Here is a 121,896-nt window from a genome sequence, read left to right as displayed (position 1 = left end):
AAAAGTGGTTCCTTGAGAAGACCAATAAAATTAATAAATCTCTAATGAGTAAAACTAAAGGAGAAGTCAAAAATTACAAGTAGGTTGAAACAGAGCAGGACCCTGTGGGGCCCCAGTACAAACCCTTTCTGTGTCCCCTGTTTCTTGTTTATGCTTAGTCGCTCATTTGTGTCTTGACTCTTTGCAACCCCGTGGACTGTAGCCTGCCAGGCTCTTCTGTCATGGGATTTTCCAGGCAAGAATACTGGAGTGGGTTGCCATTTCCTTCTCCAGGGGATCTTCCCAACACAGGGATCAAACCTGGGTCTCCTGCATTGCAGACAGACTCTTTACCCTCTGAGCCACCAGCAAAGGTTGAGTTCCAAAGGGCAGGTTCAAACAGTTGCTAATCAAGGAAGGGAGAGGAAGATGAGACAAGGGAGGAGCAGCCAAGAAACAACAGTGCAGCCTTGAGGGGCAGGGTCCTGGTTCCTTGTCAAGGGATACATGTAACAATATACCTCTGAGTTCTGTAAGAGTGAAGGCCCCCACCCATGTAAAGGGTGGAATGATGATGATGATGCTCCTGATTTAAATCTAGTGAAGCTTGCTATCTTGGTCCCAATTCTATGCTGAATTTTCTGCTCAGTCCCCCTCATGAATATGCCTGGACCCTTAGCTTACAACTTCCCAGTTTTGCTATTTGGGGAGACACTCCTTTGGGAAAGATCCCTGGTGGTCTTACTTGCTGCAAGTAATAAACCTTATCTTCTGAGCTTTGGTTTGGTCGAGTCTATTGGCTTGACACCTACCAAGAGGCCAACCCAGTTGCTGGGTAATAAGATGACATCTCAAACAGAATCAGTAGACCCTATAGGATGATAAGGGGATTATATGAAATCGTATGTATGAAATTTTTAAAACTGTAAAGAATTACAGAATTTTAAAAGAATCTTTCATTCAATAGAAAAGACTATAAAAAATTTTAAATAATAAGATAATGTTATGAGCAACTTTATGCCAATAAAGTTGACAATTTAGAAGAAATGGACAGTTTCTCTCAAATACACAAACTACCAAAGTCATTCAAGGCGTGGATAACCTGAGTAGTCATACAGTTAGAAATTTCAGGGGGAAAAAGCCTGAGAAAATAAGGATCTACAGTGATATACGGTAATAGTCTTAGGCTTGCGGTGAAATAAGCCTTATAGAAGCTGATTGTTGGTGTTTCTAATTTACAGATGAGAAAACGAAGACCATTAGTGCTGTGTCACGTTCTCGGAGATTTCAGTCAGTGAGGAAAATAGCTAAAAGTCACATGTCGCTTCGTCAGTCAGCTCTTAAGCTCAGGCTTCACTGTCTTAAGCACAGGAATCAGCAGACTTTTTCTGAAAAGAGCCAGATATATATATTTTAAGCTTTGCACCCATATTGCCTCTTGCAACTACTGTCAGTATAGAACAAAAGAGCTGTTCAGTCCAGTTCAGTCGCTCAGTCGTGTCCAACTCTCTGCGACCCCGTGAATCACAGCATGCCAGGCCTCCCTGTCCATCACCAACTCCCGGAGTTCACCCAAACTCATGTCCACAGAGTCGGTGATGCCATCCAGCCATCTCATTCTCTGTCGTCCCCTTCTCCTCCCGTCCTCAACCTTTCCCAGCATCAGAGTCTTTTCCAGTGAGTCAACTCATCGCATGAGGTGGCCAAAGTGTTGGAGTTTCAGCTTTAGCATCAGTCCTTCCAGTGAACACCCAGGATCGATCTCCCTTAGAATGGACTGGTTGGATCTCCTTGCAGTCCAAGGGACTCTCAAGAGTCTACTCTAGCACCACAGTTCAAAAGCATCAATTCTTCGGCGATCAGCTTTCTTCACAGTCCAACTCTCACATCCATACATGACCACGGGAAAAACCATAGCCTTGACTAGACGGACCTTGGTTGGCAGAGTAATGTCTCTGCTTTTTAATATACTATCAAGGTTGGTCATAACTTTCCTTCCAAGGAGTAAGCGCCTTTTAATTTCATGGCTGCAATCAGCATCTGCAGTGATTTTGGAGCCCAAAAAAATAAAGTCTGACACTGTTTCCACTGTTTTTCCATCTATTTCCCATGAAGTGATGGGACCAGATGCCATGATCTTTGTTTTCTGAATGTTGAGCTTCAAGCCAACCTTTTCACTCTCCTCTTTCACTTTCATCAAGAGGCTTTTGAGTTCCTCTTCACTTTCTGCCATAAGGGTAGTGTCATCTGCCTATCTGAGGTTATTGATTTCTCCCGGCAATCTTGATTCCAGCTTGTGCTTCTTCCAGCCCAGCATTCCTCATGATGTATTCTGCATATAAGTTAAATAAGCAAGGTGACAATATACAGCCTTGACGTACTCCTTTTCCTATTGGAACCAGTCTGTTGTTCCATGTACAGTTCTGACTGTTGCTTCCTGACAACATGTAAATGAACAGACAAGAGAAACTGCACTTGTAGTTAAATACCTTCCCACAAAGAAAATCAGGCCCAGATGGTCTCACTGGAGAATGTTAACTAACATTTAAGGAAGATGTAACAGTCATTCTATACAGCTTTGCAACAAACAGGAAAGGGAACACCCCCAAATCATTCTTTAAGACCACCATTTCCCTGTTATTAAAACTAGACAAAGACTTAACAAAAAGGAAACTACAAATCAACATCTTTTACAAGCATCGGTACAAAAATTCCTCACAAAACTTGGGCAAATTGAATCCAATAATACATTTAAAAGGATATAACATAATGACTAAGTAGGATTTATCCAGGAATGAAAATTCATCAGTGTAGTTCACCATTCACCCAGTTCAGGCCAGTGAGATGGGCGAAGTCTGCTGGAGGGCTCCTCAGAAGGGTTCCCTTGCTCCCAGCTGAGAGCTGGCAAGGAGATACTGTTTCTCTGACCCAGTGTCTGAAACAGCGGCGGCCTCTGGGGATGAGGCTGAGGATGAAGCTACCACAGAGGCAGCAGCAGACAGAGCCTTAATGAAGTCATCAAGCTACTGCATCAATGGGCTGAGAAGTCAGTCCTGCCCCAGGACTTAGTCACTTTAGATAAGACACTTCGTATTGTTCTTGTTGAAGGCAACACAAACGCTGGAGACGCATAACAAAAAGCTTGAAAATCCCAACCTTTTCTCCAGAAGACCTGAAAGATGAGAGATCTATGTATTCAGATAAGGGCTGAGGCTCGCCAGAAAGACTGAGAATGGACCGAATCACATCCTATTTCAAGTAACTGTGACCAAAGCATCCTTCAGAAATCCATCAAAGAAAGAACAGTTGTAGACAACACTGGAAGATGCTTTGAAGGACAGTCCCATCTTGAGGGAAGAACGGAGAGGAGGGGGCAGCTTGGGGTGGGATGTTAGGACAGAGACCTCCTAGAAGAGGAGCCCTTGTTCAAGTTCAACCTTTATTTGAAAACCATTGTGAAAAAGAAACAGGAAGACTTCCCTGGTGGTCCACTGGTAAAGAATCCCATGCGCCACAACTAGAGAGTAGCCCCCACTCGCCACAACTAGAGAAAGCCCACGCACAGTGATAAAGACCCAGTGTAGCCAAAAATAATTAAAAAAAACAACCCGAATAACTCATTTTTAAAAAATGAGAAAAGAAACAGGAAATGGAAGGCACACTAAATTACCTGAAAAAGATATAATAACGGATCACATCAGGATCATAGTAAAAATATCCAAACTGAGAAACCCCTGCTGCAGTCAGAAAAGTCACAGTTAGAGGAGGCAGAAACCACGCCAGCAGAAACTTCGAGTCCTTCCTAAAAGAGAGGAATTTTCATCAAGCAGCCAATCTTTCCAAAAGCAGCTCTGTTTCTGCCCTCCCAGGGCACCTTCAGGGGAGCCAGGAATTGCATAAGTCATGATGGTAAATGTGGGGAGTCTTTCAGAAGGGGACTGTCCCAGGGAGGCTGGGGGGGCCCTGCAGGCTCAGAACTGAGGGGTGAGACGGGACTTCGTGCCATCTTGCACTTCCAGCCAGCTCATCAGTTCATTACGGAGATCCAGACACAGTTCGAGAGGCCCTGTGGATGGTCTTGTTTCTCAGGTCTGTAGGAAAACCTCCCAGGAGGGGCTCACCTGCTCCCCAGCTGGAGAGGAGGGCAGGGCAGCCGGTTCCTGAGTGACGGGAGACCCATCCAGCCCCGAGTCCCAGCAGCAGCCAGAGCGGCTCACTGCTTCTGCAGGACTTCCCTGGGCTTGTCTGCCTGGTGGTGCGGCCTCTTCATCCCCCTTGAGGTCCCCAACTTTCCCACACTGTGTGGGCCTTTGACTTAAGCCTGTCTGGCACATCAAAACAGCAGGATGGTGCCTGAGCCAGAGAGGTGCAGTGGGTCCCCATGAGGGTCGGGACGACGCCGGGGCTGGTCTGGACCCATGCAGCACCCCTGCACTGAGGCTCTGTGGTCCTGGCCTTGCTGCTGGTGCTCTGTGAACCTGTGAGAGTGCCACTGGGGCTGCTCTAGGGGGTGGGGAGCAACAGGGCTCGGCCATGGCCAACAAGTGAATGGGCCCCCTGGGGGAGTGGCTGCTGTGTCTGGTCCAGCTCACTGGCCTCCTGCAGGCTGACACTGCAGTCAGACCACAGCCCCCCCCCCACTCCCCCCACCCTGCCCCTCCAACACCTCCCTTTGGCTGAGAGGCCCTGTGTCCCTCCAGCAGAGGCTGCTCTGTCCAGGGAGATGGAAGGTCCAGGTCATGCCAAGAGGGCTTAGCTCCACCGCTGAAGCCTCGAAAAGACTTTCAGACTCTGATTGGTCTCTTGGGAGTTGAGATGATGAGGCCCGAAGATCTGGAAGCATGTCTGCATGAGGTCAGTGCTGCCCTGTGACCATGGTTAAACACAAGGTAAGGCTCCTGGGCTGTGCCTCGCATGGATGTGTCATGGCTCCAGCCGGCCTTGATCCATCTCTTCCTGAGGTCTTAGGACCTTTGCTTTGCCCACTGCAGCTGCCAAGCAACTTCTCTGCAAGGGGTGCTGGGTGCTTCTCACTACCCTTGATCACCCCCTTCCCACCTCTCTTATCTGATTCTGCTTCTCACTTATCCCCTCTGGACAGTCCAGGAGGTGATGGCTCAGGAGCTGGCGCCAGGGCCCTGATTCACTCATCCACTTATCCTTCAACTGGCAGTGAGTGTGCCAGGCCCATCAGCAATCTGGGACAACTGGCCAGCCCTCAAGAAGGCCCAACCCCCACCCTTGAAGGGATCAGGTGTAGAAACAGATCCTGTTAATACAGCAAGAGGAGCGCTTTGAAACGGGGAAGCCAGAGATATTCATCCATCCCAAGTGGGCAGGGGGAATCAAGGAGAGCTTCCTGGAGGAGGAGGTGCTGACTGGTGCTGACTTTTACCATTAGCTGCAGACCAGTTTGTTGTTCAGTTGCTAAGTTGTGTCTGACTCTTTGCGACCCTGTGGACTGTGGCACACCAGGCTCCTCTGTCCTCCACTATCTCCCGGAGTTTGCTCAAATTCAAGTCCATTGAGTCAGTGATGTCCAGTTCAGTTCAGTTCAGTCGCTCAGTCGTGTCCTTATCTAACCATAATATCCTCTGCTGCCCCCTTCTCCTTTTGCCCTCAATCTTTCCCAGCATCAGGATCTTCCAAGCAAGTGTACTAGAATAGGCTGCCACTTCTCTAGGGGATCTTACCACCCCAGGGATCGAACCTGTGTCTCCTGCTTGGCAGGCAGATTCTTTCCCAGGGAAATTCTTATGGACCAACAACAAGACCCAAAACAGAGTGTCCTGCTGAGGCCTCTAGGTTTCAGGGCCTCAAGGGCATGGCCAGATTCTAGAAGCTGCCAGCTTTAGCAAAGGATGAGGTGCTTTGGTCTACCCTTCGGGCCCTCTGAGAGGAGCAGTGGTGTGGGGGCTGCACTGCTCCCTCTGGGACCTCCCCGAGCTTCTGCAGACAAGCCAACATGTCACCTGCCCACCTTCCCTGGTCCCACTGTGAGCCCTGCCTTTCCACGGCTCCAGCCTGGTAACCAGGCTGAACTTACCTGGGTGGGATTTGAAGCAGGATCTGCTGACCCAAAATAGATCCTCTGGAGGGCAACCCTGGGGTCTGAAATTCCCGTCATAGCCATGTTTCTCAAGTCTCACCTGCAGGGCCCTCAGGTCACGGCCTCTCTGTGAAGGGGACCCTTGTTGTTTGGAGCTGCCTGGGAATTCCTCCCCCTCCTCCGGGGCTGTGAGCCGATACTGCTTGGATTTACAGGGAGGGCAGGGCCCTGTCACTGTGGGGTGAGCAGAGCAGTTCTGCCCCTTACCTGGCTCCCACCCCCAGACCAGAGAGAGAGGGAGGCTCCCCGACAGGTGAGGGAGAAGGTGGATCTTGTAGTTGAGAAAATCTCCCCAAACTGACAGAGATCTTGCGTCTTACAGCTTAGACTCATGGGTTCCTGGAGGTGGGACTGCTCACTGTGACCTTCCTGTTGGAATCATGCCCTCTTGAAAGATCTGGTCAAGTCCTAACCCCTGGTACCTGCAATTGTGACCTTACTTGGGAGCAAGGTCCAGGTCTGTGTGGGTCCCTGGTGAAGGCACTTCTGTTCCTGAGGAATTTGGGAGCATCACCCACCTGGTTCCTCTACCTGGGAACTCTCCAGCTGCATACCAGTGGAGTTTGTTGGAGGCTCCCTCATATAGGTATGATCCTCACTGACTCCATACCCAGCTCCCCGCCTCTCTCTAGTGGACGGGGGTGGGCCTGAAAATTCCAAGCATGTAATTGTTTTGTCTTTCTGGTGACTAGCTCCACCCAGGAGCTAACCAGAGTAGCAAAAGATGCTCCAGCAAACAACGATGCTCTTAGTACTGCTTTACTTAGTAATACTCTTTACTGCTTAGGAATTTACAAGAGTCAGGAGCCCTGTATCAGGGACTGGGGACAGAGACCAGAGTGATATGATGATCTCATATCACTGCACTTTGTACACAGAAGGTACTCAGTAAGGTGCTCAGACCACCTGCCTTTGGGCCTGTTGTATTTAGTGGGTGCCTGGGACTGAACTGTGACTCCCAGCCTCACCCCGCACCGACCCAAATTCATAAGTTGAAGCCCTACCTCCCAGTGTGATTACATTCAGAAATGGGGCCTTTGGGAGAGGGTTCAGTTTAGATGAAGTCATGAGGGTGGGGCCACATGATGGTATTAGTGCCCTTGTAAGAAGAAACACCAGAGATCTTGTTTCCTCTGTCGTGTCCACATGAGGTCACTGTGGGAAGGGGGCCATCTGCCAGCCAGGAGAAGCCCTCACCAGAATCTGACAGAGCAGGACCTGATCTCAGATGTCCAGCCTCCAGAATTGTGAGAAATTAGTGTTGTGTACGTCACCCAGTTTATAGTCTTCTTTCATGGTAGCCTGAGCTTAGACTGTATATTGGGCACATGGCTGTTGCTTGACCTTGTGTGCAGGGGCCGCTGTCCTCATGATGGAGGGGCCTGTGCCTTCTTCTTTTCTGGGTCTTCCCCTCCCACAGACCCCCAGGGCTGGTCCAGGTACTAGTGGAGTGCTGGGAGGCCTGCTGGGCCTGTTCTCATCTGCCAGGGGTCCTCAAGCAGGTCTATGGGTGGCAGGGTCCTGGGGACATCCCAGGTAGGGCCCCACCCCCCCAACCTGTGACTTCCACCCAAAGCCTCTGGGAAGGAAGGTGGCCATTCAGAGACTGCCCTGCCTGGGTGTTCTGGCTCCGTTAACCTCCCTTGGCTAGGACTTGGGTCTAGGTGCTGTGGCCCTGGTCTCCCAGCTCTTAGGGGTGTGTTTGATGCTTCACAGTCCTGTGGTTACAGTATGCACCCCTGGCCCAGGGCTGAGACTGGCTTGGTCCTCAGGGTCAGCAGGAAGCCCAGGCCCAGGTGTCCTGTCCAAGGGAACAAGAGCCAGGCAGGGACCAAGGAGAAGGGCAAGTCAGGCCCTAAGTAGACAAGGGGCCATAAGTAATGCTCAGAATATTTAATCACCAGGACAGCAGCCCCCCACTCCCCAACACACACCCAGACAGAGTCCTGTCATTAAACAAGCTGGGTAGTGGGAAGTGGGGTGGGTGGGCCGCAAGGGCTGGGGCTTCAGCCACATCTGACTGGTCGTATTTCCACTCCAGAGAGTTGCTCAGGTCAAGAAGCTGTGAGAGGGCTGTGCTGTGGAGCAGAGGATGGAGGGCAGGAGGCACTGTGGGGGTGCGAGGCCCCTGCCCAGGAGGGATGGCCCCTGTGGCCAGGCTACTGGGAGCAGCAGGGGTTGGCAGGGGACACAGATGGGATGGACCAAGCGGACCACACTCTGCATACAGGGTGGTGGCAGGTGACACACACAGGGGAAGGGCATCAGTGTGGGGAGTACGGGACCTGGGGAGCCCACAGACTCCGTGGTAGAGGGAGGTGTTGAAACCCACTTCCCCTCTCAGGCCCTTCAGTGAACGACTTAGCCAACAGGACATCCTGAGAACAGAGGTGGCCCATGAGCTCCAGGGGGGATGACTGTCCATCACTGCTTCCTCCTGGTGGTCAGGGTCACCCTTCTCCAGACAACACAGCCACCCTTGCAGTGTAGAGGGCGGGGGGACTCTGGGGATAAGTGTGGCTGCCACAAAAAGGGAAGAGGATTATGGCCAGTTTCCAGGCATTCCCTCAGGATCCTTGTAGTTTTAGGTGAAATTATTAATAAATGAAAACCCAACAAGACCAGCAAAGGGCTCAGGCCTCCCAGAACGAAGATATGTTATCCCACTGGGTTACATAACCCAGCCACCTGAGGTGCTGGCGGAGGCCAATGGGGCTGTGCAGGGTAGCAGAGGAGGAGCATCCTGTAAGTAGTGGGGCAGACCAGTGTCTTTTACTGTCCCTTCCCCGCCATGAACATGGATTTCAATGTGTCTCACCCAGTTTTCATTTTCCTTCCTCTCTTCTGCCCTCAGGAATACGGGGCAGCAGTTCTCAAAAGTTTTTGGTCATGGGACCCCTTTAATACTTTTACACATTGTTGAGGACCCAAGGTGCTTTTATGTGAGTAGTAGTAACATTTACCAGATACACAGGAAAAAGGATGACTTTAAAAAATACTATTTTTTAAAAAGAAAAAATCTGTTAACATGTTAACTTTTTTTTAAATGAAAAATAACAAGAAATATGGTGAGTGGAGGAGCGGCATTGTTTTGCATTTTTGCAAACCTTTACATCTGGCTTAGCAGAAGGCGCTGCGTCTCAGGTCCGTGTCTGCATCTCACCTGCTGTGCTATGTCATCTCGGCTGAAGGATGAAGAGAATCTGCAGCCCCCAGAGGTGTTGTGGGGAGGAGAGATGCTTGCAGGCCCCTGGGATCCTCGGACTGCATTTGGAGGCCTGCTCTGGTAGTCACTTTAACCCACACATTCTAGAATATACAGAAAACATGACAGGAAAGGAAAAGACATCTCTAAACGCCATGGATTAAGAGATGGATGAAGGAATCAACGCAGCAGCTCTGTGACGTCTCCCTTCTCCCTAGGGGAGGGTTGATCCCTGCTTGGTCTCGAGGCCACTTGTGTCCTGCCAGACAGGAGCCATGATTTTGAAGCATAAGCTCATAAGAAGGACACATGACTGATCTGGTCATTAGCTTTGGTCACCCAGTATCTGAACACCCTTCTCTTCTGGGCAGATCCTCTACTGCGCATGTTTGGGCTGAGCCCAGCCAGCCTCCTCCTCCCAGCTCCACAGGAACCAGGTCCCTTCCCCTCTCAGTTCTAGAGTCTGAAGGGCAAATGCACACCTGAGGATTGCCCATCACACCCGCCCTCCGGTACTTGAGTCTTGAGCTTTTGGCAGCTGGTTGAGGTACTCATAGCAGCAGAGGCCACACTGGTGGCATTTGTCATTCTGGTGGCAGCACCTTGTGACAGATGGTGGGGTCACCAGCTGCAGCATCCTCACCAGATGGTTCCTGAGGTACAAACTTGCTGGGGTTTCTGGCAGCACAACTTCCCTTGATCTGCACATGCCTGCTGAGTTTGGTCCATCTTCCTGCCAGTGTGTGAGCTTCCTGGATACTCCTGATGGCTTCCTCCACCAGTCAAGAGGCCTGGACAGGAGGGTCCACTCTGACCCTCACCTGCTGCCGAAGCCCATCTAAACTCCACTTCTTGTTTCCCAGCACCTCCTACCTGGCTGGTCCCCCTGTGCTCAGGCTGGACCTTTCTAGAACTCCCTGCAGGGTCCCCAGGGAAACCCTCTTGAGTCTAGCACTGTTATAAACCCCTTGTGTGTGGAGCCCCTAGAACCCTCCACACTAGAGGAGTCTTAATGCAGGGTCTTTCTCATCTCACCTCAAATCCCCTCCTCCCTCCCAAGATGCCCTTCTATTATTACAACAGTAAACAGTGAACTTTAAAACATGACAGAATGTTTGTAAAACATTAGGGGGGAAATAACTCTGCCACAAATTTTGTGATTCCAGCCTTCAAAACTATCTCACAACAGTGGTGCAGACTGTATCACTGTTCCTCTGGCTTGAACTGGCCACCCTGAGGTTGGGCTTTGGCCTTATGCTTGGACCCACGGAACAGTATGTCATACACCATGTATGAATAGGGATTACGGGTCTGCTTGTGGGATTGGCTTGGCCTCTTGCGCTTCTGCCATGAGAAAGGACATCTCCCAGGGACTGCTAATCCTGCTGCGGGACCTGGAATAGAATCAGGGATGCGGGATGCTTCGTGGGAGACCTGGACCATACTCGCAGCCTGGAGTGTAAGTGCCACAGGTCCCAGGTTGAAAATTTGCAATTGGTAGGGTGCTAAATTTTTGAGGATGTTTCACAGTAGAAACTGACCAAGCATCTTACAGAACAAACTAGTTACAGAATTTAACGCATGCCACATACTGTGGGTAGTCAGAGTCGTATTGGCAATTAGGTAAATCCCCAGGCAGAGCTGAGACTGTATTAAATTTTACAGCTGAAACAACTTTTCTACAACTGTCATTACCACTATTTTCACTTAATATGGTCTTGAGGCAGGAAAGTGGCTTGACAGGGGAAGACCCACTGGGTGAGCAAGCATGTCATCACATCTAGGCACTGGCTTTCCAACTCCAGGCCACCCTGGGATAGTGAGGAGATGGGTGGGGTGAGTGTGGGGGGTGAACCCCCCCCCCCAGGCTAGAAGGGATTGTTTCAGGTGTCAAGTCCCTGGCCTCAAACTGTAACCAGGAAGGACGGGTTATCCCAATGCTGCCCTTGAACCTGCCCTTTGATTCCTCAGGTAACCTTCTCCTTTCCTCCCAGGTCTTCCCAAAGTGTAAGCTAAGCTGTTTGAGGTATTATTTGGGAGTGGAAGGGCCTTCAGGGCAGGGCTCCAGAAAGAAATATGGGTCTGAGGTTCCAAGTGAAGTTCACCCTGAGCCAGTGGCATCCTCCTATGGCCTAGCTTTTCCCACAGGCAGGCTGCTGTGATTAGTAGGCTGGAGGCACCTTTGAACTGCTCTCCAATGGATCTGTGCATACATGTCTGGCTCAGAGTAGGTCCTCAATACATATTTGTTGAGAAAGCAAATGAATGAATCCTTGCTTAGGAAACACTACACCCACTGCTGCTCAGGCCACCTCCTACATCCTGATAGCTGACAGGAGCCAACTGTACGTGGCTCTGACCTCAGTTCACCTCTAGGTGACTAAACTGAGCTACGGCACCCTTAGGCTACCAGGGACCCAGGTTCCAAAGGGCTGGCTTTTGCTGCAAGCTTGTCCTCTCACCAGGTAGACTGTTTACTTAAGTTCATATGGAGCCCGGTAATAATATTGATACTCCTTTTACTTTTAACCTCTTTTATTTTTTTAAAGGGTAACCTCCTTTTGAAAGTATTTATTTGTTCTTAGTCAGAAGAACATTACTCTCCTGGGATATGCTTTTTGCCCTTCTGATTCCCTGGTACCGCCAGTACCTAGAAAAACTACTTATTTTAAAAATAACCTGAGCTATTATTTCCCTGTCACTGCCCAAGCAAGAAGGTTGGGCCTTAAAATAATACTTGAATCTGTTGGCCATTTCAGGTTAAGGTCAATTTCTCTGGCTTTCCAATGACAAGTACAAACACCACTGTATCATGGCCAACTAAGATTCTAAGATTCTTAGAAATAGACAAACCATCTGTTTCTTTTGATTGTTCCTGAAGAGATGTTCTTGCCTGTGTGGAAGAATTCAAGATGCTAAATAACGGTGTCACTTTAGGGTCTGATACCACACTGGGGCATGTCACCTGTTCCCAAAGGACAGTGGTTCCTTCCAAGAGAGACCTTCCAACTGTTAGAATCATCTAACACCTAACTAGTAAGATCCTCGGGATCTTCAATCCCTGTATTCATGCCTAGAACTGATAAGACCCCACACCAGGTACATATTCATGTTTTAAGCAATTTTTAACATCTGCAGTAGACATATATATCTTCACAAACTTAAAAAAAAATACTTTAACATAATACACTGAACAGAACTAGAATTCAACATAATATATATTACATTGCTAAAATAGTCATATAAATATGGGTGGACTCACTGCATTAGAAAAATTCACCTATTAGGCTATTAAAGACCAGTATCAGTAAAGCTGAAAGAAAAACCATTTTAACAGCAGAAACACTGAAAACAACAACTATGAGGTTTATATGCAAGTGGTGGGAAAGAGAATTCTTTACATTTGCTATTATGTCACAGCGGGCACAATCTGAAATACAATTTTACGTTAGCAGTGTATAAAAATACTTTTCTAAATACTTTCGATAGGTATAGTACCACTTTAAAAAAACCCAGGTAGTTATTCCATTTGAGGACCTACCAGAACAACTCAATTTACTGCTCTCAGCTAGCTCTGCAAGCATGAGCCTAGAAAACAAGTTCCTCACACATGGAGGCACACTGCACGTGTGCACCCACACACCTACACAGTAAAAGAACCTCCTGCATCTCTGGTGAATACTGATGAGTCACTGATAGGCAGCAATTTCAAAGCAAGAAATGATGTTTTGAAGCCTGTTTTCAGTTCCAGATTTGGCATGGATGGGCAGAGAGGCCAAAGTAAGGTGGATTTTGTGTTTGTATGACTTCTCTTCCACTTGTGGGCACTCCCCAGAAGAGAGGTTTAATCAGGCATGTCAATATTTAACTTGGGGGGTGGGGGGACATATTTCCCAGGGCTCTGTGTTATCACCACTCTGGCCTTCTTTCCAAACATTGGAGCGATTTTAGGAGCTTCTGGAGCCGATGTTTCTTCAGCATCTTCACTATCTTCATGATGTAGATCATATGAAATGTTCCCATATTCTCTTAAAAATGGGAAAATTTCAAGCAGAAACTGACAGAAATCTCTGCGAATACCAAACCACCAATGGTTACCCCCTTTTCGCCTAAACGTTGTGGCCATTAATGTGATTAATGAGAGCCAAAGGGGGACGAATATGGAGATGTAGGAGAACACGTTGTGCCCATCCAGCCTGTGCACCAGCAGAACCTCGAAGATGAGCAGGGGCACCACGATCGTTATCCAGCAGATGGCCATGGTCACGTGGGTTCGTCGCTGCTCAGCAACCACATCCAGGGAGCGCAGGAACAGGAGGGACCAGACGATGTAATAGAGGACCACCAGGCAAAGGAACGACATGAGGATCCACAGTGGCACAAACACCACCAGCCACGGCCAGTGGATGATCCGGTCCAGCCTCAGGGCGATGAAGATGAACTGCAGGATGTTGACGGAGCACAGGATCTCCAGCTCCAGGGACCGGTCGTGTCGGAAGCCCCAAACGCAGGCGGCCACGGACACGGGGGACACAAAGAAGAGCGGCATGAAGACCAGCAGCCAGAAGTGGGTCCCCCGCTCCACCCGATCGCAGACCAGGACCTCGAACATGAGCAGCAGCAGGTGGATGCCCACGGCGATCAGCATGGCCTTGAACTCCACACAGGCCTCTCCCTCGGTGCGGTAGCGCGGGTTTCGCGCCCAAACGCCCGCGCCGACAGAGGCGCCCGCGAGGACCAGAAGCTTCCACAACCAGATGGGGGCGAACACGGCCCAGTAGCTCCACTGGATGACGCCGTCCAGGCGGAGGGGCAGCAGCACGGAGAAGAGCAGCAGGCAAGCGTAGATGAGGAACTTGCTAGGGTTGAAGTCCTGGAACAGGCCCCTGGGGTTCATGGCCAGGCCCCTGCCTGCCTTCCGGCGGGCGCCGCCTCTGCGCCGTTCCCGGACCCGCCGCCTCGCCGGCTAGCCCGGGCCCGCTCCTGGTGGACAGCGGCCGGGGGCCGGCCGGGACCGGCTTCCGGCCCGCGGCACCAAGAGGCCGAAACACGTGCGCGCGCGGTCACGTGGCCTGGCCGGAAGTGCGGTGGGCGGGGCGTCCGCGCCGGCGCTCTCCCCGCGACCCGAGAGGCCGGGCGGCGCGAGGCGTCTGCGAGCGGGAGCCGCGCCAGCCCTGCCGCCCGCCTTCACTCTGTACCCATTTGGAAAGCGGCTACTGCGTGTGGCGCGGGAAGGGTAGGGGCAGAGGATTCTGGCCGGGTTCCTGGCGCGCTGGTGGCTCCCTGGCCGGTCCGTTGCTGGCGAGCGGGCGGCGATCTCAAGCGGCAGCTTCCTGGCGGCGTCGGGAGTGAGCTCACATCCTCCGGCCGGGCCAGGGGCGGGGCCGGGGAGGGGTAGGGGGCGGGGCCCAGCCCAGGGGGCGGGACCGAAGGGCGGTAGGCGCGGCCTGCCGCGGTGCCCCACCTTCGCCCGCGACCGATCAGGGGGCCCAGGCGCCGGCGGTGAGGCTTGGGCGTCCGCCGCGGGGATGGCCGGCGGCGTGGGGGCGAGCTGGGCGGGGGCCGGGGGAGTGTGGGAGTTTGTGAGCGAGGGCGTGGGTGCTGCTGACTGAATGCACGGGGCGGGTGTGTGCGCGCGCGGGAGGCGGCTGGCTTGTGCCTGTGCGGAGAGGCTCTCGTGTGTGCGGTCAGCGCCCGGGTTGTGCCTGGAACGGGCGGCTTCCGGGGCTGGACCCCACCGAGCGGGCCGCCGGCCGTTCTCCTGCCGTCTGTGAAGTGGCCGAGGCAGAGTGCCGGGGTGTCTCAACTCCGAGGTGGAGGGTGGGCGCTAGAATGGCATTAGACCCTTCAGGGTCCGTTGGCAAAGTTGCGACAAGCAGGTGCTTCCTGCCGCTGGTCATCCGGCAACTTAGAGCAGAATGGAGATTCCGATTTAGTCCCTCGTCCTCGTTTGACTTGTCTGGTCCTGCCTTAGTCTGATTCTCACAGATACTGTTGGGACCAGGAGCTGGAGCCAGAGGTCAAGAAATCTGGTTTCCAGTTCAAGTCCTGCCACTCAACTGCTGAGAAACCTGGGCAGGATGTGTGCTCTCTTGGCCTCAGGGATCCTGGGCTGTAAGTTGGGGGTCGGCCGTGGTGGTATCCAGTAGCCCCTCTTGCCAGCTGTGCAGACGCTGGAGGCCCCTCCCTGCCTTCTCCAGGCTTTCTCTTCAGAGCCCTGGCTGCTCGCCCTTCCTGCCCTCCAGCTCCCATAGAATCTGCCACACTTAAGTGCTGGGCTCTGAGCCCGTCAACGGGGCTCGGCTGGTGTGGGGTCTCCCAGGGAAGGGGTTCTGGAAAGAAAAGTGGGGGCCATGGTCCAGACTCAGAAGCCAGCCTTCCCCAGTCCACCTCTAAGTTGGTGAAGCCTGGTGAAGGGTGGACAGTCCCATTTCTCAAAGCTCTCCCACAGCTTCACCGCCCTCCCCTCAGCCAGGCCAGTTGGGTGGTCCTCAGGAAAGGGACTCCAGCTGAGTGAACCTTTATCTCAGACTCCAGTCTTCAGGGCCCCTTGTTTGTTAGGACCCCTTGGGAGTCACTGTGGGGAGACTGTTGACTATATGGGACACCAGGTTCACCCTCCACCCCTTCCTCCCAGGCTCCAGCCCATCTGTTTTGCATCCTGGTTTTTCTTTTACTGTTTCCTTTCAAGGAGGGATTTGTCAGCTAAAACAAAATTTAAAATTCAAAATCCCTCTGCCAGTCCAACTACAAAATGGGCTAGTAATAGCACTTAGGACCATTTTGAGGTTGAGATGAATCCATACATGGAAAACACTTTGCATTTAGAGAAATGTGAGCCACTAATATTTACCACACTGGGGCAAGTAAATCCTTTAGGGGTGGGACTGACTGGCAGCCCCCCAGGGAGGCGGTGGCCAGGCCAGGTCTTCTGGGCCCTGTTGGAATGGGCAGAAATCCTGTAGCTAGATGACCTCAGGGTCATCTGTCTTTACTATCTTTGTGGCAGAGGTTGGAGTTTGGAGTATGTTGTCCCATACTTTACTGTCTTTGTGGCAGAGGTTGAAGTTTTTAGTGTGTTGTCCCATCTCTGCAGCTCCTCAGGACAGGGACCTGGTTCTCTCCCTCCAGGAAGGGGGATCATACGATGGCTGGTCACCATCCAGTGAGTCCTTGCTTCATCCTCCTGAGGGAGACAGAGCTGCTTATGGGTTTGAGGTGGAGCCACAGGGAGGCTACTGTCTGCTGCCCCCGCAGCTGGCTTTCCTGTGCCCCTAGGCCTGGATCCTCAGTTCTGTACAAGACTCCTCTCCTTTGCTACTTTCCCTGATGTGGTTAGGGTCTCAAGGACCTACCCCTGTCTTTACATTGACCTTTCAAGCTAACAAAGGTTGTTTGTTCTGTGCCTGGTACTGACCACCCAGCCACCTTGATGCTGGCATACACTCCAGAGCATAAGTGCCCTGGTCCTCCAGTGCAGGCCTGTCATGCTGATTTCTGGGCAGCAGCCTGCAATGTGTCTATGTCGCATGATCTCACCCCTGCTCAGCATCCTCAAATGGCCTGGGAGGCCCCCCGAGCTTGCCCTGGCCCACTTGTGGTCCACAGCCAGTCTGCCGCCCTCCCTCAGAACTTGCCGTGCTGATCTCTGCATTTTCTGTTCAGGGCCGGCCCAACATCCCAGCCTCCCTCCCTCCTAACTACTAAGACTCAAGACAAGGCTTCAGTCCCAGGAAAACATTCTCGACTCCTGGTAGATTGATGTCCCTTCTCTGACCCCCCTTCACTTCAGGGGCTTTGTTCCTGGGGGACTTCTTTCCCTGGGTTGAGTCTGTTTGGCCATCTTTTTCTCCATGAGATTGGAGGTTGGACCCCCCGGGCAGCGCTTATGTTGCAGCTCGTGCTTGAGGGAAGTCGGTTGAGTGGATTAGTCCAGAGTCGGACACGACTGAAGTGACTTAGCAGCAGCACACCTGCTCAGGATGGTGCTTCCCTGCCCCTTCTCTCTGAGCGTTTGGGGTTTGCAGCCAGGCGCAGTCCCCAGGCCAGCATCATGGGCCCTGTACTGTCCCTTACCCCTCCCCCATCCCTTCTTTCCAACTTGGCATAACCATAGCAGCTCACAACAGTGGTCAGGAGCCTGGGCACGGGGTGCTCAGCGGGTTTTCTGTTCAAGTCTCACAGGCCAGAATCGAGGGCCTCGTTCCCTTCTGAAAGGCCCTGATGAGAATCAACTTCTGGGTTTGTTTAGCTTCTCTTCATTCAGTTCCCTGGAGCTGTGGGCTGAGGCTCCCCTTTCCTTGCCAGCTGTCAGCCAGGGATGGCTCTTGGCCACCCATTCCTGGTCAGTGGCCCCCTTCACGGCCACCAGCATTGGGTTGAGTCATTCTTCCTCTTTGAATTGCTGTGGCTCATTCTCCTGCTGCATCTCTGCTGCCTTTTCTGTTTTTAAGGACTCGTGATCTTATTGGGCCCTGCTGGACAGTCAGTTCCCCTGAGCAGCTGGGCCCAGGGCAGGAGTCTGGCCCCAGGAGACAGGGTGCCCCTCTGAATGTTCTCCTAGTAGTGACTTGGGCCAGAGAATGATCTGTACAGAAGGCCCAGGGACATTTTCCCTTTCAGAGCCTATTGGGTTTGCTCACCTCAGCTTCTTCACGAGGAAGCCGCAGCCCACATGGCCCTTTGTGTCACCCTTGGCGCCCCGGTGCTCTGTGGTCCCCTCCATCTCCCAGGCCAACTTGTGAACCCTGGCACTGTTGTCCCCAGGCTCTGTGACCTTGGCAAGTATTCCCACCTCCAGTCCCATCAGTGAGATGCATATGAACTCATAGAATTGTAAGTGTAAAATGAAACAATGTATAAAAACTCAGTACACACTCACTTATTCTGTCCCGTTGGTGGCCTTGGTCTCTGTTTTGGCCATTAGAGGAGGCGTCCCTCCTTCGAGAAGCCTGTCCTCCCTGCCGTGCAGTCAGTCCTGGGGCTCACACCACCAGGCACTGGGGCCCTATCCTTGCTTGCCTGGCTGTTCCTGGCTCCCCGAGGGCAGGGCCCCTCTTTCATCTCTGTGTCCGTAGTTGCTAGCTCAGGCCTGTATGCAGTAGACGTGTCCAGGAAAGCACAGGCAGGCAAGAAGGATGCAGCTGATGTGGCAGCTTTCCCACGTGCTGAGCAACAGAGCAGAGCAGCTTGTCTAAAGCTCAGAGATGCTGCATTTACAGGGAGGAGTCTGGGCTCCCAGGAGTATACCCTGGAGCACCCCCGCACTTCAGGTGCGCTGGACTCAGTATTTCAAAGCTCTGTATCATCTGCAGTTCGTGCGGTGGCAGAGGCATGACCCTCATTTCACAGTTGGGGAAACTAGGCACAGCTATAGTTTTCTGCCGAACTTTCAGCTGCAGACTTTTTCCTGAGTCCTGCTGTTGGCCCACCTGGTAGCCTGGCCTTGTGCAGCAGTTCAGTCTAGTGAGAATGGGCCCACTGAAGAGCCAGACTGTGATTGAGTCCCCTGGAGACTTAGGCTCATGTTTTAGCAGATTTTCCTCAACTTGTGTATTCATTTAACAAATACGTATGCAGCATCTGCCCCATAACCTGGGCCCCATCCTGATGTGGGATGCAGCTGTGCACAGCTCTGACTACTCCCTTGCTGCCCCCCTTCCCTGTTCAGCAATCACCTCCAAGAAGCCCTCCCTGATCACTCCCTCCCTGTGTACATCACCCTGTTCTATTTCTCTCGTTTCCTCTGTGGTCACTAAATACATGCTTGCTTTAGGAAAATCTGGAAAATGAGTTGTTGTTTAGAGAGAGGGGGAGAAAGCTCTCATCTTATTACCTACACAAAATCACTATTAACATTTTACTGTAGTTCGTTCTACATGGTCGCCTCTGCAAAAGACATGTCATTATCCGTGTACCATTTTAGTCTGCTTTGTTGCTTAACATTAATCCTGCAACTCACTTTATTTTCACATCTCTGAGTCATGAATTGACTGCCCAATTGACAGTGTCTTACAAGCACTGTCAGCCTGTTTTGAAATCCAGCTCTTCCAAAGGGGGTTCTGTTGGCTTCTGAAGTCGCCTGGGGAGCACTGTCAACTTGAGAGCATTTTGCAATAAATTTTATGTACGTTCAGTTGCAACTCGTGGTGTTTTTAGGCCGTGGTGTTAGTGCAAACTCAGACTCCAGCCTGCCTGAGTCCTGGCTTGTTCAGGTTCTCAGGGCTAATTTTGTTCCCTCCCTACATCTGGGGTCAAAGTCGAATGCCATTTCTCTCTGAGGGGGCTGTTTATCATTCCCCTTCCATGCAGGGAATATCCCTTAGTTGGGGGTGGGGATCCCAGTTTTACTTCGATGCCTCTTACTAGCTGCCCCAGCCTGAGATTCTTTTTCTTTCGTGACACATGAAACAGTGGCGTGTCTTATAATCAGTGGTGTCTCCAAGGTAATGAAATAGCATGAAGAGAGCCATCTCGGGTCCACGTCCGTTCATCGTGAGCGTCTTTTCAGTGGCCCCACAGGGTTGTCCCTAGCTTTCCTCGCCTGTTCCCTTGTTGCATCCTGGGGTTCTTCCTGTTCTTTTCTAAGATCAGAGGCACTGGTGTCTTTCTCACTCCACGTAGCTGCTTCTGCACTCAGTTTCTTACGGGTAATTCCCTAAAATCGAATTGCTGGATTGAAGGAATGACTGTTCCTCAGGCTCTTGACATAGAAAGTCCAGTGTTTTTAGAGCTTGAGTCTTTCTTTCTTCCGGTTGTCTTTGCAGAAACAGAATCAATACGAATCTGCCACTTCTGAGAGCAGCTGGTCGAGCGCTTTCCGTCTCTGAAACTCCACAAAGGCGACAGATAGCGTTAACAGGGTAAAAAGGCCCCGGTCAAATGGAGACTCAGGTGTCGGGCTGCATAAAATTGAAAATCAACTAAAAACCAGGATGGTTTTGACGTGTGTGTGGGGTCAGTGGTTTATTTGGGGTCAATCACAGTAACCTCCAAATATTCAGTTCAGTTCAGTCCCTTGGATTATCTAATTTTATGTTGTTATTGTTTAGCTGCTAAGTCATGTCTGACTCTTTGCAACCCCATGGACTGTAGCACGCCGGGCTTCCCTGTCCATCACCGTCTCCCAGAGTTTGCTCAAACTCATGTCCATTGAGTTGGTGATGCCATCCAACCATTTCCTTCTCTGTCACTGCCTTCTCCTCCTGCCCTAAATCTTTCCAGCATCAGGGTCTTTTCCAAATTCTAATTTATTTTGAGGCATCCAAATATAGTTAAACTTCATTAATTCAAACCTTTTTTTGTAGTTGTGGGCAAGAAGCTTCCTGAACGATGGGATATTGTTCAAAAAAATGGTAGGCCACTCAAAAACCATTGTTTGTACTTAAATCGGCACTACCAGGATATTTTCAACAGTTCCCGTGTGAAATCTCAGTCTTCTTCTCCCAGTCTCATGCACACTGTTAATTTACTCCCCCAAAGCCTTCTATGGCATAGAGTTAATCCTCACTCTTCTCACCTGGCTTTGTCATAAATTGAGGGAGTATGCGTTGTGGATGATGTGTTTACTGGGGCAGAAGCAAGACATTTGTCAGCTTTAAATCACGATTTCACTCTGGAGTACCTCTCATTCTTCTACTAACTGGTGCAAAGTAGCAAATGATAATAAGCAAACCAACAAGTACAAGAAATGCCTCTGCCTATCACTCAGTGACCCCAGGAACTGTATGAGGTTCTTGCCTTTAGGGGACCATCTGACCTGCCCAGTACATGGAGACAGTGGGTCACAGGGTGGAGTCTCCCTGCCACAGAGCTTTGGCAGCTTCTCATTTCTCAGGACTGAAGCCAAGTGCCTTCCTATGCCCTTTGAGGCCTGGTTGACCAGCCTCCCTCCTCCCATCTCTCTGGCCTCATTTGACTGCCTGCCCCATGGCTGCCTCAGGGACATCATGGGTTTGTGTGTCTGCGCATACCCCTCCGGGGGCAGCTGGGACACTGCCTGACTCCGCACTCGGGCTTCAGGCCATCCACCATCACTGCCGTGGGCACTCCCAGGACGGTTGTGTGCTGGGCCCTGTGGCCTTGACCCCAAGGACTGCTTGCTCAGCCATAGAGTCACACAGCACAGACATGACACACGGAGCAACCCTGGAAGAGCCAGAGTGGACCAGAGGACCCTGGGCTGAAGCTAATTAAACATCAGCTGAAAATGAGAGAAAGAGAAGCGTTGGGAATAAGCTGTCAGGTGAAGATTGGGCTGGCTGGGTGATGGGGGAGGAGGCTGGAACAGAACCCTAAACTAGAAGGATGCCGGAGGCCCCCAGTGGATTTAAGCATGAACCACAGAAGGGACCACCTGGATTCAAAGCTCAGCTCTGTCATTTATGCAGATATGTGTCCTTGACCAGACGACCCAGCGTCTGTGAAATGGGGATGATGACTTTGCCCCTCATAGGATAAATGCGGGCTGATAGAGATGCAGGGCTGGCACATTTGGGCAACAACTACCATGTGTGCGTACCTGCTGCTCGCCCTCTCTCACCTGTGCTGAGGCTCAGAGAAGGGTGTCTTCACAGGAAGTGAAGACAGAGTCACACTTGGGGAGGGGTCACGCTTGGGAGGCACAGGTAACAACTAAAGGGGAACTTCGGTTCTGTAGCATAAATAAGCCCAGGTGACTACCTAATTCATTTTTCCACCTGGACCCAGGTCTGTTTTATCATTAAAGGGACCAGGACAGGGCGGGGGTCTCCCAATGCAGTGCTGCTGGCTAAACAGGCAGATCCCTCAACTCAACCCCAGCACCCCGAATCAGAGTCCTTGCAGGTTGGGTTCAGAATCCAAAGTTTTTTAAAGCTCCCTGGATGATTCCAGTGTGCGGCAAGCCATCAGAACCCCCAGCCAGCTGACCTCTGACAGGTTATCTTAGTCCTTGGTGGTAGGTTTAGTGCTAAGTTGTGTCCGACTCTTTGTGACCCTGTGGGCTGTAGCCCACCAGGCTCCTCTGTCCATGGAATTCTCCAGGCAAGAATACTGGAGTGGGTTGCTATTTCCTTCTCCAGGGGATCTTCCCCTCCTAGGGGTTGAACCTGGGTCTCCTGCATTGCAGGCAGATTCTTTACCAACTGAGCCACCAGGGGTTGCTCCTTAGAGTCTGTGTTTCTGTCCCCATCAAATGCCCTGTGCTGCCATGGGAGCACCTGGTCCAGAACTCACCTGCTGTCATCAGAGATGGGGCGGGTCCCCTGGTCTGACCCAGGTGATGAAACAACAAGGCGGGGGGACTAAGTCTAGAACTAAGTCTCTAGCCGCCGCCCAGTGCCCTGCCCTGGCAGTCGTCTTTGAGGAGAGGAAAACAGCAAACTTCAGACCTGGGCTGCTTTCTCACCATGAATCAGCTGAATGTAAATGGAAAATGTGTTTTTGAGTCTGGAGATACTTTACAGTAGCAGTACCCCAAACTTTTTGGCGCAAGGGACTGGTTTCGCGGAATACAGTTTTTCCATGGATGGCTAGCGGGTAGGGCAAGATGGTTGCAGGATAATTCTCACACAGCCGTGGGGAGTGGCTGTAAATACAGAGGAAGCTTGATTCGCTCAACCACCATTCACCTGCTGTGAGGCTCAGGTCCTAACAGGCCATGGACTGGTACTGGGGTTGGGGATCCCTGCATTATAGGATGAAAACCAAGACCAAGCAATCCCTCCTTTTATAGCAAAGAAGATGAAATTCTGCAGAGTTCCTGTTGGTTTTGGCTTTTTGTCTTTAAGAACATATAAATTATTTACCATCATTGAGGTTCTTTCTGAATTGCCGGAAACAGCTATAAACTTTCCAGTGTTATCCAGGGAGCCCTCAGGGCGGTGAGTTACTGCTCACATGATGAATTCCTATTGCAGATCAGCACTTGCAGATTTCTCCCATGAAGATAGATAATTTCTTGAACCCCAAGTGCTTTTACAGAGCAGAGGTTGGAGAAAAGAGGTTTTACTTTACAGTTTCTAAGTGGGTGATTTTTAAAACTCAGTGAAATGGTTTAACTGGCTATCAGGCCCATCACAACAGATGTATCAGCGAAAGGGAACATCGTCAAGTATATGGTTGGGAGCTGCCATCATCAAGTACATGGGGGTGTGCGGGACAGAGGTATGAAGAAGACCTAGGATTTTTTTTTAATGAGAAAACAGATACACATTTAGAAGTAAATAGCAAACGTTTCGGAGAAGGCAATGGCAAGCCACTCCAGTACTATTGCCTAGAAAATCCCATGGATGGAGGAGCCTGGTAGGCTGCAGTCCGTGGGGTCGCTAAGGGTCGGACACGACTGAGCGACTTCACTTTCACTTTTCACTTTCACACATTGGAGAAGGAAATGGCAGTCCACTCCAGTGTTCTTGCCTGGAGAATCCCAGGGACGGGGGAGCCTGGTGGGCTTCCGTCTGTGGGGTCACACAGAGTCAGACATGACTGAAGTGACTTAGCAGCAGCAGCAGCAAACGTTTGGGGCTGAGAGGGTCTCTGGAAGCAAGAGGCCAGAAAACAGTTTTCACTGTCACATACAATGACGGTGACCATGGCAGTGATAACAGAAGAACTTGCTTTATTTGCATGGGAGAGGGGGAGGTTTGACCGCATTCCAAGGAGACACGGATGCTCAGAGAGACCAAGTGCCTGACCAAGGCCACAGCCGGCTTATGCACCCTGGGGTCACTGCACAGTTCTGCCTTATCTGCACAAAGTGCAGGGAGGAGATAGAACATCATTCTGGCTTGTGCTAAGTCGATGTACTCCTAGGAAAAGTCCTGGAGGGATTCTGCCAAACAGCTGGTGAGAAGTTGTTTTTAAAGAATCATTTCCTGAATGACCATGTCTCAGCATGAAGAAAAAAAAGTGTGTATTGACCTTGGGTGAACAGAGAAGAGTGGATAAGGACCCCTTTTCTGACATAATAACACAGGCGATGCTCTGGGTGGGATTTTGAGAAGATGCTGGGAAGGGTCTTTGTCCCTCCTGCAAGGTCCAAGTTGCTGGGAGTCCTGCTCACCCATCTTGGGCACAGCCGCCAGGGAGGGGGGAGGGTGACACTCCTGACGAGCTGGTTTTTCTCCTTTTCTTGTGAGTTGACATTCCTGTTTCTATCCCAGGGAGCGCAGGTCCAACCGTCAGACTGCCTGCTTCCCGTGAGTGAGGCTCTGACCTCGGGGTTGTCCTCACCTTTCAGTGGAGAGGATCACTTTCATGGATCACTCCTGCATTTCCACCTGAACACAGGGACCAGGGGAGATGTGGGTGGGGGAGCAGGGCTCAGACCCAGGCTGGGTTTGGCTTCTCAGCACACACAGCAGGCATTGACATCAGGCTGTTCAGCAGAGCCGGTGAGGGGCATGGTCTGGGGCCCTGCTTCTTCCAGCTGCTTGGTCCACTGTCTTGTGGCCCATCGACTTATCCTCCCCTGTCTCCTAACCAAGCTGCTTCCTGGCCCTGTGCCCCTGGGCAGCTTCTCTCTCCGGTTGGTGGTAGCGCTGTGGGCTCAAGGCTGAGTTTCCTCTGGGGCAGCCCTGGTCCGATCCCACCGTGGCTGCTTGCTGGACACGCAGCTCAGTCATGCTGCCTCTGTTTACTGTAAGACGAGGTGATTCAGGCACCGTGGGAGTGGCTGAAGGCAGGCTTGGGGAGCCCCGGACCAGTCCTGACGTGTGGGGAAGCCATCCGGGGCTGTTAGCCACCCTCCTGTGTAGAAAGCAGTCTTGCTTCCTTTTATCTTCACGCAGTGAGTCCCTTCAACAGAGCCTGGGCAGGCCGGCTGCCGGCTGCAGTGTTTCCTCACCAGCCTGGCCTCTTCTCTCCTGTTTGCAGCTTTGGAGAAGGGAGGAGGATTTTATTGCTGCTTTGGTGGGACAATTACTATTTGTGTGTGTGTACTCAGTTGTGTTCAACTCATTGCTGCCCCAAGGGCTGTAGCCCGCCAGGCTTCTCTGTCCATGGAATTTTCCAGGCAGGAATACTGGAGTGGGTTGCCATTTCCTCCTCCAGGGAATTTTATTTTTTGGATCTGTGATAAGAACCTGATGACCACGTATGACGGGGGGGCTTGCTGTAGCAGTCAGTCCATGAGGGAGGTGGCAGGGCTCACACAGAAAATTGTCTGCTGCTCCTCAGAGCCAGGGCCTGTCTGTAGGTGGCAAAGGAGAGGGTGGAGACCCATGGTACGAATGTCCCCACACCTTGGGCTGGATTCAGTCTTTTTTTTTTTTTTTAATTATTTTATTGAAGTATAGTTGATTTACAATGTCATGTTAATTTCTACTGTATGGCAAAGTGACTCAGTTATACATGTATATACCTTCTTTTTCATATTCTTTTCCAGTATGGTTTATCACAGGATATTGAATATAGTTCCCTGTAGGAGCTATACAGTATACAACTATATGGTCAGACCTTGTTGTTTGTCCATTCTGTATATAATAGTTTGCATCTGCTCACCCGAAAGTCCCAGTCCATCCCTCCCCACCCCCCTCTCCCTGGGCAGCCAGAAGTCTGTTCTCTATCTCTGTGATTCTGTGTATGTCTTATAGATAAGTTCATTTGTGTTATACTTTACATTTCACATACGAGCGATATCATATGATACCTGTCTTTCTCTGACTCACTTTACTCGATAGGACAGTCTCTGTGTCCATCCATTCTGCTGCAAGTGGCATTATTTTATCCTTTTCTATGGCTGAGTAGGATTCTCAAGCTTTTAGTTTGCACTAATCGATGGCTGGATGGCATCACCGACTTGATGGACATGAGTTTGAGTGAACTCCGGGAGTTGGTGATGGACAGGGAGGCCTGGCGTGCTGTGATTCATGGGGTCGCAAAGAGTCGGACATGACTGAGCAACTGAACTGAACTGAACTGAACTGAATCCCTCATTTGGACACTTACATGGCCTGTGCCAGCCCAGGTGCATCGCACAGGTGGGCACAGGTGTCTGACAGTTTCAGCCCCGGGGTCACGGCCTCCCCATCTAAGCCCTCATAGGACACCCAGGAGTGCTGACTCAGCAGCTGGGTTGTGGAATCCAAAGCCCAATTGATGTGGGGCTCGAGGGGAAGTTGTCTTCCAGCAGTATGGCCAGACTTTCGCACTCTTGTGAGATGGAAGGGGCAGGGTGTATGCTGTGGCTATTGTTTGGGATCGGCTGCTGCCAAGTGGGCCGGGCCCCCCACCCCTGAGATGCCTTCCCCCCCGTCAGCCATGCCCTCCCCTCACCCAGAGCAGCAGGGCTGAATCCGGGTGAGGAGCTCTCCAGGCAGCTGTGCCTTCTCTGTACGTTCCCTCAGGCCCACATTTCTTGTGTCCCAAGCAACAGGGGCGTCAGCCCAGGCAGTTCAGGGCTGCTGTATCGTGTGGTCAAGGTGAGGGCTGAGGTATCAGCTAAGGTTAGAGCCAGGTGCCCCAGGGAGCCTTGCGGGCAGAGGCAGTGGTGTGCTGGTTGCCTGGCCTCCGTGCAGACTCAGTGTCTGGGGCTACCCTCTGATGGCTCTGGGACAAATGCAGGGAGCATGACTTGGGATGCCCCCCAAATTGTAACAGGCCTCCTCTGTCTATGATCATTTCCTTTGGGTGGGTTTGGCAACCATTTCAAGACAGATGTCCTTCCTTGGTCCCTGGTCTGATGGTCACTGTCCACATGCAGTGGGGGCATCTACTCCCTGGCAGAGAGGTGGGGATGCAGGGGCCTCTGCTGCAACCAGTCAGGGGGCTGAGCTTGTTGAAGCTGGAGCTGGGTACAGATGGTGGGTGGGCCTCAGAGAAAGAGTCCACCAGGCCCACCCTGGCTCATGCCTGTGTACAGATAGGTCCACCCCCCCGCCCCCACATACACCCCTCGTAGGAGCTCTGACCGCAGTCACAGAGACCAGAGCTGAAGATGAGAGGCTGAGTCAGAGGTTACTGAGCGTGGGAGGACTCCTGGGGGAGGCAGAGATGGGCTGTGGAAGGGTGGTGGTAGTGGCTTTGCCTTCCAGAGCCATCTCTGGAGGCTGGGATGTTCAGGTTCCCCCTGCTGGCCCCGCAGCCCCCTGGGCAGGGCTTTCCATGCGGGGTTGTCAGCAGGGGCTCCCCACTCTGAAACACCACCTCCCACTGCCCTGAGATTGCCCCGTGTCCGCAGCACGCCGTCCTTGCCCTGCTGGACTTGCTGAAGCCACTCTAGTTCCTCTGAGACAGCCCTGTTCAGCCTTGCCCACCCCTTCCTGGGCTTCCCCACCTCCAGCCTTTGTTGCTCTCAGCACGCCAGCCTCCAGTGCCCTCCTCCTACTCTCTCACCCTTGTGTTTGGCAGGATCCTCTTTGCTTTTTCTAGCCTGGTTCCGCAAAGCTCCACCTGTCATGGGACACACCTGGCCACCTGCTTCATTCTGCTGCGCTTCCACTTTGCCCTGAAGTTCTCTGAAACCCTCTCCTCATTCAAGGCCTTGGTTTCCTGCTCTGTAAGATGGGACAGTATCATGTCGGGGATCAAGTATGAAGATTGTTTGTCATGACCTTCATGGAAGCGCCAGCACACAAAAGGTGCTAAATAAAGCCATCAGTCTTTTCCTGCTCTACACCAGGTGTGAGGCCACTCAGGTGGAAGACACTGGAGGAGGGGACTGAGGGGTAGACAGTGGGGAGCTCCAGGGGAGGGAGGGGAGGCGGAGGGAGTGAATGACAGGGGTGCCCCTGCGGGTGCTGGGTGCTATCAGGGAGCGGCAGGAGGAGGCTGGGAGCTGGGACTTTCCTGGGAGACAAGGATGCCATGGAAGTTGTTGCGGGGGCAAGGCCAGGCCGTGATTGTGGAGAGGCGGGAGGGAGTGGAAGGAGGGGAAAGGGGAAGAGACGGGGGAGGCTTTGGGAGAGACTCTGGTCCACTCCTCCCTGTCCCCGTCACCCATCCTGGGATGAAAAGGGGAGCATTTGGAGTCCTCTCCAGAGATGTGTTGCACTCGGACTGGGGAAGGAAGATGGAAGGTCTTTCCTCAGGACCCCAGCTTCCTTTCCCCTGTGCCCGCCCACTTCCTTGGGTTGAACTCCAGTCCTCCTCCAGCACCCTGTCTCTCTGTCTACTGGGCGCTGGCTGCTTTCTGGACTTCGCTTTTCTGCCTGCTTTCCCTCTGGTTTCCCTGCTCTCTCAGCTTCGAGTGGGCAGAGCTTTGAGCATCAGTCACGTGGGGAACGGGGAGGGGGCAAAGCAGGCAGCGCCTTCCCTGGGTCCCTGTCCCTGGGCTCCCCCTGCCCCAGGGGCCTGAATTCCCAGCACAGTGCCCAGCCACTGGCATGTGGTCGGCATAGCATCATGAAATGACTGCTTATTGGATGCTGGAATCTCCGGGTGTTCAGTGAGTGCCCGATCATGTCTCTCTACCCCTGCCCCTCATATGTTTGGGGTCCAGGATTTGGTGGGGGCAGGAGTGACCAGCCTGGAGGAGGTGACTGTCTCCACTCCCATCAGGTTATCTTTGGGCATCTCAGCACATTCCAGGAGGCCACGTGCTAATGGGTGTGTGGCCCAGGTGACATGTGTCTAAAGGTGGAGGGGGTGAGGGGGTGACCACAGGAGCAGCCATGTCTCTGTTCCATGTTTGAAATGTGCTGGCCTCTTCCAGGAAATGGTCACTTTTCTTCTCACTGAATTTGGCAGCCTTTGGGGAATTTTGGGAGGGAGGAGGGACCCTGGAAGGAAACCACCGTGGGACCCTTTGTTTCCTTAGAAGCCCTAACACAAAGAAAGGATGAAGTGGAGGTGGGGCTGCAGAGGGCTTGTTTTTTCCCTTCAGAACCGGCCAGCCCGAGTCAGAAGGAGGGTGTTATCCTTTTCATCTAGCGCTTTGTTCCTTCTGATGGTCTGAATGTGGAGGGGGATTTCGGCAGCTAGGGATCAGAGTGAGCAGAGGGCAGTTTCTGTGTGAAACAGAGGCAGGCGGGTGGGTCCAGCGAGTGCCAGGCTGCATGGTGCCCCTGGGGTTTAGGTGTTGGCCTTCTCCCAGGGAGAAGCCCAGAGAGATGAAGGGACTTGTGTGTTGTCACACAGCAGGTATTGATAGGGCTGGGATTTGAACCCAGGTCTCCGTGGTGCCAAAGTCCTGCTGAAGCATCCCCCTTAATGTAGAGAGCAGCAGGATACACACAGGCCCCCTTTCCAGTCTTGTTCTGGATCATTCCAGGCCTTCCCTCCATTAGTGTTTACCTTGACCACATGCCAGCCATGGTCGTGCCTTCTGCCCTGTGTGCTGCTGGGTTAGTGAGGGGTTGGCCCCCAGGCATTGAGTGTGAGTGCTGGAGACTTGGGGAAATGGTGTCCTTGTGGTAGGACTTCCAGCTGCTACTCCGACTGCTTTTGAGTGGGACAGTGAGGGCTTAGCTCCAGCGGGAGTGAGAAGACCCCTCTGAGGAACTAGGAGCAAAGTCAGTGGTCCTCCCAGGGAGAGAAAAAGCCTGTTTGCCTCCCAGGGACCCAGAGGACCAGGGGAGGAAGCTCAGGACAGATGCACAGGACTAACAGCCACAACTTCCTGCTGGGAGCAGGTCCAGAAATAGGGGGACTGGCTCCCCTCAAGCCCCTAGGCCAACTGCTCTGAAAAAGCAGAAAGTAAGTATGGGCGAGGCTGTGGAGAGAGTGGAACCCTCCCACACTGTTTGCGGGAATGTGAAATGGTGCAGCCACTGTGGAAAAGAGCATGGGGTCCCTCAAGAAGTTAAAAAGTACTGTGTGATTGCAATTCCACTTCTGGGTATGAAACCTAAAGATTTCAAAGCAGGGTCTCAAAGAGATATTTGAACACTGTGTCCACAGCAGCAGCATCCATAATAACCAAAAGGCAGAAGCACCCCCAAGTCCACTGTTGAATGAATGAAATAACTGTATACATATATATGTATATGTTTATTATATGTATGTAATAGAATACTAAATCTTAGGAAATTCTGACGCATGGATCAACCTTGAGGATGTTAAGGGAAGTGAAACAAGCCAGTTACAAAAGACTGACACTGTATGATTCCATTTACACAAGACCCCTTATAGGAGTCAGATCCATAGAAGCATAGCTCGCCCCGGAGCTAAGCCCTTAGAGGGGTGGGAGCCAGAGGCTGGTGGGGAGGAGGGTCCTGGGAGTTACTGTTTAACGGGAAGAGTTTGGGTCATGCAGGATGGAAAGAGTTCTGGAGATGGATGGTGGTGATGGCTGTACAAGAATGTAAATGTGCTTAGTGCCACTGAACTGTGTACTTAAAAACGGTTGAGATGGTGAATTTTATAGTGTGTATTTTGTTTTTTTATGTTTTGTCTTTTTTTGGTATGTTTTGTCTTTTTTTTTGGCTGTGTGGCATGTGAGATCTTAGTTCCCCAACCAGAGATCAAACCCGTACCCGCTGCATTGGAAGGCGGAGACTTAACCACTGGACCACTAGGGAAGTCCCCAATAATGTGTATTTTACCACAGTTTAAAAATAATAAATTAATTCAAAACGAAATGTAGGAAACGGATGTGAACCAAGGTCTCCTACAGGCCAGATTGGCAGCTTGCTCTCTGCACTGTGTTATTTAACTCTCCCCTCCACCCCATATCTTGTGTTACTTGTGTTAGCTGACTCTCCTGCAGACAGGAAAACAGACTCAGAGCTGACACATCTTGCTTGAGGTCCCTCGGCTAGGCTGCAGCAGGCCAGGATTTAAGTCAGCCTTACCTTCTGACTGAGGGCTTCCCTGGTGGCTCAGAGGTTAAAGCGTCTGCCTGGAAAGCGGGAGACCTGGGTTCAATCCCTGGGTCAGGAAGATCCCCTGGAGAAGGAAGTGGCAACCCACTCCAGTACTCTTGCCTGGAGAATCCCATGGAGGGAGGAGCCTGGTGGGCTGCAGTCCATGGAGTCGCAAAGAGTCGGACACAACTGAGTGACTTCATTTTCACTTTCCCTATGTTTCTGCTGAGAGCTGGCTCAAGCACATCACACTGGGCTGTAGCATCAGGCACTCAATCTGCTGGGGTCTAATGATTTCACCTGGGGCTTCTCCAACCCACAGGACAGCAGAAGAGTACAAGGAGCCATGCAATTGGTGGTGAAAATGTGTGCACAGATCAGAGAGACCTGAATCTGGGAGAGTTAGTCTTAGAGGAGGGGCTGGAATTGGATAAGACCTGGAGGGTGCCTCCCTGCACCCACCTTCCCGAGGGGTAGGGCTGCCACACACCATCTCACTGAGCCCTGCTGTCCTTGCTGGGGGGGATTCTTGCATGCCCTGGGGGGAGTCACTCTGTCCAGTCCTGCCACTCTAGCATCCCTTCTCAGCAAACCATGCAGCCAGGGCTTTGACAACATTGGTGTATGTGGACCATTGAGATTTGCCCACCCAGAGACCCCTGGGCTTGGGTAGCGTTGTCACATTTTGCAAGTAAAAATACAAGATGCCTAGCTGATTTTGAATTTCTCCAATGAATAATTTGTTGTATAGATATGCCCCCAATGTTGCATCTCTAGTTGATATGGCAGCCTTAGTCGTCTTGGGACTTGGTCCACTGAGGGAAGGGCAAGTGAACGGATGCTCTAGGTGTTCCAGATCAGGGGCCTGCTGGCGTTGGTCATCAAAGCCTGGGCCCAGCCTGTCACAGCTCTGCTGAGACATAAGTGGTGGCCTTGGGTCAAGCCACCACCCCATGTGAGTTGACAAGGCTGAGAGCAGGGGCCCTAATCACTCGGTATGAGTAAGATGGGCCATAGGCCATGCTGCTCCATGTGCTACGCAGGGCCTGCAGTGGAAGACTGGCACTGTTGACACGGGGGTCTGTGTTCCCGATCTGGCACGCTGGTCGCTGCATGTGCCTTCTCTGTCATGTGTCTTCTCTGTCTCCTGCCTGTATTCTCAACACCTCCAGACAACCCTCTGGCTGCCCTTCTCTTGTGTCCACCACCTCACACCTATCTCTTCAGGAATGGCACTCTCTCATCGTGGAGCCTCCTAATCGTATTCCTCCAATTCCTCCATTCCCTCATCCACACACCCAGCCGTCTGCTCACCTGTCCATCCACCCAATCAATTATCTGTTCATCCATCCATCTACCCATCCATCCACTCATCCATCCATCCTTCCACCCACCTACCCACCTATCCAACCACCCAGCCACCCTTTCATCCATCCATCCTCCCATCCGTCCACTCACCCATCCATCTGCCCACCCACTTATCTACCCAACCCTCCATCCTCCCGTCCATCCATCTACTCATCTACCCGCCCATTTATCCATCTACCCATCCACCTGTTCATCCACCCATCCTCCCATCCATCCACACACCCAGCCATCTGCCCACCTGTCCATCCACTCAATCAACTGTCTGTTCATCCATCCATCTACCCATCCACCCATTCATCCACTCATCCATCCATCTACTTATCCACTCATCTACCCATCCCTCCATCCACCCACCCATCCTCCCATCCATCCACCCACCCACACATCCATCCATCTGCCTATCCATCCATCCATTAGTTAATGAGCATTTCATTGTAGCAGGAACTTTGATGTTTAACATCTCAGCTGTAGGAGGGACTAAAGGAATTAATATTTAAATGTGAGTGGCTGACAACAGCCATCAGACCTCCAGTGAATCAAAGGACCTGATCTCCCACGTTTCAGCACCAGGTCATCTGGGGAGAGATTCTGTAGCCTTGCATTTAGATGACAGTCACTCCTCCAACAAAGCTCCTAGAGAAGACTTCAGGCTGTGATGAGGTGGGAGCAGAACACTGTGGGGCCAGGAGTCTTGGGAGGCCTCAGCAGCAGGGAGCCAAGCTGGCTCTGCCAAAGGTGTGGTGTCCACCTTGTCTGGACACCCCCAGGAGGGGTGAGCGCATGGGATGTGAGAGACCCTGTTCCCTGACGGCTGGTGTCTGGCAGAGCTCTGGCCCATAGCAGATGCTCAGCAGACTTGAGACTGTCACCAGACAAAGGAAACCGAGATCCAGAGAGGGGAGGTGACTTGTCCAAGGTCACACAGCCTTGCTGCCATGGGACTGGGATAAAGAGTGTGTGGACTTGTCAGGCACAGCTGGTTTGAACTCTCAACCTCACTGGCCTACCTGTGAATAGGAAATCTCACCTCCCTCTTGGAGTGTGCTGTATGAAAGATGCCAAAGGGTGTTGTGAACCGCTCAGCCCAGGACCTGGTGATGTGCTCGCCTGAAGGGCTGAAGGGCAGGGCAGGCCCCAATCTCAGTTGAGAGGCTCCCCATGGCCTCAAACCCACCCCTGTGGCTTCCTGAGCTCTGGGCCTCATCTCCTGCCTGTCTGAGGTGAGGGCAGCGGCCAAAGGGGCAGAGGGCAGGAATCTGGTCTAGGGCCGCTTGGCCTTTCCTGTGTGCAGGGGGTCTGCACAGCCCCCTAGGTTTCTTCCTGCGGATTCCAGCCTGAGTGTCACCCATTGTGGCTGGATTTGCCTCCTGCGTGGGTTTTGGAAGGAGGTCCTGGGAGTGTGACTCTTGCCACTCCTTCTCTAGCCATCCCAGTGGGGGCCCAGCCTCCCTGGGAGCCTGCATCTTTACAGCCCTGGGGCCATACTCACCTCATTGCCGCTTTCATTTTGTTCCTATCTACCCAGTTTCTTCTTGGCCATTGTAAAGAATTAAAACTCCCCAGAAAAATGGATGCTAGAAAAGGGACTTGTTCCCCAAGCCCCAGCCCAGAGATGTTCTTTTTTTTGGCCATGCTGAGACCAGGGCTCGAACCCAGGTTCCCTGCAGCAGACACTGTAATATTTTGATGGTCTTGCTTCTGGAGGAGAGACTTGGGGCTGGGGGTGAATCTGCTGATGATAGTTTGCTTTCTTTCGAAAGCAAGGGTCTCCCGGCTCAGGGGTCCCTTATCCCCTGCCAGTCACCCCACATCCCTCAGACCTCTGACCTGGTAGCCTTGTCCTGCTTTCTGGAGCAGCTTCAGGGAAGAGATGGGGCTATCCAAAAAAAAGAAAAGCACATTTAAAAAGTCTTGTTCCATGAAAAAGTCATGGCGGGGGGGAGGGGTGGGGGATTGGCATTTTTAGGTGGGAGGGGCAGAGTGACAGGGGCTGCGAGAGCAGGTTGACTGTGGGGCCCCTCCCCAGCTGCTGGGGCAGGGGCTGAAATGCAGTTCCGCCCCTCTCCCAGGAGCAGGCAGACGGTGAAGAAAAGGCCTGGGGTTCCCCGGACCTCACTGGGGCAGCGGTTGAGGGGTGGGGTAGGGAGGAGGGGGGCCACTCGCCAGGATTGCTGTGATTGCACTTCCCCTTGGTCCTGTGGGCCCCTGAGGCCCAAGGTCCTCATCTATAGAGTGAGGAATAGCAGCCCCATAGGCCATGGCAAAGGGCATGAGAGAGCAACAGACAGGCTCTGCAGCGCAGGCCCCTGGAAGGCATTGAGCTGCTGGGGAGGAAGGACTTTCCTTGGCCCTTCCAGGTTCTGGTTGCTCTAAGAGTTAACTAGACATGGGAGAGATTAGCAAGAGAAATGAAATTTAATTACGTACATACAGGGCCTCTCGAAGCATGTGGAGCCTCAGAACAAGTTAGGTAGTTGAGGGTTAGCCGTCCTAGAGGAGGAGGGGTAGGGTGGGGACTTCAGAGAGGAGGAAGGTAGTTTGTAGGAAGATGAAATGAGCAGATGTTTGGTAAACAATGTCTGCTGGGCTGTGCAGTGACATAGAGCTGCAGAGGTCCTCTGTTCTGTTGTGCTTTTCTATAGCGATGGGTCACCCTGCAACAGGTCCTCCCTCTGAGTTCTTTTTGTTTTTAATTTCTTTCTCTTTGGCCGAGCTGAGTCTTCATTGCTGCGGGTGGGCTTGCTTTAGTTGTGGAGCCTGGAGGCTGTTCTCTAGTCGCCGTGCACGGGCGTCTCGCTCTGGTGGCTTCTGTTGTTGCACGGGCTCCAGGGCACGTGGGCTTCAGTAGTTGCAGTGCATGGGCTCCGTAGTTGCGGTTCACGGGCTCCAGAGCGCAGGCTTGGTAATTGTGGTGCACGGGCTTAGTTGCCCAGCAGCATGTGGGATCTTCCTGGACCAGGGATTGAACCACTGTCCCCTGAATTGCAAGGCAGATTCTTAACCACTGAACCACCAGGGAAGCCCTATCTTAAGTTCTTTTAAGCAGTTAGGGGGAGGGTCAGAGTCTTTGGGGCCTTTTTAGCTCAAAATAATCTTCAAGCCAAAGAGAAACATTTTGGGTTAGCAAAAGTTTGCTCCCCTACACAGCTGACATCACTTATTTCCTCATCCCTCTTCTTAACTCAGGTTTTGGTGTTCTCGTGTCCTTCTTGTCTGCCTGCCTAGCTGCCCAGAGCTGGCTAGCTGCACGGGGCTCATGCAGATCAGGAGAATGTCTGGGCTGGGAGAGAGGCAGGGCATGGTTCATCCTGTGAGAGGGGGCTGGCTTCCTGGGAGACTGGCGGATCGAGCTCAGCACAGGATGCAGGCACTTGGATCTCATTTTCTTTCACCCTTGTGGGCCTTAGCAGCACTCGCTCTCCAGGGGTTTTTCTCTGGTTACCTGGAGGTCAGTACTGGATCTTAGCAGTGGTTTTCTGTTCAGAGTTTCAGAAGCACAGAGCATGTGTCCACAAAGTTGGAAGCGGAGAGCATGAGCTGGCATGTGGTGGGGTTTAGCCATAATGATGAAGACATTACTTAATGACAAGACAAACTTGTCCTCATTTCTAGGGAGCTAGCTCATGGTAAGCTGTGATGGCAGAAAGAAAAGTGCAACTGATTCAACTTTTCAAAATAGTAAGGAATCAGTTTTTTCTAACGTGTTTCCCATGTGGATTAATTTCTCTTGGAAGAGGAAAATATCTCCCCTAGCTAATTCCCTGCAGAGCAATTCCTGGGACACTTGGTTAGTTCCTGAAACTGGGCTGGAACTGTAGAGACCACATAGGAAAGTGGTAATGGGGAAAGAGAAGTTCTAGATAAAATACTTGGCAAAAGTGCTCGAGATCACACCTGGGAAGTCTTTTTCAATGACAGGAACTAAATTGTACACCAAAGATTTTGAATACATTTGGGAACAAGCAAGCACCAGGGACTTTTGTTGGTAGCTGCCAGCAGAAGGCAACAAGGGCAAGAAGGCTTGGGACTACTCCCCAGGCTTTGGAAAAGGATCCCAAGAATGCATTACTGGCACCTTGAATGAGATCCCAGGAGCTTAAATCTTTTCCCAGGGAGGGATAAGTCACTCCATCCTAGTTGTGTAAACTAAAGATCTCTGGTCCTCCCCTAAAAACTTCCTCTCGGGAGGTGGGAGGGGGGTTCAGGAGGGGGAACTTATGTAAACCCGGGGCGAATTCATTTCAATGTATGGCAAAACCAACCAATATAATATTGTAAAATAATTTGCCTCCAATAAAAAATAAATTAATTACCAAAAAAAAAAAAAAAAACAACTTCCCCTGGCCTAAGACTTCAGCTTTTGGTTTTAGATGAAAGTCTAAACCCCCAGGAAGCAGTGGGTACCCACGGAGCTGTCTTTTGTCATTTATTCCTGCATGCAAATGAGCCTGTGAGACCTGTTCCTGAGAAGAGGATAAGGTAGCAGGAAGCGCAGGGCATTGAGAGCTGAGGAAACAGAGGAAAGATGATCAAATGCTGGAGATGAACCCCTGGTTTTTTTGCTTTTACAGTAGATTCTTCCCGTAACCTTCAATAGGTGAGAATGGCTCATTACCTTCTACAGATCAGCGGTTCCCCTCTTTTTTCTAGTGGAAGTGGTCACCAAGTATCAAGGGCCCACCGGGATGCTGTCAGACTCTTTCTAATAATTCCATCTATTTATGTAATACAGCAGCTCATGGGAGTAAGTCTCTTTCACTGGCTGATGTTCTAGGAAGTCGGCCAGCTGCTCGATCCACAGCCTCCCTCCTGCCTGGCTTTTGAGCACCCGTCTCCCTGGGGTCAAGACATCTCTGGGGGTCCCAACTTCCAGCCTTGCCTCTGCTTTTTCTGGGAGTTGGCAGGAGGATCTTCTTTTTAGTCTTCAGTGCTTTTGCTCCCCTCCTCCTTCAGTCTCCCCAAATCTCCTGAGGGCAGATTTCTCTTCCCATCTCTGGCCCTGTGGACCTCACTTTGTTTGGACCCCTGGAACAGCCTTCTGACCCCCATGCCCACATCCGCTCCTTATAGCCCATCCTCTACACTGTAGTGAGAGTGGTCTTTCCAAAATCTAAATCAAAGCACGTCACCCTCTGGGCTTGAAACTCCTCAGTGGCTTCATGTCACAGTTGGAATAAATTCAGTCTCTGTGTAAGCTAGACACCCCTGCCTCCCTCTGCCCTCTCATGCGGTCTCACTTCCCTCCTGGCCCATGGCTTTCTCTCCCCACTCCCCCCCACCGTCTGTTGTCAAAAGGACCACACTTTTTTCTGCCTTAGGAGTTTGTGTAGCTTATTATTCCTCTCAAAACAGTTTCTCCTTCCCCTCACTCCCAACGTTTCCTGGGACTGATTCCTTTGCATCCTTCAGGTCCTAGCTAAAATGTCACCTCCTGAGAGGAACTTTTCTTGATCACTCACTCTAAATTAGAGTTATTTAATTATATAGTTTATTATTTAGTTAATAATTTAATTATTTAGTTATCTAATTTAAATTAGAATTATCTGGAATTCTCCAGTCACTTGTCTGTTTACTGGTTCTCTCATCTGAGTCGTTCACCAGTACACCCCCAGCTTGGTACACATCAAGGCCTGGCATCAGTCAGAGGAGGCTAAGCTTTGCAGCCAGAACAAACAACCACCAACTCTCAGCACCTTCAAACCACAAAGGTTTATTTCTCAGCCACGCTAAATGTTCATCGCAGGTTGGGGTGGGGGGGTCAGGGGGTGGGGCAGGGGCTGCTCTCATTGCTGGGGCCTGGGCTGAAGGAGCAGCCACACTCCCAGATATTCCCAATGGTCATAGAGATGGGTCTCTCACTGAGAAATTCTCCAACCCAAAATGATCTGTGTGTCACTTCCACTTCCAAATCACTGCGGAGAACTTGGTATGTACTGTCACTTCCACTTCCAAATCACTGGGGAGAACTTGGAACGTAGCCTCACTCAAGCACAGGGAGTTAGAAGGTCAAGCCTTCCCTGCACCCAGGAAGGAGAAGTGGAAATATACATCAGATGGTGCTCAAGACACACAACACTCAACTGATGCTTTTGGGTGGGGGAGGTGCGGGGGATGGGAGAGCATCTAGAATATCCTTTCTGCAGCTGAGAGTGACCTTTAGGGTCCTGCTGGGGATCTTGTATCTCTGCTGTTCAGGCCCCTGGCGTGTGGGGTGTCAGTTCCCTCAGGAGAAGCTCAGCAGACAAGGGAATCCCCTGATACCCGGCAGGAGCGGTCTCAGAGCTTCCAAGGCAGGTTACCTCCCAGAGCTCATCCCCGGTGGGATGTGTTCCCCGGCTATGTCCTCTGTGAGACAGCTCTTCCTAAAGGCTCCTGTAATAGCCTTGAGTGTACATCTCGGCCTCTGGTGGCCATCATGATTGAAGCTAATGTTTGTTAAGCACTCATCAAGTTCCTGGCACTGTACTGAGAGCTATACAAGTAATCCTTCACATCTGCAGGGTGCAGGTGCTGCTCCTAGGAGGGTAGCAGAGGCTAACTGCACCCCACTCCAGTACTCTTGCCTGGAAAATCCCATGGACAGAGGAGTCTGGTGGGCTGCAGTCCATGGGGTCGCTAAGAGGCAGACACGACTGAGTGACTTCTCTTTCACTTTTCCTTTCATGCATTGGAGAAGGAAATGGCAACCCACTCCAGCATTCTTGCCTGGAGAATCCCAGGGACAGGGAGCCTTATGGGCTGCCGTCTATGGGGTCGCACAGAGTCGGACATGACTGAAGCAACTTAGCAGCAGCAGCAGCAGCAGTTCTGTGATAGAGCTTTTCTCTGCATCTATGCTTCCTGATTCTAAACTTATGCACTTAGTCTTTACGTCATAGGAAAAAGTTTGCATCTGATTCCCCTTCTAGGTTATAAATACTAGACAGCTTCTGTTCATTTAAAAAAATTTATTTTAAAATGTATTGAAGGATAGTTGATTTACAATGTTGTTTTAATTTCTACTGTACAGCAAACTGACTCAGTTATGCAGGTATATACATTTTTTTTGTATTCTTTTCCATTATGGTTTATCTCATGATATTGACTATAGTTCCCTGTGCTATACAGCAGGACCTATGCTGTTTATCCATTCTGTATATAATTCTTTGCATCTGCTAACCCCAAACTCCCACTCCATCCCCTTGGCAACCACAAGTCTGTTCTCTATGTCTGAGTCTGTTTCTGTTTAGTAGATTAGTTCAATTGTGTCACAAATTTAGATTCCACATATATAAGTGATATCATAGGGCATTTGTCTTTGACTTACTTCACTTAGTATTACCATCTTTATCCTTTTTGAGAAGTCTTCTACCTTATCCCTCATAGCATCCACCAGAATTTCTGTCAAATAATGAGCAGGCAATATAAGACGTTATGGAGAAGGAAATGGCAACCCACTTCAGTATTCTTGCCTGGAGAATTCCATGGACAGAGGAGCCTGGTGGGCTACAGTCCCTGGGGGTCACAAAGAGTCGGACACGACTGAGCACCTAACACACACACGCACGCAAACATATAAGACTAATGTGTATCAGAAGGACAAAACAGACTGCTGAAGACAGTAGGGTAACACTAGGATATTCTGGTGACATTTTGTTGTGGTTAAGCCCATTACTTAAAGACTAAGTAAAAGCTTCTGTGCTTTTTGCTTCAGCTCTTGGTAGAGTGCCTGAATGTGTTTGTTGCTTATATATAGCAATTTAATCACAGCACAAAGCCTCTCATAATACCCACATCACCCTGATGTATAATTATCAGCAAGGAAAGAATTAATTATACCGATGCTAGCTACTGTGGATATCAAATTGAACAAGAGATAGTTTCCATCCCTAGAGATTATGGAGGCGGTCATTTAAACAATTAATTGCCATAGGGTGTATGATGAACATGCCGTGAGGTTTGTGTGGGATCAGTGGGGCCATAAATCCTACGGAGGCAAGTGGAGTGAGGGTAGGACTCAGCCCTAGGAACGGGTGGTTAGGAAAATCAACCCAAACCCTATTTGGATCGAAAGAACAAGTTCCCCGGCTTTGGAGGACCGACATACTGGGGGTGGAAAACCTGTCGGCCCACTGAACTTGCTGCATCAAGGCTACAGCTGGGGTGAGGATTCCAGCCTCTGTACGTGACCTGGACCAAGTTATTGCTGGCATCGACAGCCGCATTACTGCTAATGGGGTGTTATCAGCCTGGCGAGTCCCGGCGGCAGGCGGAGGTCCCGTCTCGGGAGGCCCCGGTCCCGCGCCACCGCATCGTGGTTTACTTTGGTTTCTCTATATCAGGCCTGACCTTCCCTTTTGCTTTCCAGGGCTCTGGCCTCGCCCTGACCTAAACCCACGGCGGGAACACCCTGGCCACCACACCCAGCGTCCCCAGGCCGGCTGGGATTCCTTCACTGCAGCAGCGGTCACGTGCAGCGCGTCCGCCGCGGACAGGCAGAAGCGGAGGTGGGCGGGGCCAGGTTGCCGAGCCCGCCGTCCCCGCCCTAGGCTTGGAAGTCCCGCTTCAGATTGGCTACTACGCTCCCGGTGGGCGCGGCCTCCGGGGGGGCGGGCAGGAGCGGAAGGCAGGGCGCGCTCTGGAGGGGCGGGGTTGCCTAGGCGACGCCGGGCGCGCGCTCAGGGGTGGGGAAGCCGGCAGGCTGCTCAATGACAAATCGGCGGGGCGCGGCTGGGGTCCGGCCCCCGGAGTAGGCGAAGAAGTGGGCGGAGTCGGTTTAAGGACAGGGGCGGGTGCGGACGGCCAGGCGGCGCGGGACGGGTCCCAGGTAAGGGTGTCCGCGCTCCAGGGGGCCCCCCCTCAGGCGAAGTGGGGCGCGCGCGGGGAGCGGGTGCGCGTCCCGGGCCAGTGGCCTCTATCCCCAGTTCCGCACAGGTCTGTGACCGAAGGGCGACCTGGCGGCGGCGGCCCCACTCTGGCGGGAATTGGGGTGGGTGTCCTCCCAGACCCCCTTGGGGCCGAGGAAAAAGGGGCTGCGCCCCGCCTTTCCGCCCTCCCCCCCACTCCGAGTCTGCCACTTCTTCCCTTTTCCCGTAAGTGGCCTCTGCTTCCACTTCCTGCCCTTCGGGCCTTCTGCTTAGGATGGTCCACTTCCTCAGGCCCTTAGTCGCCTCTGTGGTCTGGGCGAGTCTGAATGTTGCAAAAACTTGTTAGTGCCTTAGGAACTTAGCTGTGGACCGACCCGGGGCGGCTCTTCGGAAGTCGTGTGGTCTCTTTGCGGACTTAGTTTGGTCCTGTGTTGGAGACGAGCTTGAGTTTGCCCCCTACCCCTGGCTCCTTCCCAAGAGGGGCCGGCGTTGGGCGGCTTCTCCTCGGGCGCACCTGAATCTGCCCGGGCTTCTCTTCTCGCTCCCGGTAGGTCTAGGAGGTCATCCGTGGTGGATTCAGACGGCTAGTGGCAGCAACAGCTGCGCCCAGGCGCGTATCCGTGTTCGTTTTCAGGTGAATCTGGAAACGATGAACTTCATTGCTTTCAGGTGATTCTTGTGGAGAGACGCTCTCCTGTTCGGCGGACTCATTTAGAATTGCCGGTGAGGGAGACTTGGCTGATTGCTCTCATTGGAGTTATCTGTGACTTGGTTTCAACCCTCCTAGTCTCCTAACCTCATTTGAGGGTGGTGGGGGAGGATTAGGTTTTGAGGATGAATAGTGGGTACTAATGATCGGAGGGGAAAGGATATCTTTTCAGAAGGTGAATGACCCATGTTATAAGCACGGCAGTAAGATTCTCGGATGTAAGAATTCAAACAATTTAAGGCAATGGTCCTTCAACCTGGAGCAGTATCATTGGAATATCAGATATGGGGTGAGCATGAAAGGTAGCATTGAATATTGGGAAGAACAGGAGGGTCCAGATTCTGAAACTTGATTCACTGTGTGATCTTGAACAGGGCTTTGCCCCTCTCTGTGCTGCAGAGCCCACAGCTGTGAAAAGGTGATAATAGCTGACCTACTTGTTAGTATTGAACAAAGTTAAGAATGTTTGAGGTGCTGTTTGTGGTAGTGGGGGTAGATGGTTGCTGGGGTGGGAAAAAGGCCAAGGACACATCTCTTTTCTGTGTGGTTTCAGTTGAGACAGCTAAGTCTGTCTTCTGATCTCATCTGGGTCTTTCCTTCCTTTCTATTCATGTTATTTTCCCCTGGAAACAGTGGGTATTCTGATCTGAGATATTAGCAAGATTTCCCAACTATGCCAAAGGAATAGAACCTTTCCCAAGATTTCCTGTGAAAAAAAGTGGAGGGATAAGTTAATTAGATACTTAGTGTGGGGGGTGGGGAATATAGGACTGGACATCTAAAGATAGGAAAAGAGAATTAGAGCTGTAAATGGGGTTTCAGTGAGTCTTGGTAGAAGGTGGAAGAAGCGTAAAAGTTCTGATTTCTTGCCTTAATTCTTCAAGGTTCTTGCCTTGGCCCAAGACTGGCTTAAGATGCTGGAAACTTTTAAATCACCCAGTTGAGATAATTCTTTGTGCTACATCACCCCATCACACAATACTTCTTTGCACTCAGTTACTAAATTCTTACCCCTTAGTGGATTTGTGCATGTTAGAAACATAATTGGAGCTCTTTTCTGAAAGCTCAATGTAGAGACAGTGTAACGACCTAGAAGGACAGTACTGAGAGTCCCGGGAGCTGAAACTTGTCTCAGGGTGATAGCAAGAGGCCCACTTTGCACTGGCTCCAATTACAGATCTTCCTTGACTTAGGGTGAGGTATGTCCCAGTAAACGCATCAGAGGTTACAGATATCATAAGTCAAAGATACATTTAATACACTTCTGAACCTTATCATTTATTCTGGTCCACCTGAGACCTGCTCAGAGCACTCCTCAGCCTCCATTTGGAAAAGAATAACCTAACCCTAACCCTGTCTTGTAGTGTTGAATATCTCGTGTAACCTGTTGAATTCTGTATTCAGAGTGGAAGGCAGACTGGCTCTGTGGGTTTGGAGGGTGTGGACTGTTCCTTTGTCAGTTGTTGGCCCTCATGGTCCCATGTTGAATGGGGCTGTGGCCCATCATCACAGGAGAGGGTCTTTTTTTTTAATTGCAGTATAGTTGGTTTACAATGTTGTGTTGGTTTCAGGTGTACAGCACAGTGATACATACATATATATACACACACACATAAAAATATATACACATATATACATGCATATATGGAGAAGGGAATGGCTACCCACTCTAGTATTCTTGCCTAAGAATTCTGCGGACAGAGGAGCCTGGTAGGCTACAGTCTGTGGGGTTGCAAGAGTTGGACACAACTGAGCGACTAACACACACATATACATACATATATATATATACATCTTCAGATTTTTTCCATTAAAAGTTATTGCAAGATATTGGATATGTAAGTACCCTGTGCTATACAGTAGGACCTTGTTTATCTGCTTTATATATGGTCGTGTATATATGTTAGTCCAACCTCCTAATTTGTCTCCCCTTCCCCCTCTCTCCCCCACCTCACCCTCCCTTTTGTTAACCATAAGCTTGTTTTCTATGTCTGTGAGTCTATTTCTGTTTTGTATATAAGTTCATTTGTATTGTTCTTTAAGATCCCACCTATAACTGATATCATGTGGTATTTGTCTTTTTCTGTCTGACTTCACTTAGTATGATAATCTCTAGGTTCATCCATGTTGCTGTAAATGACGTTCTTTCATTCTTTTTATGGCAGAGTAGTCGTCCCCTGTATATATGTAACACATCTGCTTTATCCATTCATTTTCCCATGGACATTTAGGTTGTTTCCGTGTCTTGGCTATTGTTAATAGCGCTGCTGTGAACATAGGGGTGTCTGTATCTTTTTGAATTAGTTTTCTCTGGATATATGCCCAGGAGTGGGATTGCTGGATCATATGGTAGTTCTATTTTTAGTTTCTTAAGGAACCTCCATACTGTTTTCCATAGTGACTGCACCAATGTATGTATATTCCCACCAACAGTGTAAGAGGGTTCCCTTTTCTCCACACCCTCTCCGTCATTTTATTATCTGTAGACTTTTAAATGATGGCCATTCTGACTGGTGTGAGATGATTGTAGCTTTGTTTGCATTTCTCTAATTAGCAATGTTGAGCATCTTTTCATGTGCTGGTTGGCCATCTGTATATCTTTTGGGGAGATATGTCTATATAGGTTGTCTGCACACAAGAGAGTATCTTACTGTATATTGCTAGCCCAGAAAAAGATCAAAATTCAAAATTTGAAGTATGGTTTCTATTGAACATGTATTGCTTTTATACTATCATAAATTTGAGAAATCATAGGTTACCTCCTAAGTTGGGGGCTGCCTATACCTCTCAACAAACAGCCCCTTGGATGTTTTTCTAAAGTGAATGCAAGTTGCTGAGGAGTCCAAATGAAGGAGAACTGAGCAAGTACCGGAGAAAATGAAGCTGTTCTCACCATACTGGGGAGGCTGGAGGGAGGTGAAGAGGAGGAAGGAAACTGGTATTCATTGAGCATTAGATGTCTGCTCACACAGACCCCTTGATTTGACTAACAGCAGCTGAGTATCTGGTCTTGGACACTTGACCCTGAGCTGTCTCCTTTTGCTCCTCATTTTTTGGTTCCTGTGAATATGGCAGCCCACTCCAGTACTCTTGCCTGGAAAATCCCATGGATGGAGGGGCCTGGTAGGCTACAGTGCCTGGGGTCGCTAGGAGTTGGACATGACTGAGCGACTTCACTTTCACTTTCATGCATTGGAGAAGGAAACGGCAACCCACTCCGGTGTTCTTGCCTGGAGAATCCCAGGGACGGGGGAGCCTGGTGGGCTGCCGTCTATGGGGTCTCACAGAGTCGGGACACGACTGAAGTGACTTAGCAGCAGCAGCAGCATGAATGCAAATAAGGGTGTGTATGTACGTATTCTTGGATATTCCAAATTAGAGGGGCAAAGAAGGCAAGAGGACGTGGGAGCTTTTTGGTGGGTGAGAGTAGGAAGAAAGTGGAAGAGCATGTGAATGCTGCTTGTCAAAGAGGGCAGGTGCTTGTGGTTACCATAGCAACTACAGAATGCAAGCCGGGTCTCAATTTCATGTTTCAGTTCAGTCGCTCAGTCGTGTCGGACTTTCCGCGACCCCATGAATCACAGCACGCCAGGCCTCCCTGTCTATCACCAACTCCCGAAGTTCACTCAAACTCATGTCCACAGAGTCGGTGATGCCATCCAGCCATCTCATTCTCTGTTGTCCCCTTCTCCTCCCGCCCCCAACCTTTCCCAACATCAGAGTCTTTTTCATGTTTACGTTACCCTTAAAAAAAAAAAAAAAAGCAAGTGCTTGTCAATTTCCTGGGTGTTCTCTGTTACTGCTATAGACAAATCTTGGAGGAGTTTTTGCCATTAGAAAAATTGAAACCTAAATGCAGAAGCAGGTGCTATTAATTGATCATTGCTAGGGACTTCCTTGGTGGTCCAGTGGTTAAGACTTATACTTCCAATGCCGCTCCCCTGGTTGGGGAGCTAAGATCTCACATGCTGCGTGGTCAAAAAGCCAAAACATAAAGTAGAAGCAATATTGTGATAAATTCAATAAAGACTTTAAAATGGTCCACATTAAAAAAAAAACTTAAAAAATAGGTAATTGCTAGTACGTTGTTGTTCTTTGTTGCTTTTGTCAGTGTCTTGTGAGCAATTTTTATATAGTATGTTTTAGGCCCACTGATTGGGAATTGACATACAGAATATTAAATTTGATCTGATCCAAATTAAAATATTGATACTCCAAGCTTGTAATTTTGCTTGGTATATGAGTTGAAGGAAATAGAGTAGTTTGGCCCTGTGTGACTGCCTACCTCTAAAGTTTATCTTTTAAATGAATTTTCTACTGCTGTCTAATAAATTGCCCCAAACTTAGCAACTTGAAACAACAGACATTCATAATTATACAGTTTCTGAAATCTGGGAACAGCCTGGCTGGGTGCTTTTGTTCAGAGTCTCTGCCGAGGTTGTGGTCACTGCCCCAGGGTGGGGCACTCACATGGCTGTTGGGTGGAGGCCTCAGTCCTTACCACGTGGCCACCCCACAGGACTCTTCACAACATGGGAGCTCACTTTCTCCTGAGAGCAGGTGATCTGAGAGGGAAAGGGAGGATGATCAGACTGGAAAGTGTGGTATCCTGGTACCTAATCTGGAGGTATACCATTGCTTCTGCCAGCACATGGACTAGCCTGGTGCATTGTGGGAGTGGACTGCCCAGGGGAAGCTTAAGGACCATTAGCATTCTTGGACACTAGCTGCAACAGTTTCTTTTTCAAGGTTTTGTTTCATGTGCTTCCTGAAGTCTGTACCGCAGGAGATTAAAATGCAGCTGGATTACTATTCTAGAACTTTTAATGTTATACTTGAAACCTTATGTTCTTTCTTCTGGTCCTTCATTGTCGGACTCTCGGATTAATTAGCCAAATATTCAGTAGCTTTGGAAATTAGAAATTAAAATCTTGCTAGTTCCTAAACCAAATGGAACAGCTGAGGTTTTTTTTTAAACCCTAAAACAAATTGGTTAAAAATTATTGCCAAAATGATCTCCTTGATGAACAGCATAAAATTAGTCATTAATCATCTGTGTATTTTTTAAGCATGAAATTCACTGGCAAAATAGCTGAAAAAGTCTCAGAGAACCTAGGTGATGGGTACAAGGCTGTTTATTAAACACTTCTTCCTACCCCTACGTATGTGTGAAACTTTCCACAATAAAAAGTTTTTTTAAAGGGGGAGGGAAGAGGCATAATCACAAGAAAAAGTGCTTATAGAGCCCTGACACTAAGACCAATAAATAAACTATGGCATTCCAGGGGGAAAAAAAAAGCCACTCTTCCAATTACCTTAAATCTTTGGACAATATTTGCCTAGCAATTCTTCATTTCTCTTTGAAACCCTGTGGTTGCTCTGCTCAATCATGTTCAGCTCTTTGTGACCCCAGGGACTGTGTAGCCAGCTAGGTTCTTCTGCTCATGGAATTTTCCAGGCAAGAATACTGGAGCGGGTTGCCATTTCCTCCTCTAGGGAATTTTTCCCGACCCAGGGATTGAACTCGTGTCTCCTTTGATTCCTGCATTCACAGGCGGATTCTTTACCTACTGAGCCATTTGGGAAGCCTAACACATTTTAATTATCCACCTGGAGAGAAGGGCCTCATTCTTTCAGTTTCTCAGTGAAATCTTTCTGGAGTGTCTGTATGTGGAGACAAGGATTTAGGGACCCTGAGCCAGAAGCCTGAGTCAATGATCAGCAGATTTTTCCTGTCTCTAAAAATTCTATGATTCTAATACTTTCATGTGACAAATATCCTTTGACTTAAGCATATTTATAACAAGAAGCTTCATAAATCATGTTAAATTGTAATTTCAGAAAATGAAGTCCTCTGAGGGTTGCTTTTGTTCATTCCAGCCCAGTTCAAGGCTGTTAAGAGTCACCAGGAGGCAGACTGGAGAAGTCAGCACAATTTGCCTTTCCTTTCTTCCTGTTTTTGGACCCTTTCCCATCCGCTGCCCTAATTTATGAGCTAGAATCTTCGTCTCCTCTTATCCTGCCTCTCCCATCATCCCCTTCCTTCCTTCCACCCCCTTCCGCTAGTAAAAACAGGAAAAGATCTGTGGCCAGTCATTCACTGTGCATGAGTTGATCCCATCGTAGGGATGGATTTGAGCTAGAGGGGTACCTCTGCTCACCCTCGCATATTAAGCCTTTTTAAAATCTCAACTTGTATATATCCGTTCATTAACTGTGCCATTTTTTAACTCCTAAAAGGATTCTACACCCAATTCCAATGTGGGTTGTGTGAGGGGTGACATCACTGAAGAATTCTCTAATCCCAAGTGGGGTGTCCTCCAGATCAACTCACCCGTGACACTCGCTACCCAGAGGCAGCATCAGACACCACCAGTCAAGGACTCGGTCCCACAGCACTGGCCCCATTTCAGACACTAGTCACAGGTACAGGCTGTGTATCTGCCCAGCCGCCTACAACTTGGAGGTACCCACAACACCCTGACTGGATTTCACATGCCAGTCACAAGCCCAGTCATCATCTGTACACCTGACCCACTGGCTGACTCCAGGGTCTCAAACCCTCTGCTTGGGTTTGGTTAATTTGCTGAAGTGGCCCACAGAGCTCTGCAGACCCGTTTAATCACTAAATTACCACTTTATCCCAGAGGATGTTAGCAAGTATGAATCAGTAGCCAAGTGAAGAGTTTCACAGGACAGGGTCCTCGTGGAGTTTGGAGGCTCCCATGGTCACTTGCTCCGCCACCTGCAAATTCTCCTGACCTCACCTTTGGGTTTTTATGGAGGTCCTGTTCCATAAGCATGGCTCATCACATCATCAGCTGCTGGTGGTGGATTCAGCCTCCAGTACCCCCTCCCCAGAAATCAGGGGGCGGGGTTGAAGGTTCCAACCAGCTTTGCAAGGTCAGTTCCCCTGGTGTCCTGAGATGGAGCCCCAAAATCAGCTTGTAGGTTGCCCCAGTTGTGGTCATAAGGGACTTGTTGTGAGCAACGAGATGACCATTTCACCTTTATACTTCTGAGTTGGTTTCAGGACCAGACATAACGACAGGTGCTCCCCCTGCTCTCGTCACTCAGGAAATTCCAAGAGTTGGAGCGGTGAGCCAGAAACTGGACAAAGACCAGCTACACGTGAGCATGGGTTTCCCTGGTAGCTTGTTGGTAAAGAATCTGCCTGCAGTGCAGGAGACCTAGGTTCGATCCTGGGTCAGGGAGATCCCCTGGAGAAGGGAATGGCAACCCACTCCAGTATTCTTCCCTAGAAAAATTCTGCGCCTAGTGAGCTAATAGGAGGTGATGGAATTCCAGTTGAGCTATTTCAAATCCCGAAAGATGATGCTGTGAAAGTGCTGCACTCAATATGCCAGCAAATTTGGAAAACTCAGCAGTGGCCACAGGATTGGAAAAGGTCGGTCTTCATTCCAATCCCAAAGAAAGGGAATGCCAAAGAATGCTCAAACTACTGCACAATTGCACTCATCTCACACGCTAGTAAAGTCATGCTCAAAATTCTCCAAGCCAGGCTTCAGCAATATGTGAACCGTGAACTTCCAGATGTTCAAGCAGGTTTTAGAAAAGGCAGAGGCACCAGAGATCAAATTGCCAACGTCCACTGGATCATGGAAAAAGCAAGAGAGTTCCAGAAAAACATCTATTTCTGCTTCATTGACTATGCCAAAGCCTTTGACTGTGTGGATCACAATAAACTGTGGAAACTTCTGAAAGGGATGGGAATCCCAGACCACCTGACCTGCCTCTTGAGAAACCTGTATGCAAGTCAGGAAGCAACAGTTAGAACTGGACATGGAACAACAGACTGGTTCCAAATAGGAAAAGGTGTACGTCAAGGTTGTATATTGTCACCCTGTTTATTTAACTTATATGCAGAGTACATCATGAGGAACGCTGGGCTGGAAGAAGCACAAGCTGGAATCAAGATTGCCGCGAGAAATATCAATAACCTCAGATATGCAGATGACACCACCCTTATGGCAGAAAGTGAAGAGGAACTCAAAGGCCTCTTGATGAAAGTGAAAGAGGAGAGTGAAAAGGTTGGCTTGAAGCTCAACATTCAGAAAATGAAGATCATGGCATCTGGTCCCATCACTTCATGGGAAATAGATGGGGAAACAGTGCAAACAGTGTCAGACTTTATTTTTTGGGCTCCAAAATCACTGCAGATGCTGATTGCAGCCAGGAAATTAAAAGATGCTTACTCCTTGGAAGGAAAGTTATGACCAACCTAGATAGCATGTTAAAAAGCAGAGACATTACTTTGTCAACCAAGTTCTGTCTAGTCAAGGCTATGGTTTTTCCCGTGGTCATGTATGGATGTGAGAGTTGGACTGTGAAGAAAGCTGATCACCAAAGAATTGATGCTTTTGAACTGTGGTGCTGGAGAAGACTCTTGAGAGTCCCTTGGACTGCAAGGAGATCCAACCAGTCCATTCTAAAGGAGATCAATCCTGGGTGTTCATTGGAAGGACTGATGCTAAAGCTGAAACTCCAATACTTTGGCCACCTCATGCGACGAGTTGACTCACTGGAAAAGAGTCTGATGGTAGGAGGGATTGGGGGTGGGAGGAGACGGGGTCGACAGAGAATGAGATGGCTGGATGGCATCACTGACTCGATGGACATGAGTTTGAGTGAACTCTGGGAGTTGGTGATGGGCAGGGAGGCCTGGAGTGCTGTGATTCATGGGGTCGCAAAGAGTCGGACACGACTGAGTGACTAACATTTTCACACATGAGTACTTTAATTAGGTCATCTGTATGACCAAATATATATCCTTTATAACTCACAATATCATAACCTCCTGAGTAGTTCTAAAGTCTGGTCACCTTGCCTGTGTCCACTGTCATTCCCTCAGGCCAGGCCTGCTGGCTCCACCCTGCCCATCCTCATCAACTCTGGGCCCCTCTGCTTTTCTACACTATAGCTACAAGGACCTCAACAGGCAAGTCTAATTGGTCACCAATTTGCTTGTAACACTTGGAAGGCTTTTCTGTGCTCTCAGCAGAAGGTCTAACATCTCTAAACTGCTGAGCCCCTGGTCCCACATTCCTCTCCAGCTTCATCTCATGCCAGGTTCTGCCTCTTCCTTTCTGCTCCAGGCAGCCCGAAGGGCAGTTTCCTGACAGTACTGTGTTTCTTCTTGCTTCCAGTCCTCCTAAAAGCAGGATGAGAAGGGGAGAGTGTATGAGAGGGATCCTGCAGGGCAGCACTTGGCAGATGCTGCAAACTGGAAGAAGGCACACAGGCTGGAAGGTGCCTCTGGGTCTTGGGGGCCTGGTGGGTGGAGAATTTGGATTTCATTTACACTGAGCCATTAAAGGACCGTAGACACACATTCACTTGTGGGGCTTTGGTTTACAGCAGGGACTGTGTGGAGAAGATGTTGCAGAGGGCTGAAGTGGCGATGAGAGGTCAACTGGGAGGTTGTGACTGGTCAGTGGTTGGTGGGTGGGCCGGGCTGTGGCAGAGGAGGTGGAGGAAGCAGGTGGCTTTGGAGGTGGAGTCAGTAGAACTGGTCATGAATTGGGGAAGGAGCAAGGGGAATCAAAGGTGACTCTCATGTATTTGGCTTTAGTGATGAGACCTGGATATGATTAGATATGGGGAACCATGGAGGAGGAGTAGGTTTTAATGTGGCAGGGGCTCAAGAGTTGTACTTTGGGAACATTAAGTTTGAGATTGTTGTGAGGCACCCTCCCTGGGAGAGGCAGCACAAGGCAGAGGGGAGTGAGTGAGTCTGGTCAGGAGAGCACTCTGGCCCATGTTCTGAGAGTTTGGGGCTGCCGATGAAGCTGCTGAGACAAATAGGGTCCCTGAGGGGAGAGTCTAGAGAGGTGAGGGGGAGCCTGAGCTCTGGGAGCAACGAACACTGGCAGCCAGGTAGGGAAGGAACACCTGGTAGGAGCCTCGGCCGGTGACACTGCTGCCAGAGGAACAGCAGGTGCCGTGGGAGGTGCAGGGTGCAGAGGCCGGAGGGAGAGGAGAGGGGTCTGCGGGTGGTCCACCAGGGGTCTTCCCTTTCTGGGCACGGTTTCATTCCAGTTGCTACAGCTCATTTGAAAAGAACTGGAGAGGAGGAAGGAATGCTTTGATTGGAGTTTGCAACATAGAGTTTATTGGTGACCTTGATAGGATGGGTCACCTTGAAGCTGTGCTGGGGCTGATTAGAAGGGATTTCATACATGAAGGTGTGAGGGACGAAACACTGGGCTCTGCTGTTCAGAGTGGGGTCTGTGACGGGAGCAGCATCTGGGGGGTCCAGCAGTATAGAAGCCTGGGCTCCATTCCGGACCTGCTGCATCTGATGGGCCTTTGAACAAGATTCCCTGACAATTTGCCTGAGAGGTACCAGTCCAGATAACCAGGCCTACAGAGAACTTGTGTCACAGCTAGAGGAACAGATGGGGACCAGGGGGGTGTGTTTAGGATGCAGGTTAAATAGAGTGTGTCTGTGTGCTGCTGGAGAGGACCCCATAGGGAGTAAAGGCTGATTAATGATGCAGAAGAAAGAGGATGACGGCAGAATGACGTTCTTGGGCGTGGGGGTGGAGGCAGCATGGTGTCCAAAATCTGTGCACAAGGCTGGCCTCTGCTGAGAGCAGGAGATGAGGCGGGGGTGGGCATAGATGCTGGTGCTTGTAGATTTGCGGGTGGGCAGTGAGGCAGGTGTGCTCCATGGCCTCTGTCTGGGGAAATAAGGTCACTGGTGGAGAGCTAGCATGGACAGGGCCTGGGGAGCCTTGCAGGGAGATTTCTGGGAGTGTCGAGTGAACGCTGGCTCCTGGTGTGTGATCATAAGCACACTGAAGGTGACGCTTCCTGGGGCTGGCTGCCTGACTTTCCCGCTCCAGCAGCATTTGCACACCAGGCGCAGGTGCTGGAAGGGGTCGTGAGGCGGGGGAAGGAGGAGACGGTGTTTGCAGGAGGGACTTGGGGCCTTAAGCTGGGGAAAGAGGAGAAATGGCCGGCGGGGTGAGGCACCTGGGGAAGGTGCAGGAGTCCAGCGCGCCCAAGTTCAGAGGTGGAGGTGGCAGCGGGTGGGCACATGAGCCGGTGAGCTAGTCGGTAGAGGCTGGGGCTGGATGGTTAGAGGAGAGGACACTGATGATGGAGATGCCGGCCATGGGGTAGCTTTGGCTCCTTGGCTAATTTCTCTCTCAAGATTTTTCTAGAATATCAGAGGGATATTCAGAAAGCAAAGTGCTTACTGAGAGCCAGGTATCATGATAGGTGTTTTCTCATTTTTTCATAATGACCCTGAGGATACAGATCTCCTATGTATTTTCTGCATCAGACTGAGGCTGAGAAAGGCAACTTAACCAAGGTCATTAACTCCCTTGGGGCAGGCTTCAGACTTCAAGCTGAGCAGTTTTTTCCTCCTGATCCACACTGCAGTTGGTATATAGCTACAACAAACAACAAAAAGACAATTGTGGTAGAATATACATAAAATTTACCATTTCAATAATTTTTACGTGTATAGTTCAGTGGCATTAAGTAAATTCATATTGTTGTACAGTCATCAACAGTGTTCTGTCTCCTAAACATTTCTGTCATCCCTTTCAGACAATTCAGTTCAGTTGCTCAGTTGTGTCTGACTCTTTGCAACCCCATGGACTGCAGCACGCCAGGCCTCCCTGTCCATCACCAACTCCCGAAGTTTACCCAAACTCATGTCTATTGAATTGGTGATGCCATCCAACCATCTCATCCTCTGTCGTCCCCTTCTCCTCCCACCTTCAATCTTTCCCAGCATGAGGGTCTTTTCCAATGAGTTGGTTCTTCGCATCAGGTGGCCAAAGTATTGGAGTTTCAGCTTCAACATCAGTCCTTCCAGTGAACACTCAGGACTTATCTCCTTTAGGATTGACTGGTTGGATCTCCTTGCAGTCCAAGGGACTTTCAAGAGTCTTCTCCTACACCACAGTTCCAAAGCATCAATTCTTCAGTGCTCAGCTTTCTTTATAGTCCAACTCTCACATCCATACATGACCACGGGAAAAACCATAGCCTTGTTGCCCATTAAACACTTACCCTATCCTCCCTGGCCCCCAGTCTGGCCCCCACTAGACTACTGTTTATTTCTATGAATCTGACTGTCTCAGGGACTGTACATTTCCTCCCAGGTGTTTGTTTCAGAACTTGTACTCTAGTTGCCTGTGCATTTCTGCCGCTCATTGAGCTTTCTGATCCATCAGTTCCATGATTTCACACCACATTTGCAGGTCTCTCTTGCCCCACCCCAGTCCACTAATGGAGCCACACAGTGTCGGGCTCAGAGTGGGAACCCTGAGGCAGGACAGTGGGCAGCTGTTCCCAGCCCTGCATTGACCAGTTAAGTGACCTTCCGGGTCACACAGCTTTGCTTGTGTGCATGTGATGTTCTAGCAGATGATGCAGAAATGGAAACGGTGGTAGCACACCTCTAAACAGGGTCTTACTTGGATACATCATTCAGGACAGGGCCATGTATGCTAGTTCCAGACTTGACATTCAGCCATCAGGAAGTGAAGTAACTTTCGTGACTCCTTTGCAGGTAGAAGAAATTTAAGTCTATCTAAATAGGTGGCCTTCATCAAGACCTGTGAGATCCCCAGATTCTGCTGGGTCTCATAGGAGAAGTCTTTATTTCAGAAGTAATTACACATTCTTTAAAAAAAATCAGAGCTTGAAAATTACCTCCCTTTGTTCCTTGCTTTGCTTGTAGTTCACGAACGTCACCCTTTAAGCGAATTAACTTTTCAGATCTTACTAGTTATGACTTGTCCTTTTGAGGACTCTCAACCCAGATGGAGAACTTGCTTTTTTTTAATCCACCAAGGTCTGAGCGTCTCCTAAGTGTGAGGCACACAGCAGCTCTCAGTGGAGTGGGAGGGACAGACCTCATCCAGGAGGAAAACACTGTTCACCTCCGTGCAGCTGTGGGTGGTGCTGGTGGGTATGGGAGCCCACGTGGACTGGGAGGGTCAGCTACACTGGGGCGTGGGTCCAGGGAGGTGGTGGAGGAGATATTCAGGTGGACCTTTCATCAAGAGGAAGGAATAACCTGTGCCCAGAGGTATAGACCAGAGGCTTACAAGGAGCAACGCAGAGCATTCGGTGGTTTTGTTTTAGTCAATTGAGTTTGTTTTTATTTAGTTTTGTTTGTTTGCCACCCCCCCCCCCCCCCCCCCGCCACCTTAGGCAGAACAGATTAGAGATATGCTTTAGGCAACAGAAACACCTAGAAGAAATTTCCTTAGGCACAGGGGAGCACTAATTTGTTTTGCAGACCTAATTTCAGGAAAAAAAAAAACTGCACAAAATTGGAAAGGAACTTAGATCATTTAATTCAACTTCCTTATTTTCATAGAAATGGAAACTGAGTCTATCTGTATGAGGAGATAAAAATATTCTATTCCCTGGTGCTGATGGCTGTAGCAGCCACACACAGGGAGGGGACACTCGAGTTTCCTTCTCTGAGTCAGTCCATGCGGGAAAGGCTGAGACTACAGAAGGACTCAGGCTTCAGTTGTTTCCTGCCAGGATCATCACTCCTGGAATCCCTGTGTCATGAAAAGCAATAAGACAGTACAAACTTACCAACCAGAGAGGTCCAGTCTGAGCATCTTCACTTACTAGAAAGATTTACGGGAGGCTGAGCAGTGGCCCTCGTGAATCTGTGGTTGTAGAGACCCTTGGCTGGGTGACCAGCAGCCCCTGGAGCTCAGAGCCACTGTCCTGCTGTTCCTGTCACCTGACCATCCAGGTTCATTTGTCCCCTGGAGGGGCCCTGGCTCCCTTTTAAGAGGCAAAGTCACATAAGAGATGGTCAGTCAGAAAGGTCACTGCCAGTCAGATAGCAATCAAGTGACCATAAGTCCTCATTTAAAGCAGTGGGTAAAATGATGAGATTCCTAGGTGCTCTAATTTTTAGAGTATCTCTGGTATAATTGTAGGGAGTTTGCATATTGGATTGAAACACCCAACCACTGAGGCTACAGTTTTTTGTTTACATGTAGACTTGTCAAATAAATAAACTTACTTTACCTGGTGCTGGTAATCTGTTTTGTGGGTATCTCATCACTAATAACAACAGCCTCAGAATAAGTTCAAAGAAGACTGAAATAACAACCTTAAGAGATTAAAAAATTTTGTGGCAACTTCTCAAACCTGGGACAATATATTAATGTTATTCATTTGTCAACCTTTGTTTTTAAAATAAGGAAGTAGTGGCTTACAGTTTTAGGCTTTTGACTATAAGTACCAGAAATAAGATATGGATGAATCCCCAAATGTGATATATATGTCATGTGCTAGATTTCATGATGACCATAATTATGTAGCGTGAGTCACTCAGTCATGTTCAACTCTTTGCAATGCCATGGACTGTAACCCACCAGGCTTCTCTGTCCACGGTGATTCTCCAGGCAAGAATACTGGAGTGGGTTGCCATTTCCTTCTCCCATGATGACCGTAGTTTGGGTAAAATTCATGTTACTTAGGTTGCAGCATGCTTTATTTGATGATAAAGGGAAATAAAACTACAGTGGCAGGATCTGAGAGGGAAAACACAGCCCTGGGGCCAGCCTCGTAGAGCTTCACCTGTAGTGGGATAAACAGCAAAAAACAAGGAAGTGGGAAAAAAAAAAGGAACTACAGGCTGCAGTCAGGGCAGAGAAAGGTGTAAAGAGCAGAGGTGGGGGTGTGAGGTCCGGGAGGCCCCTCTGAGCACATGAGATGTCTGTGGAAGACCACAGGAGGAGGCGTCAGGCCTGAGCATTGATGGCGAGGGATCTGGGGGTGGGGGCAGGGGCGATGGTTGGGGGGACCAGCAACAGAGAAAGTGTGGGTCCCAGAGTTGCTGTCTGGGTCCCTGGAGCGAGCTCTGTTCCTGAACATCAGCTGTGTGAGCCAATCCAGGACTTTTTTGCTTAAGCTGCTCTCACCTGGGGGCATCTGTCATCGTGGACAGGAGTCCTGACATACAGGGGCAGAGTGTTGGGATTCCCTGGAAGCTCTTTCAGCGGAGTTGATGCTGGAGTTCCTGCTTTGTTCCTGCAGGAGGAAGTGTTCTTGTGTATTTTCCCCTGACCCTGCCTGGATCTCAGTTTCTGACTCGAGTTGTTTGTACACTTCCAAGCTCTGTGGGCTGTCACCTGGAGCCTTGGGCAGGAAGGGACAGAGATGTCAGGTAAGCAGCATCACGCCACAGAGGCTTTTTTTCTTCTAATTGAGGTATAATGGGATTTACATTGTCATGTTAGTTTCAGGTGTACAACAGTGATTCAGGTGTGTGTGTGTGTGTGAAGATTCTTTTCCATTATAGATTATTGCAGGATATTGAGTAGAGTTCTCTGTGCTGGAAACTTGTTCAGTAGAGTTCCCTGTGCTGGAACAGTAGGTCCTTGTTCGTTATCTGTTTTATATATCAGTTCAGTTTAGTGCCGTCGCTCAGTCGTGTCCGACTCTGCGACCCCGTGGACTGTAGCCTACCAGGCTTCTCCGTCCATGGGATTCTCCAGGCAAGAATACTGGAGTGGGTTACCGTTTCCTTCTCCAGGGGATCTTCCCGACCCAGGGATCGAACCCGGGTCTCCCGCATTGGAGGCAGACGCTTTAACCTCTGAGCCACCAGGGAAGCCCAATAGTGGAGTATATATGTTAACCCCAAACTCCTAACTTATGACTCAGAGAAAATGAAGCCACAGGAAGGAGCAGAGGGTGTGCAGGGCTCAGGCATGGCTGGAACCACCACCCCGGATGTTGCTGGGACTGGCCAGAGTTTCTCACCATGGGCGGCTCTGTCCCTCTTTCTTGCTATAGATCAGCTTCTTCTACTTGGCAAAAAGGACAGCTGTCAGTTTGTGAAACTGAGTGGCCTGCAGACATGCTTTGTTTGCTCACAGTGCTTTTAAAAATAGATTTGAGTTACTAACGTTGAAAAAAGAGAGATTGCATATAAAAACCCAGATTTCTGGTGCCTCATGAAAAATCAGATGACTGACATTCCCAAATCCCAGCCGGGAGACTGCCCTCCTTTTGGAAGGAGCAGTGCACGGTTTGAAGGGCCCCAGTGGTTCCTGCTTCTCTCTCAGCTCTGCCTCAGGGCTCCTCTCCCAGCTGCAGCCACCATGGACCCAGCCCTCTCAACCTCCCACCCAAACTTGGGTCAGGTGCCCTCCTTGGAATCAGCATCTCCCCTGGGATGGGGCCAGCTACTAACATGGATATCTCATCTCACTCAGCCCTGTCCTCCTCCTGTAATAGCCATGGTCTGGTGGAAAAGGATGCTAGCAGACAGTACTTTAATTGTGTATGCTGTGTGTTATGTAGTGAAAATCTTTTTAAAATTCATTTTACCACATGTACTTTTGCCCTGTATATATATATACACACACACATATGTACACATATGTGTATATATATACACATACACATTCCTTTTATTCTTTTCCATTATTCTTTATCTCAGGAGATGGGATGTAGTTCTTTGTGCTATATAGTAGGACTTCATTGTTTATCCATTTCCTATGTAATAGTTTGCATCTGGCAACCCCAAACTTCCAGTCCATCTTTATCCCTCTCCCCACCATGGCAACCACAAGTCTGTTTTCTATGCCTGTGAGTCTGTTCTCTTTTGTAGTTAGGTTCATTTATGCCATATTTTAGATTCCATGTATAAGTGATATTATATGGTATTTGTCTTTTTCATTTAGTATGATAATCTCTACTTGCATCCATGTTGCTGCAAATGGCATTATTCTGTTTGTTTTTTTTTTTATGGCTGAGTAGAGAAGGAAATGGCAACCCACTCCAGTCTTCTTGCCTGGAGAATCCCAGGGACGGGGGAGCCTGGTGGGCTTCCGTCTAAGGGGTCACACAGAGTCGGACACGACTGAAGTGACTCAGCAGCAGCAGCAGCAGTATCCCATTGTATATATGTACCATCTTCTTTGTCCATTCATCTGCTAATGGACATTTAGGTTGCTTCCATGTTTTGGCTATCATGAACAGTGCTGCTATGAACATAGGGGGTGCATGTACTGTTTCAAATTAAAGTTTTGTTGGGATATGTGTCCAGGACTGGAATTGCTAGATCATATGGTAGTTCTGTTTGTAGATTTTTAAGGAACCTCTATACTAGCTGCATCTATTTGCATCCCTACCAACAATACAGGAGACCCGGGTTCGATCCCTGGGTTGGGAAGATCCCCTGGAGAAGGAAATGGCTAACCGACTCCAGTATCCTTGCCTAGAAAACCTTAAGGACACAGGAGCCTGGTGGGCTGCAGTCCATGGGGTCGCAAAGAGTCGGGCTCGACTGAGCGACTAACACTAACAGTATAGGAGACTTCCCTTTTCTGTACATCCTCTAGCATTTATTGTTCAGAGTTTTTGATGATGGTTGTTTTGACCTGTGTAAGGTGGTAGCTCACTGTAGTTTTGATTTGTATTTTTCTAATGATTACTGACACTGAGCATCTTTTCATGTGCCTTCTGTATGTCTTCTTTGCAGAAATGTCTATTAAGATCTTTTGCGCATTTTTTGATCGGGTTGGTTGTTGTTGTATGAGCTGTAAGAATATTTTGGAGATTACACAAAGGGCCTGTTATTCTAAATGTGTTATTACTGTAAGCAGCCCTCTGCTTTTTTATTTTGGAGGAGAGTTGGGAGAGCTTTGCAGAAGTTTAGTGATTTATGGCAAGAAATAAAATAGCATATGAAAGTACACACCCATTGTTTTACTGGGTGATTAAATGTGTGGTTTGACAACACTGCATCTGGAGACATGCAGTCTTGCTGTAGACATGTTCTCCCACCACACACGTCATATGGAAGATTTGAGTGTATAAGCAAATCTTTAAAATACTGCCCTGAATTGAATTTCTAGGTTTTGTTGAGAGAAGATGAAGCAATTTGTACTTTTTTTCCCTTCAATATAAAGATTGATAAGCAGACCATCATTAAGAAACTAAATAATTTAGTCCTGGGAGTGTATCCATCAAAAATTGAAACATAAATTGGAATTTATGAGGTAACATGGCTTATCCATTTGTTTTTTTGAATGATTTAAGGTAGGATTCCAAAATGTTGCTATAAATACACTAATAACGTTCCAAACCTGATTTAGTAAAAATTAAAATTTAGGTATTGATAGAATTTGATAAAGCATTAAAAGACATGTTTCCTGGTTTATAGAGTTTGTATCTGTTCTTTCTTTTTTCGGCTCTGCTGGGTCTTCAGGGGCTTCTCTTTTATGGCATGTGGACTGTCTAGTTGCAGTGTGTGCGCTTAGTTGACTCACCGCATGTGAGATCTTAAGTTCCCCAACCAGGGATTGAACCCATGTACCCTGCATTAGAAGGCGGATTCTCAACCACCGGACCACCAGGGAAGTCTCTTCTACTCTATTCTAATTGTGAAAAATTCAAGAATGAATTTTCAAATCATAATCACTTTGTTTCTTTAAATTTATTTCATTATTTGGAAGTGAGCATTTGTTCTAAACCTTCATGATTTTGCCCTATCCTTGGTAAAATTCTACACTTTCCCAAGACAGTCTTTTAAAAACTTGCTTTCTTATTTACTCAGGGATCCTCTATTTCTGTAGGCTTTACAACTGCAGAGTGAATATATGGAGATGATTATAGTAGTTGAATTTGAAGAACAGAAGTTCAACAGGAAAGTCTATGGTGAATAAGATTCTCTGGTTAGGTGGTGAATATGAAGAGGAAAAGAATCCATTTGATGGGCTGAATGAAAAATAAAGAGATCATCTCTAAGGATGACATCAAAGAGCTGAGTGATGGTATTTCTCATCTCCACCAGGATACTAGAAAAATCAGGAAAATAATCTGAATCAGTTTGTGAAAAGTGAATCAATTTTCTTAAGATAGCAATGAACCGTGGCCCTTGAAAAACAAAGGTGGTAGCATGCTGTTAACTGTGAGATTGTCAGCTAACAGTTATTAGAAAGTAGGAATTCCAGATTGGTTCCACCCAGATGAGTATTCTAGTTGTTGTAGAATTTAAGGTGGCAGATTTGCTGCAATCTTAGTTCATATGCTTTCTGTGATAGGTAATGGGTGACATTGCAGTAAACAAACTACAGACTCTGTTGTCAAAGAACTCAGCCTAATGGGATGGTTTTCAATCTACGTGTGAATTGGAATCACCTGGACACAACCTAGGTTTCCGGGTGCCTAATTTGGAATCTCTAGGGGAGTGGGCCCCAGGCACCTACATTTTTGTCCTCATTATTTTAAAAAGCTGTTTAGTGTGGAAATTTTCAAATATAAACAAAAAGGCAAAGACTAATATAATGAGCTAAAGAGATGGGAATACCAGACCACCTGACCTGCCTCTTGAGAAACCTGTATGCAGGTCAGGAAGCAACAGTTAGAACTGGACATGGAACAACAGACTGGTTCCAAATAGAAAAAGGAGTACGTCAAGGTTGTATATTGTCACCTTGCTTATTTAACTTATATGCAGAGTATATCATGAGGAACGCTGGGCTGGAAGAAGCACAAGATGGAATCAAGATTGCCAGGAGAAATATCAATAACCTCAGATATGCAAATGACACCACCCTTATGGCAGAAAGTGAAGAAGAACTAAAGAGCCTCTTGATGAAAGTGAAAGAGGAGAGTGAAAAGGTTGGCTTGAAGCTCAACATTCAGAAAACAAAGATCATGGCATCTGGTCCCATCACTTCATGGGAAATAGATGGGGAAACAGTGCAAACAGTGTCAGACTTTATTTTTTTGGGCTCCAAAATCACTGCAGATGCTGATTGCAGCCATGAAATTAAAAGACGCTTGCTCCTTGGAAGGAAAGTTATGACCAACCTTGATAGTATATTAAAAAGCAGAGACATTACTTTGCCAACCAAGGTCCGTCTAGTCAAGGCTATGGTTTTTCCCATGGTCATGTATGGATGTGAGAGTTGGACTGTGAAGAAGGCTGATCGCCGAAGAATTAGTGCTTTTGAACTGTGGTGCTGGAGAAGACTCTTGAGAGTCCCTTGGACTGCAAGGAGATCCAACCAGTCCGTTCTAAAGGAGATCAATCCTGGGTGTTCATTGGAAGGACTGATGCTGAAGCTGAAACTCCAATACTTTGGCCACCTCATGTGACGAGTTGACTCACTGGAAAAGACTCTGATGCTGGGAAGGATTGGGGGTGGGAGGAGAAGGGGACGACAGAGAATGAGATGGCTGGATGGCATCACCGACTCTGTGGACATGAGTTTGAGTGAACTCCGGGAGTTGGTGATGGACAGGGAGGCCTGGTGTGCTGTGATTCATGGGGTCGCGGAGAGTCAGACACGACTGAGCGACTGAACTGAACTGAACCTTGTGTTTATCAATCAGCTTCAACAGTTTCTGACCAATTTATGGCTAATCTTATTTCCTCTACATCCCTACTCACTCTCTTCCCATTGATAACTTTGAAACAAATTCCATATTCCATTTAGCTTCATTTGTAATGAAGTTAAATGTAGTCACTTGAAATTAAAAAAAAAAAATTCCTTAGTATTATCCAATCCAGCCAATTGTTCAGAATTCTCTAGTCTTCTTATGTGTGTGTTTGTGTGTTCAACTTGGGATCCAAATAAGGCCCATGTATTTTAATCGGTTGATACGACTCTTAGGTCTCATAATTTACAGGTTCCCTCTTCGTCTTTTTTTCTTGCACTTCGTTGACAAAACTGGGTGGCTCATTGCACAGAGCTGCTGCAGCGTCTGTGTTGCTGATGGTGTGTCTGTGGCACATTCCTTATATTCCTCTGTGTCCTGCAGCAAGTCCTCCAGTAATTCAGTCGTTAGATTTAGAAGTTTTTGATTTTTTTTTGAAAGAATACATCTTTCATGGTTATGTGTCTTTCTCAAGATGTCAAGTTGTGTCTTTTATGTAATGTTAGCAGCCACTGATACTCAACTTCTTTTCCTATTTTTTGGCGGCATCACACAGCCTGTGAGATTTTAATTCCCTTTTCAGGGATCAAACCTGCACTCTTGTCAGTGAAAGCACAGAGTCCTAACCACTGGACCATCAGGGAATTCCCCGATACCTTGATTTCTTAACTCATGAGGAGTTGCAGAGTGGTGATATCCCAAATTTTATTGTTCTTGATTAGTTACAATATTTTGTCAAGGGAATCTTTGCTTTATCTATTGTTTGGTATAGTTGGTATGACAAAAGCAATATACATTTTTAATTCTTTTCCGTTACGAGTTTTTAAAATAATGACTTGTTTATTAGTCCTCCAAAGGTGATAAATAAGGTGCTTTTTGGTATAATATCATTGTGAACAAACTTGATATGTTTCAATCTATTGCAGTTATTATCTTTCTGATCTATAATTATTCATCTTTGACTCGTCTCTTCAGATTGGCTGCTGAGCATGTATGTGTACATGTGCACGTGTGTGCATTTAAAAATTATGATTTTTGTAGCTAACAGCATTTATTGCTAAACTATAATAAAAACCTCTGGGGAGGGCTGCTGCTTTAATTGCTTACCTTCTAGAATCAGTGTTCACAATGTAACATTTGAACCAATGTTTCCCTGACAGGTAGATGAGAAATGTACTTTTTCGTTTAAAATGTGTCCTCGTTTTTATTTTTTAGAACTCTTCTCTCATCGTTCATTCATTCTTTATTCATTCTCTGGGCATCTTTAGGTCTCTGATTCTCTGTAGGCCCTGGAGACACACACATGAACAAGATGCTACCTACCTCTCTGTCCAGGGAATGTGTGTGAGACTGTTTACAGATTACCAGAAGTTTGTGTCATATTAAAAAGACAGTGATGAAGGGACTCAGTGCTGTCAATTTCTATTCTCACGCACACCCACATATACGGTCATTTTGTCACAATGATGTAATAATTTGTGTTAGATGTAATAATAGGTGTTAGATGCTGAGAAATAGGGTTTTCAGTGTTAATGGAAATGATGTTGCTTGCATCGATGGCATCACTGTGCTCTTCTTTTTCCATATTCAGCATTTACTGTCCCTGCAATCCATCTGTTTCCTGTGCTCCTTCATATCTGAGAGTGCTGTTTTCGGGGGAGGGTCCTTCATGACCTAATTTACATCGGGTTGTTCCTAGTGTGGATTGTAACAGCAAGTGGTATGAGCAGTTGGGAGTTGTCTTGACACTTAGAATAGTGCTGCTTACTGAAGTGCAGAGTCTGATTCATAAGTAATCTGTGGAGACACTTTAAGACCGTGCAAATAGCCTGTTCCTCATCTCAATCTCCCCTTTAGATTTACCATCTACTAACAATTCTTGCCTGAATCAGTCTTTACTCTGATAGCTGCAAATTGTTGATTTTTGTTTTTTTTCACTTCCCCACCCCTATGTTTATTTGAGTGCTGTTGGCATTCCTTCTAAGGAGGAGCCCTCCGGTCTCCCTTGTTTAATACTTATTATAGTGATGGATTCGTGAATTCCTCATTTTTTAGTGTCTGCTTTCCTTACTGCCCATAATTATTTTGGTGCTTAAAGTGTCCCAGGTTTAGGATTCTCTCCCATTTTGATTATCTCAAGGATTAAAAACATGAATAATATTCTGAGAGACTGAACTATTATGCTGATGGCCTATTAGTAATATCCAGGTTACTATCTGGAGAAAAAGTGCTAAATGCAGTTCTTGGCACGTGTAAAGTGTTGGGTCACTCCCTGTGCACGTTTGTGCACCGTGTTACCCAGGACACTTGAATTTTTATGAGGACTGAGGAGTAAATTTGTTCCTGAATTTTCAAATTCTCATTTGATTTTCAGACAAGGTACTATATTTTTCATTTGACTCTACCTACCAATTTGTTTTCTTCCAGCCTAAGAAAGACTCATGACCATGTTAGCCCAGGGGACTGGGGTGCAATGGAAACCAGCTCCTCCTCATAACACACATTTGCATGATTTATGTTTGTATATCATGATTTACTTTCAGAATTTTACTTCTCAGATAAATATGTGTTCTTGTATTTGAATCAACACTGAGTGATAGGGAGCCCATCTAATACTAGTGAATCTTATAGAACATTACATAGGAAAAGCATTGCCCAGCTCTCTGCTTCCCTGCCAAACCATCTAAATGAAGGTGTCTTGATTTTCTGTATGGGAGGGTACATGTTCATTCTTACTGACCCAAAGCCTTACAGTGAGGTTGGGTTGGGGGACCCACCCTGCAGTGGCTCCTGTTTCTGTAGGATGTGTTTCTAAAGACTGTTTCAGGTTCATTTGTAGATGAAAACGGCTTCGCAGGTGGCACTAGTGGTAAAGAATCTGCCTGCCAATGTAGGAGACGAAAGAGTTGCAGCTTCGGTCCCTGGGTTGGGAAGATGCCCTGGAGGAGGGCATGGCAACTCCACTCCAGTATTCTTGCCTGGAGAATCCCAAGGACAGAGGAGCCTGACAGGCTACAGTCCATAGGGTCACAAAGAGTTGGACACGACTGAAGCGACGGCAGACACGCACGTAGGTGAACAGTCTATCTTTTGAGACACAACACCTGGCACTTTCCTGCCTCATACCTGTGCTTCACTGTCACATGACATCAGGACCTGCCAAGACACTTCCTGCCTCCACTGCTTGGCACATGCCCTCTGTTCTGAGTGGAAAGCATCCCTCTCTCACGCCCACTGCTGAATGAATTTGGACTCAATGCTGAACATTTCCCTATCTTCTTTTTCCAGAGTTCATTACACTTTCCATCAGACCTTGGCCCGTCTTTATCACAGCATGTGGGCAGTTCTGTTTCCATGCTGTTTCTATACCTTCCCTTAGATGGAGTTTTCTAAGGGCAGAGATGCACAGCTTAGCACAGAGTCGTGTTTACATGTTTTTTGGAGAAAAAATGAAGCCTACTTTAGAGCTTTGCTGTTGGTGGGTAGAGACATAGTAAAGGGTGTCTGCTGGTGTGTTTCTCAAGTCCCCAGTAAAAGCCCTCCTACTCTAAGGTGTGAACTTGCTAGGACTTGGTGTCATGGGCCCTGAAGGAAAGTCTGTGTTATGACTTTTATGTATTGGCGACGAACTCAAAACAGTTCATGAAAAGAAATTAAGAGTTCCAGGGGAGGTATAATTTGTAAAAACAGATGTCTGCTGGTTAGGGATGGCAGGTACTGATGTCTGCAGCTTCCATGGAAGCACGTGAGAAAGCCAAGTGGATTGATGGGTGGGGAGAGGGATGCCCGGGGACTAGGTCTGTGATAAAGCAAAAGTAGCAACACGTTAACTATAGAATCCAGGTGATAAGAATATGGGTTCCCCATGCAGCTCTTTCTATTTTTCTGAAAACTTGGAACTTTTCATAATAAAATGTTGGGGGAAAGGACAGCTGTGTTATTTTTTAAGAACACATTTATTGGTGAAGCTTATCTGTTATAAACATGAAATCATCAATGTTGACCTTCCTGAGCCTCACTGCCATGTTTTCTTCCTGGTGTTTCTCCTCCTTTGTAGCCACTTCCTTCAGGGCTCAGTTCTCCTGCAGGACTGAGGGTCATGTCCCTTGACCTTCTGCTCTGGTTTGGAAGTACTTCTGCCATAGAATCTGTCAGCCCACACTAGAATCATTCACTCAGCTTCCGTAACTAATCACTAGACTTTGAGTTTCTTGAGTGCAAAGAGTGCTTCTGAAATGCTTTCGGTGCAAGTAACAATAAAGAGACTCAGAATGACCTAAACAAATAGGGGTTTCTCATCTCCAGGGACAGGAGTCTGGAGGGTTGGCATTTGCCATTTCCAGGTCGGGTCCAGGGCCGGGCACACAGCTGATTCTCCCGCCCGCTTCCTCGTCATGTCAGGTGCTCACGGGTCATACAGACTGTATAGCCACCACGGTTATTTCAGTTCTTGAGCTCTGAGCACAGACACTTTGGCAATATCTGTGGATTTGTCAAACCAGTCCTCAGTCCATTTATTATGGTTTCTTCTAGAAAAACTGACTTTGCGTTTTGAAAATAACAGCTCAGAATTAGATGTCTACATGTGTTTGAAAGCACCCCTGCCTCTAACCTGGAAAAGGATTTCTCTATTTTCATACAACTATAATAATTCATGGAAGCAAGATTCCTTCAGAGAAATCATGTGGCAGGCTGGTGTTCTGGCGTTTCCAGCCTCAGGCACTGGCCTCAGCCCTGTAGTGAGCGATGGTCGTGGCCCAGAAATTCAGTCAAAAGCAGTTTCACCTCCTGAGCCTTTGGGGAGGCCTGCTCCTCATCCCACTTACCCTATTTTAGTCACAATTTAAATGTGCTTAATTATCTAGTTAATTGCTTAGAACACTTATTAAAAAGCACATAATTGGAAAAGGGGGATTTGGGACTTCCCTGGCAGTCCAGTGGCTAAGACTCCATGCTCCCAACATTGGGGGCCCAGGTTCGATCCCTGGTCCAGGGAACTCGATTCCCATATGCCACAAGACGACCTGGAGCAGCCAGATAAATAATATTTTTTTAAAAAGAAAAGGAGGAGTGGAATGAGGATCCAGCCTGAGGGGAGCAAGCAGACATGTGATCCCACCTGGAGCAGCCCAAGGTTGGTCACACAGCTGGTTTCCATAGAGATGGTGATCCTTAAATCATCCAGAAAAAGGTATGATTATGTTCAGTCTTCTCTGTTTAAGAAGACAGGTAGATATGATACATGAAAAATAAAATGAAAACCTACATATATATGATCTTACAAAGATTTTAAATATAGGAATATATGGATTAAAGTATAAGAATATATTGATTAAAATACAAGCAGGAAATAATACTGATAATAGCGAATATCTCTGGATGACAGGATGTTTTTCTTTTTGAATATCTCTGGATGACAGGATGTTTTTCTTTTTTAAAGATAGTTTTGTGTATTTTCTAAACTTTCTACTGAGCATGGAAGGGGGTCAGGGTATGCCTCCCACAGAGATGCCACTTTGACATGCTTATTTGAGCTGAAGGCAATTGAAAAGTGACAGAAACAAAAAAAAAATTCTCTACCTTCCCCTCTGTACCAGAAAGGGTAGGGTGATTCTTAATCACCCAGAGGTGGCAGCACTTAGAGCTGACACCATGCATTACTCCCCCGTGTATTTGCCTTCCCCCAGTTTCCCACTCCTAGAAGTGCAAGGCCCCTGATGCTTGTCTTGTCACTTCCCTGCAATACTCATTGTTTTTAGGTTCAGATGCTCTGTGAGCCCAAGTTCTAAGTGTCCCCTTGGAGTCACCACCACTGAGCTCTGCCATGTGTGTGCAAGATGCACCTGTCTGGTTTTTCCTCCTTAATCTGTCTTTCGTCAGTCTGATTTTCAGGGCCCCAGCCAGTGAACTAAGATGGTTTGTTTTTCCCCCACTACATTTTTATTACTTTCTGTGGTAAATACTTTTAAAAAATACTGTAGACATTCAGAATGATTCTCTTCAACTCTTGGCCTTTTGATAATGCAGCCGTCCTCACATTTTGGTTTTGTCTTTGTGAAAAATGATCAAATACCACTCTTTATAATGGCTGTCTGCAAAGTCCTGCTTGTCACAAATGTCAGCTTTCCTGGGTGGCTAGTTTCTTAACCGTCTCATAGGATGGAGCTGTGGGCTCCTATCTGGCCTTTGGTTGTAGGAATCCTGAGCTGTCTTCACTGCATGCTGTCCCTGCTCCTCAGGGGTTGTGTTTAGCCCCCTGACCAGCCTGGGGTTACTTTTTCTTTTACTTTCTGGCATTGGAGGAGTGCTGTGGTTATAGAGTGTCAGGGCACACTTTCCTCGGCCAGGGCTCAGGCAGACACACTTGTCATCCTCCCCTCTTGGTGCTGTAGGGGAGCAGAATTTACTGCCCCCAGATATGTCTCTCTGGCATACTAATGGTTATTTTCCAGGAAACAACAGACATGGAAAAAAATTCCAAAAACCATATAGGAGCTAAACTTCTGTAGGAAACATTGACACTTACCAGGTGCACCTCCATTTGTAAGGGCGTCTCCGTCGCTGTACCAGGAAGAGGAGGAGGATGGAATCTCTAGAATCTCTTATCAGTGAAGCAGGCAGGATTTCAACCTGCATGACAACCTTCCCTTGTTTCCTGGGCTTCCCTGGTAACCGCCTGAGCTGACTCTCCCCACCCTCAGCATCCTCCTTGGCCGTTTGAACAAGTGATTCAGCCTGTGTGGGTCTGTCCTAGGTCTCTGTGTTACTAGACTTTGTTGGATTGTCTCTGTTAATCTGTCTCACATCGAGTTAATTCTCAGACCAGTGAGAAGAACCTAGAAGGGAAGAGGGAACTTCTTCCATTCCTTCAAGGGTCTTGGCTTCTCCATTCCCAGCTGAGAAGAGTCTCAGTTCTGACTCCCACCTGGCATGGGCACCTGGTCTCCAAGCCCTGTGTGGTGGTAGTTCAGTCACTAAGTTGTGTCTGACTCTTTGTGACCCTGTGGACTGCAGCATGCCAGGCTCCCCCGTCCTTCACCACCTCCCAGAGTTTGCGCACATTCATGGTCCATTGAGTTGATGGTTGATATCCAACCATCTCGTCCTCTCTTGCCCCCTTCTCCTGCCTTCAATCTTTCCCAGCATCAGGGTCTTTTCCAGTGAATCAGCTCTTCCCATCAGGTGGCCAAAGTATTGAAACTTCAGCATCAGTCCTTCCAATGAATATTCAGGGTTAATTTCCATTAGCATTGACTGATTTGATCCCCTTGCTGTCCAGGGGGCTCTCAAGAATCTTCTCCAGCACCACAGTTCAAAAGCATCAATTCTTCAGGGCTCAGCTTCCTTTTTGGTCCAGACTCTCACATCCATGCATGACTACTGGAAAAACCATAGCTTTGAGTATACACACAAGAGCAGCAGCCATCCAGAACTGTGGAAATATCAGCTTTTACTGCTCTGATTTTTTTCTCCTCTACTTTGGGATTTCTTACTTTCTACTGAGCTTACCTGTGCATTTAATGGAAGTCCTCAACCTTGGCATCTACTGTCATTGCCTGGGAAGAGTTTAGATGTTCCCAGGTAGCCCAGACCAAAATCAGAATCTCTGGGGATGTTTGTAAGGCTCCCCAGGGATTCCCTTTTGCCACTGAGGATAGGGACGACCGATTTAACATGATGTTTTATGTTACCCAATGATATGTGTGTTTAGACATATTTTATTGGGGGTGTCTTCAAATTACTTTGTCAGCAGTAGGTTTCCATGATGTCTAATTAGAAAAAAAAACTCTCTTACAATGAGATAGGAAGGAAGCCAGCTGTTAAGTTCCTCTTACATGCGAGGCTCAGTGCTTTGGTCTTTCACATGTGTTATCTCATTTAGCACTCAGAAAAATACTGTAGGGTGGGTGATGGTTTACTTGTGTTTGCAGATAAGAAAACTGGCTTGGAGAAAGTGAGTAACAAGTATCTGGGTCCACATCTCACAGATGAAAGAACCAGACTTGGGCCCATGACATGCCCAAGCCCACACCCTTTTTGCTGATGCCTTGGCAGATGTGAAAGAGATTTTCCATACAGATCTTTCAAAATAAAAATTGGCACTTGGTTTATGTATATTTTATGGCAACTCTATTTTTAGTTTTTAAAGGAGCCTACATTCTGTTTTCCATAGTGGCTGCACCTTTTCACCACATCCTCTCCAGCTTTTATTGGTTGTAGATTTTTTTGATGATGGCCATTCTGACTAGTGTGAGATGGTATCTCCTTGTAGTTTTGATTTGCAGTTCTATAATAATTAGTGATATTGAGCATTTTTTTCCTTTGTCTGTTGACTGTATGTCCTCTTTGAAGAAATGTCTGTTTAGGTCTTCTGCCCATTTTTTGGTTGGGTTTTTTTTTTAAGATTTATTTATTTTTGGCTGCGCTGGGTCTTTGTTGTTGGATGCAGGCTTTCTCTCGGGCCAGTTGTGGCGAGCAGGGTCTCTTCTCTAGTTGTCGTGCGCCGGCTTCTCATTGTGGTGTCTTGTCTGGTTGTGGAGCATGGGCTCTAGGCTCTTGGGTTTCAGCAGTTGTGGCACATGGGCTCAGTTGTCCCACAACATGTGGGATCTTCCCAGACCAGGGATTGAACCTGTGTCCCCTGCCTTGGCAGGCAGATTCTGAACCACTGGACCACCAGGGAAGAACAGTTGGGTTGTTTTTTGATTTTGAGTTGTGTGAGCTGTTTCTATATTTTGGAAATTAATTCCTTGTTGATTGCATCATTTGCAAATATTTTCTCCTATTTTCAACTTATTCTGTAGGGTTTTTTTTTGTTTGTTTTGTTTATGATTTTCCTTTGCTGTGCAGAAGCTTTTAAGTTTAACTAGATCCCAAGTTTCAGGTATGTGTTAAATGTACTTATTCATATTCAGAATACTTTCTCTTCCCACACCACCAAGGTTGTTCTTTTCTACATACTTCATCTCACTTCTGATGAGGCTAAACTGATTTTGAGTAATAGACAGTTGTTTTAGAAAAGTTTAACTCACTTTAGTTCATCAGCGTAAATCAATGTGGAGTAAAAAATTGAGTTTTCCTCCTTTTTGCTGTCCTGTATCGTGAAGGGATGCTGATTATTAAAAGCAGGTTTGCTCACCCTTTTCAGAGCCCCTCCTGGTCCCCGGGGCGGGCTGTGTGCATGTGTGTGTTGGAGGTGGGGCCGGGGGCATGAGGACACAGAGAACAACACTGAGGCCCCTGAGCAGTTCCCAGGGCACAGATGATGCGGGGTCACTGTCTGGTCCCTCCACGGGTTTGATGGTGGCTCTCCCCCCTGCCTCTCTGGTGATGGGGCGTCAGATGTGCCCACTTGTTTCTTCTGTGCGTCTCGCCTTCACTCTGCTCGTGGTCCATGACTCCGGAGTGCTTGGGGCTTTATCTCTGCCTGCAACCTGGATGAATGACTTCTCTGTTGGAACATCTGGGTTAGGCTTTTACGGAGCATAGCGTTTTCATTAGATTTCCTTCGGGTGGAAGCCAAACCGCCTCTGAGTCTCTGTTTCTTTCCTTGGCAGCTCTTCCACTGGGTTCTCCAGCCGCATCTCGCCGAAAACCAGCAGGATGGCTGCAAACAAGAGTAAGAGCCAGAGCTCCCTGGCCCTTCACAAGGTGATCATGGTTGGCAGTGGAGGGGTTGGCAAGTCGGCCCTGACTCTGCAGTTCATGTACGATGAGGTAAGACATGCCAGCACACGCTGCCTCCCCGTCGGGTCTGCTGTTGCCTCGTCCCTCGTGTGCCTGTTCCCCTGTGCGCATTAGAGTCATGGGGTAAATTATGTTACAGTGGCTTCTGAACAGCTTTCCAGCAGGTTCTAACCAGGGTAAGCTCTGCACTGCTGGTGTTAGGTGATCATCTCAGCTCTGGCACAGGGTGTTTGGGGTCCCTGCTTCCATTATTCCCATGATTGAATTATGACAGGAGCATAGGGGGCACCTTTGCACAGGTGTATCTGAAGAGTGAGCCAGGTGCTTAGCTTTGTGACCGTCGATCTGGAGGACATACTGACAGCGAGAGAGGAGTTGTAAGAAATTCATCTTTTCTCAAGTGACAGACATCATGTGCGCTCTAGTTGTCCCATTGGTCAGGGTAAAGTTCCAAGTTTCCATCACTTTCTGAGTGTAGCGGTGCTGGCGCAAGTCCAGTGTGACAACATAGGCTTGATTCCTGTGGCAGCAAGTGTCCCTGCTTGGCGGCCACTTGCTGGTCCCGCGGCAGAGCCCTCAGACCAGAGTTTGAACCTCGGGGCCTCTTGCCGGCAGTGTGTTCGCATGACACGTGCTTTCCAGAGTCTGTGAGAGAGGATACTGTCACCACAGTCGGTTAAGATCATCCTCTCTTTTCACTAGACTTTGACCCCCTGTCCAGCTGCCTTCTATATAGTGTGGGATTGGATGGCCATGACATTTCGGGATATGGCCGAGGGAAGTGGGATTAAGGATACACCTAGCAGGGGACCAGTGATGCACATCTGTGTGGTTTGGAATCACTGGGCATGTGGTTGGGTTATCACCAGCTGTCCCAGTGTCTGCTGCCCACCAGGATTATTCCTACCACCCACCTGACTCAACCTGGCAACATGATGGGAGGTGCAGGGCGAGGGGTGTGTCCTGGCACGGGTGTGTGCAAGGCACCAGGCATGGAAAGTGTGTGGGAAGCAGAGGAGGGGTGGGCTCGAAACATGGAGTCAGAAACTGGTCTGGAAGATTCTTCCAGATCTTACAGCCTTTTACAGGGAAGATGAATAGAGGTTGCCGAAATTTGCCAAGAGTCCTCAAACCTTCATTACTAGCAGTGTCATGTAGTTGTGAAGTTGCAAACCATCATCAAAGAGAAACTTAGATCAACTATGCTAGAAGAAAGACTACATGAGTTTTTAATGCTCTATAGGAAGTATTTCAGGATCACTGGCATATGACAAGATAGTTCAAGCATATACAGCAAGTGTATACAACATAGGACAGTATTCTAGAGGTGTGCCAGGCAGTTAATTAACAAGATTGTTACTGTGCTGGATTTGGGGAGTCAACGGTATTTGTAGTGTTGCTGTGTAATAAATTACCGTACGTTCGGCAGCTTCAAACTACACACAGCCGTCACTTCCAGTTTCCAGGGGTCAGGGGTGTAGCCTGGCTGAGCTGAGGGCACTACCTAGGGTCTCAGGCTGCAGGGAGGGTATCCAGCTTCCTGCCAGCTCTCTGGCTGCTGGCAGATACAGGATGGCACCCTTGGCTCCTGGAAGTTGCCTCTAGTTCTCTGTTGTGTGGTCCGTTCCACAGATAACTCTTCACCAGCCAGCAGGCAAATCTCTGGTAGTTTAGACAGATCCTCCTACATAGAAATGTAGTCATGAGGTCATTTCATCACAGCTGCCATATTCTATTGGTTTTAAGCCCGTCTCAGGGTCCCCTACAGTCAAGGGGAGAATGTCACACAAAGGACTCCCAAGGGTGGGTTCACCAGAGTATTTTTACGTTTAATAAAATGTATAATGAATTGTGATTTCTTTTCTCCTTTGAGATAATCATTTTTGTATTTAATATTCTATGTGTGATTTTATATGTGTTTCTTTAAAGAGTGTCCTTCAGTGAATAAGCTTCGGACCAAAACCTCCATCACCTCCTGAGTCATACTCCCCTGTACCTTATCATGAGAAACTTTTTGTTTGTATGTTTTTGTATGACCAATTTCTTTTTTTTTAATTGAAGTATAGTTTGAATTTATAATTGATTTCTGCTGTACAGCAGAGTGATTCAGGTATACATATATTCTTTTTCATTATAGTTTATCACAGGATATTGAATATAGTTCCCTGTGCTGCTATACAGGAGGACCTTGTTTTTTATCCATCCTATATATAATAGTTTGCATCTGCTAATCCCAAACTCCCAGTCTATCACTCCCCAAGCCTGCCTCCCCCATGAAAACCACAGGTCTATTCTATTTCTGTGAGTCTGTTTCTGTCTCATAAATGAGTTCATTTGTGTCATATTTTAGATTCCATGTAAGAGCAATATCATATGGTTTTCAGCTTTCTCTTTCTGACTTCACTCAGTGTGATAATGTCTAAGTCCATCCATGTTGCTGCAGATGGCATTATTTCATCCTTTTCTATGGCTGAGTAGTATTCCACTCTGTATATGTATCACATCTTCTTTATCCATTCATCAGTTGATGGACATTTAGGTTGCTTCCATGTCTTGGCTATTGCAAACAGTGCTGCTGTGAACAAAGAGGTGCATATATCTTTTTGAAGTGTCACCTTGTCTGGATACATGCCCAGGAGGGGGACTGCCTGATCATATGGTAGTTCTGTTTTTAGTTTCCAGAAAAACCTCCATAGTGTTCCCCATAGTGGTTGCTCCAATTTACATTCCCCACCAACAGTGTAGGAGGGTTCTCTCTTCTCCACACCCTCTTCAGCATTTGTATACTTTTGTTTCTGACACTTGCTTTTATTTATTATATACCAGAGGCCAAAGTGGGGAAATCCAGCAGAATCTCTTTAATTTACCCACATTTTTGCATGAGAGAGGCAAATCTCTGGATCTGCTATGGAAGTCTTTGTTTTTGCTTAAAAATGTAATTTGCTTCCTAAAGACTCCTTATTTTTCTCGTGTAACAGATGCTAGGGAAGAAGAGATGGTGAAGAGAGGAATTAAGATTCCTTAAGGAGAAAGGGTGAGAGGAGCAGCTATTAATAGAGATGAAGGAGGGGATTCTGTGCCCCCTCCTACCCCGAATAATGGGCGGTGTCTGGAGCTGTTTGCACCCACTGGGTAGAGGGCGGGACTGCTGCCACGCACGCGCAGGAGACCCCACACGGGGAATCACCCAGCCTAAATGGTCAGTCATGCTGCTGTCAGGAGGCCTGGCCAGAGACAGCTCAGTGTGGGGAGGTTCCTTTATCACATGGGTGACTGAGGGGCCCTGGACGCCGAGTTCTTTACACCTGAGCCACCTGTTTAATCCTCGCCCTAATGTACGTGAAGACTTATAGCTATTTGCTTTGCTGATAAAGTGAGGTTGGCAATGGGGAGATTTTGGTGGCAACTGCTTTGAAACTTCTGGCAGTGGCTCAGGACGAAGGGTCTGTGTGAGGCTGGCTGTAGGCTTGGTGTCTCGGCATCTGAGACAGAACCCCAGCAGCCCAGCAAAACTAGCCGGGTGGCTTCTGTTAACAGAAATGTCAACATCAAGGCTCTGAGCTCATATTCTCATAATGAGCGCTGTTCCCTGGCACTGAGGCACCTCCATGCAGCCACATGGGGACATGTGGACTCCAGTGTCAGAGGACTCAGTGGCACTCCTGCTGCATTTATCCTTGGAAGTTCAGAAATAAGCAACTGAGGTGCTTTACAGTGCTGTTGAGTTCACACTGGGTGTTAGGGTGGTTTTTTGGGGGGAGTCATATATTTGTCTCTTTGGAAAGACATTAACAGGAGGATACTGCTATGAAGCGTGGGCAAATTTTCATATTTTCTCTATTTTAAGATTGTTATATGAGTGTAAGAGAAATTAATATAGAAACTTTTAGTATCTTTACTTTTAGAATAAAAATCATTTGAATTAATAGCTGTTGATTGATAACACAAGGCTCTTTTTCAGTGTTTTGCAAAGCAGTCCATAAGTTCACGTTGATATTTTCAATTTCATTTTTTAGTTAATTCAGCTGCTTCAGGTCTAAGTTGTGGCATGTGGGCTCTAGAGCTTGGGCTCAGTAGTTGTGGCACACAAGCCTAGTTGCTCTGCGGCATGTAGGGTCTTCCTGGACTGGGGATCGAAACCATGTCCTCTGCGTCGGCAGGAGGGTTTTTAACCGCTGGACCACCAGGGAAGTCCCTCAATTCGATTTTTAAATTTTTAAAAATGTATAGCTTTATGAAGAATTCATGTACCATGAAACTTACCCTTTTAAACTGAACCATTGAGTGATTTTTAGGGTATTCACACGGGTGTGCAGCCATCACCATGATGTAATTGTGGAACATATTTTTCACCTCAAAAAGCGCCCCCTGCACAGTAGCAGCCATTCCTCATTATCACCCCCCACCCCAAGCCCGGCAGCTACTTTCTGTTTCTGTGGAGGTGCTGTTCAGGACATTCTGTATACGTGGAATTAGTACGTGACCTTTACGTCTGGTTTCTGTCACTGAGCATCACGTTTCGAAAGTTCATCCAGTGTTACAGTTGTATCAGTGCTTCATTGCTTTAAAAAAAATTCAGTATAATTCACATACCATAAAATTGACCCTTTGAAGTGTACAGTTCAGTGGTTTTCTTTTAGTATATTTACAAAACTGTGCAACCATTACCACTTATGTAATTCCAGAAAGTTCCCATTCCCCCCAAAAGAAACCTCATACCCACTGGCAGTCACTCTCCACCCCCTCCCGCAGCCCTGGCCACCATGAATCTGCTTTCTGTTTCCACAGACTTGTCTGTTATACACTTTTCATGTAAATAGACTCATATATGATCTTTTGTGTCTGGCTTCTTTTACCTACCAAAATTTGTCAGGGTTCATCCAGGTTGTAGCATGAATCTATTTCCTTACTTTTTACAACTGAATAATATCCCATTGACTGGATATGCCATATTTTGTATATTCATTTGTCAGTTGATATTTGGTTATTTCTACCTTTGGCTATTGTGGGTAATGCTGCTGTGAACATTAACCTACAGGTTTTTGTGTAGACACCTCACATTCTCTCGGGTGTATACTTCGGTGTGAAATTTGCTGGATTATATGGTAACTCTGTTTAATTTTTTAGGAACTGCAAAACTGTTCTCTACAGCAGCCACACCATTTTACAATTTATGAGGGTTATAATTTCTCCATGTTCTCACCACTGCTTGTTATTGTCCATCTTTTTTATTACAACATCTTAATGGGTATGAAGTAGTAGCTCATGGTTTTGATTTGCATTTTCCTAATGATTAGTCAGGCTGAGCATCTTTCCATGTGCTTTTTGGCCATTTGTATATCTTTGGATAACGTCTGTTCAGATCCTTTGTCTATAGTTTTTTTCATTTCAGTTGGTTTTTTCTTCCTTTGCACATTTTAAAATCGGTATTTAACTTTAAAATTGTTTTCTTATTGAGTTTTAAGAGTTATTTATATATTCTGGATATTAGCTCCATATTAGATACAGTCTTTACAGATATTTTCTGCCATTCTGTGGGTTGTATTTTGACTTTGGTGGTGTCTTTCAAAGCGCAAAATTTTTAAATTTTGATAAAGTCCAGTTTATCTATTTTCCCTTTTGCTGCTTGTACTTTTGGTGTCATATCTAAGTGATGTTGCTCAGTCGTGTCCGACACTCTGCCACCCCATGGACTGTAGCCTACCAGGCTCCTCCGTCTGTGGGATTCTCCAGGCAAGAGTACTGGAGTGGGCTGCCATTTCCTTCTCTAGGGGATCTTTCTGACCCAGGGATCGAACCCAGGTCTCCTGCATTGCAGACAGACGCTTTACCATCTGAGCCAGCAGGGAAGCCCCGTCATATCTAAGAAGGCATTGCTAAATTCAAGGTTATGAAGATTTCTACCTTATGTTTTCTTCTAAGAGTTTATAGTTTCAGCTCTTGTATTTAAGTCTTTGCTCCATTTTGAGTTAATTTTCGTATGTGATGTGAAATAAGGGTCCAAGTTCATTTTTTCACGTGTGGATATCTAGTTATACCAGCATGAAGTAAATTTTAATAGTACATTGCTGTCATTAAAATTATCCCCTGAACATCCTGACTTATAACATTAAAATACTTATTTTATGAATGATGCAATATAAAGAAAATAGCTCTGTATCATTATTACTAAATGATATAACCACTGAGGGAAGTTTAACATTTCTTCGAATTTATTTTGTCTTTAATCTCTTTTAGTGGGATGTATTCTATCCAGATATTCTGTTTTAAAGTCTCTTGAATTAATTTCTTTCTCTGCTGGGCTACATTACCAATTTAACATTCATTGACATTCATTTGTTTCAGTTTTCCTGTTTAACAGCTTTTATTTCGCTTTGTCCTCCCAGGGTGTTTCTTCTCTGTCTGTTTTTAGTAGCTGCATCCTAATCCATTATGCAGATCCCGGGCCTGGGCAGTGGGGTGGTTTTTAACCTTTTGTTGTTATGTATATTACCACAGTGAATAACCTTATGTGTTCCTGTGCATATGTGTCTGTAAATTAGATTCCTAGGAGGACGAACCTTCTCTAGCTTGATTAGGTGTTGCCACATTTGTCTCCATACAGACTATATTGTTGTCTCCTCCCACTAGCAATGTGCAAGAGGGCCTTTTCCCCAGAGTATGTTGTCAGACTTTGGGATTTTTTGCCGGCCTGGTAGGTGAAAAATGGTATCTCTGTGTAGTTACCATTTTTATTTTATTAGCGGGTATGAACATCTTTTCCTGTGTTTATTAGCATCATATATATTTATTTTTGTGTATTATTTGTCTGTTGCCACTTTTCCCCATCAGCTTGGTCTTTTGTCTCTCCCTGTTTCTAGTTAATGTATAGCTCTTTGTGATATGGCTTTAAATACTTTTCCCCTGTTTGTCATTTGTCTTTGTTTATAGTGTGTTGTGCCATACAGAAGTTTAAAATTTTTTTATGTAGTCTAATTTATCAATTTTTTCTTACATGGCTTCTGGATTTTGAGTCATAGTTAAAAAGGCCTTCCCCACTTCAAGGTAATAAAGGGATTTCACCCATGTTTTCTTCTAGTTCTTGAGTGTTTTGTTGTTAACATTTAATCTTGACCCATTTGGAGTTTATCTTGTTGTACAGTTATTTAAGCCTCTTGACCAATTACTTTTCAGATGAGTTTTATGATTCTGTTGATTATGAATAAGAGCTCCCATTTCTTACCCTCACCAGTGTTTAATTATAATTGTATACTGACAAGAATATTGCCAAGCATTCTGCTCTCTGCTTGGTGTCCTCAACTGTAAAATGGGAATACCTGCTCTTACTGTTTTTAAAAAGAATTTTTAAATGGTAGAATTGAAAGGAGCAAAGAACAGAAATACTGCATAAGGGATTATCTTTATTTGATAGTGCCTTACGCATGGTGTGATAATATCCACACTCAGTGCTCAGTTGATAATAAGCAAAGTGCCCATATATTAAAATTTATTTTTTTTGGCAGCTTTTCTTCTCTCTCAGAACTTTGTTAATTACTGATCGTGTTGTCTGTTTGCTCAGTTCGTGGAGGACTACGAACCTACCAAGGCTGACAGCTACAGGAAGAAAGTGGTCCTCGATGGGGAAGAAGTGCAGATAGACATCCTGGACACGGCGGGACAGGAGGACTATGCGGCCATCCGTGACAACTACTTCCGGAGTGGGGAGGGCTTCCTACTCGTGTTCTCCATCACCGAGCACGAGTCATTCACAGCAACTGCCGAATTCAGGTGCGTCTGATGAGAAATAGCCTCCAGCAGGCCCTGTGCCTTCGGTGCTGTCTCAGCCTTGGAAGGAGTTTGGGGTTAAGCACACACCTCCAAGGTTGAGCCTTCTTACCAGGAAGAAATCTGTCTAAAGGACTTTCTGGGGATTTATGGATCTTGGCACATTATAGCTCACCGTTTGTTATACTCTCTTTGGGCTTCCTTGGTTTATAATTTCCAAATATAAATGATCTTAATGAAGGATCTATTGTCCCTAAAGAGGACAAAGTCACACAGTCAGGAACCTGTTATTTTTGTTTTCATGTAAATCCTGAGAGGCAGGGGCTGGTAAGAGTTATGATCTTTACCTCTTTTCATAATTTTGCTAAAAAGTGAACAGTTCTGCTCTACTTTGAGGTTTCTGAGACCTCTGATATCAGGAGATGGACTCCAGGGTCAGAGTGACTGCGTGCTGCTCCCATGGGGACCTGTAACCCATGTAGTGGGAAGCACCGGCTTTAGGTCACACAGAGCCAGGTCTGAGTCCCTGCCCTGTCAATCTTGTGACCCAGGGCAAGTGTACTTAGCGTTCTGTTTCTTGTCCTGAAAATCTCTTACTGATGAAATGAAACGCTGTGTTAGGCTAAATTTCCCAAGTAGAACCATCATTGTGTGGCGGCCCGCATCTTCTCACCATATGGGCACGTGGTGAGTGTTCACTGCTATCACTTATTTGAAATCGTGAAATTCATCATTATAAGGAAATAGTGAGTGTGTGGGCTCAGTGCTCCAGGGATTCTAGCAGGTTAGATCTCTGCCCCATCCCCTTGCCATCTCTTACACACCTGTGGTTTTTCATCCCCCCTCCTTGGAAGCAGACCTATCCAGGTGACTTTCGTTTTTTTTGGTTGCCAGGCATGGCTTGCAGGATATCTTAGTTCCCTGGCCAGGGACTGAACCCACAGTCCCTTGGCAATGAGAGTACCGAGTCCTAACCACTGGATGGCCAGGGGATTCTCAGATGACTTTTTATTCTAAGAACCAAATCTAGAGGGGAAAAAGAAAATAGTGATTTTTTTTTTTCCCCACTCTTTAGCAAGTTCTGGTCAGAAATGAAGGCCATCAGTCAAAGATGAAACTGAGGAAGCCAAAAATCCCCTCACGGTGTGGAAGGAGCATCACTGAGTTGGGAGGGGGGCCTTGGGGACCCTGGCAGAGCAAGGGGAAGGGAGGCAGGCAGAGCCTCACTTGTCATCTTCACGGTCTCAAATCTCCCGAGGGTGAATATCAACAGTTCTCGGCAACTAGGGTGTGTGTTGTGAGCAGCTAAATGGCTAGGATTCCCTGGGAGAAATCCTGTTAATTTGGAGCTCTTTCTGACATAGCCAGAGGTTTCCCTAAGTAGCCCCCATGGTCACAACTAGGCCTGCATCCGCACAGTCCTGTTGTGATGCCTTCTTGAGGCAGAATGGGACAGCGCACACACCACCTTGTCTCTCGCCCCATCCTGAGTCTTTGCTTTCCCGTCGGCCCCAAGACTCCCCAAGAAAGGATATGCTGACAGTAGAAGTCACCTCCAGGAGTAACAGGGCCACCATCTCCTGTCCCCGGGTCACCACGGACACCTCCTCCTGGGAGAAAGGCTTTGTTTGGAAAGAAGGGAAAGGATAAGTTGGTGCTTGCGGCTTGAACTCTGGGCAGTTAAAGAAAAGCCCTAGAGCTGCCTGGGTTCCCACGGTGCACAGGATGCAAGTTTCAAGCATCTACTTATCTTTTTTTCTTTTTCATTTTTCGTAAAGGGAGGATATTTATATTAGGAGCTTGGAATCCACACTGCTGTATGTAAATTAAACAACAAGGACCTACTGTATAGCACAGGGAACTGTATTTAATATTTTGTAATAACCTGTAAGGGAGAAGAATATGAAAAGGAATATATATACAGCTGAATCACTTGGTCATACAACTAAAAGTAACACAACATTGTAAATCAACTGTGCTTCAACAAAAAAATTTGATATCTGGTACTTAAATAGACTGTATGGAAAAAAATTTAAGTATTTTTATTATTATGAGATATCACCCTATATTATATAAAAATCAATATAGACCTCCACAAAATGTTTTTGAAGGGGTCTTTTATAGAAGTAGACATGTTCCCCCTGGATCAAAATAAGTGGAATATTTACTTTTTTTAAATATGTGTTTTTTTTTAAAATAATTTTAGAAAGCTGATTATTTTTAGTAGAGGTCAAGTCTGATGTGCTACAGGGAACAGTTCTTTTAGAGAAGATGTTTTTGAAGTACTTTTCTATAGGCCTTGGAGTATGTCATTTTCTCCCACCACTTTGTAGTAGAAAAATTGCGCACACTGAAGTAGGGTTCCTGCCTCACAGAACTAGGGGAAGGGCAGGGGCCACACATGCAGATTAGAGTCGAAGCAAGAGTTTTACAAACCATACACTGTTACTACTGGTGTTTCTTTGCTTTTCTGTAATATTCTATTTCACTGAGGTAAAAAGAATTACCAGTTGTAACTTGTTACACTGATTTCATGGTCTGCTAAGACTGTTCCCTTCTATATTCCTGTGGCTCAGACAGTAAAGAATCCACCTGCAATGCAGGAGACCTGGGTTCGATCCCTGGGTTGGAATTAAGGGAATTCCAACTGGGTTGGGAAGATCCCCTGGAGAAGGAAATGGCTACCAACTCCAGTATTCTTGATTGGAGAATCCCACGGACAGAGGAGTCTGGAGAGCAACAGTCCATGGGATCACAGAGAGTCAGACATGACTCTTTACAAGTTACCACTTGAACTTTCTATATTCTTACAAAGAAATTACTTTTTTTCTCCCAACGTAATTATTAAGCATTTTGTATATGAAGATATTTATCTGATTTTTATCCCAGAGGGTCCCAAGTTTTCCCTTTTTTGGTTTTGTTTTTGCAGAAGCATAAATTGGGGATGCTGTTGAAGTGTAAAATCCTGAGCTCCTACCCAGACATTTACTTATGGGCCCAGGAACCTGCATTTGTAATGAGCACCCCAAGTAACTCTAGTGCAGCAAACTGAAACCAGACTTGAGGACCTCCAGTTAACCCCAGGGTGGAGGGGGTGCTTCCTCAGGATGGGCTGTAAGTGGCAGCTCCCTCAGCCATGCCCACTGTCTTGCACGGGTTGGCAGAACTGGGCTCCTCATCCAGCCGTCTTAGCTGCTTTCGTCTTGATCAACCACCACAGGGAACAGATCCTCCGTGTTAAAGCTGAAGAAGATAAAATCCCACTGCTCGTCGTGGGGAACAAGTCTGACCTGGAGGAGCGGAGGCAGGTGCTAGTGGAGGAGGCCAGGGCCAAGGCCGAGGAGTGGGGCGTGCAGTACGTGGAGACCTCGGCCAAGACACGGGCCAACGTGGACAAGGTGGGTTGGCCCCTGCCTGCCATCTGCTGCTCCTGGGGGAGCTGTTCTGGGGAGGCCGGGGTGGCGGGGTGGGGAACGGATCCTAGCATCATGACGAGAAGCACAGGGGTGGTCCGACCCACATCCCGAGCCTTTGCCAGGCGCATGCCTTTGGCCAAATGGAAGCCCAGCGGGTGAGGTCATGACTGTGGAGGCCCTCTCCTTGCATACTCTGTGGCCTATATCCTCTGGGGGCAGGGCTAGCTGTGTCAGGTGGCCTCTTAGTTTTGCTCTCATTGACGGATTGGGTAGGCTTCCCTGATAGTTGGTAAAGAATCCGCCTGCAATATAGGAGACCCCGGTTCAATTCCTGGACCAGGAAGATCTGCTGGAGAAGGGATAGGCTACCCACTCCAGTATTCCTGGGCTTCCCTTGTGGCTCAGCTGATAGATAAAGAATCCGCCTGCAATGCGGGAGACCTGGGTTCGATCCCTGGGTTGAGAAGATCCCTTGGAGAAGGGAAAGGCTACCCACTCCAGTATTCTGGCCTGGAGAATTCCATGGACTTTACAATCCATGGGGTTGCAAAGAGTCGGACACGACTGAGTGACTTTCACTTTTCACCTTCCTGTCCCCCTGCAGAGCCCAGGAGTCCTGTCTTTATAACTTAGTCCTCACGTCGTAGTTTCTCCCAGGAATTGGCTCTCTAGGGAGCTCTTCTCTCTTCCTCAGCCCCTGAGGACTTTCTCATTCAAATGCCTGTCGCTAAGGAAAGGATGACCTTAACAGTGATAAATACCAACAGTCGAAAACCCACCTTCCAGTGATGCAAGGCCTTTTAAATATTGTATTTTGGGGGGCCATGCTGGGTCTTCACTGCTGTGTGGGCTTTTCTCTGGATGCAAGGAGTGGGGGCTACTCCTCATTGCAGTACATGGGCTCTAGGGTGTGTGGGCTCAATGGTTGCGGTTCCCAGGCTGCAGGGCACAGGCTCAGTTGCCCTTTGGCATATGGGATCTTCCCGGACCAGGGATCGAACCCATGTCTCCTGCACTGTTTACCACTGAGCCACAAGGGAAGCCCTTTAACACATTATTGACTAGAGACATATTACAGCAACAGGTGTTAGTTTCTACAAAGATCTGTTTGTCAATAATGTGTTTTTTGGAAAAAAAGGTTCACAGTAGTTACCCCAGAGCATCTAAAGCTGAGAATTTCTCTCTGCCATCACCCTGTTCCTTAGCTCTGATGTCATGACCTGGCTCCCATAAAACCTGCACATATCACTTTGCAGCCAAGTAGTGGACATGCATGCTCCATCTGCACAGCATCTGAATCCCCCCACTTCCTTCTCACTTCTTTGCTTCTTTCCTGAAGAACAAGAAATCTGATACCAAGCGCTGCTGTAGCCAACGATGCTGGAAGATATAGGATGTTGGTGTCAGGAGGGGTTCACTCTGGAAGCCTCTCCAACAACATAAATCTGTTTAGTTGTGTCTAGAGTGTGAAGCAGGTTCCTTCGGCAGCTCCTTTTTCTCTCTTAGCTCCTATGTTGATTCTTGTGTGTTTCCAAATCTTGCCATTTTTATCAAATAGTTTTCTAGCCATAGAATTACAACACACAGGAAATCCAGTCATATACTTCATTTTAAAAAAATCAGGATGACTGGCCGGGCATGGAAGTGTGGACGTGGGGAGCAGGGGCTGTCACAGAGTGGTTTGTCATCTCCCCTTCCTGCCCCGACCTCTGGACCTGCCAAATAGGAACCGGCAGAAACTGATGACCAGCAGGCAGCATTGTACTCACTTGTCAACAGTTCACAGGAAAGGGGATTGTTGACAAGACTGGCCAGTGAACAGCTTGATCAACATTTGATGTTGGGCATGCTCTCTTCCCCCTTCTGCCTTTTGCTGTTAGAAAATCCAGTGATATTTGAAGCTGTTCTCAGTCACTATTGGGCTTCCCTGGTAAAGAATCCACCTGCAGTGCGGGAGACCTGGGTTTGACCCCTGGGTTGGGAAGATTCCCCTGGGGAAGGACATGGCTACCCACTTTAGTCTTCTTACCTGGAGAATCCCACGTACAGAGGAGCCTGGCAGGCTACAGTCCATGGGGTTGCAAAGGGTCAGACACGACTGAGCAACTGACACTTCAGCCACTATTGGGCGGAGCTGGGGGTGTGCTCTCCTGAGAGACTGAAGGGAAGGAAGGGGTACTTAGGTTAGCCTGATCCAGTTTGGGGGATCCTTCACTGCACCCTGAGCTGATGGTGAGTGCCCTCACTCAGATAGCTTGATCTCACTTTTCCTAGGAGAGTAACAGGAGCCTGTTCTGTGCAAGTGTCCAACGGCGAGACCTACTCTCAGCCTCACACCTGCTGTCTCCGTGAGGAAATCATGAACTGTTCTCTGTAGGAGGCGTATAATCAGTGCCCGAGCACGGCTGCTGGGAGCAGAGGGCAAAAACCTCGTGATGAGTGACAGTCCGTATCTAAGTAACACACTAGCATTCACAGCAGGTCTCATCAGCTCCTGATGAAGCCCCTTTAGCTGACATCGGGCAGTGGGGGCACAGGCGAGGGGAGGAGGGGACAGGCTGCTCTTTCTGCTTCTTCCCGACCCCTGCGAATGCAAGTCTGCTGCTTGGGGCTCGTGATGAGGTTCCTGCCTTTAGGGTTCATTGTTTCAGGAGTGGGTACTCATACCTTCCTTCCGTCTCCTGGTGCTTGGGAGGTTCCGGGAAGTTTGAGGACTGTTGTCACTCTCAGTGTGTCTGTAAGTTTCACAGACTGCTGTGGCTCTGTCCGGTGATGTTTTATCCCTCATCATACTTATCTGGAGAACAGCTTTATCATTCTGCGATAAGCCACTGGATGCAAGAAGAGCATGATGCTTCTGTCCTTGTGATGTGAGCAGAGATATCTCCTTTGTAGAATCAGAAAATGCTTTTAATGTAAATTGTTCTCCTTTGCTTTACACCTTTTGTTTTTGACGGCCGGTGGTTTCTAAGAATACATTTAGCTTGATGCTTTAAAATGTAACCACATATCCTGCTTGGTCAAACTGCTTCATTACATCATGAAATGGCTTTTTCCTTCCCACCCCAGGTGTTCTTTGACCTCATGAGAGAGATCAGGACAAAGAAGATGTCAGAAAACAAAGATAAGAATGGCAAGAAAAGCAGCAAGAACAAAAAAAGTTTTAAAGAAAGATGTTGCTTACTGTGAAGGCCCAGGTGCTGGACCAAGTGTGTCGCCACTGAGGACCGAGGGCGGTTTCCTTGAGACAAGACTTCCGTTGACCCCAGCCTGTTCCTGTGCTCCCCAGCCTCCTTCACACACACTTCTGTAAATGGGGAAAAATATCTGTGAATCGTTGGCTGGCAGAAGAAATAAGTCCTTGACCCTGCCGTGGGACGGCTCCTTTGTCAGGAGGTTACAGAGATTGATCTCTCTTTTCCTTCCTAAAGTTCACCATGAATGTAGTGCAGGGGTTAGCCAAGTGTAGTTAAAAAGACTGTCCTTGTTTCTTCTTTTTTCCCCCAGTTTGATAACATTAGTATCTCCTCCTTTGAAATAAAAATGTCTTATCAGCTCCTGAGAGGCAAGGAGTGGGGTGAGACTCCCCTTACTCTTGTCAGCTCCACAGTAGTTCTCAGAAACACCCATTAGGTTCTAATGACGCTGGAAAATTCAGAGAGAAAATTTTGAGCCAGGCAGGTCAATACCAAGCTCAGAAATCCTTCTCAGTGTGCAAGTGGCATTCTTCAGAGTTAAGTTTCAGCCAGTCACTGTGCTGGCTCTTCTTCTGCAGCATCCTGATTTTTGTGAAGGAGCTTCTTTTTAATAAAGGAAGATTCAAGAGCAGTATACTTTATAATCAATGAAGATACAAGATCAATATACTTTATGAATGATAACTTTTCTAATAAGAATTTTTAAAAAATCCTTTGGCCAAATGGACTCCTCATTGCCAGTCACGAGGTTCTGCCCCTGCTCCACTACCCGTAACCAGCACACTCCATCCTGACCGTCTCCTTGCTGCAGAGGCTGAGAGGACCTTTTCTCTTGTTTTCTTTCAGTGTATCCTCAGTTCTTCTGAAGTACATGATGAGTTAAAACTGTGTTCTGAGCTCCTGAAGCCAGAGCTGTGCCACACACCTGGCTACCTCTCATACAATTGCTCAGTAAATGCTGAATTTAAAATCGGAAGAAGTGGAGCAGGATAAGAAAAGCCAGTGCCGCTTCACATCTGAGAGCTGGTTGCTGTATATAATATGGATTTGTTTCTGAGACAACCATCTAGTTAAAAAACAGATTTTTATGGATGACATATCATTCGTCTTTTGTCAGTGTTCTAAATTCAGCAGTCAGAAAGTTTTTCATCAGGAAAAGATGACTATGATAAAACTAGTACTCAGCATATTTTTCCCCATTTTTCAGAAGTGACATTTCACAAAGGTGCCAAAAGTGAATTGGGGTGGGGAGGATGGGAAACTTTGGAATTTATGGTTATTACAGAAATTTGTAGAAATTATGATCTGACTGGAAAACAACCTTGTTATCACCTCTCAAAGAATCATGGGCTTTTTTCAATAAAAAAAAAGGCAGAAATTCAGCCTTTTTCAGAATTGCAGCCTTTTTATTTTATCCTTTTGTCATACATGTGAAATATAAGTATTAAAGAAATTGACCATAAAGTATTCATTATTGTTCTTATTAGATGTTCTGCAAACTTTATTTCAAATTATTATTTTGAATTGTGCTGTGGGAAATAAATTTTTTGATATAAACAGTAATTTTAACTAAATCTTTCCTTTAGGAGAGGTGACTCTTACTAAAATTTAAAAAAGTTGAAGGTAATCACATTGTTGAATTTTTTGAAACCATCTTTTTCTTTTCATCATAGTTTATCACCTTTTGATATCAGTTCCAGTCGAGAGTAGACAGATTTGGAACATGTGCAAATTAATTAAGTGTGGTATGAATTTTGCATCCTATGGAAATTATTCTTGGTGTATGCCAATAGTATATTTGTGAAATTATGTTTAATGGAACAGCAATCAGAAATGGATCTTCCCAACACAATAATTTATATAGATGAGATTCGCATAGAAAAATAAGTAATGTTATTTATAAAATTGAAACATAGTACCTTGCTAAATGATTAGATACTGTATTCATAGCCTAACATCGTTTTTCTGAAATCTTTCTTCTAGACATATCTGAGCACCTGCTTGGTGTCAGGCTCTGTCTCAGGTGCTGAGATACTAAGGTCTTCCTTCTAGAAATATCTGAGCATCTACTTGGTGTCAGGCTCTGTCCCAGGTGCTGAGATACTGGGTTGAACAAGATAGTCCAGAGCTTGATTCTCCTGGAGCTTATGCTTTAGTGAGGAAAGAGACACATAAGTGAAACTATCATAGCTCTGATGACCATAAAACTGGGTAAAAGGAAATGTTTCTGGGCCATAGAGCTGATTTCAGTTGAGATGGTCAACAAGTTTGTGCAATGTCACTACATTCATTAAGAGACCCGAATGAGCCACTTAAGCTCCGAGGCTTGGGTGCAGCTGGTCCAGAGGTCATAAGGTACTCAGGAAAAGGCCCCGAAGACCAGGAGATGGCCACAGTGTGATGAGTGCCAGAGTAGCAGAAAAAGGTGTAACAGGCTATAGTTCCATAAAGTGATGTGGAGGAAAAATACCCACATATCAATTTCTTACAAGTGTCCTAGTTCATCAGATATCATATACCACTGATTTTAAGATATCACCATAATCTATGTACCACTAAGAAAAAGCCTGCCAATTGTGTGAATCCATCCTGATTTCAATAACATGAATACATGGGGGAAAAAGGATGCTTTAGATTAGGTGAAAAGGATTTGTAAATTTACATTGAGATATAAAATTTACCTCTATTGGTCTAAACACAGTATTATAATACCATAGAAGCTTAACCATGGATAAGTATTAACAGTGGGAAAGTACCCAAAGTTGAGGTGGGACCCAGAACAGCACCAACAACAGTATACCTTGTGAGCCTGCACACATGTGAAAGGTGACACACACAGCACACCTGCAGGTGAACAGCTCCAGTGGAGGAATGCTCAGTGGCTCCTCTCCCAGTGGGAGTTCTCCAATCCCACTTACTTCCCATCACAGCTCAGAAACCAGTCTGGGGGCTTCTACTGCAACAACTAGAGAGTAGAAGCTGGAGAAGGAAATGGCAACCCACTCCAGTGTTCTTGCCTGGAGAATCCCAGGGATGGGGGAGCCTGGTGGGCTTCCATCTATGGGGTCACACAGAGTCGGACACGACTGAAGTGACTTAGCAGCAGCAGCAGAGAGAAGTAGATCCTGCCACTGACAGGGCTATATGACAACCACAGAGCAAAGAGAAGGCCCTGCTAACCACAAGTGTCATACCTTCTAAGAGGAGGCAGGCATTCACACTAAAACCAGCCCTGGTGCCAAAAATACTAAACCCACACAAGCTACACAGGCACTCTCCTGCATATAAATACCCTTCCAAGACCATGGTAGGTAACTGCTTCTCCTAAACTTATGTAGTAAGAGAAATGTAAGTAAAATGGAGTAGAGGAAACACTCCTAGTTAAAAGATCAAGAAAACTTGCCTGAAAAAACAAACAATAAAACATCTCTTCAGGCTATCAGACACTGAGTTCAAAAAAGAGGTAATGAAAATACTGAAGGGATTAATCAATAGAAATGCATATTATTGTAAAAAAAAAAAAAAGAACTAGAAACTACAAGGGGGAGTTACTGAAATGAAATGAAAACTGAGCTAAAGGCTATGAATAGCAGATTGAATTATGCAGAAGGAATAAGTGATCTGAAAGAATAATGGAAATTACCCAATCATAACAGTAGACAGAAAGCCAAATCTTAAAAAATTAAGAGACCTATGTGCCAATATATGTGTATTACAGATTCCAGAAGGAGAAAAAAAAATGTTTTTAAAGAAATGGCTGAAAACTTCGCAAACCTAAAGAAGGAAACAGATATCCGGGTATAGAAAGCACTGTGTCCGTGCTCATTTGCTCAGTTGTGTCCAGCTGTTTGTGACCCCATTGACTGTAGTCTGCAGGCTCCTCTGTCAATGGAATTCTCCAGACAAGAATACTGGAGTGAGTTGCCATTCTCTCCTCCAGGGCATCTTCCCAACGCAGGGATTGAACCTGCAAAGCACAGAGGGACCAAAACAAGATGAACCCAAACATACCCATGCCAAAACAGATAATAATTAAAGAGGATTCTAAAGGCAGCAAAAGAAAAACAGTTAATTACCAGGAAGTGCCCATAAGGCTGTCAGCTGATTTCTATACAGAAATGTTGCAGGCAAAGAGGGAATTGCAAAATATATTCAAAGTCTTGAAACAGAAAAATGTGCAGCCTAGGATACTCTACCCAGCACGGTTATCATTTAGAAGAAGAGATAAAGAACTTCTCAGAAGGCAAAAACTCAAAAGAATACAGCAATATTAAAATATTCCTAAAGGAAATACCAGAAGGTTTTTTTAAATAGAAAAGATGCAAGAAGCTATAGGAAAGAGGAACTCACAATTAAAAAATAAATCATTTAAATAAGCCAGTATACAGATTGAAAGGAAAAAATCAGAATTCTAGTGAAAGCAATGATAAACACAATGAATAGTAAAACGATAAACATGAAGATGTAAGGGAAGACATCAAATCATAAGATGTGGAGGAGAGTAAGAAAATTTGTAGATTTTAAAAAAGAATGTGTTTTAGTCTATACGACTATCAATCTAAATCAAGTGGATATAGGAAGGAGTTAACACGGTTGAAAGACAGCATAACCACAAATGAAAAACATAATCGACTCATAAACACCAAGAATACAAACATAAAAAAAAATCAACAAACATAACATCAAACCACAAAAGGAAGAAAGAAGGAACAAAGAAGAAATATAGAATCAACCGGAAAACAAGGTTGAAATGGCAGTAAACAATGTATTTATCAATAATTACCTTAAATGTCAATGGATTAAATGCACCAATCAAGAGACACACAGTGGCAGACTGGATAATAAGAGTCTACAGTATGCTGCCTACAAGTGATTCGCTTCAGGGCAAAAGACACCCAGACTGAAAGTGAGGGGATGGAAAAAGGATATCTCATGCAAAGGGAAATGACAAGAAAGCAGTGTCACACACTCATATCAGACAAAACAGACTAACACAAATGCCGTACAGAAGGAAACTACATAATGATAAAAAGTCAATGCAAGAAGGGGATATTATGCGTGTCAATATATACGCACCCAATATAGGAGCACCCAAAGACATAAAACAAGTGCTAACAGACATAAAGGAAGAAACTGACGGGAATAAAATAACAAGAGACTTGTACACACCACTCACACCAGTGGAGAGGTCCTCTTGACAGAATATCAATAAGGCCACAGAGATCCAAAATGATACACTAGAACAGTTAGATTTTTTACATTTTTCAGGACATTACATCCAAAAGAAAAATATATACTTTTCAAGTGCACATGGGAAATTCTCTAGAATTGACTTCATACTAAGGCACAATATAGAAATTAATTCAAGTATACTTTCTGACCACAATAGGGAAACTATAAATCAACCTCAGAAAAAGAAATGATTACAGGAGACTAAACATGCTACTAGGAAAACCAGTGCGTTGATGAGAAAATCAAAGAGGAAATTAAAAATACCTTGAGACAATGAAAACAACCATGCAAAATCTATGGGAGGCAACAAAAGCAGTTCTTATAGGGAAGTTTATAGCCAAATAAGCCCTCTCTAAGAAACAAGAAAAATCTCAACCTTACCTCCCACCTAAAAGAATTAGAAAAAGGAGAACAAACAGAACTTAAAGTTAGCAGAAGGAAGGAAATAACCAAGATCAGAGGGGAAATGAATAGAGATTTTGAAAACAGAAGAAAAAATTCAATAAAACAACCAAGAGCTGGTTCTTTGACAGGGTGAACAAAATAGACAAACCTCTGGCCAGGTTCACCAAGAAGAAAAGAGAGAGAACCCAAGTAAACAAAATAAGAAGTGAAAAATGAGTAATACCAACAGATAATGTAAATATACAAAAAAATAAGAGAATAATATGAACAACTAAATGCCAACAAATGTGACAACCTAGAAGAAATGGACAAGTTTCTAGAAACAGCCCACCTAAATTGAATCAAGAAATAGATAATTTGAACAGACTGATCACTAGAAGTGAAATAGAATCTGTAACTACAAATAAAAAGGCAACATAAAACCAACTCTTTACAAACAAAAGTCCAGGACAAGATGGCTTCATAGGTGAATTCTACTAAACATATAGAGAATAATTTATACTGATCCTTCTCAAACTCTTCCAAAAGACTGAAGAGGAAGGAATACTCCCAAAGACCTTCTATGAAGCCACCATCACCCTCAGTACCCAAACCAAAGATACCAGCAAAAAAGAAAATTACAGGCCATATACTATCTTTCGTTTATATAGATGCAAAAATTCTTAATGTTAGCAAATTCAACAATGCATTGAAAAGACCATACACCATGACCAAGTAGGATTCATCTCAGGATCATAAGGATGGTTCAACATATGCAAATCAGTGTGATACACCACATCAACAAAAGACAAAAACCACACAGTCATCTCAATACATGCAGAAGCAGCACTGGACAAAATTCAACATCCATTCATGATAAAAACTCTAACCAAAGTGGGAATAGAGGGACTATATCTCAACATAATAAAAGCCAGCTATGACAAACCCACAGTCAATATAATTTGGTGAAAAGCCTTCCCAATAAAATCTGGAATATGACAAGGATGTCCACTCTCATCACATTTCTTCAATGTATTACTGGAAGTTCTAGGCACAAAGAAAAGAAATAAAAGGTATCCAAATTGGAAAAGAAGATGTAAAACTGTCATTGTATGCAGATGACATGATACTATATTTAGAAAACACTAAAGGAACAAGAGATCAAACTGCCAACACCTGTCTGATCATTGAAAAAGCATGGGAGTTCCAGAAAAACATCTACTTCTGCTTTATTGACTATGCCAAAGCCTCTGTATGGATCACAACAAACTATGGAAAATTCTTAAAGAGATGGGAATACCTGACCACCTGACCTGCCTCCTGAGAAATCTGTATGCAGGTCAAGAAGCAACAGTTAGAACTGGACAAGGAACAATGGACTGGTTCCAAACTGGGAAAGGAGTACGTCAAGGCTGTGTATTGTCACCCTGTTTATTTAACTTATATGCAGAGTACATCATGTGGAATGCCAGGCTAGATGAAGCACAAGCTGGAATCAAGATTGCCGGGAGAAATATCAATAACCTCAGATAAGCAGATGATACCACCATTATGGCAGAAAGTGAAGAACTAAAGAGCCTCTTGATGAAAGTGAAAGAGGAGAGTGAAAAAGTTGGCTTAAAACTCAACATTCAGAAAACTAAGATCATGGCATCTGGTCCCATCACTTCATGGCAAATAGATGGGGAAACAATGAAAACAGTGAGAGACTCTATTTCTTTGGGCTCCAAAATCACTGCAGATGGTGACTGCAGCCATGAAATTAAAAGACGCTTGCTCCTTGGAAGAAAAGCTATGACTAACCTAGACAGCATATTCAAAAGCAGAGACATTACTTTGCCAACAAAGGTTCATCTAGTCAAGGCTATGGTTTTTCCAATAGTCATGTATAGCTGTAAGAGTTGGACTATAAAGGAAGCTGAGTGCCAAAGAATTGATGCTTTTGAACTGTGGTGTTGGAGAAGACTCTTGAGAGTAGCTTGGACTGCAAGGAGATCCAACAAGTCCATCCTAAAGGAAATCAGTTCTGAATATTCATTGGAAGGACTGATGCTGAAACTGAAACTCCCAATACTTTGGCCACCTGATGTGAAGAACTGACTCACTAGAAAAAACCCTGATGCTGGGAAAGATTGAAGGCAAGAGAAGGGGATGACAGAGGATGAGATGGTTGGATGGCATCACCAACTCGATGGACATGAGTTTGAGCAAGCTCTGGGAGTTGGTGATGGACAGGGAGGCCTGGCATGCTGTGCTGCAGTCCATGGGGTCACAAAGAGTTGGACACGACTGAGCGACTGAACTGAACTGAATGCGTCCAGTGGGTAACAGCCATAAAAGGGGAAATCAACAGTAACACAATAATAGTGGGGGACTTTAACATCCCACTTACGCCAATGGACAGATCATCCAGACAGAAAATTAATCAGGAAGTACAAGCTTTACATGACACATTAGACCAGACAGTTCTAATTGATATTTAGAGGATATTGGGGGCGGGAGGAGAAGGGGACAACAGAGAATGAGATGGCTGGATGGCATCACCGACTCGATGGACATGAGTTTGAGTGAACCCCGGGAGTTGGTGATGGACAGGGAGGCCTGGCGTGCTGTGATTCATGGGGTTGCAGAGAGTCGGACACGACTGAGCGACTGAACTGAACTCTTTCTTCTCAAGTACACATGAAACATTCTCCAAGATAGATAACATCTTGGGTCGCAAATCAAGCCTTGGTAAATTTAAGAAAACTGACATTGTATCAAGCATCTTTTCTGACCACAACACTATGAGATTAGAAATCAATTACAGGAAGAAGCCTGTGAAAGTCACAAACATATGGTGCCTAAACAATATGCTACTAATAACCAAGAGGGGAAGACTTCCCTCGTGGTCTAATGGTTAAAAATCCATCTTCCAATGCAGGGGACACGGATTTGATCTGTGTTCAGGTAACTAAGATCCCACATACTGTGAAGCAACTAAGCCTGCACACTGCAGTAAGAGCCCATGCGCTGCAACTACTGAGCCCACATGCTCTAGAGCTCATGCTCCACAACTGTAGAACGCCAGCACATCACAACAAAGAGTCTACACACTGCAGTGAAGACCCACCATAGACATAAATAAATAACCAAGAGATCACGGAAGAAATCAAAGAGGAAGTAAAAGAATACATAGAAATGACAACAAAAACACAACAGAAAACCTATGGGATACAGTAAACGCAGTTCTAAGAGGGACGTTTACAGCAATACAATCCTACCACAAGAAACAAGAAAAATCTCAAATAAACAACCTAACCTTACACCTCAAGCAACTAGAGAAAGAAGAACAAACAAAACCTAAAATTAATAAAAGGAAAGAAATCATAAATGTCAGAGTAGAAGTAAATAAAACAGAAAAGAAGATTGCAAAGATCAATGAAACTGAAAGCTGGTTCTTTGAGAAGATAAAATTGATAAACCTTTAGCCAGATTCATCAAGAAAAATGGGAGAGGATTTAGATCAATAAAATTAGAAAAGAGAAATTATAACTGACACCAAAGAAATACTATTGGATTATAGGAGACTACCACAAGCAACTACATGTCAACAACATGGACAACCTGGAAGAAATGGACAAATTCTTAGAAAAGTACAAATTTCCAAGACTGACCAGGAAGAAACAGAAAATATAAGCAGACCAATCACAAGTAATGAAATTCAAAGTGTGATTAAAAACTTCCAAGAAACAAAAGTCCAGGACCAGATGGCTTCATAGGCAAATTCTCTCAAACCTTTAGGAAAGACTTAACACCTATCCTTCTCAAACTCTCCCAAAAATTGCAGAGAAAGGAACATTCCAAGCCTCATTCTATAAGGCCACCATTCCGTTCCGTTCAGTCGCTCAGTCGTGTCCGACTCTTTGCAACCCCGTGGACTGTAGCCTACCAGGCTTCTCCGTCCATGGGATTCTCCAGGCAAGAATACTGGAGTGGGTTACCATTTCCTTCTCCAGGGGATCTTCATTACCCTGATACCAAAACTAGACAAAGATATCACACAAAATAGAAAGTTACAGACCAATAATCAGTGATGAATACAGAAGCAAAAATCCTCAACAAAATACTGGCAAGTAGAATCCAATATGTTAAAAGGATCATATACCATGATCGTGTAGGATTTATCCCAGGGATGCAGGGCTTTTACAGTATATGCAAATCAATCATATTAACAAATCGAAGAATAAAAACCATATGGTCATCTAAATAGATGCAGAAAAGGCTTTTGACAGAATTCAACATCATTTATGATAAAACTCTACAGAAAGTGGGCATAGAGGGAACTTATGGCAATATAATAAACACCATATATGACAAACCCACAGCAAACATCATTCTCAATGGTGAAAAACAGAAAGCATTTCTCTAAGATGAGGAACAAGGTAAGGATATGCCCACTCTTGCCACTATTATTCAACATAGTTTTGGAAGTCCCAGCCATGGAAATCAGAGAGGAAAAAGAAAAGGAATCAAAACGAAAAGACGTAAAACTGTCCTGTTTGCAGATGACATGATACTATTCATAGAAAATCCTAAAGATGCTACCAGAACACTGCTAAAGCTGATCAATGAATTTGGTAAAATTGCAGGATACAAAATTAATACACAGAAATCTCTTGCATTCCTATACAGTAACAATGAAAGATCAGAAAGAGAAACAGCCCCAGTTACCATCACATCAAAAAATAAAATACCTGGGAATAAACTTACCTAAAGAGACAAAAGACCTGTATCCTGAAAACTACAAGACACTGATGAAAAAAATCAAAGATGACACAAATAGATGGAGAGATATACTATGTTCTTGGGTTGAAAAAAATAAATATTGTCAAAATGACTATACTACCCAAGGCAATCTATAGATTCAGTGCAATCCCTATGAAATTAGTAATGGAATTTTTCACAGAAATAGAACAAACGATTTTAAAATTTGTATGGAGACATAAAAGGTCCCCAACAGCCAAAGCAATCTTGAGAAAGAAAAACAGAGCTGGAGGAATCAGGCTCCCTGGGTTCAGACGACTACACAGCGACAGTGCCAGTACGGTACTGGCACAAAAATAAGAAATATAGATCAATGTAACAGAAATGAAAGCCCAGAAATCAACCAGTGCACCTATGATCAATCAATCTACAACAAAGGAGGCAGGAATATACAATGAAGAAAACACAGTCTTTTCAATAAGTGGGGCAAGGAAAACTGGCAGCTGTATGTAAAAGAATGAAATTAAAACATTTTGTTACACCACACACAAAAATAAACTCAAAATGGACTAAAGTCCTAAATGTAAGACGATACTATAAAACATCTAGAGGAAAACAGAAGCAGGACACTTTTTGACATAAATCACACCAAAGTATCTTTGTATCTGTCTCCTAGAGTAATGTAAACAAAAACAAATGAGACCCAATTAAACTTAAAAGCTTTTGAACAGCAAAGGAAACTATAAACAAAAGAAAAGACAACCCACGAATGGGAGAACATATTTGCAAAGAATGTGACTGACAAGGGATTAATCACCAAAATACACAAATAGCATGTACAGTGCAATATAAAATAAAAGACCCAGTCAAAAAATGGGCAGATCTAAACAAACAGTTCTCCAAAGAAGACCTTCAGATGGCCAACAGGCACATGAAAAGATGCTCACCATTGCTAATTATTAGAGAAATGCAAATCAAAATTTCAGTGAGCTATCGCTTCATACCAGTCAGAGTACCCATCATCAAAAATGTATAAATAACAAATGCTGGAGAAGCTATGGAGAAAAGAGAACCCTTCCACACTTAGTGGGAATGTTAATTGATACAGCCCCTATGAAGAACAATGCAAAGAGGTTCCTTATAAAACTGAAAACAGAGCTATGATCCAGCAATCCCACTCCTGGACACATTATCTGCAGTAAATCATAATTCAAAGAGACACATGCACACCAAGGTTCACTGCAGCACCATTTACAACAGCCAAGACAGGGAAGCCACCTACATGTCCATCAACAGAAAAATGGATGAAGAAGATGAGGTAATATTTCCACGATAGAACACTGCTCAGCCACGAAAGGAAGGAAATAATGCCATTTGCAGCAACGTGGATGGACCTAGACCTTATCACACAAAGTGAAGTAAGCCAGAGGGAGAGAAACAAATACCATATGATGTCACTTTCACGTGAAACAAACAAAGATACAAATGAACTTACTTCCAAAACAGAAAGAGGCTCAAAGACACAGAAAATAAACCTATGGTTACCAAGGGGGAAAGCAGGGGAAGGTTAAATTAGGAGGTTTGGATGAACATATACACATTATAATTAATGCATAGAAAATAAACAAGAAACTACTGTATAGCATAGGGAACTATACTCATTTTGTAACACCCTATTATAGGAAAATCTGAAAAAGAATATATATACTATATTTTATATTTCAGTCAGGGTGCTGTACCTGAAACTAGCATGATGTTGTAAATCAACTGTTCTTCAATTAAACTAAAAAACAATTAGAGACAGTTTAGACAATTTAAAAAGTTGCTTTTTCTTTTGCAGCCTAGCCCTAACATGCCTCTGGTGACCAGAAGTGGACACAGAATGGATTCTATTAATTTTCACCATTTTACAACTGGACCTGTTTTGTAAGCAGTGCCCAAATGGAGAGAGGTCCCATACGTGCAGGCTTGTATGAGGCTTTATCAAGAACCTGGTCTGAGGGATTCTGGTCATGTGTGTATGTAGCTTCTATTCCTGTGGTGCCCCCAAAAGATTCAGAGCCACACCTTCTCATGGACCCCCTCTTTCAACTGCTACTGAGCCTCCTTCTCAGATCCTCATTTCTTCTGTTTCACCATCTTCTTTAGCCCATGGGCCCCCACCTTACCCTGTCCAATCAGAACCCCTCATATCAGAACCCCCAGTGTTTTCCCCAGTGGAGCTCCAATTAGGTTCAAAGTTAGACTGACTTCTGCCCCACAGGCCTTCACTCCCTCTGGAATTAGCTTGTGTGATTGGAGGGATTACTAGAGGACATTTCCCCTTCTCAATGGGGGACTTAGGAGTCTGTAAGGAGAGGTTTGGCAGGTTCTTGGAGAACACTGCCAAGTTTAGGGACCAATGGATCAGGCTGGGGTTGGCAGTCTCTCTTACCTGGTAGGACACAGTGGTTTTTCTGGCCCACTCTTCCATCCTGGATGAAAAGAAGCATATACTGAGAAAGGCCAGGCAGCACATAGATGGCCTGCTGGCCACCAGTCCACACCACCAAATTTATCAGGTGGGTGGGGATACAATCCCAGAACATGACCTACGACTTCACGACTAGGACTGTGAAGATCATGTAGGCCAGGCTAGGATGTGACATTATATTACTTGTCTGTAAGAAGGAATGAAAAGGTGTATGGTGAAGTCTGTAAGTGATAAGGTCCAAGAAAGATGAGTCTGGCAGTCATCATGAACTGGGTGACAGAAGCATTCAGGAAGTCCACCAATAAAGACCCTGAGTCTGCAGAAGTGAGGTCTCTGGTGGCCCTGCATTTTCTCATCTAGGCCACCCCTGATATCAGGGGAAAGTTACCAAAGCTTGAGGCTGAGCCCCCCAAACCACTGTCAACATTGGTAGAGGAGGCCTTCAAGGCCTATAAAGCCAACTGAAAATTGTCACTTGCCATCTGCTTCTAGAAGGATGAGGCCACAGCAGCTGCTGAACTTCAACACACCCTGAAAGGAGTTCAGGGTGGAGACCAGCAATGAGGCACTGTTCTCTGGGAAAAATTGGCAGAAGAGGTCTTCCGATAGTTAAGATATTTTCAGGAGAAGATCTTATAAGCCCAGTTCATTTATAAAAACTTTATTTACTTAATTTGGCTGCACTGGGTCTTTGTTGCTGCATGCAGGCTTTCTCTAGCTGTGACGAGTTGGGGCTGCTTTCCAGGTGAAGTGCAGTGGCTTCTCTTATTGTGGAGCGTGAGTTTTAGGGTGCACGGGCTTCAGTAGTTGTGGCGCATGGGCTTAGTTGCCCCGTGACATGTAGGATCTTCCTAGACCATGGATTGAACCAATGCCCCCTGCATTGCAAACTTTGGATTCTTAACCACTGGAATACCAGAAAAGCCCAAGCCCAATTCTTGTATCTCCTCATATCTAGAAAAGCACTAAAATCATAAATGGTGACACCTGTTCCTTGTGACTAGCAGCAAGTAAGTGAAATTGCTCAGTCATGTCCGACTCTTTGCGACCCCATGGACTGGAGCCTACCAGGCTTCTCTGTCGGATTTTCCAGACAAAGATACTGGAGTAGGTTGCCATAAATTGCACATGCTTGATTTCATGAACTCCCCCTTCACTGAAATCACATATATACTGACCTTCTCCTACCTCTCTGGAGCAGTTTCTCAGAGGTCTCCGAAATGCCATCTCCTGGGCTGTAGTCCTCATTTTGCCCCGAAATAAAACTTAACTCACAACTCTCACATTGTGCTTTTCCCCCTCTGTGTTGATAGTTTTGGTGACCACAAAGGGACCCAGAGCAGACTTCTCTCCTCTGTCTGAACTCTACAAGGATCTGGAGCCTTGGCACCATCAGAGGCCCCCTGCACTGTCCACCTCCTCAGGGAGTCCAGATGAATTTCAGTGAGACTCTCCTGGTTCTCGGATTTCCCATGCTGGTTGATGATCCTGATTTCTATTTGGCAGTGTACAACAGTTACATAACCTCCCAGTTAAAAGGTAGTGGGGGGCCTGGTTGAAAGACACCAGGGAATACCCAAGCAGTCAAAGGTACTGGGGGAGCCTGCTTGAGAAATACTGGAGTTTGCTCAGTTATAGGAGATTGAGTGGTCTGTGCTGAGTGTTTAGGTTAAGAGGCTGATCTGATACTTTGCCTCAATTGCCTTAGTAGAATTTGTCAGGATAAAAGTGAAGATATTACCTGAGAACTTCTGCTCCAAAGGAAAGGGACAGAACTCCTTCAGGCTGGTTACAGCTATCTTAGGCAACTAAGAAATTTACAGGAATTGTGGAGGCAGAGTCCTTGCTTACCCAGGGGTCATTTTAAGAATTGGTCATTCGTGATTCAAGCACCTGCAGTGCTCTTAGACTGCTAACACGAGAAACTGAAACAACTAGAGCACTGAAGAGATTCTAGGGTGATGCCTAGAGGAATTGAGCTCACAAGCTATGGTCTTCCCAGTGGCCATGTACGGTTGTGAGAGCTGGACCATAAAGAAGGCAGAATGCCAAAGAATTGATTGATGCCTTTGAACTGTGGTGCTGGAGAAGACCCCTGAAAATCCTTTGGACAGCAAGGAGATCAAACCAGTCAATCTTGAGAGAGATCAACCCTGAACATTCACTGGAAGGACTGATGCTGACGCTCCAGTATTTGGGTCATCCAATGCAAACAGATTAACTCACTGGAAAAGTCCTGATGCTGGGAAAGATAAAGGGCAGGAGGAGAAGAGGGCTGGATGGCATCACCGATGCACTGAACATGAACTTGGGCAAACTCCAGGAGATGGTGTATAATTTATTCAAACAAAACCAACCTGAACTTCTTTGCTGAGATGTAGAACATTCTAAAGCCATGGAGACCTTTTAAAAACTTCTAGCCAAGGCCCCAGTCCTTAGGCGTCCAAATTATGATCTACCCTTCGCCCTCTTTGTTCATGAAAAAAGAGGGACTTACTAAGAGGACTAACCCAGCAACATGGTGGTTACTATCAACCAATAGAATATTATAGCCAGTGGCTAGAGTTGGAGTTAGGGCCCCCGCCTCTGTCACAGGAGACAGTCACGAGTCACCCCCTTACTATCCCTGCTCTGCACTCTGTGGGAGCCTTACTGAGCTCTCATCACACACACCCGTTATTCAGCAAGTCGATTAACTTCCATGAGACTATTGTTCTCACTGAATATAACTCTTCATGGATGCTACAAGCTTAATCCAGCCACCTTGCTACCAGAGGAATCAGATGTCAATGATAAAAAAACATGATTGTATTGTTTTTTAAAAAAATATTTATTTGGTTGTTCTGGGTCTTAGTTGCAGCATGGGGATCTTTAGCTGTGGCATGTGAACTCTTCGTTGCAGCATGTGGGATCTAGTTCCCTGACCAGGGATTGAACCCAGGCCTCCTGCAATGGGAACACAGAGTCTTAGCCACTGGACCACCAGGGAAGTCCCCAATTGTATTGTTTTACCTGACACACTCTTATCTCCCAGGATCCATCTTCAAGAAAGCCCTATGGATAATCCTGCTTTTATAATATTTACTGATGGTTTGTATCTGCAGAGATCTCATAGAAAGTAGCAGGATGGTTATGCTGTCATTTCTCCATTATCAGTCCTTGAGAAAGTTCCCTTACCTGATGGCTCTTTTGCCCAACAGGCTGAATTAATAGCACTAACAAGAACCTGCCAGTGGCAAAAGGGAAATCCACTAAGATTTATATCCATAGCCGCCACACTTTGGGGGCAGCACTTGATTTTGGCATGCTTTGGAAACAAAGAGGATTTTTAACACCCTCAGGGCAGCCTGTTAAAAACGGAAGACAAGATGCAGAATTACTGGATGCAATTCTGCTACCAAGTGCCTTGGCTATTATTAAGGTATCAGGTCATTCATTCAAAGTCTGAGACCACAGAAACAAAAGGGAACTCTTTAGCTGATCGCACCAAGACAGCAGTTCTGCAGCATGGTAACAGTCAACTAACAGCTGCTTTTTTTTTCAGTCTCCCAGTAACCTTACTGACACCCTGTTAAATTTTTAGGAAATGGCACCAAATGGAGAAAAAGATATGTGGAAACAAAAAGGAGGAATATTTGACTCCGACAAAGGGCTCTGGGTAGGCCCAAATGGAAAGCCTATGCTTCTGTTTGGAGCTCAATACCCCCATTTTACAATATATTCATGAGTTAACTTACTGGAACCCAGATAAGATGGTACCATGGGGTAAACAATATTTCTGGAAGCTTTCCTTCATCAAAGCTCAGAAAATTTATTCTAGATGCACCACATGTCTAAAATACAAACCAGGAAGACCCTTACACAGTTTTCAGGCCACCCTTTTGAACTTTGGCAGACTGATTTTATCCAAATGCCCCCCACTCAAGGTTACCAGAATGTACTTGTCATGGTCTGCATGTTTTCACGTTGGGTTGAGGAGCTCCCATGCAGAAGAGCCACTGTGCTAGTCATTAGGCAAATTAATATTAGAAAGGGTAATTCCCATTTGGAGAGTTCTTGCAAAAATGCATACTGATCAGTTCAGTTCAGTCGCTCAGTCGTGTCCAACTCTTTGCAACCCCATGAATCACAGCATGCCAGGCCTCCCTGTCCATCACCAACTCCCGGAGTTCACTCAAACTCATGTCCATCGAGTCGGTGATGCCATCCAGCCATCTTATTCTCTGTAGTCCCCGCCTCCTCCCACCCCCAATCCTTCCCAGAATCAGAGTCTTTTCCAGTGAGTCAACTCGTCGCATGAGGTGGCCAAAGTACTGCAGTTTCAGCTTTAGCATCAGTCCTTCCAATGAACACCCAGGATTGATCTCCTCTAGAATGGACTGGTTGGATCTCCTTGCAGTCCAAGGGACTCTCAAGAGTCTTCTCCAGCACCACAGTTCAAAAGCATCAATTCTTTGGCGATCAGCTTTCTTCACAGTCCAACTCTCACATCCATACATGACCACGGGAAAAACCATAGCCTTGACTAGATAGACCTTGGTTGTCTCTGGTTTTTAATATGCTATCTAGGTTGGTCATAACTTTCTGATAGGGGAACCCATTTTACTGGATGAATTGTCAGGAAATTTGCTAAATCTGGCCAATTACGCAGCATTCCTATTCTGCTTACCATCCCCAGTCCTCTGGGCTATTAGAAAGAACAAATGGAACAATTAAAAGTCATTTGGCTAAAACTGTAGATGCTTATTCCTTACCCTGGCCAAAGGCCCTTCTATTGGTCCTCCTCAACCTAAGAAATATCATTTGTCTCCCAAGCGAGACCAATGAGACTAGATGAAGGACTGTATGAACCTGTATTATTAAAAGGGGGCATGTTAAAATGTAAAAGCTTAATCAAACTCTTAAAAGAGCATTCTAAGCTTGTTTCTGAAGCTCATAAAAGTAATCTGTCTTTGGATGAAGATCATATACTCCATGGTCTACAACCTGAAGATTATGTATATCAGAAAAGAAGTCAATTAAAGGACCCACAACAACCCGGGTGGAAAGGCCCTCATCAGAAGCTCTTAACTGGCTCATGTGCAGCAAAACTAAAGGGAACCGACTCTTAGACTCACATTTCCCTTAAAAAGGGCGCCTGCCCTGGACTGGTTTACAGGAGGACCGCTGACCTCAGACTTACTTTAAAACAACAGTCAAGCAGAGGAGAAACGACACACCTACTAGGACAAGAAGATGATGAAACCTGAGGTCCTGGACCTGACTGGTGTGATCGTTAAGTGTTTCCCTGACTTCTTGGACCTTTGCATACGAATCAAATGTTTGGTTTTTTTTTTCTTTAATCATGAGCAGGATCCTGTTAACTTTAAAAATCAATGCAGCTATTGGATTTGTGGCCAATTACCTATATCTAGTAACTCTGGGTTACCTTGATGGATTTCTCCTCTCCCAGGCTCTGATTGGATGGCCCTTAGGAAATTTATTTTAGAAGAAAGAAAATCCAGTCCTGTTCTGGCTACTAATATTACTAGGTGAGATTTCTTCACCCGGCCAATTAATAATACCTGCTCTGACCATAAATATGAATTTTCTTTTAGGAACACTCAAGTTCAATCTTGCCTAGAAATCCCATGGATGGAGGAGCCTGGTAGGCTGCAGTCCGTGGGGTCGCTAAGGGTCGGACACGACTGAGCGACTTCACTTTCACTTTTCACTTTCCACTTTCACACATTGGAGAAGGAAATGGCAACCCACTCCAGTGTTCTTGCCTGGAGAATCCCAGGGACGGGGGAGCCTGGTGGGCTTCCGTCTATGGGGTCACACAGAGTCGGACACGACTGAAGTGACTTAGCAGCAGCAGCAGCAGCAGCAAGTTCAATCAGAAAAATGACCTAAATCTCAATAAAAAACCATAACCTCCCATTTATTAGAAGGAAACCTCCCACAATTATGGGATAGATTTATGTGGTTAACACCAGGGTATGGTCTATAAGGCTCCTCTATCTTGGAACAATTAAATCATACTAAGGATGATGGAAAAACAGTGGAAACAGTGTCACATCCCTTGCATCTCCTGCATTGGCAGGCAAATTCTTTACTACTAGTGCCACCTGGGAAGCCAAGCAGTCATATCAAAACCTTAGCAAAATTTACTCAAGAGACTTTACATGATAGTAATCAGAGTATTAACCTACTGAATTCTGAGGTCTCCACTGTTTTTCTCCAAACAGTCCTGCAAAATCGCATGGCCCTTGACATCCTTACAACATTTCAGGGAGGCACCTATGCCATAATTCATACTGAATGCTGTGTTTTCATACCTGATGAATGCTCTAATGTAACATGCTTAATGAACAATATGAAAAATCAGATTCCTGCCTTAAGTGACCCACTCCCTAGTCCTGATGATTTCTTCAAAAACTTGTTTGGTAAAGGAAGCTCTTGGCTTAAATATTACAACTCTAGTAATGTTATTAAATGTATTATTTGTATTTTGACTGTTTTACAAGATTATTGTTTCTTGCATTATCAAATGTGTGATTGAGCCTCCAATAAAAATAATGATGACTAGGTTAGTTGAAGCTGTTGACTAGATATACAGTTCTATATGAGATCAATGATTGTAATAGTGTAACTCTAGATATGTAAAGAAGCAACAAGAGGGAATATAATATGTCTCTGAACCATAAGAGGCCAGTAAGACAGGTGGTCCAGAGACTTTTGGCTACTGCTAAAGCCTAGGCCAGTAATAACAGGACACTGAATGGCCTGTCAATGAAATCTTTGCCAGATCTGGGAATGAAAATTCTTAGCACTGTGGGATTAAATGCCTCCCAAACCAAAAACTAAAATTGGCACTTGCCATCTGCCTCTATAAGGATTAAGCCACTGCAGTTGCTGACTTTCAATACACCCTGAAAGGAGTTCAGAATGAAGACCATGAATAAGGCACTCTGTGCTCTGGGAAAAACTGGCAGAACAGGTCTTCAGAAAGTTACATATTTTTAGGAGAAAATTTTAAGAGTCCAGTTCTTACAACTCATCATATCTAGAAATCACTAAGATCGCAAATGATGATGTCTGCTCCTCATAACTAGCAGTCACCTTCAAGAGAGTAGCAACAACCTTCTGCAGAAATGTGTGCTTGATTGCACGTACTCCCTCTTCACCAAAATCACATACATACTGACTTCCCCCTCCTCCACTACCTTTCTGGAGCAGTTTCTTAGGGCTATCTAAAATGCTGTCTCCCACGCTTTAGTCTTCAATTGGCCCTGAATAAAACTTAACTCACAGCTCTTGTGCATTTTTTTCTCAGTTGACAGTAATAACTGAGAATTAACAGAGGCAACCAATAAGAGTAAGAGGCTAATAAAGAAAACACAGCTTTTGCTCTGATTCACCCCACACATCAAAGGGACTCTAGAGGGCGAGGAGGCTGGACAAACAGCCAAGAAGCCACCTGGGCCTGAACTAATGTCCGTTTTGTCAGCAGAAGGTGTAGTGGGAGGGAGAATGTCCTGAGCACCCTCCTATGGGATGCCCAAAGGACAACCCCAACTGACCCCAGTTCCTTGCAAATCTCTCAGATGAGAGATTCCCACATACAAACCGAAGGGGCTGAGTGCCTGCTAGCTTCCAGATCCCACTTGATCCATTCTCATTACATCAGTGGAGCTTCACATCACCCTTGATGTGGCAGGGAGGAGAAATGAATGTCTTGTAGCCACTGGAGCTGCCTGCTCTGTTCTGATTTTGCCAGCTCTCTTCAACCATGACTATACTGTGATGGGAGTTGATAGACAGTCAAAAGTAGGGTGATTTATGTCTCCCTTTGCCTGCAGAATTGGGCCCATTATTATTACAAATACCTTCTTGTACATGCCAGAATGCCCTGTCCCCCTCCTTGGGAGAGATTTGCTAAATAAGTTAGGAACAAGTATGTTCAGGTGGTCCAGTGGTAAAGAACCTGCCTGTCAATGCAGGAGACACAAGAAACCAAGGTTTGATCCCTGGGTTGGGAAGATCCTGTGGAGGAAGAAATGGCAACCCACTCTAAGCCTGGAAAATTCCATGAACAGAGGAGTCTGGTGGGCTACAGTCCATGCGGTCCCAAAGAGTCGGACATGACTGAGCAATGGAGCACACATTTCTTATGACAAGGTGAAGTCCAATGAGGTAAAGAATCTGAATAGAGAATGCATATTAGGAGTCCCAGATGACCTACCAGTTGGGCATCAAAATTCCCCAAGACATCCCCCAGGAAATTAGAGAACAGGTGGATCCTGCAGTTTGGGATACCTTAGTGTCAGAAAGGGCAAAACAGTTTCCTCTGATAGAAATAAGATGAAGGCCTGGGGAAAAATATCCCTGCAAGAGATAATATCCTTTAAAGCCTGAGGCCCTGAGAGGGATCCAACTGTGGCTCACCAAATTCCTAAAATATGGACTCATTAGGCCCTAACAATCCCCTTGTATCACCCTGATCCTCTCCATTCAGAAGGCTCACAGGGAAGATCAGTTCGCTCAAGACTTATGAATAGTGAATGAGGCAGTCATCCCTATTCACCCACTAATGACAAACCCATATGTCCTCCTCACCCAAGTGCCAGGGAGAAACCAGTATTTCTCAGTTTGGGGCCTCAGAGACACATTTCTGTATTCCCTGACCTCCAGACTCTTAAAGCCTTTTTGCCTTTGAACGTTGTTATATGGTCCCTCAGTCATGTCTGACTCTTTGCAACCCCATGGACTATAGCCCACCAGGCTCCTCTGTCCATGGGATTGTCCAGGCGAGAATACTGGAGTGGGTTGCCATTTCCTGCTCCAGGTGCCTTTGAATGGAGGGACCCATTTGCCCTGGAGGCTACCCAATATACCTGGACAGTGCTTCCATAGGGTTTTCAGGAGAGCCCCCATCTTTCTGGAAATGTGTTAGCAAGGGAGCTGAGGGAAATGAGCCTCGAGAAGGGAACTCTGCTACAAAAGTTGATGATTGATTGATTAGTGTGACAAAGCAAGATTCAGATCAAAACACTGTTAAAGTCCTAAGTTTTCTGGCAAAAAGGGGATGTAAAATCTCCCAGACCAAAGGTCAGATCTCATAATATTTAGGATTTGTTTTGACCCCTGGGGCACAAGGTCTGGCCATAGATTGAAAGCAGCAATGAGAGCATTACCACCTCCAACCACAAAAAGGTGGATCAGAGGCTTTCTCAGGATGCTGGGTTCTGTCCTATCTGGACTCCAGATCATGGCCTTGTACCAAAACCCCAACTTCCCTGGTGGCTCAGGGGTAAAGAATCAGCCTGCCAATGCAGGAGACACAGGTTTGATCCCTGGCTTGGGAAGATCCCCTGGAGAAGAAAATGGCAACCCACTCCAATATTCTTGCATGGGAAATCCCATGGACAGAGGACCCTGGTGGGTTACAGTGAACAGGGTCACAAAGAGTCAGAGACAACTAAGCAACTAAGGACACATGTACAGCAAAACCCCAATATGATGCTTTAAAGGGAGGAGAAAGGGAACCTCTGCAGTGGAGTAAGGACTGCCAGCAGCCCTTTGAGACTAAGGACTGAGCTGAGTAAAGCACCAGCAACAAGGCTTCCAACTTTGGACAAGCCCTTTACCCTATACATTCCCAACAGCATGAGGAGTTCTGGCCCAAAGGCTGGACCAGAACAGAGACCAGTGGCTCTGGGATGGCCAAACTGCCTGCAGGCAGTAGCAGCCACAGCTGTTGGTTAATGAGCTTCCAAGTTCACTCTGGGACAATACTTAGATGGATTAACCTGTCATCAGGTACAATCCAGAGAAGGCAACGACACCCCACTCCAGTACTCTTGCCTGGAAAATCCCATGGATGGAGGAACCTGGTAGGCTACAGTCTGTGGGGTCAATAAGCATCGGACACGACTGAGCGACTTCACTTTCACTTTTCACTTTCATGCATTGAAGAAGGAAATGGCAACCCATTCCAGTGTTCTTGCCTGGAGAATCCCAGGGACGGGGGAGCCTGGTGGGCTGCCATCTATGGGGTCGCACAGAGTCGGACACGACTGAAGCGACTTAGCAGCAGCAGCAGCAGGTACAATCTGTGCTGGAGATCAAAGGACATCATTAGTTGACTAGGGGAAGGTTAATAGATGTCAGGCTCTCTTAATGGATACCCTCAACATTCCCTTAAAATTGTGCCAAACCTTGAACCGTGCTTCCGGCTGTCAAGAATGGAGACGTGTTGCATCAGTGTATAGAGACCATAGAAAAAACTTACTCCAGCAGGTCTGATTGTTTACATGAACATTTTGACAGCCCTGAGGACAAATGGTTTATTGACGGGAGTGGTTTTGCAACCATGGTAACCTGAAAGGCAGCCAGCCTTGTTGCTGGTGCTTTACTCAGCTCTGTCCTTAGTCTTAAAGGGCTGCTGGCGGTCCTTACTCCACTGCAGAGGTTCCCTTTCTCCTCCCTTTAGAGCATCATATTGGGGTTTTGCTGTATATGTGTCCTTAGTTGCTTAGTTGTCTCTGACTCTTTGTTCACTGTAACCCACCAGGCTCCTCTGTCCATGGGATTTCCCATGCAAGAATACTGGAGTGGGTTGCCATTTTCTTCTCCAGGGGATCTTCCCAACCCAGGGATCAAACCATGTTGGTCTAGTTGAAGTCACAGAAGCCATGCCACCCAGACATTGTCTGAGCTAATTGTATGAACGAGAGTTCTGCAATCAGGGAAGGAGAAAAATTTAAATATTTTTACTGACACTAAACATGAGTTCCATGCTGCTGCCACATGCTCTGGGGGAAGGCACCAGCCACCACACCTACTCCTCCAATTAAGGGAATAATGGTCAGCACATGCTGAGGAAAGATGAAGCAGACATCCATACTAAAAACAGCCTTCACACCAAAAATATTAAACCCATGCATGCTACATGTGCATATGATCTCACACAAAAATAGCTCTCTGAGTACAGTAGATAATTGTTTTTTCCTAAACTCAGAGTAAGAGAAATATAAGAAAAAATGAAGAAGCAAAGGAAGCACTCCCAGTTAAAAGATCAAGAGGATTTCCCTGAAAGAACAATGGAACAGATCTCTTCAGTCTGACAAGACCCCAGTTCAAAAAGGAGACAGTGAAACTACTGAAATAATTAAGAATGTATACTGACAGAACCTCTTAATGAGGGTAAAGGAGGATAGTAAAAAAGCCAGCTTGAAACTAAATATTAAAAAGAAAAACTAAGATCATGGCATCTGACCCCATTACTTCATGGGAAATAGTAGGGGAAAAGGTGGAAACTGACAGATTTCGTCTTCTAGTGCTCTAAAATCACATGGTGACTGCAGCCATGAAATCAGAAAAGGATTGCTTTTTGGCAGGAAAGCAATGACAAACCTAGACAGTGTGTTGAAAAGCAGAGACATCACTCTGCTGACAAAGGTCTGTAAAGTCAAGGCCACGGTCTTCCCAGTGGTCATGTACCATTGTGAGAGCTGGAACATAAAGAAGGCAGAGTGCCAAAGAATTGATGCTTTTGAACTGCGGAGCTGGAGAAGACTAACAAGGAGATCAAACCAGTCAATCTTAAAGGAAATTAACCATGCATATTCTTTGGAAGGACTGATGCTGAAGCTCTAGTATTTTGGTCATCTGATATGAACAGCCAACTCATTGGAAAAGACCCTGATGCTGGGAAAGATTGAGGGCAGAAGGATGAGAGGGCATCAGAGGTTGAGATGGCAGGATGGCATAAGCAATGCAATGGATGTGAACTTGAACAAACTCCAAGAGATAAGAGTGAGGGACAGGGAGGCCAGGCATGCTGCAGTCCATGGGGTCGCAAAGAGTCAGACATGACTGAGCAACTGAACAACAACACTGACAGAAATGCAGATTAGTGGTTCAAGATGGCAGTGTAGAAGGCCATGCGCTCACCACCTGTGACAGCACCAAAACTGCACCTAGCTGGTGAACAACCATCAACAGGAGGAGGCTGGCACCACCGAAACAGACACCCCACATCCAAAGACACAGAAGAGACCGCAACCAGACTGTAGGGTGGGCGCAACCACGATATGATCAAATCCCATATTTTCTGGGCGGGCGGCCCACAAACTGGAGAACAATAATACCAAAGAAGTTCTCCCACTGTTGTGAAGGCTCTTAGTTCCACATCAGGCTTCCCAGCCTGGGGATCCAACAAAGGGAATGGGAATCCCCAAGGAATCTGACTTTGAAGGTCAGTGGGGCTTAATTACAGGACTTCCACATGACTGGGGGAAATAGACTCCTCTCTTGGAGCACACAAACAAAAGCTTGCATGCACCAAGACCCAGGGGAAAGGAGCAGTGACCTCACAGGAGACTGAACCAGACTTACCTGCTGGTGTTGGGGAGGCATGGGTCAGCAGTGGCTCACCGTGGGGATAGGGGCCCTGGCAGCAGCAGTCCTGGAAGGGATCCCTTGACCTAAGTCCTCTTAGAGATTGCCACTAACCCTACCACAATGTCCACAGACTACAGGGCTGGGTCGTCTCAGGCCAAATAACTAACAGAAAGACAGCACAACCCCATTCATCAGCAGACAACTGGATTAAAGCTTTACTGAGCACAGCCTTGCCCATCAGAGCAAGACCCAGTTTTTCCCACCACCAGTCCCTCCCATCAGGAAGCTTACACAAGCCTCTTAACCTCCTCCATCAGAGGGCAGACAGAAGAAGCAAGAATAACAACAATCCCACAGTGGCTAGAACAAAAACCACATTACAGAAAGAAAGTTATGTCCCAGATGAAGGAACAAGATAGAAACCCAGAAAGACAACTAAATGAAGTGGAGATAGGCAACATTTCAGAAAACAATTCAGAATAATGATAGTGAAGATGATCTGGGATCTCAGGAAAACAATGGAGAAGATGTCAGAAATATTTACCAAAGACCTAGAAGAACTAAAGAAAAAACAAAGAGAGACAAGTAATAGACTAGAAGGAATCAATAGTAGAATAACAGAGGCAGAAGAACAGGGGGACAGAAGACCTGGGAGACAGAAGACCTGGGGGACAGAATGGTGGAAATCACTGCTGCAAAACAGAATATAGAAAAAAGAATGAAAAAAATGAAGACAGCCTAAGAGACCTCCAGGACAACATTAAATGCACCAACATTTTCATTATAGATGTCCCAGAAGGAGAAGAGAGAGAGAAAGGACCGGAGAAAATATTTGAAGAGATACTGGCTGCAAACTTCCCTAACATGGGAAAGAAAATAGTCAACCAAGTCCAGGAAGCACAGAGAGTCCCAAGCAGGATAAATCCAAGGAGGAACCCACTGAGACACATAGTAATCAAACTGGCAAAAATTAAAGACAAAGATAAATATTAAAATCAACAAGGGAAAAATGACAAACAACATCCAAGGGAACACCCATAAGGTTATCAGCTGATTTCCCAACAGAAACTCTACAAGCCATAAGGGAATGGCATGATATATTTAATGTGATGAAAGAGAAGAACCTACAACCAAGAATAATCAGCAAGACTCTCATTCAGATTTGACAGAGAAATCAAAAGCTCTACAGATAAGCAAAAGTTAAGAAAATTCAGCACCACCAAAACAGCTTTTACAACAAATGCCAAGGAACTTCTCTAAGCAGGAAACACAAGAGAAGGAAAAGACCTACACAAAATAAACCTGAAACAATTAAGAAAATGGTATTAGGATCATCAGTTCAGTTCAGTTCAGTTCAGTCGCTCAGTCGTGTCCGACTTCTGCGACCCCATGAATCACAGCACGCCAGGCCTCCCTGTCCATCACCAACTCCCGGAGTTCACTCAAACTCATGTCCATAGAGTCGGTGATGCCATCCAGCCATCTCATTCTCTGTCGTCCCCGTCTCCTCCCGCCCCCAATCCTTCCCAGCATCAGAGTCTTTTCCAGTGAGTCAACTCGTCGCATGAGGTGGCCAAAGTATTGAAGTTTCATACATATTGATAATTACTTGAAATGTAAATGGATTAAATGCACAAATCAAAAGACATAAGACTGGATAGGCAGATGAAAACATGTGCATGTATGCACTTCCATGTACCACATCACTCTACTTAATCCCCCAAATTGTATGTAATTAGCTTATATTGTTAGGTTAATCATGTTTCCTTTATGGCGTGCAATTGTAATGATCTTTTATTTTTTGTCTGGCTCTTGATACAACTGATAAATGTATTCTACTATTGTGATTTTTGCTTAATACAATAATTGTATCATAATTTGGAAGGACAAAGCAAGAACAATGTGCATTTGCCAAGATGAAACATGAGCTGAAGACAATGAATAGCAGAATGCAGAAGAAAGAATAAGTGATCTGGAAAATAAAATAATGGAAATCACCCAATAAGAACAGCAGTTCAGTTCAGTCACTCAGTTGTGTCCAACGCTTTGTGACCCCATGAACAGCAGCACGCCAGGCCTCCCTGTCCATCACCAAATCCCAGAGTCTACCCAAACTCACGTCCATTGAGTTGGTGATGCCATCCAACCACCTCATCCTCTGTCGTCCCCTTCTCCTCGTGCCCTCAATCTTTCCGAGCATCAATTCAGTTCAGTTCAGTCGCTTAGTCGTGTCCGACTCTTTGCGACTCCATGAACCACAGCACGCCAGGCTTCCCTGTCCATCCCAGAGTCCACCTAAACCCATGTCCATCGAGTTGATGATGCCATCCAACCATCTCATCCTCTGTCCTGCTCTCAATCTTTCTCCTCCTGCCCTCAATCTTTCCCAGCATCAGGGTCTTTTCAAATGAGTCAGCTCTCTGCCTCAGGTACCCAAATTATTGGAGTTTCAGCTTAAACATCAGTCCTTTCAACTGAACACCCAGGACTGATCTCCTTTAGGATGGACTGGTTGGATCTCCTTGCAGTTCAAGGGACTCTCAAGAGTCTTCTCCAACACCACAGTTCAAAAGCATCAATTCTTCAGTGCTCAGCTTTCTTTATAGTCCAACTCTCACATCCATACATGACCACTGGAAAAACCATAGCCTTGACTAGACAGACTTTTGTTGACAAAGTAATATGCTGTCTAGGTTGGTCATAACTTTCCTTCCAAGGGGTAAGCGTCTTTTAATTTCATGGCTGCAATCACCATCTGCAGTGATTTTGGAGCCCCCCAAAATAAAGTCAGCCACTGTTTCCACTGTTTCCCCATCTATTTGCCATGAAGTGATGGGACTGGATGCCATGATCTTAGTTTTCTGCATGTTGAGCTTTAAGCCAACTTTTCACTCTCTTTTTTCACTTTCATCAAGAGGCTTTTTAGTTCTTCTTCAGACAGAAAGCCAAATTTTAAACAAATGAAAGCAATATAAAAGACCTATGCCAATCTATGCATAATAGAGATTCCAGAAGGAGAAGAAAGAGGAAAGGGGATAAAAAATGCACTTGAAGAAATTATGGCTGAAAACTTCCAAACCTAAAGAAGGAATCAGACATCTAGGTACAGGAAGCACAGAGGGTCCCAAACAAGATGTACCCAAATAGACTTACACCAAGACACATTATAATTGAAATGGCAAAAGTTAAAGAGAATTCTAAAGGCAGCCAGAGAAAAACAGTTAATTACAAGGGAACTCCCATAAAGCTATCAACTGATTCCTGAACAGATATGTTACAAGCAAGAAGGGAGTGTCGAGACATATTCAAAGTCCTGAAAGGAAGAATCTACAACCTAGGATATTCCACCCAACAAGACTATAATTTAGAATAGAGGAAGAGATAAAAAATTTCTCAGACAAGCAAAAAATAAAAGAACACAACAGCACTACTAAACCTATCCTGACAGAAATATTGAAAGGTCTTCTCTAAATGGAAAAGGAGCAAGAAGCTACAGGAAAGAGAAAATCACAATTGGAAAGTAAATCACTTAAATAAGCCAGCAGACAGATTTTTAAATTTTAAAAATCTTGTGAAAAGCAAGATTACCATGATGAAAACCAAAGTAATAAACATAAAGATGTAAAAGAAGACATCAACACCATAAAATGTGAGGGAGGAGAGTAAGAAAATGTAATTTTCTTTTTAAAGAATGTGTTTAAGCTTAAATGACCATCAGTATAATGCAAGTAGATATGGGAAGGTATTAACATACTTGAAAAACAAGGCAATCACAAGTCAGAAACATACAACAAACCCATAAAAATGAAAATGAACACAAGCATAAAATAAAAAGAAGTTATCAAACCACCAGAGAAAAAAACGAAAGAAATGAAATGCAGAATCAACAAGAAAACAAGGTTTAAAAAGGCAATAAATATATATTTATCAATTGTTATCGAAATGTCAATGGACTAAATGCTCTAATTGAAAAACACAGAATGGCAGATTGAATAATGAAACAAAAGCCTACAGTATACTATCTACAAGAGGCCCACTTCAGGGGAACATACACACATACACTGACCTTTGAGGGGATGGGAAAACAGATTTCATGTGAACAAAAAGGAAAAAAGAGTGAGGGTTGCAGCACTTGTATTAGACAAAACAGACTTTGAAACAAAGGCCACAAAGAAAAAGGACACTATACGATGATCAATATAAGAAGAGGATATTATAGTCATCAACATACATGCAACCCAATATAGGAGCACTCAAATGTATAAAACAAATACTAACAGATGTAAAAGAAGAAACTGGAAGGTATACAATAACAGTAAGAGAATTTAACACCCACCCTGACATCAATGGACAGATCTTCTAGACAGAAAAACAATAAGGCAACAGAGATCATAAATGATACAATAGTTAGACTTAACTGATAATTTCAGGACATTACATCCAAAAATCCCAGAATACACATTCTTTTCAAGTACACATGGAACATCCCCTGGGACAGACCACACACTCGGGCAGAAACAAATCTCAATAAATTTAAGAATACAGAAATCATTTCAAGCATCTTTTCTGACAACAATGGCATGAAATTAGAAGTCAATCACAGAAAAAGAAAATAATAAAAAACTGATTGTATGGAGACTAAATGATATGATATTGACGAAACCAATGAGTCAACAATGAAATCTAAGAGCAACTGAAAAAAAAATAACTTGAAACAAATGACAATGAAAACACAACCAGACAAAATCTATGAGATGCAGCAAAAGCAGTTCTCAGAGAGAAGTTCATAGTGATACAGGCTTTCCTCAAAAAAAAAAAAAAAAAAACAAGAAAAATCTCAGTTAAATAACATAACCTACCATCTGAAATAATTAGAAAAAGAACAGCAAACAAAACCTAAATGCAACAGAAGAAAGGAAATAGTGAAGATCAGAGAGGAAATGAAATAGAGATTAAAAGAACAATAGAAAAAAATATCAATAAACCTAATTTAGGAGACAAAAGACTTGTTGTACACAGAATACTATAAAACAATGAAGAAAGAAATCAAAGATGACACAGATGGAGAGAGACACTATCTTCTTGAATTGGAAGAATAAATATTGTGAAAATAACTGTACTACCCAAAACAATCTACAGATTCAATGCAATCCCTATCAAATTACTAACGGCATTTTTCACAGAACTAGAACAAAAAATTTTACAATTTGTTTGTAAACACAAAAGACTCTGAATAGCCAAAGCAATCTTGAGAAAGAAAAACGGAGTTGGAGGAATCAGCCTCCCTGACCAGACTATACCACAAAGCTACAGTAATCAAGACAGGATGGTACTGGCACAAAAACAGAAACACAGTTCAATGGAACAGGACAGAAATCTCAGAGATAAACCTATGCATCTATGGGCAGTTTACCTTTGACATAGGAGGCAAGAATATATAATGGAGAAAAGACAGCCTCTTCAATAAGTGGTGCTGGGAAAACTGAACAGCTACATGTAAAAGAATGAAATTAGAATACTTCCTAACACTACACATAAAAATAAACTCAAAATGGATGAAAGACCTAAATGTAAGGCCAGACACTATAAAACTCTTAGAGGACAACATAGGCAGAACACTCTTTGTCATAAATCACAGCAAGATCTTCTTTGACCCACCTCCAAGAGTAATGGAAATAAAAACAAAAATAAACAAATGGGACCTAATTAAACTTAAAAGCTTTTGCACAACAAAGGAGACCATAAACAAAAAGAAAAGACAACCCTCAGAATGGAAGAAAATAATTGCAAATGAAGCAACTGACAAAGGTTTAATCTCCAAAATATACAAGCAGTTCATGCAGCTGAATACCAGAAAAACAAACAACCCAATCAAAATTGGGTAGAAGACCTAAACAGAAATGTCTTCAAAGAAGACATACATACAGATAGCCAACAAACACATGAAAAGATGCTCAACATTGCTCATTGTTAGAGAATTGCAAATGAAAACCACAATGAGCTATCACCTCACACGGATCAAAATGGTCATTATCAAAAAAATCTACAGACTAAATCCCGGAGAGGATGTGAAGAAAAGGGAACCCTCTTTCACTGTTGGTGGGATGTAAATTGATACAGCCACTATGGAGAACAGTATGGAGATTCCTTAAGAAACTAGGAATAAAACCACCATATGACCCAGTAATGCCAATACTGGGCATATACCCTGAGAAAACCACAATTAAAAAAGACACATGTACCCCAGTGTTCACTGCAGCACTATTTACAACTCTGGAGGAGGAAATGGCAACCCACTCAAGTATTCTTGCCTGGAGAATCCCATGGACAGGGGAGCCTGGCAGTCCATGGGGTCACAAAGAGCTGGACATGACTTAGCAACTATACAGATTTACAACAGCCAGGACATGGAAGCAACCTAGATGGCTATCAACAGATGAACAGATAAAGATATATGTGGTACATATATAAAATGGAGTGTTACTCGGCCTTAATAAAAAGGAATGAAACTGGGTCATTTGTAGTGATGTGGATGAACCTAGAGTCTGTCACACAGAGTGAATGAAGTCAGAGAAAAACAAATTTTGTATATTAACACACATATATGTAATCTAGAAAAATGGTACTGATGAACCTATTTGCAGGACAGGAATAGAGATGCAGATGTAGAGAACAGACTTGTGGACACACAGGGAAAACAGAGGGTGGGATGAATTGAAAGAGCTGAAAGAGTTGCATTGACATATATGTATACTACCAAAAACAGATAACTAGTGGAAAGCTGCTGTATAACACAGGGAGCTCAACTCAGTGCTCTGTGAGAACCTGGGAGGGGGGTGGGTAGGAGGGACGCTCAAGTGGGAGGGGGTATATGTATCCCTATACTGAACTGAACTGATGTTGTTGTACAGCAGAAACTAATGCAACATTGTAAAGTGATTATCCTCCAACTAAAAAAAAATTTTTTTAAATAAAATCTTTTGTCAAGTCCCATCTGGAAAACCAAAAACTAAAACAAAATTAAAACAAAATCTTTGTCAAAGAAAAAACCAAAAGAAGAGTTAGACTTAGTTGATGTTTTATAGCATTATATCCAAAAAATCAAGAGTCACACTCCTTTCAAGTGCACATAAAACACTCTAGATTGACCATGTATTAGAGCAGAAATAAGGCTCTACAAACTTAAGAGGATAGAAATTGTTTCAAGCATCTTTTCTGACCACGATGGCATGAAACTATTAATAGAAATCAACCACAGAAAAAGGAATGAGGGAAAGAACCTGATTACACAGAGACTAAACAATATGCTACTAAAAAGCCGATTTGTCAACAGTGCGAACAAAAAGGAAATTTAAAAATACCTTGAGACAAATGACCACGAAAACACAGCCATGCAAAATTTATTGGATGTAGCAAAAGCAGTTCTTAGAGGGAAGTTCATACAGGCCTTCCTCAAAAAACAGAAAATTTTCAAATAACCTAACCCTACTACCTAATAGAATTAGAAACAGAAGAACAAGTAGGATCCAAAGTCAGCAGAATGAAGGATAGATAAAGATCAGAGATGAAATAAATAACATATAGATTTTAAAAAATAGAAACTAGTCAATAAAACCAACAGCTGGTTCTTTGAAATGGTAAACCAAATTGATAAACCTCTGGCCAGGCTCACCAAGAAGAAGAGAGAGAACACACAATTAAACAAAATAAGAAATGAAAAAGGGGAAATAACAACTGATATCACAGAAATACAAAAACTATAAGAGAATACTGTGAATAATCATATGCAAAAAAACTAGATGACACAGAATAAATGGACAAGTTTCTAAAAACATACATACAGTCCATCCAAAATTGAACCAAGAAGAAATAATTTGAACAGACTGATCTCTAGAAGTGAAATAGAATCTGTGAAAAAAGAAAAAAATATAAAAAACTTCTTACAAACATAAGTCCAGGACCAGATGACTTCACAAGTGAATTCTACTAAACAAAGAATAACTTATATTTACCCTCAAACTTTTCCAAAAGATTGAAGAGGAACAAAAGCATTCTATGAAGCCATCTTTACCCTCATACCAAAACCAGACAAAGACACCACCAAAAAAAGAAAATTACAGGCCAGCATGTTGATGAATATGGATGCAAAAAGTCTCACAAAGTATCAGCAAACCAACTCTAACAACACAGAAGGATCATACACCACTGCCAAACTGGATTCATCCCAGAGTCATAAGGATGGTTCAAATATGCAAATCAATCAATGTGATAGATCACAATAAAAGAAAAGACCAAAACCACACGATCATCTCAACAGATTCAGAAAAACATTTGATAAATTCAACCCCATGCATGATAAAAATTCTTAACAAAGTGGATATAGAGGGTACATATCTCAACATTTTAAAAAAACTACTTATGAGAAACTGACAGTCAATAGAATAGTCAATGGTGAAAAGCTGAAAGCCTTCCCAACTAAAATCTGGAACAAGACATTCTCACCATTTCTTTTCAACATAGTATTGGAGGGCCTAGCCATAGACAAGGAAAAGAAATAATAAGTATCCACACTAAGGGAAGAGGTAAAATTGTCATTGTATGCAGATGATATGATATTATATATAGAAAACCCTAAAAACTACACAAAAGTTACTAGAACTGATAAACTGTAGACGGTGACTGCAGCCATGAAATGAAAAGATGCTTGCTCCTTGGAAGAAAAGCTATGACAAACCTAGACAGTGTATTAAAAAGCAGAGACATCATTTTGCCTACAAAGGTCCATTTAGACAAAGCTATGGTTTTTCCAGTAATCATGTATGCATATGAGAGTTGGACCATAAAGGAGGCTGAGCACTGAAGAATTGATTTCTAATTATGGTGCTGGAGAAGACTCTTGAGAGTCCCTTGGACTGCAAGGAGATCAAATCAGTCAATCCTAAAGGAAATCAACCGTGAATATTCATTGGAAGGAAGTTCCAATACTGAAGCTGAAGTTCCAATACTTTGGCCACCTGATGCGAAGAGCTGACTCATTTGAAAAGACCCTGATGCTGGGAAAGATAGAGGGCAGGAGGAGAAGGGCATGACAGAGGATGAGATGGTTGGATGGCATCACTGACTCAATGAACTTGAGTTTGGGTGAACTCCAGGAGTTGGTTACCTAAATCAATAGATTTAATTTGATCCCTATCAAATTACCCATGACATTTTTCACAGAACTAAAACAAATAATCTAAAAATTTATATGGAACCATGAAAGACCCAGAATTGCCATAGAAATCTTGAGGAAAAAGAACAAAACAGGAGGCATAATCCTCCCAGACTTCAGATAATACTGCTACAGTAAGCAAAACCACATGGTATTGGCTCGAAAACAGATATAAGGGTCAGTGGAATAGAATAAGAGTCCAGAAATAAACCCACACATCTAAGGCCAATTACTCTCCAACAAAGGAGGAAGAATATACAATGTGGAAATGACGATCTGTTGAGCAAGTGGTATTGAGAAAGCTGGATAGTCACACATGTAAATCAGTGAAGTTAGAGCACATCCTCCCAACATACACAAAAATAAATTTAATTGGATTGTAAGCTTAAATATAAGACATAACACTATAAAACTCCTAGAAGAGAACACAGCAATATATCCTGTTTTAAATCATACTAGTTTTCTTAGGTGAATCTTCCAAGGCAGTGCAAATAAAAGCAAAAATAGGACTTCCCTGGTGGCACAGTGTATAAAAATCTGCCTGACAATGCAGGGCACATGGGTTTGATTCCTGGTCTGGGAAGATTCCACACGCCATGGGGCAACTAAGCCCACATACCACAGCTACTAAACCTGTGTGCCTAAAGCCTGTGCTGTGTAACAAGAGAAGCCACTGCAATGAGAAGCCTGCACACTGCAATGAAGAGGAGCACTCCCTTGCGGCAAGAGAAAGCTGGCGCAAAGCAACAGAGACCCAGAGAAACCAAAAATAAAGAAATAAATAAACAGCAAAAATAAATGGGACATAATCAAACCTAGAAACCTCTGTACAGCAAAGGAAACCATACACAACATAAAAAGACAACCTAAAGATTGGGAGAAAATATTTGTAAATGATGTGACCGACAAGGGCTTAATTTCCAAAATATACAAATAGCTCAAACGACTCAACAACGACAAAAAACCTCCCAGTTGAAAAGTGGGCAGAAGAAAAAGACATTTCTTCAAAGAAGACACACAGATGGCCAATAGGC

General features: G+C 45.8%; 2 protein-coding genes across 7 annotated transcripts; one reads left to right on the top strand and one right to left on the bottom strand.

Annotated features, from left to right (window-relative positions):
- Positions 1-8,812: 8,812 nt before the first annotated feature.
- TMEM185B (transmembrane protein 185B) lies at positions 8,813-14,398 on the bottom strand. Its single transcript, XM_055396914.2, has one exon. It carries the CDS (start codon positions 14,188-14,190, stop codon positions 13,138-13,140), a length of 1,053 nt encoding a protein of 350 aa, XP_055252889.1. The 5' UTR covers positions 14,191-14,398; the 3' UTR covers positions 8,813-13,137.
- Positions 14,397-87,961, top strand: RALB (RAS like proto-oncogene B). Of its 6 annotated transcripts, none has more exons than XM_055396917.2 (5): positions 14,397-14,529; positions 71,920-72,079; positions 79,608-79,816; positions 83,034-83,211; positions 86,299-87,961. In XM_055396917.2, the coding sequence occupies exons 2-5, from the start codon at positions 71,966-71,968 to the stop codon at positions 86,416-86,418; spliced, it is 621 nt and encodes a 206-aa protein (XP_055252892.1). In that variant the 5' UTR covers positions 14,397-14,529; positions 71,920-71,965; the 3' UTR covers positions 86,419-87,961. The 6 variants fall into 6 exon arrangements, with proteins under 6 accessions (XP_055252892.1, XP_055252893.1, XP_055252897.1 ...); XM_055396918.2 differs by having other exon boundaries at positions 14,509-14,641; XM_055396922.2 differs by lacking the exon at positions 14,397-14,529 and adding an exon at positions 14,734-14,795.
- The last annotated feature ends 33,935 nt before the right edge of the window (positions 87,962-121,896 follow it).

Source organism: Moschus berezovskii, chromosome 2 (assembly GCF_049115385.1).
Source record: "Moschus berezovskii isolate FMDL1 chromosome 2, NW_MosBer_1.0, whole genome shotgun sequence".
Classification (NCBI taxonomy): domain Eukaryota; kingdom Metazoa; phylum Chordata; class Mammalia; order Artiodactyla; family Moschidae; genus Moschus; species Moschus berezovskii.
This window is presented reverse-complemented; position numbering and strand designations above follow the sequence as displayed.

Excerpts from the sequence above, each read along its gene's own strand:
- TMEM185B (XM_055396914.2), bottom strand. The coding sequence starts at position 14,190 with ATGAACCCCAGGGGCCTGTTCCAGGACTTCAACCCTAGCAAGTTCCTC.
- RALB (XM_055396917.2), top strand. The coding sequence starts at position 71,966 with ATGGCTGCAAACAAGAGTAAGAGCCAGAGCTCCCTGGCCCTTCACAAG. Across the intron at positions 72,080-79,607 it reads TGCAGTTCATGTACGATGAG|TTCGTGGAGGACTACGAACC; the intron begins GTAAGACATGCC and ends CTGTTTGCTCAG. Across the intron at positions 79,817-83,033 it reads ACAGCAACTGCCGAATTCAG|GGAACAGATCCTCCGTGTTA; the intron begins GTGCGTCTGATG and ends CAACCACCACAG.